This window comes from Pleurodeles waltl, chromosome 2_1 (genome assembly GCF_031143425.1).
Source record: "Pleurodeles waltl isolate 20211129_DDA chromosome 2_1, aPleWal1.hap1.20221129, whole genome shotgun sequence".
NCBI lineage: Eukaryota > Metazoa > Chordata > Amphibia > Caudata > Salamandridae > Pleurodeles > Pleurodeles waltl.
Window position 1 is genome coordinate 248011467 of NC_090438.1, and position 144179 is coordinate 248155645.

Genomic DNA, 144179 nt, shown 5'->3' on the forward strand with positions numbered 1-144179 from the left:
TGGATTCCCTTTTTCAGATCTGTGTACCCCATTCTGACTCCTGCTATGTGTACTGCTGCCCACCAACAGTCATACATTGGTATAATTCAATGAACATAGGTGTTGCAATGCTTTGAGAATGTTGTAAGAATACATCTTCCCAATCATTACACTGACTCCAGTATGGTTCATATTTCAATAGTGTTTAAAGAGTATGGGGGTATGGGCAAAGGGCTGGGGTGATGGTGGAGGAAGGTCCAGGGTAGAGTCCAGTCTCTTGGTGTCACAGGTGCATTGTCCATTGGGGCATAGGAAGGGGCGTAATGACAGTTCAAGGTGGACAGGGTGACATAGTGGGACAGAAAGAGAGTCTTATTTCCTGGCGGGGGTCTTGGCAATGTTCTCTGTCTTCTGCCTGGATCACAGGGACTGTTTGTGGGGTGGTTCTCCTTCTGCAGGGGGTGGGGTGCTGGTGGCCTGTTGGTCCTGTGGCAGTGCGTCCTGTCCACTAGCGCCGGTGGAGGTGGAAGGCTGTTCCTCGGTTTGGCTAGTGCCAGGGGCCCTTTGTTGTGCCACTGCCTCCCTCATGGCCTTGCCCATGTCAGCCAGCACCCCTGCTATGGTGACCATGATGGTGTAGATTTTTGTTAGGTCCTCCCTGATCCCCAGGTATTGTCCCGCCTGCAGCTGCTGGGTCTCCTATATCTTGGCCAGTACCATGCCCATGGTCTCTAGGGAATGGTGGTATGCTCCCATGATGTTGGAGAGTGTCTCATGGAGGACCGGTTCCCTGGGCCTGTCCTCCCCCTGTCGCACAGCAGTCCTCCAGCTTCCCTGTTGTCCTGTGCCTCTGTCCCCCGAACCGTGTGCCCACTGCCACTGACCCCAGGTTCCTGATCGTCCTGGGTTTGTGGGGTTGCCTGGGGTCCCTGTAGTGGTGAACACACTGCTGATTGACGTATCCTGGGGACAGTTGCATGGGCCCGCTGGGTGGGTGCTGTGCTGGTGTTTCTTGAGGGGGGAGGCTCTGTGGTGGTTGGGACTGTGGCAGGGGAACTGACTGTCCAGATTGGTCATCGTTATCCAGGCGTGCAGAGCTGCTGTCATCACTGTGGGCCTTTTCTGGGGGAAACTGGATGTGGCTGGCACCTCCTCTCCAAGGACGTTAGGTAGGGGTCCGGTTGGGATGCAAATGCATTGCTATTGTATTTGTGTGTGCCATCTTATGCAATGGGTGTGTTTCCCTGTATAATTGTGCTTTCCCTGTTGCCTTGGCCTTTTGTGAGTTGTGATTTAGTGGGCTGGGTGAGTATCTCTACTGGGCATGCTGTGGTGATGAGTGTCCATGCAGGTCTGTGATGGGTGTCCATGCATTGGTGTTGCATGCAGGGCTTGGTATTGGGATGGGTGAGTTGAGATTGTGGGATATATGTGAGTTGGTGGAGTGATGGAAGTGAGGGAAAGGGTGGAGGTATGGCATGCAGGTAGGGTGGGGGATATAATAGTAAAGCTTTGACTTACCAGAGTCTAGTACTCCTGCTACTCCTGCGAGGCCCTCAGGATGCATTATTTCCAAGACTTGCTCCTCCCATGTTGTTAGTTGTGGGGGAGGAGGGGGTCCACCGCCAGTCCTCTGTACAGCAATCTGGTGCTTTGAAACCACGGAACGCACCTTCCCCCGTATGTCGTTCCACCTTTTCCTGATGTCATCCCTGGTTCTTGGATGCTGTCCCACGGTGTTGACCCTGTCCACGATTCTACACCATAGATCCATCTTCCTTGCAATGGATGTCTGCTGCATCTGTGATCCGAATAGCTGTGGCTCTACCCGGATGATTTCCTCCACCATGACCCATAACTCCTCTTCAGAAAACCTGGGGTGTCTTTGGGGTGCCGTTGATGTGGTGTGAGTGATATCTGTGAGGTGATGTGTGGGGTGATGTGTTGTGGTGTATACTGTGATGTGCGTGGATTGTGTATGTGCAATGGTGTTCTGTGCCTCTGATTGAGTGTGTGCTGTTTGCTTGTCTCTCTGTGTTGGGTCTCTTTTTTGTTGTTGTAAAGGGTTGTGGGTAATGTGGGTGGGTGTTTTATAGTGGTGTGGGTGTGAGGGTGTGGTGTGTGTCTGAGTGTCAAGTGTGTGTATTTTGAATAGTCCAATGTGGTATAGTTTTGTAAGTGTGTGTATATTTTGAGCGCACCGGTGTGTACCGCCAATGGTTTACCATGGTTGAAAGACCGCCGTGTAGATTTGTGGGTCGTGATACTGTGGGCGTATTCCTGTTGGTATGACAGTGTGGGTTTTGCTATCGCTAGTTTATCACTGACCTTTGGGCTGGCGGACTTGTGTGGGTGTCTTCATTGTGGCGGTATTATCTGTATGGGTCATAATACCCATGTGGATTACCGCCGCGGTCACGGTATGTTGGCGGCCGTCGGCACAGCGGTAAGCGCCATTTGCCGCCAGGGTTGTAATGAGGGCCATAGTGTCTACAGAGAAATTTCAGGGAGAGGACGACAAATCAGGCAAGGAATCCTGAAGCGAGAAAATATAAGAGAAGGCACCAAATAGTGCTGCCAGGATTTAGGGAATGTATATAGAGAAAAGAGTAGACACTTACCTGGGTTTTCTTCTTTTGAAGGGGTTCAACGCCACACCTATAAAAGGGTAAGAAGACAGAAAGATTATCAATAAGAACTATTCTTCTATGCCAGGATGGTTACCCATAAAACCTAGGAAAAATTATCTTAGAAAGATTAATGCTGAAAGAATATATTGCCATCCAATAAAATATTGGAATTCAGAATATATCAAATCTGTATAGTGATATTCAAAGTTGTTGGGTATCCTTATTAATCTTGCTTCAATTAACAAGTTATCATCTTACTTGAGCAGGGTGACAGTGTCACTCAGGGTTATTCTGTCATGCAGAATTGGGTGGAAGTCACAAGTTCAGGATGACTGCAATAGAGAGGGGGCTTCATACATTGAACAGGTCAGCCCTACTGCAGAGGTACCTTCAAAAGTCCAGCATAAAGAGTTCTGTTCACAGTGGAGAGGACTGTGCAACGTATAGAGAGCATTGCAGATGGTTCTTGCTGTATCACAAACAGCAGGTTGGACGTTCAAGATGGTTATTACTGTAGCATGAAGATCTTGTTGGGCATAACAGAACACATTGGTGGTCAACATGGGTTGTTGATCTTGTAGCACGAAGTGCGCAATTTTCATCGCCGGTCATCACTAGCAGTCACTGTGAAACAAAGAGTCAAGTTCACCAGAGCTTTGGATTTGTGGGTGGCGCAGGTGACAAGATCTTAGTGTGAGCAGGCTTGTTTGTGGTGTCAAACAGCCTACAACCTCAGGATTTCTTCTTCTCTTGAGGGGAAGAGAGTTCAATGGATATCTCACCAAGGGTGCAAGACCTCAAGGGCACTTCTTGGGGATCAGGAACTCAGTCCACAGATGCCAGCAGGGCTCAGGCAGTTCCAGTTGCAGGTCCAAGTGTCAGGCCTCTGGAGCTTGTTATGTCCCTGTAACTCAGAACAAGAGGTCAGTCAGTTGACACTTGCAGTTACTACAGCCAGAGATGAAGGGTGCAGGGCCAGAATTACTTCTCAGCATGCAGGACTTCACACCTTCTAGCAACAGAGCAGCACAGGAGTCCTTCTTCTGTAGTATTCACAGGTCCAGAGGTGTACTAAAAGGTTGGATCCGAGGTCCAATATTTCCAAATGGTAAACACTTTGAAGTAGGAGAAGATTTGAGAGGCGTCCCCCTACAGTGGTGCTTAGAATTTCCTACCTCCCTGACCTGGCCCCAACTTGTCTGAAGTCATCAACGACTAGTGTCAAATCCCTTGTAGATGGCTCAGGGAGAGAGTCCTTGTGATATGCAAGTGAGGGAGGTGACAGCTCCTCCTCATCTGAAAACAGATGGCCCATCCTGCTAATACCTAGTTTGCCTTTGTCTCACTGACTGGGAGCAATACATAAATACTAACTGCCAGTGTTATGTAGTCATGTGACCCAGGAGGCAGGCTGCAGGCATCAACTGGATAGGACAAGAAAATGCCAAATTTCTAAAAGGGGCATTTTTATAATTATGAATTAAAATCTGGCCATACAATTAAAGACGGTTTTTAATTCTGATTCTTTAGACCCAAACTTGACAGTCCTACTTGCTCCCATTTGAAAGTTTAGTAAGGTAACCTCATGTTGTCCTATGTGAGAGGTAGGATTTAAAAAAGTGAAAAACAAATTTAAGAGTTTTGTACTACTAGGCCATCTAATAGTTAAAAGTACATGTCCAACTCTGTAAGTACACTTCATCCTGCCCTATAGCCTGTTTGGGGCCTACCGTAGGGGTGACTTACTTATCTGACATAAACAGGAAGTTTTAGAACTAGCAAAGGTTTTATTTTGCCAGGTTGAAATGGCAGTTTAAAACTGCACACACATGCTGCAATGGCAGTTCAGAGTCATGTTTAAAAAGACTACTTAAGTCAGTGGCACAATCAGTGCGTGCATTTAATTTATAGGCCATGCATACATATAGTACTTCTTCATTAGGGTCTTAGGTGTAAATAAAATGTGCTGACTGTGTGCAAGCCAATTTTATCATGTTTAAAGGGGACAACACAAACACTTTAGCACTGGTTAGCAGTGGTAACATGCACAGAGCCCTATGGACAACAAAAATGAGATCAGCAAAAATGAAGGAGTAAGGCAAAACGTTTGGTGAAAGACCACCCTAAGGTTGACAGGACTAATTTGTGTCCACCTCAAGATGAAAGTGGGGAGAATTACCCACCATCCTGGGAGTTCTCATCACTAAGAAGCAATAACCTGGAAAGACCATCAACACTGATATGGTCTGACCTAGGAAGGGTTCCGACCATGAACTCCATTCTCTGTAGGGAGATAGAACAGCTTGGGTTTCTCACCCTTCATTTGCATGAGCCATCTGAGGGGCCTGCTTTCTATCTGAATATGAAGGTGAGTCCAAAACAGGTATTCTCTCAGCATCTTCAGTGCCCAGACCACAGCCAATCCCTCCCTCTCAATACCATTCCACCACTGTTTACGGGTAAATAATTTCCTGCTAAGAATGGCAACAGTTTGGTCTAGGCCCTCCTCATTTAATTCTGCTAAGTACATCCCTACAATATGCTCGGAAGCATCCATCCAACAATGAACTCCTTGGAGACATGGGGAACCTTGAGTACAGATGCTCTACATGTGGCTTATTTGAGGCAATCAAAGACACTCTGTCAGGCCTATGTCCAGAAATCATTCCGGGCTTCTTCTTTGAAGTCAACTCATTTAAGGTGGCAACAGAGGTGCCATAGCAAGGCCTTTACCTCGGTGTAGGAAAGCCCCCCTTTTTGTCCTGGTCACCCCCTGATTGTTTTGGACAGATACTGGTGGTTTCTGACTCTTGGTAGTGCCCTGGGTACTGCTAACAAGTCCCAGGGCCAGTGGTCTGTGTAAAATTAGGCTAATTACAATTGGCTATATCAACCTTAACCTGAGTCCTTAATATATGGTAAGGCATGTAGGTTTAGGAATCCCAGCATAGGTAGTGCACCCATAGGTACAAGCTGTGGTGCTCAATTTCATTTTAAAGGCAAACCTGCCTTTTTGGCTGTTTTTAAGTCAAAATGAACCCCAAATTCATCTGCATTGATGTGGTGTGAAGTGGCCTGGGCTGACACAAAGGAAGCATCTGGTAGGAGGAGATCTGCCTCAGCAGAGGGTGAACCAGGATAGGGAGAGCAGCCAAACTGGTCTTTAAAAGAGCAAAGGACATTTGGGACATCAACTGTACCTCCCCCATTTCCAGCAAACCCAGACAGCCAGGTGCCTCCTGATTAGACTAATAGAGGGCTGGGAAGGCGCGGGCTCAGGCAGACCTAACACCACACCAGTGGTTAGCTGGACCTAACCTGTGAGGTTTAATTTTTGCCATCTTGGATTTTTAGAGAATATTGCTCCCTGGAAGTGGTCAATCAAGAGGGTGGTGTCCTGCACTTGATTAAGCAGAGGCTCCACCTGCTTGCCACCCCAGGAACAAGAATAAAACTGGCAGAGCTGCATCCCACCTCAGATCCCTACAGGAACAAGAGAAGAAGAAGAAAGACTGCTCTGCTGAAACCCTGACCTGCCTGTGGATACTGCTCTCTGATTGACTTAACCAGCTGCAAACTTGCACTTCACCACTAATAGGACTTTGCCTGGCTTCTACTGCTTCAAGAAGAAATTCCCTGTTTGCTGTTTGATACAGGTAGGAAATAGCTGTCCAGAGTCACCTGCATCAAGCCCTGAGGAGACTGACCAGTGACCAGTGTTTATTTTTGGATTTGAGCCTGGTACATTCTGGGAGTTGGAGTCCTAACCCTCAAGGAGCAGCTCACAGCTTCAAGAACCTTGGGATGAGTTGTGGACTCCTAAAGGACCTTCAAAGACCTTCGGGAAGAAGATCCAGAAGTTTGTAGAAGTTTGGAGCAACTTTGGAAAAAAGCTCCATAATAGACCAACCAGATGTTGTGAGTCAAGCCGGCGTACGTCGACTGCGACCCGGCCTGACTTTGCAAGTTTGTCCCGCTGAAAAGCTCCAGAGGACCAGACTTCCAGGATTTCACCGAGGGCTCGTGGAAAGGCAATCTGATGACATCGACGCGAAATTGACTTGCTGTGTAGGGTCGTCCGACATCAGAGAGAAAAATCTCCAAAAACTTTTGCACGTCCGAATTTCAAAAGTTGACTGAGGCTTCCCGCACAATGCATCCGAGGAGGTCACCAGGGGGTTCGCTTTCAATTTCAAGCTGGTCCTGGAATAAGATTTCCATCACAAGAAATTTTCTAAGTCCGAACATAGAATCCCTGACCGAGGTCTCCTGCGACACATATCTGAAGAGGGCTCAAGGGAGGTCCAATTCTACTTCTGACTTCATCCAGGTGAAGAAAATCTTCAAGAAAAATATTTAATTTGAAGATAAAACTTTGACCAAGTCCTCCTGCTCGCTATAGCCGAGCAGGGCTCTATTGCGGTCGGCCTCCAACTTTTACATTGCCCCAGTCGAGTACGACAAGATGTCGAGACTGGCGCCTTTAGTTTGTATGCACTAAAAACCATTTAATCTTTAAAAATTCATATCTCCGGTTCCCTATGTTGGCTTTGCTTGTTTTAGTGTCATTTTAAAAATAAAAATATAATCTATTTTTATAAATTGGAGTTGGACTTTTATTGTGTTTTTTGTTTTGCTTAGTTACTTTTTTGTGATTTTCAAATGCTTTACTCACCTGTCTCCTAAGTTAAGCCTACCTGCTTGTTGTCAAGCTACCAAGGGTTGAGATGGGATTAATTTATTGAGACCTGACTGAACATAGTGGGTGTTTGTGGCCCATTGCTAAATGTAGGTACTTACCTGCCATTTCGAATCTTCAACCTTCCAACACTCGGTCTTTGTTTTGGGGGCTTAACAGGGAAGGATTGCCTCAATCTTCGCCTGTAGAGACTGCATCTTGCCCCCTCCCACCACGTGGCCCAGATATATCATGGTACCCTGCCCTACATGGCACTTACTGGCCTTGATAGTCAGACCAACCTGTTGCTGGGCATGAAGCAACTTCTTGAGGTGATTCAGGTGTCCTTCACTGGAGCTGCAGACAGCTATGTCCTCTAGGTAGGTTGCACAGAATGAATCCTTCATATCCAGGACCATATTCACCATCCTTTGAAAGGTGGCAGGGAGATTCTTAAAGCTAAAGGGAATGAACAAGAACTGGAAGTGGCCCTTTGAGTTTGAGAATGCATACTTCTCTTTTAACCCCTCGGTCAGAGCAATCTGCTAATACGCTGATGTGAGATCAAAGATAGTGAGGAATTTGTCAGCTCCCAGCCTGTCTGTGAGCTCATCAGTTCCAGGGATGGAGTTGGTGCCACTCTTAGCAATGGATCCGGGTCTTCGGCAGTCCACACAGAACCTAAGTTCTTCGGTTGCTCTTAGTGGAGTAGCATGGGCACAAGCAATGCTGGGCTGGACCCTGCAGGAGACTGTTGGAGGGCTCAATCACTTCTATCGCCAGCATCTTGGAGACCCTCTACTTAATACTGGCCCTCATCTTATCTGACAGCCTCTAAATTTTGCCCAAGTGAGAAAGAGAACAGGAAATAAAACTCTTGCAGTAACTGGCTACAGTCACTTTGCTGTTCTTGGGCTAGAGTAAGAGAGATGTTAAAACCCTCTAATGACCCATCAAACTCCTGGATAGACAGGAGAACAGGGAGAGGTTAACTCTCCTCTTCCACTCCGTCCAGAGACCTCTCAAAGTGCAGGTTGAGGCAGTTTATGTAGAGCACTCATAGAGGGCACCCTCCTTCTACTCTTTCACCTTATATGGGCCTGCCCAATAGTCTTGGAGACCTCTAGGCTCGACAGGCTTCTTGGCCCATACATCTGGGTAGGCTCAGACTCTACCAGAGTGGCCTGCTGGTCATACTAAATCAATTAAATCAGTTTCACCACTTATTGACTGGCCTTAAGATTGTCTTTATCCTTTTTCCAGAAGTTCTTCATCTGTTTACAGAGAGTAAGGATATAGCTGACTACATCCTGAGGGGATTTCTTGAGAGATTGCTCCCACTCCTCTCTCACAATGCTGTCAATAGAGGATTTCAAATGGGCTAAAACCAACCCTTTTCTGTGGGAGCTCCCAGTAGGCATGGTAAGAGTATGTCCCACTTTGGCCTCATGGATTCAGCTAGGCCCAGAATCATGCCCTTGAGGGTCTTGTTGAATCTCCCAACAAGCCCATTGGTAAGGGGATGACCGGGTGTGGAAAACTTGTAGTTTTCCCAACACTCATACTACATGGATTTCATGCATGTGCACATACAACTGATGCCACTGTCAAACACCATTTTCTTTGAAAACCTACATAAGTAAAAATCCCCATCTGGGCCTTGACCACTACAGGTGCAGCCACCAACCTCAGAGGAATGGCCTCTTGGCACCATGTGGTGTGGTCCACCAAGATGAACCTGTTGCCTAAGTCTGTTTTAGAGTCCAAGGGACCAACAATATTGATGCCAACACTCTCAAAGAGAGTGGCAATAACAGACAAAGGAACCAGGAGATCATTCAGCATTTTCTTTGCTTTCCTGCTGTCCTGGCAGCTGAAACAAGTTCTACAGAATGTATTTGTGGCTGCCTTCATCAAAGGTCAATTGACGTGGGGGGGCATGCCTGGCAAAGGTCTTGTCTTGCCCAATGGGCCATTAGCACACTGGTTGCTCCAGGTCATTCTCCCAACAAAAGAGCCAATCAAATAGATCTAGTACAAAATCATTGTATGACACTACACACTGCTGAACACCAATGTTGGATATTGGGTACCTGGCTGAGGGGGATCAAACCTTACTTAAGCAACAACCATAATCTCTATCAGGGTGAGACACGAGTAAGACCCAAATTAACCTGTACTCAACTTTCTAGTAGCTTGGCACAAAGGAACCAGGCATAACTTAGAGGCAATGTGTAAACTATTTATGCAGCACTTCAAAAGGTAGTACAGTAAATAATCAACAGAAGAAAAAACACACACCAATTTTAAAAAATGATAATATTTAACAAATTCTTGAGACCAAAATGACAAAAAGCCAATCAGTAGAACCAGAGATATGCAATTTATAGTTCTAAGTAAAAGGAGTGCCTAGCAGTACAAACGTCAACTGTTGTTATCTGGTTGCGCCAGACTGAGACAAATACACAAAGCCAGGACAGATGCAGGGACAATATTAGGGCCTTAAATGGAGTGTTGTGAGATCCAGCATCAAGGATGCATTAAACAGCAGCAGTTCCAAGAAGCTTCAAGGCTACAATTGCTTGCAAAGCAAAGTCCTGAGTCAAGAATACTGCACTACCAGTGATTCTGAAGACACTGTGGAGCTGCGATGAGGAGTCCTACATCATTGTTGAGGAAACTGTTGATGAAGGGCTTGCAACGCAAAGGCTTGTATTGACGATACATTGTGCAGTGACAGCTCTGAGGGGAGGGCAGGCTGCTACACAAGGTCCAGCATGAGGGATGTGGAGCACTGTGGCAGTTCTGAAGTGGAGCCATGAGGACATGTGTTGCTCTGCATTGGTTCGGACCAGTGAACCACATCTGTGCTGGCAGAGCACTTTCAGGCCCACTTCCGGAGGTCCAGGACCGGGGTGGTACCACTTGGGAAGCAAGACTCACAACAGATTGAATCCAAGTGCTGCGTTTGAGGTGGTTGGAGCCTTTAATGTCCCTATGGCTCTGATAAGGAGGTCAACCAACTAGCCATTAGAGTCCCCCTGGTGGTCCTGGAACCAAGATGGAGGTCCAGTCCTTTCACTTAGGCAGCAGGACAACAGAGTAATGGTCCTTCTTGCAGAGTAGCAGAGCAGTTCTTATGAGTCTTCCATAGGTCCAGAGGTATATTGAAGAGTTGGGTCAGAGGCACATTATTTATACTTGGTGCATGGTTTTGGGTAGGAGAAGGTGCTTGGTGTTTTCTGCCTTCCTGTCTTGACCCAAGTTTGTCTGGGGTCAAAAACCTAGTGTCAAAACCTTTATGAGGGTGCTCAGGTAGAGGCTTGTGGTGTGCAAATGTGTAGGTGACAACTCATCCCACTCATCAAATCAGAGATGGGCAATTCTGCTGACACCTATTCTCTGTTATCTCACTGTCTAAAAACAATACACAAAGACTAACTAGTCATGTGACTCAAAGTACAGGCTTCTGGCACCAAAGGGTTACTACAAGAAAATGTCAACTTTCTAAATGTGCCATTTTAAGAATTGTGACTTAAAATCCACCAATAACTCTTAAAGAGAGTTTTAAGTCACAATTGTTTGGACACCAAATTCAACATTCCTATTTGATCCCAATTGAAAGTTATCACTTACTAAATGTAAGGAGGTAAGGCAATGTTATCATGTGGGAGAGGTAGGCCTTGCAGTAGTGAGAAACACATTTAAGAGATTTGCACAACCAGGACATGTAAAACTAGACGTACATGTCCACCTTTTTAAATACACTACACCCTGACCTATGAGCTGTTTAGGACCTACCCTGGGGTTTACTTATATATATTAAAAAAGATACTTTAGGCCTGGCAAAAGTGTGTTTTGCCAGTGCAAAATGGGAGTTTAGATCTGCACATAGAAGCTGCACTGTCAGGCCTGAGACGTGGTTCAAGGGTTACTTGAGTAAATGGCAGAACCAGTGCTGCAGGTCTGTTCGTAGCATTTAATGTACTGGCCCAGTGTACATGTAGTAACACTTTACTATGGACCTATAGGTAAGTTAAATGTGCCAGTTGAGTGTAATCTACTTGCACCATGTTTAAAGGAGAAAACATATATACTTTAGAACTGGTAAGCAGTGGTAAAGTTCAAAGAGTCCTTTGGCCAAGAAAAACGAGATCGGCAAAAATTGAGGAGTAAAGCAAAAGGTTTGGGGGAAGACAACTCTAATGCTGTCAGGTCTAACAATAGCTTTTAGAGTCATTTAAATGTAAAGATATGTTTAACATTAAACCTTTACATGTCCTACGTTTAAATACCATGTACACTGCCTTCTGGGTGGTAGGACCTATTTAGGGGTGACATAAATATTTAAAAGGAAAGTTTGAAGGGGTTATTTTGACAGGTTGAATTTGCATTTAAAAAACTGGACAGCCGGGCTACAGAGGTAGGTTTTTGGTCATGTTTACACTGTCACTGTAGTGTATGGCGCAATGGATGCTGCAATCAGCTTGTGACATTTAGCTTACAGGTCCTGGGTACACATTTGAGCCATGTACTAGGGTTTTGTTGGTAAGTTAAATATGTCAATCAGGGGTATACCAATTTGATCATGTTGAAAGAGAAAGCACATGCACTTTTCAACTGGTCAGCAGGAATAAAGTGCACAGATTTGTACAGGTATCAAAAACAGTCAAGGCAAGGATCAATGCTAATTTCCAAGGATTACGATTCCTTCAATTCACATTTCAAAAGGACGCTTACTTCAAGGGACAGTTAATGATTTTAGCAAACCTCATTGCACTGTTTGGAACACCCTGTTTAATCAAACATCAATCAGACCTACAAAACCAAAGGTAAGTTTTGAACTCTGTGACTTGGGGTAGTGCTATGTTACGATTTCGGCTCAGCCACGATCGTATCTAATGAACAAACACGAAGCGAAGGGTTTAGAATGTGCCTATTTAACGATCTTGTTCTTGTGTTAGTCTCCTTCACTTTTGCATATTAATACACGTCATTGTGCTAAATGTTAAGGCTCACGCCAAAACATTTGCAGATATTTACACGTTGCAGTAGTGATAGGAAACTAAGTAATCCGTTTTCAGGATCAACGCCTCTGCGCTCTCTTGACCAACCCGCCTCCACCTGTGAATGGAGCATTTTTACTGGCTCCGCAGGAAAATGCAAACCAATGTAGGATCGGTGTTGTTCACAAAATCGGTGTTCTCAGCCAGTGGCTATCATTTTTGTACCCTGCGTTGCGGCTTTCTTGGGGAGCACGTTCCTTTTTAAGGACATCTTACGGTCCTCAATAAAAACAACTTTTCTTTCAGCTGCTAAAGATCGAATATCCACTAACAGCTGGTTGAACTGAAATTCATAAATTTATTTAACTTTTAATCACTGTTTCTTTTAGACTAGGTTCCTTTGTCAGAGCCAAATAATGCGCTATAAAACTAATACTGATTATAACATTGACTTTATTATACCCTACAAGGAACGAACAATATTTACTGGAAAAATGAATAATCTGCCTTCTGGTCTTCATAATTCACATTACTCACTTGTTTTCCAGTGGTTTATGCAAACTGAAACGTGTATACTCGAACTGATTATGGATTTCCTCCAGATATATTCATTTTGCCCAGAAGCATTCCAGAAACATAATTAAGCTGGCAGCTTTGTTGGCTAGCTTGAATATTCAACAGTATTTCTCAAGATTAAGAAAAAAAATGTTTACATTTCATTGCATCAAATCTGTTTTTTTAAGAGTAAAATGTGCATTCAAATAATAAAACTGTTTTCTTTATTATGATATACAGGAATAATGTCTTATTACTTGTGTTTGCTAACAGCACTCAATCCGTTTTAGTGTTGTCATCTCAATGATCAAAAATTCAAACTGGTCCCTATTTTCATCCACTTTGTTTTTTTTCTCATACCTTTTATCCAAAATGCATTTCTTTGACATGCTCAATATATGATTTGAGTTTCGTATTTTGAATGAAGAAATATGGATTCTGGTTCTTAAGCTACATTCTTCAAAGTATGAAGTTAAAGGGTCCCAGTGCACTTTCTAAAATATGAATTTTGAGGGTCGTTGGTAGCCAGTGTTCAAGTATACAAAGTCAGCACCAGAAGATGGTCATTACCTGAACCTCTGGATCAAAGAGCTGCAAACGCCTAACTCAATTAGATGTGCTGGCAGTCAATCTATGTAATGTGTGCAATTAGAATAATTAAATCATCAATGTCAATCCAAGGAAATTAGTCAACAGTTTCTTAATTAGAAATAACATTTTTAACACATTTGTAGCATAAGCAGTAATTAATTTTACACTAGAAAGCACAGCAAGTAAATTTCCGAAAAATAATCCTACGGGGGTGAAACAAAAGAAAATACATGTATAAAGGCTATTCAATTAGGCACTTCTTCAAGAAAATGACATGATGTATACGGGCAAATGCACGAACACATGGCCACCCACATTAAAATGACTTGTACAGAACTTTTTTCAGCACTGTTTAATTAAGACAATATGGAATCTTATTCTATTAAAGGACACATCCCTGCTTATTACTCCTCCCGAATTGAAAGTTTGAAAAATGATGTACAGTATGTCTCAAAACCCAAACAGATATCGCCAAAATGCCTATTGCGATGATTGTGATGATTGTTAAAAATACAGAACTGGGCAAAAATAAATATCTTTGTTTATCTTTACACCAGGTGGCACATTTAACTGACACTTCTGTATTATTATACAATAATATTATTGCTTTAATAAGTTATGGTGGGAAGTTTAGAACCTTTATCTTAGTCCACAGCAGTTTCCAGTCATTGTTTCAAATGAGGACTGGAAGTTGACACATGTACATTCCAAGGTAGGGATTGGCTAGAGCCTACATGACCAAGTAATCTAAAATAGGTCATTCCGAACTGTGGGGCAATCTTCAACAAAACCAGCCTGTTCCGAAAACGCCGCCACTGAATATCAGGAACACAGGACATTTCAGGAGATTTAATGAAAGAAGACACTAGGTTAGCCTAGCATTGAAGCATTTTTCATTATTACATGTCATCAAGAAATCTATCACCTGCTGGGTTCTACTAACAAAAGTCACCATAATTTTTAATAAATTTTGATCTTCAGCTCTTTATATTTAAGAGAAGAATATGTTTTTAAAGAATGGGGAGATTTGACCAAAATCGCATGATGTTGACCTGACACAGGACACAAACCAAAGCTGACAGTTCTGCCTTCCAGGTCACGGCTAATTGCATCGCACTGTTTATGGAACATAAAGTAATGGAGGAATGCAAAAAGCAAATAATGATATAAATCAATGTACGTACGTGCTACAAAGATTAGGTTTAACCTGAAAACATGGGATTTTCTGGCGACCCTAAGTCACAGGAATTACAATACATTTTAAGAAAACAAGAATCGAGGGTGCCGATGGACAAACAAACATTCAAAGCAGCAATTAAATGTTTTCCAAAAATATTTTTTGGGAGCATCTCAGTATCGAATAGATCAACTCGAGGTGTGCTACTAAAGGATACCACTTTTAAGAGACTTGGTAAGAGCCATAGGGGCATATTTATGATGCACCTAGCGCCACCTTGCGCCATATTTGTGTATTTTTTATGCTAATGCAAGGTTGAGGTGGAATTTCCACCAACTATATTTACAAAGTGGTGCAAAGCAAGCACTGCACCACTTTGTAAACCCTTGTGCTACATTATGACTACGCAAGGCTTAATATATGCAGAGAGGTCGCTCCAACATAGGGCGGTCCAGAAAAATGACACAGTGAAATTTACTGCGCTATTTTAGCATCCTTATTAACACCTGCCTAAGACAGACATTAAGTTAACGCTCCCAATGAAAACAATGGCCTTTCTGTGCTTTGCTGCTTTAGCGCATAATTTATGGTGCTCATCCAGCAAAGTACCACTTTAGTTCCATAAACCATGACACTAATGAGGACACGACTGCCATGGCGCACCATATTGGAAATACAGCGCACACATGGTGTTGTTAGGGGGAAGCAATGGGACGCTAGAGAAATGGCTCATCATGAATGATGCACCTCTTTTCCATAAATATGCCCCACAGTTTGTCCCAAACATAATTCTCAAGTCCCCCTTTTCTGCACAACTAAGCAAGGTGTGAAGGGTCAGTGAAATTGTGATTTACATTTGGTGCAGGAATGAGAGCACCTTGATAGTTTACTTGCTGTATTGCTGTGTGAATAAAGACAGGATGGGTTTCCTGAGCCAAAAGCAAATCAAAATTGAAAGGGTAAGTGGATATTTTAAGTATAATATGGATGATAACAATACTAAGTGGTAAGATATGTATATATACACAAATATTATCAGAATAGATTAGGTACGTATTTTGACTATATGATTCTGACAGTATTCTATAGCGTTTCTTACTGAGTAGAAATACAACAACCCAATAGGCGTTTGGACTCTTGTCTGCTTATCTGTGAGCACTCAAAAGATGCAAAAGAAACTGTGTATTTAAGAAGTGAAAACTTTCAATGGATGTCATTTTTTTGGCTTATGTTCAACAAAAGGATGAGTGCAGTGGGGTTTGGTCCCTTGCAGGGTTGGATGATGTAACCACGAATGCCATTACCAAGCATGCCTTTAAAAAACATCCTTTACCATGCATATGCCTTTACCAAAATACCTCTACAATGAAAATATAAGTATATGACAGGTAAGAGAAAACTCACACACACATTTATATATACATTAACTTCACAATCCCAAATCCTAAACTCAACCACCCCTAAACCCTACAACCACTTATACCACCTAAATACCCTTGTGTATTCTTAACCCTAAAAGTACCCCTACCACCCAAGTACCCTTACCCACCCTAAACCCTAAAAATACCCTTGCCACCAAAATACCCTCAAACACCCTAAATCCTAGAAATACCCTTGCCACCCAAAGACCCTCACCCACCCTAAATCCTAAAATGCCCTTGCCACCCAAAAACCCATCCTCACGCTAAACCCTAAAAATGCCCTTGCCACCCATAAACCCATACTAAAAATACTCTTGCCACCCAAAGCCCATACCCACCCCAAACCCTAAAAATACCCTTGACACCCAAAAACTGATACCCAGCCTAAACCCTAAAAATACTTAAGAATAAGGAAAATCCATCTGGCAGACCAATTATTTCAGCAAACGGTAGTCTGCTAGAGAATACTTCTATATATCTTAATTTTTTTCTTGTTACCCTATGTTCTTGGTTTGCCTTCTTATTGTAGGGACAGCACTGATTTTATATTAAAAGTTGGCAATATTCCATGGAAATATGAGTATTCCATGGTAATTATAGATGTGGTGTCTTTGTATGCATGCATAGGACATGCCCTTGGTATTCGTGCATGTCGGTATCTTTTCAGGGTCAAGCCTTTGTTCCTATATGATCATTGCATGATGTTGCTTCACATGTTCCGTTTCTGTTTGAAGAAAAATTACTTTCTATTCAGAGACTAATGTTATAGGCAACTTACAGGGACTGCCAAGGGAAGTTGCTTCCCACTGAGCTATGCTGGTATTTTTCTGGCATGGTGGGAAGTGGAGTATATTTGGAATTACAGTAATAAGAAATGAAAAAAACATCTTGGCCCCTGAACAAGACATATAGATGATTTGTTCACAATCTGGATAGATCAACAATGGATTTACAGGATTTTTTAGAATGGATCTTGGAAAATAACTTGAATCCAAGATTAACACATAAAATCCACAAATCAGAAATGGAATGATTGGATGTATTTGTCCAAATAGAAGGGGACAAAATGAATACTTGTCTTTTCAGGAAATAAACTGCAGGTAAAAGCATTCTGTAGGCACATAGCCATCACCTCAATAATTTAAAATGAAGTATCCCCTTTGGAGAAATAATAAGGGCAAAGTGAAATTGCAGTAGCGCACATTTGTGTGAGATAGAACAGAGGAGAATCATGGTAGACTTGCAGCAAGAGGTTATCCCAGGTGATTCTTAAGAGCAGCCTGTGAGAAGGCTGAAGGAAGAACTAGCAAGAGCTTATCACAGAAAAATTCTAAAACACAAACACACACAATACAGTAAGATTCATTACAACTTTTAGCTGTGAATCCATGCAGGTCAAGCTCATGTTGGACAGACCTTGGCACTTAATAAAATCTGATCCTGTAATAGATCATTTGGTGAGTCCTCACCTCATGGTCAAATATAGGAGGAATAGATTATGACACTCCAATGAAAAGGACAGGTTCCTGGTTATGTGTAAAGTGTAAAGCAAGCCAACCTAGTTTTCTGATGTTGGTAGCACCATTTTCCTGGTAAAAAGAGAATTCTTGAACATCTTTGAGCAATCAAAAACAGATATCCAAACTACCCTGTTGCAGGACATTGGTATCAGGAGCATGCAGGAAACAATGACGAGTTGCTATTTTTTGGTATTGATAGGGTGCCAGTGAAGCTGAGAGGTAGAGGCAGTGAAAGAACTAGGAGGAGAAAGGAATTTGAGTTGATTACGTTACTTAATAGCAAGTTCCCTGGTGCCCCAAACTCTGATGAGGATCTACATGTTCATATTGGGCAGTGCCCCCCTTTTTTTAAATAGCTATCTTTGAGCAATTGGGACACCCAATGTATCATTTGTAACTGTTGCTGTCTCTAGGAATGAATTGTTTTCTATTTTCTTTTTTTCTTTCTGTCTTTTATTCTAAATCCCATGTTATGTATTTGGAATGTATGTTTCTGCAAATCAGAAAATCAATATCAAAGAATACAGACTGGATTAGGTTGCCACATTCCCTTGTATTGATTTGTATGTTTTCATCTTGATAATGGAGAACCAGGAGCCGAACCCTGGGTGTTGATGTACATTCTGAAATTGTTTCTTGATCATTTGGTAGTTATACTTATATGCTTAAGATGGGCCATTAGGCCACAATATAAAGGAATAAATGGGATTCGAGCAACTATGCAGTCTTCAAAACGATTGTCTTCACTTCACAAGAGATAAGGTCAACTACATCTTTACGTAGGCAACATCGTATATTTAGTCACTAGGGCTAGGATATGAAATATATTAATATTTATTGTATGTGATTGTTGCTTGAGATTTATTTTTGTCAAAAATTAATTCCATATTTATGAGGGCTAGTTTTTATTAACTTTATTTTACTTTGTGTTATTGCATCATGATAGCAAATTTTATAAACTGAGCATGGTGTGAAAAAGAAAACAAAATACCTTTTGGAAAAGTATCAGTGAGTATTTCCTACCATGTTTATTGTTTGTACAATGTTTTTAATGTTGGTTGAGCACTGGGTTGTTTTACTATGGCTGTGAGTTGAAACACGTTGCTCAATAAAGCTTTCTCAGTAAGATGCATCTGGGAGTGTAAGGTCTCTTTTTGGTAACTAGGATTGGTTTCACTATATCTTTATACATAGATACACTCACCTTAACCCTAGAAAAACCTTTGCCACCCAAACACCCTCACCCACCCTAAATCTTCAAATGCCCTTGCCACCCAAAAACAATACCCTCCCTAAACCCTAAAAGTACCCTTGCCACCCAAATGTCCATACCCATCCCAAGCCCTAGAAAATGCTGTTGCCACCAAAAAACAATACCCTCCCTAAACCCTAAAAGTACCCTTGCCACCCAAATGTCCATACCCATCCCAAGCCCTAGAAAATGCTGTTGCCACCAAAAAACAATACCCACCCTAAACCCTAAAAATATCATTGCCACCACAAACATTTAACCACCCTAAACCCTAAAAATACCCTTACCACCCAAAAGCTCATAACGACTCTAAACCCTAAAAATTCCCTTGCCACAAAAAACCTTTAACCACCCTAAACCCTAAAAACACCCTTGCCACAGAGAAACCTATACCGATCCTAAACCCTAAAAATTCTCTTCTAAACCCTAAAAATGCTCCTTTTACCCAGAAACCCATAGCTGCCCTAAACCCTAAGAATACCCTTGCCAACCAAAAACCTATACCCACCTTAAACACTCAAAATATACTTGCCCTAAACCTTAAAACTGCCATTGAGACCCAAAAATGCAAACCCACTTTAAACCCTAAAAGTGCCCTTGTCATCCAGAAATCCATACCCACCATAAATTCTAAAATACTCTTGCTACCTGAAAAACAATACCCATCCTAAACCCTAAAAAGGCCCTTGCTACTCAAAAACCCATACCCACCTTAAATCCTACAAATGTCCTTGCAACACAAAAAACCATACCCACCCTAAATCCTAAAAATTCCCTCGCCACCTGAACTGTATGTCTTCCCTAAACCCTAAAAATATCATTGCCACCCCAAAACATTTAGCCACCCTAAAAACTAAAAATAAAATTGATACCAAAAACGTATACCTGCCCTGAACCCTAAAATACGTTTGCCACCTGCAACCCACCCAAAACCTTAAAATTACCCTTGCAACCCAAATACCTACCCCAAACCTAGACTTGAAAAATACCCTTACCACCCACAAACCTATATCCACCCTAAAAAAAACCTTTCCACCCTTAAAATTGTTCCCACCCTAATTTCTAAAAACTCTTTGCCACACTAAAGCCATACTCAGCCTAAACCCTAAAAATTCATTCCTTACCACCCAATAACTGATGCTCACCCTAAACCTTAAAAAATGTGATTCTTCCACAAAACTGTACCCACCCTAAATGCCCTAACATATATATAGAGTCATTCTAACTCCTGAAAGTGCAGCAGTATTTTGTGCTTCTGTTTCATATGTTGTGGTTTGTGGTCAATCTCACAGCACGCACCAGCAGTCAGAGCTTGCTGCTTAATGACCGATTTTATTTGTGGATTCAGTTATGAAGGATTTGGTGATTCATAGGCATAGGCTGAGTTCACATAGTCATGCTACGAGGAGCTCCACAACGTTGCTAAAATACTCTGTCACACTACTTGGAGTTCCTATAGCAGGTGCAGTTTCTTGCCACGTCCGTTCGCATGACGTCTAACATCACTGGCAATGCAAAATATGTCTTTGCATTGGTATTCTTGCGTGATCAGCACCACGCAGTTCACATGGCCACAGCCATTTTGTGTTTTGCTTTGTTGTGGTGCTGGGCCTAGTTTTTATCCCTCTTATATCTGTCCCACCCCACACTTTTAATACATATTTTCCCCTAGTTTTTGTTTATTACATTACCCATTCTCTTTGTGTTTTTTGTAGTTTAACTTTTTTCCTAATTTTTTTGTGTTTTTTTGTGACTTTGTGACTTTTTAATTTTTATGCTTTACTTTCTTTATTTTTCCTTCCTTCTTTCTTATCTCTCGCCCCCTAATTTCCCAGCGCCATGTCAAAACAGGTGAACAACAGTGCCATGCCTTCAACCACTGCCAGCAGCCATGAAGGGGTACATCCTGCACCATTTTTTCTGAGGTGGAGGTGGCTGCATTGGTGTTTTATGTTCAGCTCCATCTCCCCTCCACCTTGTTAGTAAGCCCAGGTGTGGGTACGGCCTCCGGAAGTGCCAGCAACACTGGTAGAGGGTGATCCGGGCTGTGCACCACAGCTCTGGGATCCGACGTACCCAGCAACAGCTAACAAACCAGTGGGCTAATACCCAGGACTGTGAAATGGACCTGCTAGGCTAGGTGTAAAAGTTGCAGTGCTCAGTGAGTAATAATTAATTTTCAGTTGTCTTCTATGCTAATAGTTTCTTCCCAAATAGCAAGCACGCTGCTCACACGCAAGTAAGTTAACTTTATGTTACAAATATAATATCATGTGATCATTATCAAGACAGGTGCTCAACGCTACCTAATTGTATGTGATTTTAGAGCATGCTTGGGCTGATTAGGAAGTACTTCAGAGACTCCTCCTATGCTCCTGTTCTGTCTAAGATAGTCATTGTTAATATTGGTATTAGTGAGTTAGCATGTTCTCTCATTTCCCTGTGCCTTTATTTTTTGTATCTCAGACAGTGCCAACTGCCAAGCACTTTCCCAGAGATGTGTAGTAGTTTTGCATGCATGCATCCAATCTATGCATTGAGAGCTTGTGAATGATATGAGAACTGTAGAAATCATTCATTGCAATTTATGGTAATTCCAAAATGTAGTTTAGGAAACTAGGAATAAGGTTAGGAAATTTGGAATAGGATGGTCCATGATACTAGAATTTTTATACAGGCGTTCTGAACCTCTGATGTAGAAGCGTTACTGTGTTTGCCTTTTCCTTTAAAAAAAAAACATATTCTTGGAGAGATTATTTATTAACAATACCACTAATCTTTTCTAATTTTTCTTCTTACATCTTCCAGCATCCGGAGGCAGGAGGAGGGCTGATGAGGCGAGTGAGAGTGGTGTAGGTGCCCTCTCCACAAGTACCAGGGTAGATGGCTCTGCTGGCCCCAGTAAGCCCCCCTGTTAATATTAATATTTATTTCCTTAACTTTTACTGCTTCACATGTAGAAATATTTCTAACTTTTTTACTGCACCTGTCCCCTAATTTTTTTCCAACTCCACTTTGATTTATCTGTTTAGTAAATTATTCTTATCCCTACATTATGCTATCTACTCATTTTCTATATTTCAAGTTTCTTTACTTCAAACTGGCTGTAGTAGACTGTCTGTAGCTTTGTTTTTTCTGCTTTGTCAATGAGCTTTCCCTCTCCCCTTATATACCTTGTTGAGTGGTACTAAGGCTTAGAGAACCCATGTAAGGTATTCTACGCATGTTTCAGGAGAAGGCTTTTGTTTTCGTGCTCCAGCTCAATCACAAAAAAAGGAAAAAAGGTGTTTTTGAACATGGTCAAGTAATTTCTTGTACCCCCCCCCCCCCCCAACATTGTGTATGTGTTATTTGCTTACTAGCATATGATGACTATGCAACATGGTTGGAAGTTTGAGGAGGATGGCCCACTTGCATTACCCAACCACTTGCACCCTTTTATTTCTATTGAAAAACTCAGATTCATCAATAGCTATTTCTGCCCCTCCATTACCAAATGTTTTTTTTTTGCCTGACTATCTGGCTATCAAAAAGATGCCAACTAACAAAATGCCCACCTGATATTTCGATAGAAGAAAAATCTGTAACCAAAATATAGTGGTGTATTGCAGTTGTAACAAGGAAAAGAGAAAAGAGTCCAGCCAAATGACTTCCTGAAAATGCCAAATTTGTGAAGAGGTTGTAGGAACTACAAACCGGAAGGCCTGGGCCCTTAGCCTCCCAAAAAATTACAGTGCTAAATTTAGTGGAGGTGAGTTCCTACTTAATTTTTTTTTTAATTAATAAGAAGCCTTATAAACACTGTACATAGTATTGGTGAATATTCAGCAGTCATTTATTAGACTGGAAAAAAGGATCGTTAGTAGCTGCAAGGCAAAATGTCTCTCAAAGTCCTCAGTTGCCGAGATTCCACTGATTTAGAGCCCAGTTGGCTCTTGACAACCTTGAAGGAGATGTTGAGTTCCAAGGGTCGGCAAGATAATAGTCCAATTGAGTAATACCCAGGTTGGGGAGAGGTCAGGTTGCAGAATTCAGAAGAGTAACAGCCAACACGTGTTTCGCCCCTTTAGCGAGTGAGCAAGGGCTTTCTCAAGCCTGTGGGAAATATATATGAACAGTATGAATCACATACTGGACAAGGTGCTACCAAAGTGGTGAAAACCTTGGGTGCATGCCATGCAAACCTAGTGTGCTCCCGTAGGGTGAGAAATATAGAGATGAAGCCTTATGTGAAATTAAGGAAAGTAAGCATGCTGCTTATTAATATGAAGGAAAATGGGAAATAAGTACGGTAGAGCAAAAAGGAATTATTACTGTCCAGTCGGAATAGTGAACAATGTGAACAAAGTAAAAGAATGACAAGAGTGAAAACAGTGAAGAAAGTGAAAAAATGAAAAGAGTGACAAAGGTGAAAAAAAAGGAAAATAAAAAAGTGAAAAAAGTGAAGAGGTGCATGCTGGCACTCACTATGGGGGTCATTCTGATTCTGGCGGGCGGCGGAGGCCGCCCGCCAGAATTCCGCCCCCATTATACCGCTCCGCGGTCAGAAGACCGCGGAGGGTATTATGAGTTTTTCCCTGGGCTGGCGGGCGGTCTCCAAAAGACCGCCCGCCTGCCCAGGGAAAAACTCCCTTCCCACGAGGATGCCGGCTCGTAATCGAGCCGGCGGAGTGGGAAGGTGCGACAGGTGCAGTGGCACCCGTCGCGTATTTCAGTGTCTGCAAGGCAGACACTGAAATACTTTGCGGGGCCCTCTTACGGGGGCCCCTGCCATGCCCATGCCATTGGCATGGGCACGGCAGGGGCCCCCAGGGGCCCCGCGGCACCCCCTACTGCCTTCCTGTTCCTGGATGGCGGTAGGGGGTGTCAGAATCCCCCATGGCGGCGCAGCAAGCTGGCAGCGGTTTACCCTTTCTGACCGCGGCCAAAGCGCCGGGGTTAGAATCAGGGCCTATATGTTAAGGCATACATGGTCAACAAGGTACAAGAGAATAAGTATTATTTAAGACAAACTATGATATATGCAGGTGAGAGGGAACTAAGAAATAAGAGAAAAGAAGATAACATACCTAATTCAGCACATATTGAAAAACTTCCGACATCAAATGTCACATTTATGAGTATAGATCTAGACATGAAATTGTATATGATGTATTTAGAAAAAACACTGACATGGACATTTTAAAACAGATTAGAACTCATAAGGTCGCCCAAAGATTAAATAGTGGCCCCTACTATCATGTCACATTTTATATTTTGAGAGACAAACATCCTGAAAGGACTACATAACTTGAAACACAGATAACAAACTTAAGCGTTATAAAGAATAAATAATGACAACAGGCTCGCTATATATTGTGTGTAAAATATCCTCCTAGTTTTTGAACTAGTGCGCCCCATTTGTTGACTTATATAGGCCCTAACGTTAAAGTTGCGTGGCAAATAGATAAACTCCAACAAACAATAAAAGGAAGGGATGAAACCGCTTTCCTTGACATAACGGGAACAATTACGTGAAGCCGGGAAATCCCGGCACGTCCTGCGGTGAATCGCTAAGACGCGCCGAAGAGCAACGTGGAATTAATAGCAGACGTCCCTTCTCTGTTTCGAGGGAAGCGAAACAGAGGAAGGACACCCGAATCCAGGCAGCATTCTGAAGACTATCGGCGCCATTTTGGAAAGTGAGCGAAAACAAAAGCTAATTAAAGATCCGAAATATTTATAAAGTCGAAACCAGGAAATATTAGAACCCTGTTCAAAGGGGGATATAACAGGCAAGGCAATAATAGCCCAGAGAGTTGCCAACGGAAAATAATTAAGCCCAAAAGAGAGAAAGAGTAATGATAAACGAGAGATAAGCAAAGAAGAACGAAATAAAAAGTCAAGAAAGGACAACCCGATGGGTAATAAGGAAAATCATAAAGAAATGTACATAATGTATAGACACGATTCGTAAGGAGGTAATAGAGACTGGAAAGAAAGAAAAAAGAGTAAAAGAGGGTAAAGAAAAAGAGGGTATAAAAAAATTACCAGATAATGAACAGAGTTAAAAATACGAACGTTGACTTCGTTCCATCAAAACAAAAAGAACATTACAAAAAGTTTTTTTCAAAGTTTACAGTAGCCAATAGTGCCATTCGTGGTCCTTGTTCAAGCCATTGTTCACAGTATCATACTGGATGATCATCCGGCTCTCTTCATTGCGTAATCGTAGATGTAAATTACCACCCCTTGGAGACGGAGTGATACGGTATATTCCACTGAATGTGAAGGAACGTTCGTTAGAGTGAAACGCTTTGTAATGTTCCACAAGGAGCGCCTTGGCCTCCAGTTTGAGGATGTTCCGATATTGTTCCTGAATTCAGAGTTTTAAGGGGCGGATCGTACTTCCAATGTATACTTTTTGACATGGGCAATATATGAGATATACCACTTTTCTGCTTTCACAATTTATGAAGTCCTTAATCATCAGTGCCTTGTCATTGATGTGCAATGTAGTCGATCTATTAAGACCTAATTTACATATTGAACACTTAGTACATGTGAAAAACCCTTTTGGTTTGGGAAAGTAAGGTTCCGGAGCTTTTAGTTGAAAGAAGGACGGACAAAGTTTGTCTCGGAGATTGGGGGCCCGACGAAACCCGATTTGTGGGTATTGAGTGATAAAGTGTTGGATAGAAGAATTACTTTTGAGAAGGTACCAATATTTTTGAAGATGTTTCCGTATTGAGTGATGACCATTATGAAACTGAGTGATAAAACGGACAGTTGTAACCTCTTTGCGTCGTTGTGATGTATTGATCATCTTGTTACGGTCCATTTTGCCCAATTTAATATTGGAGGTCTTTAGTAACATTCGATTGTACCCCCTGGTCAAAAGTCTCTCTGTTATTTGTGAAGAGAAAAAATCATAATCACCGAGATTGGTGCAGTTTAATCTAGCTCGTCTATACTCAGCTTGTGGAATATTTTGAATTATACTTGGAGGATGACAGCTGGTAGCATGCAAGATCGAATTCGCCGCAGTTGACTTTCTGAAAAATCTGGTCTGCAATTTCTCATTCTCCACATAAATCAAAAGATCCAAGTACTCAACCTGCGAGTCCGAAATGTTGTATGTAATGTCTATGCCCCACTTGTTGGGTACTAGGGACTGAAGAAATTGAGTTAAAAGGGTTTTATGCCCTTGCCAAATCAACAAAATATCGTCAATATAGCGTCCCCAAAAAATGATGTTATGGGAAAAACGTTCATTCTGATCACTCCACAGCCATTCCCGTTCTACTGCTCCCATGAGGATGCAGGCATAAGGCGGCGCAAATTTGGCCCCCATAGCGGTGCCCTGTAATTGTAAGTAGAAATGGCCATCAAATAGAAAATAGTTGTTCTCCAAACAAAATTGTAGCATATTCAAAACCATGTGGTTGTGAATGGTGAATGTCACAGGCTTGGTCGAGAGTGCTTGTCTAACAGCTTCTAAACCATCATGGTGTTTGATAGAAGTGTAAAGACTAACTATGTCTATGGTGGCGAGGAGATAATCAGGTTGCCAGTCGATATCTTGAAGTTTTTGAATGATATCCTTCGTATCTCTCACAAAGGATGGTAAGTTAGTCATAAAAGGCTGGAGTACATGATCGATTAGAGTCCCTAGTTTCGAGCAGATGGAGTTAACGCCTGAGATAATGGGCCTACCTTTTGGAGGAAATTCTTTCTTGTGAATTTTTGTTAAGAGGTACAAAGTGGGGACAGTTGGATGAGACAGAAATAGGGCAGTTTTTTCTTGATGTGAGATGACTTGACGGGAGAACCAATGATCAAGCAGTGCTGATAGTTTTTTCTGTATATGTGCTGTTGGATTGGAGTCCAGGCGTTTATAGCACTTGGAATTGTGTAGTTGGCGATAGGCCTCATGGAGATAGTCTGAAGTGTTGAGAATAACAATGTTCCCTCCCTTGTCTGCTTCCTTTATGATGATATTGGGGATGGTTCTTAGATTGGCTAAAGCTAATGTTTGTTGACAAGTGAAATTTGAAGGGAACAATTTACGCTTATTACAATAGCGTTGGTACTCTTTGTCTAAATCTTTCAGAACTGCTTGTGCAAAGAGATCAATGGAATTCCCTGCTGGAAGGATGGGAGTAAAGGTGGATTTTGGTCTCAAACCCGAGGGGTGATATTGATTGGTATTTAATTCAAGTTCTTCTGCTAGTAGGGGGAGAGGAAGGTCTGGTTCAATGGTATTATCTAAATTACACAGAAGCCCAATATCTTCAAGGTCCTGGACAGTAATGTCACTGGAATGTGATAGAGATGTGAAGAGGGTTGGTACTCTTTGTCTAAATCTTTCAGAACTGCTTGTGCAAAGAGATCAATGGAATTCCCTGCTGGAAGGATGGGAGTAAAGGTGGATTTTGGTCTCAAACCCGAGGAGTGATTTTGATTGGTATTTAATTCAAGTTCTTCTGCTAGTAGGGGGAGAGGAAGGTCTGGTTCAATGGTATTAGCTAAATTACACAGAAGCCCAATATCTTCAAGGTCCTGGACAGTAATGACACTGGAATGTGATAGAGATGGTGGTGGGGGAAGGGGAAGTGAATGTGGAGAAAAAGGACTTCAGTTTAAGTTGACGTATAAATTTGAAAAAATCAATTTTAGTTTGTGTAATGTTCCAAAAATGTGTGGGACAATAAGACAAACCCTTGTTGAGAATGTGTAGTTCAATTGGGGAAAGGGAAAAATCTGAAAGATTGACTACTAGTTGGTCATCATGTCTTAGGACCGGAGACTCTTGCTGCGGGCCCGTGTTTGTATACCGGACGTGCCCGGTGTAGCTGTTGAAGTATCTGGTAGTTTTGCTCGAGTATCTTGTAGAGACCCAAGGCAAAATCGCCTTGCTTCCTCTAAAAAATGAACTTGCGGTCTAGTTGATGAGTCCCTATCTGAGTCATCAGATGTTTCAATTTCAGAGGAAGGAATGGTATCTGGGCAGCTTAGTGTATCTGACGAAGGATTAGGTTCTTGAACATGATCATATTTCTTACTAAAAGTATATACTCTCCCCTGTTGGTAATCCCGGAGGTCTCTTCTAAATTTTCGATTTTTTCGCTGGATAATGTCTGCCTCATAATTATCAATAATGTTATTAAGAATGGCATAGTTCTTGGTTGTAATATCACCCCAATTGGCCTCATCAATACGTTGGGTAAGTTGATCAACTTCTTGTTTATGGCGCTCATACTGTTCCTGGGAAATTTCGATAAGTTGTTGGATCATATTAACCGAGGCCATTTTAAGGTTAGCTTCCCATTTCTGAAGGCTCTCTTGGGAGGTGGTGTCAGTAGGTGGAAAAATCAATATGCGTAGCCCCCGGGGGATACAATAGTTTTCCAGATATTTTTTGAGGGAAGCCACCTCCCACCATTTAGCTGTTTCCTTTTTGAGTGACTTTTCCAAGGCCAGAAAGGTGCTTTTTGCAGATGCGAAGTTGGTGTTTCCCGAGTTGGAAGTGCCAGCATCCGATGTATTAAAGACATGATCCAATTTGGAATTACGTTGTTCTCTTCTATTAAGGGTGAAAGACATCGTAAAGCAAAGGCTTAGGCAGGAAGTCTGTACGTGTGCAACAAGTTGCTACAAGGAAAAGAGAAAAGAGTCCAGCCAAATGACTTCCTGAAAATGCCAAATTTGTGAAGAGGTTGTAGGAACTACAAACCGGAAGGCCTGGGCCCTTAGCCTCCCAAAAAATTACAGTGCTGAATTTAGTGGAGGTGAGTTCCTACTTACATTTTTTTTTCATTAATAAGAAGCCTTATAAACACTGTACATAGTATTGGTGAATATTCAGCAGTCATTTATTAGATTGGAAAAAAGGATTGTGAGTAGCTGCAAGGCAAAATGTCTCTCAAAGTCCTCAGTTGCCGAGATTCCACTGATTTAGAGCCCAGTTGGCTCTTGACAATCTTGAAGGAGATGTTGAGTTCCAAGGGTCGGCAAGATAATAGTCCAATTGAGTAATACCCAGGTTGGGGAGAGATCAGGTTGCAGAATTCAGAAGAGTAACAGCCAACACGTGTTTCGCCCCTTTATCGAGTGAGCAAGGGCTTTCTCAAGGCTGTGGGAAATATATATAAACAGTATGAATCACATACTGGACAAGGTGCTACCAAAGTGGTGAAAACCTTGGGTGCATGCCATGCAAACGTAGTGTGCTCCCGTAGGGTGAGAAATATAGAGATGAAGCCTTATGTGAAATTAAAGAAAGTAAGCATGCTGCTTATTAATATGAAGGAAAATGGGAAATAAGTGCGGTAGAGCAAAAAGGAATTATTACTGTCCAGTCGGAATAGTGAACAATGTGAACAAAGTAAAAGAATGACAAGAGTGAAAACAGTGAAGAAAGTGAAAAAATGAAAAGAGTGACAAAGGTGAAAAAAAAGGAAAAGAAAAAAGTTAAAAAAGTGAAGAGGTGCATGCTGGCACTCACTTAGGGGGTGATTCTGATTCTGGCGGGCGGCGGAGGCCGCCCGCCAGAATTCCGCCCCATTATACCGCTGTATTATGAGTTTTTCCCTGGGCTGGCGGGCGGTCTCCAAAAGACCGCCCGCCAGCCCAGGGAAAAACTCCCTTCCCACGAGGATGCCGGCTCGTAATCGAGCCGGCGGAGTGGGAAGGTGCGACGGGTGCAGTGGCACCCGTCGCGTATTTCAGTGTCTGCAAGGCAGACACTGAAATACTTTGCGGGGCCCTCTTACGGGGGCCCCTGCCGTGCCCATGCCATTGGCATGGGCACGGCAGGGGCCCCCAGGGGCCCCGCGACCCCCCCTACCGCCATCCTGTTCATGGCGGCTTTCCCGCCATGAACAGGATGGCGGTAGGGGGGGTCAGAATCCTCATGGCTGCGGAGCGCGCTCCGCAGCCATGGAGGATTCAAACGAGCAGCGGAAAGTCAGCGGGAGACCGCTGACTTTCCGCTTCTGACCGCGGCTGAACCGCCGCGGTCAGAATGCTCGTTGGAGCACCGCCAGCCTGTTGGCGGTGCTCCCGTGGTCGGTGGCAATGACCCCCTTAATGTTAAGGCATACATGGTCAACAAGGTACAAGAGAATAAGTACTATTTAAGACAAACTATGATATATGCAGGTGAGAGGGAACTAAGAAATAATAGAAAAGAAGATAACATACCTAATTCAGCACATATTGAAAAACTTCCGCCATCAAATGTCACATTTATGAGTATAGATCTAGACATGAAATTGTATATGATGTATTTAGAAAAAACACTGATATGGACATTTTAAAACAGATTAGAACTCATAAGATCGCCCAAAGATTAAATAGTGGCCCCTACTATCATGTCACATTTTATATTTTGAGAGACAAACATCCTGAAAGGACTAGATAACTTGAAACACAGATAACGAACTTAAGCGTTATAAAGAATAAATAATGACAACAGGCTCGCTATATATTGTGTGTAAAATATCCTCCTAGTTTTTGAACTAGTGCGCCCCATTTGTTGTCTTATATAGGCCCTAACGTTAAAGTTGCGTGGCAAACAGATAAACTCCAACAAACAATAAAAGGAAGGGATGAAACCGCTTTACCTGACATAACGGGAACAATTACGTGAAGCCGGGAAATCCCGGCACGTCCTGCGGTGAATCGCTAAGACGCGCCGAAGAGCAACGTGGAATTAATAGCAGACGTCCCTTCTCTGTTTCGAGGGAAGCGAAACAGAGGAAGGACACCCGAATCCAGGCAGCATTCAGAAGACTATCGGCGCCATTTTGGAAAGTGAGCGAAAACAAAAGCTAATTAAAGATCCGAAATATTTATAAAGTCGAAACCAGGAAATATTAGAACCCTGTTCAAAGGGGGAAATAACAGGCAAGGCAATAATAGCCCAGAGAGTTGACAACGGAAAATAATTAAGCCCAAAAGAGAGAAAGAGTAATGATAAACGAGAGATAAGCAAAGAAGAACGAAATAAAAAGTCAAGAAAGGACAACCCGATGGGTAATAAGGAAAATCATAAAGAAATGTACATAATGTATTAACACAATTCGTAAGGAGGTAATAGAGACTGGAAAGAAAGAAAAAAGAGTAAAAGAGGGTAAAGAAAAAGAGGGTATAGAAAAATTACCGGATAAAGAACAGAGTTAAAAATATGAACGTTGACTTTGTTCCATCAAAACAAAAAGAACATTACAAAAAGTTTTTTTCAAAGTTTACAGTAGCCAATAGTGCCATTCGTGGTCCTTGTTCAAGCCATTGTTCACAGTATCATACTGGATGATCATCCGGCTCTCTTCTTGGCGTAATCGTAGATGTAAATTACCACCCCTTGGAGACGGAGTGATACGGTATATTCCACTGAATGTGAAGTAACGTTCGTTAGAGTGAAACGCTTTGTAATGTTCCACAAGGGGCGCCTTGGCCTCCAGTTTGAGGATGTTCCGATAGTGTTCCTGAATTTGGAGATCTAATGGGCGGATCGTACTTCCAATGTATACTTTTTGACATGGGCAATATATGAGATATATCACATTTCTGCTTTCACAATTTATGAAGTCCTTAATCATCAGTGCCTTGTCATTGATGTGCAATGTAGTCTATCTATTAAGACCTAATTTACATATTGAACACTTAGTACACATGAAAAACCCTTTTGGTTTGGGAAAGTAAGGTTCTGGAGCTTTTAGTTGAAAGAAGGACGGACAAAGTTTGTCTCGGAGATTGGGGGCCCGACGAAACCCGATTTGTGGGTATTGAGTGATAAAGTGTTGGATAGAAGAATTACTTTTGAGAAGGTACCAATATTTTTGAAGATGTTTCTGTATTGAGTGATGACCATTATGAAACTGAGTGATAAAACGGACAGTTGTAACCTCTTTGCGTCGTTGTGATGTATTGATCATCTTGTTACGGTCCATTTTGCCCAATTTAATATTGGAGGTCTATAGTAACATTCGATTGTACCCCCTGGTCAGAAGTCTCTCTGTTATTTGTGAAGAGTAAAAATCATAATCACTGAGATTGGTGCAGTTTAATCTAGCTCGTCTATACTCACCTTGTGGAATATTTTGAATTATACTTGGAGGATGACAGCTGGTAGCATGCATGATCGAATTCGCCGCAGTTGACTTTCTGAAAAATCTGGTCTGCAATTTCTCATTCTCCACATAAATCAAAAGATCCAAGTACTCGACCTGCGAGTCCGAAATGTTGTTTGTAATGTCTATGCCCCACTTGTTGGGTACTAGGGACTGAAGAAATTGAGTTAAAAGGGTTTCATGCCCTTGCCAAATCAACAAAATATTGTCAATATAGCGTCCCCAAAAATGATGTTATGGGAAAAACGTTCATTCTGATCACTCCACAGTCATTCCCGTTCTACTGCTCCCATGAGGATGCATGCATAAGGCGGTGCAAATTTGGCCCCCATAGCCGTGCCCTGTAATTGTAAGTAGAAATGGCCATCAAATAGAAAATAGTTGTTCTCCAAACAAAATTGTAGCATATTCAAAACCATGTGGTTGTGAATGGTGAATGTCACAGGCTTGGTCGAGAGTGCTTGTCTAACAGCTTCTAAACCATCATGGTGTTTGATAGAAGTGTAAAGACTAACTATGTCTATGGTGGCGAGGAGATAATCAGGTTGCCAGTCGATATCTTGAAGTTTTTGAATGATATCCTTCGTATCTCTCACAAAGGATGGTAAGTTAGTCATAAAAGTCTGGAGTACATGATCGATTAGAGTCCCTTGTTTCGAGCAGATGGAGTTAACGCCTGAGATAATGGGCCTACCTTTTGGAGGAAATTCTTTCTTGTGAATTTTTGGTAAGAGGTACAAAGTGGGGACAGTTGGATGAGACAGAAATAGGGCAGTTTTTTCTTGATGTGAGATGACTTGACGGGAGAACCAATGATCAAGCAGTGCTGATAGTTTTTTCTGTATATGTGCTGTTGGATTGGAGTCCAGGCGTTTATAGCACTTGGAATTGTGTAGTTGGCGATAGGCCTCATGGAGATAGTCTGAAGTGTTGAGAATAACAATGTTCCCTCCCTTGTCTGTTTCCTTTATGATGATATTGGGGTTAGTTCTTAGCTTGGCTAAAGCTAATGTTTGTTGACGAGTGAAATTTGAAGGGAGAAATTTACGCTTATTACAATAGCGTTGGTACTCTTTGTCTAAATCTTTCAGAACTGCTTGTGCAAAGAGATCAATGGAATTCCCTGCTGGAAGGATGGGAGTAAAGGTGGATTTTGGTCTCAAACCCGAGGGGTGATATTGATTGGTATTTAATTCAAGTTCTTCTGCTAGTAGGGGGAGAGGAAGGTCTGGTTCAATGGTATTAGCTAAATTACACAGAAGCCCAATATCTTCAAGGTCCTGGACAGTAATGTCACTGGAATGTGATAGAGATGGTGGTGGGGGGAAGGGGAAGTGAATGTGGAGAAAAAGGACTTCAGTTTTAGTTGACGTATAAATTTGAAAAAATCAATTTTAGTTTGTGTAATGTTCCCAAAATTTGTGGGACAATAAGACAAACCCTTGTTGAGAATGTGTAGTTCAATTGGGGAAAGGGAATAATCTGAAAGATTGACTACTAGTTGGTCATCATGTCTTGCTGCGGGCCCGTGTTTGTATACCGGACGTGCCCGGTGTAGCTGTTGAAGTATCTGGTAGTTTTGCTCGAGTATCTTGTAGAGATCCAATGGCTTGAACAAGGACCACGAATGGCACTATTGGCTACTGTAAACTTTTTGTAATGTTCTTTTTGTTTTGATGGAACGAAGTCAACGTTCGTATTTTTAACTCTGTTCTTTATCCGGTAATCTTTCTTTACCCTCTTTTTCTTTACCCTCTTTTACTCTTTTTTCTTTCTTTCCAGTCTCTATTACCTCCTTACGAATTGTGTTAATACATTATGTACATTTCTTTATGATTTTCCTTATTACCCATCGGGTTGTCCTTTCTTGACTTTTTATTTCGTTCTTCTTTGCTTATCTCTTGTTTATCATTACTCTTTCTCTCTTTTGGGCTTAATTATTTTCCGTTGGCAACTCTCTGGGCTATTATTGCCTTGCCTGTTATTTCCCCCTTTGAACAGGGTTCTAATATTTCCTGGTTTCGACTTTATAAATATTTTGGATCTTTAATTAGCTTTTGTTTTCGCTCACTTTCCAAAATGGCGCCGATAGTCTTCTGAATGCTGCCTGGATTCGGGTGTCCTTCCTCTGTTTCGCTTCCCTCGAAACAGAGAAGGGACGTCTGCTATTAATTCCACGTTGCTCTTCGGCGCGTCTTAGCGATTCACCGCAGGACGTGCCGGGATATCCCGGCTTCACGTAATTGTTCCTGTTATGTCAGGTAAAGCGGTTTCATCCCTTCCTTTTATTGTTTGTTGGAGTTTATCTGTTTGCCACGCAACTTTAACGTTAGGGCCTATATAAGTCAACAAATGGGGAGCACTAGTTCAAAAACTAGGAGGATATTTTACACACAATATATAGCGAGCCTGTTGTCATTATTTATTCTTTATAACGCTTAAGTTCGTTATCTGTGTTTCAAGTTATGTAGTCCTTTCAGGATGTTTGTCTCTCAAAATATAAAATGTGACATGATAGTAGGGGCCACTATTTAATCTTTGGGCGATCTTATGAGTTCTAATCTGTTTTAAAATGTCCATATTAGTGTTTTTTCTAAACACATCATATACAATTTCATGTCTAGATCTATACTCATAAATGTGACATTTGATGTCGGACGTTTTTCAATATGTGCTGAATTAGGTATGTTATCTTCTTTTCTCTTATTTCTTAGTTCCCTCTCACATGCATATATCATAGTTCGTCTTAAATAGTACTTATTCTCTTGTACCTTGTTGACCATGCATGCCTTAACATATAGTGAGTGCCAGCATGCACCTCTTCACTTTTTTCACTTTTTTATTTTCCTTTTTTTACACCTTTGTCACTCTTTTCATTTTTTCACTTTCTTCACTGTTTTCACTCTTGTCATTCTTTTACTATGTTCACATTGTTCACTATTCCGACTGGACAGTAATAATTCCTTTTTGCCCTACCGTACTTATTTCCCATTTTCCTTCATATTAATAAGCAGCATGCTTACTTTCCTTAATTTCCCATGAGGCTTCATCTCTATATTTCTCACCCTACAGGAGCACACTAGGTTTGCATGGCATGCACCCAAGGTTTTCACCACTTTGGTAGCAACTTGTCCAGTATGTGATTCATACTGTTCATATATATTTCCCACAGCCTTGAGAAAGCCCTTGCTCACTCGCTAAAGGGGCGAAACACGTGTTGGCTGTTACTCTTCTGAATTCTGCAACCTGATCTCTCCCCAACCTGGGTATTACTCAATTGGACTATTATCTTGCCGACCCTTGGAACTCAACATCTCCTTCAAGGTTGTCAAGAGCCAACTGGGCTCTAAATCAGTGTATTGCAGTTGTATTTTGCTATTAAAAAACTATATTGTATAATGTTTTTTTTTAAGCCACACCGACCACCAGCGTCAGGGCCCCAGCGACAGCGCTAGTGCAAATGCAGCTGCAGGAGTGGATGAAGGGGGAGTGGCAGGCAGTGGTAAATCCTATTGCTTGCTTATTGACAATTAGTAATATAGTTACTACAAGGGTATACTAGTGTTTTTGACTCACTCGTCAACACCCTGCTTTATCAGATACAGTGGAAGTTAAGTATTAATGGCCTTTTCTACCTGCAACTCAGCGGACTAAGGCTCATAAAATGAAATTGAACCATGATTTGTTTTGAAAAATTGAAATAAGAATGGAAGATAAAAAGGATGGGTGAAATATAATGTGAGTGAGAGGATGTGTGGACGATAGGTTGAATAGTATTCATATATATGGGTGATGAGGATGGTAGGATGCATGGGTTGGTGAAAGATGGATGAAAGTGTATACAGGTTTAAGGATGCCTGCCCAGGTGGGTGAAAGGTTATAGATAAAAGGATTTCATACCTAGAGTGTGAACGGACTCCTTGGGTGGGTTGGATCTCTTGGATGGGTGAATCAGTGAAAGGATGCCTGGGTGGGTATTGGGTAAATGGATGTTGGTGAAAGGTTAGTTGAGAGCCATGTTTGGAATTTAGATGGTTTTAAATGCTGAAGGACTGGATGAGATTATGTAACGATTAAATAGTGTGTATCAAAGCCAAGAGTGAAGAATAAGAGTACTAAAAGGGTAAATGTGCTACGATGAATAGATAAAAGCTTGGTCTAAAGAAACAAGGGAGGACTTCTGAATAGAGGTATTCTTCTCAACTACTTTACTTGCTTGGAATGTTTTCAATCAAATGTTTGATTCAAAGTGTTGAATGGTATTTCTTGACTCACAGTATTTTTCAAGCGCGACTGGTAATATATATCCCAGCATCCATTAACCATCACCTCCCTCCCTCGCTATGGCCTTTCACCAGTGCCACCCATGATGACTTAACACCAGCATGGTTCAATTCAGCAGAATCAGCACTGCAATGTTAGTTATGCAATGTGTGTCTATCTGCTTAAGTTAAGTTAATGTGTCAAACACTCAATTCATTGCAATGCATAAACAAGGCATGTTCCCCTTCCCTCCCAGTGCCCACTGGTTCAGTCACTTCCTAGTACTTCCCTCCTTTCATCTTTCTTCATTTATGTCCCAGCCTTCTGAATCATTTAAAAAATCTATTCTTTGCTTGAGCCACATTTTTCTAGCCAAGTGATACATATAGTTTATTATGGCTTCCATTTTGGATTTACTTCCGTTCAAATTTTCCCCTTTCAACATCTGACAACCACAGTGAGTCCCACTACTAACTAAACCTTAGGCACATGATGATGATGAAGAATTGATCAGTAAAGTGTGTACTCTACCTTTCCAGGCTAATCCCCTCTACCTTACCCTGCAGTTGAGTAAGTTATGAATATTCCTTTCCTTATTGCAAAACAAATGTATTTTTTGGGAAAAAAGTAATTATTAAAAAGTGCGGAGGAGGAGGGTGATGAGGACAGTGAGTAAAGTGGTACTAAGTGCCTTGATTTTCCTGAATGGGATAGTCTGTGACAAATGCACCAAATAAAATCCATATATATATCCTATTCGTTAATTCTTTCACTGTACCGCAGTACATCACTTTGCCCACCATCTACTTATGTCAGACAGCATGTCCGTATGATTGATTTTATTATACTACGTGACGTTTTTCATTCTTAGTATTCATTTGCCTTGTAGTCTCAGTGCAATTGAAAGGCATTTATTCAGGCGAAGAACAGGGCCATTGGAATAAGATAATTTCCAAGTACAGCTGCCCCAGCTGCAGATAGTAGCAACTAGGGTGCCAGCTGAGCTAGCAATGCCACCATTAATTTAGCACTTAAGGAGAGAGAAGAATACTTGTGCTCCACAGTGCATAATGGCTGTGACTCTAATCACCTATAAATTGAATGGCCTGAGGTGACAAGCAAATGTACTGCAACTTTGCCACTACACTATATGATTTTTTTTAACACGTTTTTTACTCAGGGCACTATTTACAATTTCTCTTTTTTCTTTCTTGACATAATTATTCCTGCTGGTCCACCATCATGGCAGGAAATAGCAGCCCGGCTGTGGAAGTAGATGCTGGGGGCCATCAGGGCCAAGTATCAGCGGCTGGTGGTCCTCAAGGAGGAGGAGGTGACAGCAGCAGTTGCTGCCAATACTCAGGGCCCCAGCCTACCCCCAGCACCTCCAGCCCAGGCCCTACAACACCAGCACCACAGTTCCAGGCCGCTGTCTGCTGCCAAACGATCACTGCTACCCCCCCACGACACTGCTTTCCAAAGTTACGTCATTCAAAGGCTGGCCATAACACAGGCTAGGCAGGCATGTATGGGAGGGCTCCTCAAATTAATCCTGGCCTGCCTTTAATGCCCTCTTCTGCCCCTTTTTAAACCTTTTTTTTGGCGGGTAGTATTTCTGGGTAGAGAGGGTGGAATGGGTTTTTGGGCTGTGGACTTTTCCACTTTGTTTTCTTTTATAATGGACAATTGGACAGTTTTGGTTGGGGAAAGGGAGATCTCTTTTGGGTTAATAGGTGGGCCAGTTGTGGGTGGAAGGGGTTGGATGTCTATTTTTTTTTTAGGGGCAAGGAAAATAAAAAAAAAATTTATAGTTGTTTATACCTAAAATCTTTTTTGGGGTGTTTTAATTCACACTGCTGCCTTTACTCAGTGTGTTTTTTCAAATCTGCTGATAGTGTATTCCTTTTACCGCAGCATGTTTCAAAATCTGCTGATAGTGTATAACAATTAATTATGTGATTAGGTACCCTTATTCTAATACTCTCCTAGTCTCTGCAGTGCATTCTGCAAAATTTGACCCATAAAGAGTGGGACAGAGAGATTTGCCATTGCCAATTATATTGTCTAAACTAAAAGTACAGCAGTGCTCCATAGTTCTCTTACCTGATTGGATGAAGCAATGGCTGCATGGTTTCTCATGGTACCATGGTGGAGTAGTAGTAGCATGCTAGACCACTAACAGTTAAGGCATTGGAAGCGAGATCCCACACCATGTAGGTGAACTCAAATGAAGATCCTGAACACTGAGTTGGCATTGCTTCCACCACATCCACCCTACCAAGTGGGTGATTAATCAGTGGTGTAAATCATTATGTAATACCTCAATAAATCACACAGCCCGGGGGAAGAGGGTTAGGGATTTGATGAATGGATGGGAAAGGGATTTAGGGAAAGGTGTAACAAAAAAGACAAACACCACACAAACACAATATTCATCTAGGAAATGATCAACAGTAGGTTGGGGGAGGGATAGAAAAAATAAGTATGTATGACACCGATAACTATACATTCCATTAGCACCAGTGAGACTCAAGTTGTTATATATCTAAGAATGTTCGTTCACCTATGTTTGCAAAATAGTAAATATAATAAATGTTGGCCTGAAGCTACCACACATAGGCCCTCATTCTGACCTTGGCGGTCGGCGGAGAGGCGGCGGTCGGACCGCGAACAGACCGGCGGTATTAAAAATGGCATTATGACCGCGGCGGTCACCGCCGCGACCGACCGCCACTTCCCCACTCCGACAGCCACGGCGGTCATGACCGACGGGCTGGAGTCTGCGCACTCCGGTCCGGCGGTCGACCCAAGACCGCCAACGGTATCATGACCCTGCTTACCGCCGCGGTTTCTGGCGTTCGGGAACCGCCATGCGAACCATGGCGGTAGGCACTATCGGGGCCAGGGAATTCCTTCCCTGGCACTGATAGGGGTCTCCCCCACCCCCCACTGCCCCCCCCGAGTCCTCCCCCCACACCCTCCACCCCCCTACCACCCCCCAGAGGTGGTACGAACCCCCTCCCCACCCCCACCCCGACATGCACACACCCCCAACATGCACATATACACACCCCCTACACACACACATACACAACGGGGACACATACCCGCACACATACATGCCGACATGCGCACCCGCCGAACTACACACATCGCCCATAGGCACAGCAGCACTCCCCGCCCGCATGCACGCACTCACACACCCCCTCTACACACTCACACGCACACCCCCATGCACGCACACATCACACAACACCCCCCCACCCCCTCCCCTCACGGACGATCAACTTACCTTGTGCGTTGGTCCTCCGGGAGGCGACGGGAGCCATAGGGACGTGACCGCCAACAGAAGACCGCCAACAGAAGACCGCCACACAGAAATGTGGGTCGTAATTCTGGGGGCGGTGTTCTGCTGGCGTGGCGGTGGAGGTTGACCAGTCTCCACTTTCCCGCCGACCGCCAGTGTGGCTGCTGGCGGTATTCCGGCGGAACGCTCCCAGCGGTTGGGAATACGCGCAGCGGCATACCGCCGCGGTCGGCGGTCTTTACCGCGGCGGTAACTCGGCGGTCTTGCGAAAAGACCGCCAAGGTCAGAATGAGGGCCATAGTTCTAAAAAAGTTCTAAAAAAATATATTGAAAGAAAAATTATACTAACTTACATTCCCAAATTGGGTAGTTCATCTGCATTCTTCTTGGATTTTCCCATCTATCTTATTGGGTGCCTGCCTAAAGTGGTCTGATAAGGTTAGCATGAGTGTTATGGTGCAAGAGAAGAGATTCCCTTCGGATTGGAGAACAGAAATGATTATCATGATATTGTAGAATCAAGAAAGGTTGAATAGAAGGTAAGCTTCATGAGGAGTAGTGTACCAAGAAGACTCAGAGGTGGCAGAGCAAGAGAAAAGTCCTTTGCAATCATTCATGACTGATGTGCATCAATTAAGTGAGAGCAATTACAACAACCAACAATCAAAGACAAGTGGCTGCATGTATCGGGATGATCAAACACGCACCTGTCATGATCATCATAACATTTAGCCTAGAGCACGTGAATAATGTGACATCATCCATCACGTCTGTCTCCTCCACTTACCTACAACAACAGGTCCCCCACCCAACCACATAGTTTTAAGTTTGAGCAGGCCATTACACACAAACGCAACAACAATGCATTTCTCAAGTAACCGATGCACCTCTCACCACCAGTCCACAGACTGAAGTAGGCCTTTTAGACTCATTATCATCTGTGTTGATTTCCATGAAGTTAATAACTTTCTTCTTCTGACAGCTATTTAAGTTGTCAATTCACTCTCTGAATCCTTCCATCATCCTCCAGAATCTGATTAAAGATTACGCCCAACTCCATACCAACTGCTCCCGAGAGTCAGAGTATCCCGACCCAACTGAGATAGAGAGACCTGTAGCACATAGGTGTGTTGAACATCAAGAGAAACATTAAACAGTTTTTTTTTTTTTCTAGACTAGATTTTTATTTGTTAGCTAAATGGACCTGGTGGGTATTCTTTGACAAATATGAACCCGAAAACACAGCACTAGAAAACAAAGCAATATAAAAATGCTGGCAGACAAATCTCGCCAAGTGTCAAAGGGGAAGGAAAAGAAATCACCTTTGGGAAAAAAATGATCACCCATTATTAGGCCACTAACATTGTAAATCAATCACAACACAAACACAAGCACGTGTAATAATGTAGTTAAACAATACACACCCACTCTTACCATCTGCCACCAATAGACACGAGTCAAATGAGTCATCTCAACATTGAAACAAGAATCCCTCATATCACTTGTTGGGGCATATAGGCCATCATTATGACATTGGCGGCAAATCCCACTTACCGCCATGCTGACTGCCGCCAACATACCGCCCTTGCAGTGGATTACCGCCACCCATATTATGACCCACACATAGCAATCCATCACTATGCAGCCACACACACAAGTCCTCCAGACCAAAGGCCAGTGATAAACTGGTGGTAACAAAACCCACACCATTACGCCAACAGAACTACGCCCATAACATTATGACCCACAAATCACCGCGGCGGACATTCCATGGTGCTAAACCATTGGTGGCACATACCGCCACGCTCAAAATACACACGCACTAACAAAACAACACCACATTGGACAATTTGAATAACACACACCTGACACACATACACACACCACACCCACACACCCCTATAAAACATACACACACACAGTACCCACAACCCTTCACCATTACAAACAAGTGAGACAAGAGAGATAGCAAAACCACAGACAAGACCACAGACACAAACCACCATCACCTATACATCATCCACGTACTTTGCATCACAAACCCCAACACAGCACACCACACACCCTCACCCATACCATCCACAATACACCCATGGCACCGCAAAGACACCCCAGGTTCTCTGAGGAGGAGCTAAGGGTCATGGTAGAGGAAATCATCTGGGTAGAGACACAGCTATAGGGATCACAGGTGCAGCAGACATCCATTTGAAGGAAGATGGAGCTATGGGGAGGATCTTGGACAGGGTCACCGCCATGGGACAGCACCCCAGAACAAGGGATGACATCAGGAAGAGGTGGAACGACATACGGGGAAGGTATGTTGAACAGCAGCAAGACACCAAATAGCTGTACAGAGGACTGGCGGTGTACCCCCATTTCCTCCCCCACAACTAACAACATGGGAGGAGCAAGTCTTGGCAATCATGCATCCTGAGGGCCTGGCAGGAGTAAGAGGAGGACTGGACTCTGGTAAGTCAAATCTCTATTACTATCACCCACCCTACCTGCATGCCATCACATACCCCTACCCTTACCCTCACTCCACCACCTCCCACACACCCCACAATGACAACCCACCCCTCCCAATACCAAGCCCTGCATGTAACACCAATGCACGGACCTCCATCACTAAACCATGCACATTAGAGAGAATCACCTAGCCCACAAAATCACTACTCACACAAAGCAAAGCTGACAGGGCAATCACAACAATACAGGGCAACACACCCATGCACTATATGACACACACAGAAACAATAACACTGCATTTACATCCCCACAGGTCCCCCACCCAACGTCACTGAAGAGGAGGTGCCAGCAACATCCCATCCACCCCTAGAAGAGGCCCACATTGATGAGAGCAGCTCTGGATTCCTGGATCTGGATGACCAACCTGGCCTATCAGGGATCTCTGGACAGTCAGTTACACAGGCACATGCCCCTTACCACCAAAGAGCCTCCCCCTTCAGGAAACACCACCACAGTACCCACCCAGTGGGCCCATACCTCTGTCCCCAGGACATGTCAATCAGCAGTGTTTCCACCACTACCGGGACCCCAGGCCACCACACAAACACAGGATGATCAGGGACCTGGTGTCAGTAGCGGTGGGCACACGGTTCAGGGGACAGATGCACAGGACAACAGGGAGGCTGGGAGGGCTACTGTGCGACAGGGGGAGGACAGTCCCAGGGATCAGACTCTCCAGGAGACACTCATCAACATCCTGGTAGCATACCACCATTCCCAGGAGACGATGGGCCAAATACTGGACAAGTTGCAGGAGACCCACAGGCTGCAGTAGGGACAGTACCTGGGGATCAGGGAGGACTTGAAGGACATCCACACCACCCTGGTCACCATTGCAGGGGTGCTGGCAGACATGGCCAACACCATGAAGGAGGCAATGGCACATCACCGGGCCCCTGACGCTAGCCAAAACGATGAACAGCCTTCCACATCCGTTGCTGCTAGTGGACAAGAGGCCCTGCCACAAGAACAACAGGGCACCCGCACCCCACCCCCTGTAGAAGGAGAACTACCCTGCAAACGTTCCCTGCGATCCAGGGAGAAGCCAGGTAACATTGCCAAGACCCCCACAATGAACTAAGACTCTCCTGAATGTCACCCTTGTATCCACTCTGTCACCCGGTCCAACTTGAACTGCCATTGCTCCACTTCCTATGCCCCCTTAGACAATGCACCTGTGATACAAATAGACTGGACTCTATCCTGGACTTTCCTCCATCATCACCCCAGCCCATTGCACATAGCCCTCTAATCAATAGCACTTAAATAAACACCATTTGAAAAATACAAGTATGGAGTCTGTAAAATCATTTACTCGTGTATTTGTTTAACAAGCCTTAAACACTGCAGTATAACTGTACAGCATTTTATACATAGGAATGACCTGTAGTTGGCTGCAATCAACACACCAGGAGTGATAGTGGGACACAAATATCTGAAAATAGAGTTGCCAAAGGGTACAGTAAGTGGCCATTGAAGTTGGAAAACCAGCCTGCCAGTGACAATGTCAAATACAAAACTGTCAATGTAAAGTGTAATTACAGTGTCTTACCTGTGTGTCATTGTACTGTCTTATAATAGCACATCTGTTGTCCTCATCTTTATCCTATGCCTCCTCATCTTCACTGTCCACAGGGTCCACTGCTGCCTCAAGCCCATCTCCAGCCTCATCCTCCTGCAGAAAAGGCACCTGGCGACGTAAGGCAAGATATAGCATGCCACGATGATCTGGCACACCTTCTTGGGTGAGTAGTACAGGGATCCACCTGTTAGATGGAGGTATCGAAACATGGCCTTCAGGAGGCCGAATGTCCTTTCTATTATTCTTCGTGTTCGCCTATGTGCCTCATTGTAACATTCCTCTGCCCTTGTCCTGGGATTCCTCACAGGGGTCAGTAGCCATGAGAGGTTGGAGTAACCAGAGTCACCTGCAAATATTAGGGCCCACACCATACCCATACACTAACAATACTGTGTGGGAACCAGGGCTCACCTATTAGCCACACCCGGTGCCTCTGGAGTTGAGCCATCACATATGGGATGCTGCTATTCCTCAGGATAAAGGCATCATGCACAGACCCAGGATACTTTGCATTGACATGGGAGATGTACTGGTCTGCCAGGCACACTATTTGCACACTCATAGAGTGAAAGCTCTTTCGATTTCTGAACACCTTTTTTATTTCCTCGGGGGGGACAAATGCTATATGTGTACTATCAATAGCCCCAATAATGTTGGGGATATGTCCCATTGCATAGAAATAAGCTTTCACTGTGGCGAAATCCTCCACCTGGGGGAAAACGATGTAGCTGTGCATGTATTTAATCAGGGCAGACAACACTCTGGTCAGCACTATTGAGAACATTGGCTGAGACATTCCTGCTGTCAAGCCCACTGTCAGGAAATGGAGCGCAGATACGACTTGCAGAAGAGCGGCGATCCCGGTGGGCTGACAGATAGCAGATATTAGGTCAGGCTCCAATTGGGCACACAGCTCAGTGATTGTGGCCCTGTCCAGTCTGTAGGTGAGGATAATGTGCCTGTCCTCCATTGTTGCCAAGTCCACCAGGGGCCTGCACACAGGGGATGTCTCCATCTCCTATTCATCTGCAGCGGTTGCAATCTAGGGGGCAAACAGTGATTAGCTGGTCAGTGTTCCATATTCCCAAACACTACACTGGATTGCATTTTGTGACTGTAACACAATATTGTTGTATAGGCCGAAATGGTGCCTATGTGTACTGTGACGCAGTTAGGTGCCATGGCCTACCCCTGTGAAGGGACAGGTGGAAATTAGGTAATTCTGCTGACGTTGTGCGCCGTTGTGGAGGCGGTCGAAAACCACTGTGCAACTCCTTATTGGATCCCATTGGGCCCTATGGGTTACTGAGGCCAATGCTGATGTATGCCGGTGGGTACAGTACGTACCACCGCGGACATGACTGCCATTATTTATCTCTTCACCCACTTGCTACCTGACCTTCAACAGAGAGGACCTACACTGCAAGTGCTGCTGTGACCTGTGTCTGGAACTGACCATGGCTTGTGTCACTGGGGAAAGGGCCCCTGCCTTCACCGCTGCAGAGTTGGAGAGACTGGTGGATGGGGTCCTACCCCAGTACTGAATGCTGTATGGGCCTCCTGACCAACAGGTGAGTACACTGTGAGCACGATGCATGGGGCATGAATGCATGGAGTGCTGTGTGTGAGGTCCTCATGTGGGGGGAGTTGGTGGAAGGGCCCTGGGCTGCGTGCTGCATGTATGGTGGGCAATGTCTGTGTGTAAGGGGCTATGGTGAGACATGAGTGTAACAGGCCAGACGGTCTGACTGATACCTTTTGCCATTTGTATATTTCTGCAGGTCAGCGGCCATCAGAAAAAGGGTATATGGCGTGCCATTGCCAAGGACGTGCAGACCCAGGTGGAGCACCCACTGTCGCAAACAATGGGAAGACCTGAGACGCTGGGCAAAGAAGATGGCGTAGGTGCAGCTGGGGATGGCCTCCCAACGAGGAAGGGGTGCCCGTCGAAACCTGACCCCCCCCATTGGCCTGCATACTGGCGGCGGCCTAGCCGGAGCTGGATGGGTGCTTGAGGGCATCACAGCAGCCACAAGGGGGTGAGTACAGTTTCCCAATATACAACTTGCGAGTGGTAGGGTGGTCTCTGGGTGGGGGATGTAGGCCTGTGGTTGCCCCTAGACCAGGCCGAATATTGCAGGGTAGGTCCATTGTTGGGCAGGGAATGATGTGAACCACCTCCAACCAAGGTAGTAGGCATCCAGTACTGGACAGGGGTCTCTGGGTCCCAGGTATGCTGTTATTGGCGTTAAGTATTACTGTCCATGGGCTGGTGACTAGCATTGTGACTGGTAGGGCATTGGCTAATGTGTAGGGCTGTTCCCTGTGTGTGTGTATTGTGTACGCCAACGGTGGTGTTGTTGCAGCCACTGACAAAGTGTATCCTTTGTCTCTTCCCCCCCATTTTGTTTTGTCACCCTGTCCTTCTGTGCATTAGCATCATCTGGCGGAGGAGCAGAGGTACTGGCGACGGAGGGAGCTGCATCCCACATGGCTCTGAATCCACGGAGGGCACCAGTGGGATGGAGGGTGAGGGGAGCACCACAGCGGGGACTGGAGGGGACAGTTCTGACAGCGATACCTCCTCCGATGGAAGCTCCCTGGTGGTGGCGGACACCTCTGTGGCCACCCCAACTAGAGGTACAGCCGCCACCCCCTGTACCATAACTACCCTCCCAGCAGCCCCTGAGCGTGTTTCCCATGCCTGCTCACCCAGGAGGGTGGGCATCTCCTTCGCCCCAGGCACCTCAGGCCCTGCCCCAGTTAGCCCTGCTGCCCTGAGTGAGGAGGCTATTGACCTCATGCGTCCATCTCTATTGGGCAGTCAACCATCGTGAATGCCATCCAGGGGCTGGCAGGCTATTTGCTGTTCCGGGAGGGAATTCACTCTGGCCTGGTGGCCCAACAGAGATCAATCCAGGCTCTGGCCTCCTCCCTGATGGCAGCCATTGTCCCTATTTCTAGCCTCCCCCCTCCAACTTCCTCTACACAATCCCATTTCCCTCAACCCCAACCTATCCAACGTACACAGGCAGACCTGCATGCACACAGGACAACACACAGGAGTGGTTCAGGCAAACACAAGCACCACACATCATCCCACAGGCACTCACATAAACACCATCCAGATGCAGACATAACAACATCCACTGTCTCCACTGTGTCCCCCTCCTCCACATCTTCCACCTCCCTCCCAGTAGCGTCTCCACTCACACCTGCATACACTACATCCTCATCCACTACCTCCATCATCAGCATGTCTATCACTACACACCACTCACTGGCGTTCACCACCCCCACATCCATCCACACGTCTCTTGTGTCCTCTCCCACTATGTCTGTGCCCCCTCCTCCCAAAGTACATAAACACAAGCACTCAGACACCCAACAGTCATCCACCTCACAACAGCACCCAGCCCATGCACCTGCACCCAACCACAGCAGACAGACACCTCCTACAACCACTTCCTCTTCCTCCACTCCCAAACCTTCACCCTCTTCCCGCCCCAATGTCCTTAAGAAGCTTTTCCTCTCCACGGTTGACCTCTTCCCTATCCCACCCTACCCATCCTTCACGTCGGGCCAGGGTGGTCAGAACCCAGGCTAGCACCTCTGCCACCCAGTCCACGGCCACAGTAGTGTTGACAACTACTGTAGGTGAGAGAGGATCTGGGGAACCAGCCAGCAGCACTGAAAGTGTGCCTGCACCAGCTGCTAAAGTGTAGGGCAAGGAGGCACCAGCAGCTGCGAAACGCAGGCAGGAAGGACAGGAGGCCTGGTGCTGGGACTCATTCAGAGCCCCCACCACCAACCATAGGGGTTCAGCTGTCCGAGGCTGCAGGGGAAGGGCTGGAGCCTACCCCCACCACTGCCAGCACTGCCACCAGCACCGCCACCAGTACCGCCACCAGCACCACTGCCATCAGCCCCAGTGGAAAGCCATCCAAGCTTGCAGGGGAAGGACTGGAGCCTACCCCCACCACTGCCAGTACCGCCACAAGCACTGCCACCAGCACTGCCACCAGTACCGCCACAAGCACCAATGCCAGCAGCAGCAGCCCCCTGGGCTGCCATCCGAGGCTGCAGGGGAAGGGCTGGAGCCTACCCCCACCACTTACAGCACAACCACCAGCACCACTGCCAGCAGCAGCAGCCCCAGTGGGCAGCCATTCGAGGCTGCAGGGGAAGGGCTGGAGCCTACCCCTACCACTGCCAGCCCCAACACGAGCCCCGCCACTGCCAACACTGAGCAGCCGTCACCGCCAGAGGGTAGTGTGTAGTCCTGCCTCCATGGGCTGTAGTGCGTCCTGGACCCTGCAAATCTTGTAGATGTGGCACCCAGGCGAGAGACTGTGACCTTGCACTCCCCAAAATCTACATCACAGGGCACAATGCCCCCTCCAGAACAAGTGGAAGAAGCCATCCACTCACCGCATCCTTCCCAGGATGAAGCACACTGGGCACAAGGCCCCCGCCAGAACCAGTGGAAGAATCTATCCACTAGAGAGACTGTGCCCTTGCCCTCCCCAGGACAAAGCAGGGGGCAAACCACCCACTTGAGAGACTGTGGCTTTGCACTCAGCAGGAACAAGCAGTGGGAATGTTGCCCCCTCCAGAGCATGTGGGAAAACCACCCACTTGAGAGACTGTAGCCTTGCACTCCCCAGGAGCAAGCAGTGGGCAAACCACCCACTTGAGAGACTGTGGCCTTGCACTCACCAGGACATCGCACAGGGCATGTAGCCCACTCCAGGACCAGTGGCATTGTACCATCTTCCGGCTGAGGTGCCCTCCCATTCCCTGTCCCCCTGAGGTGCCTGTGTATTTTCAACCTGATGCCCCTGCAGTATTCTCTCCGTGTTGTTGCAGGAGTGAGGTGGGGCCTTGGCCTATGTGATGTGGCACTGTAGCCCAAGGACTGGGCAGTGTCCCTACATTTGTAAATATGTATATATGTTTGTATTTTGATGCACTTATTCATGTTATTTTATCGTATTCCACTCACTTTTTTCCAATCATTTTGTCCTTGCATTATTCCTGAGGGTTACGGGGTGGATATGTAATGTTTGTGCTTCTGTTTGTGTGTATGGTGTTGGGGGTGGGGGTGTTGCGTGTTGTGCATGTGTGTCACTCTTTATTTCCTCCCCCCTCCCTTGTGTACTAGGTGGCAGTACTCACCGTGGTCGTCTTCGCTGAGGTTGCTGCTCATAATGTAGAACAAGGTAGACGAGCATCGGGAAAATGCGCAACACTGGCTCCATGGAGTCGTGGTTGTTTCCTGAGTCTCCAGAGGTGAGTCCTTTGACTTCTGTGTTCTGTTTCCACCGTGGTTTTGATGTCGTTGGTACCACCCCAGAAAAAGTGGTGTCTAGGCCTGTCATAATACAGTAGGTGGTACATTGTCTTCCGCCTGGCTGTTAGCGGTTACCGCCGTGGTGCTTGTTGCTACCGCCGTGGCGGTCGGTGTGTTAAAGTGGGTGTCTATCTGAGGGGTTTCCACCGTGGTCATAATTTATTTTTTTTATCGCTGGCCTGTTGGCGGTATTACCGCCGCTCTTATCACTGACCCCCAGGGTTGTAATGAGAGCCAGAGTATTACTTGTTCCATTCAAGCATAGTGACAGATTGCTGATCCTCTTTGATTCACAAAACAAAACACACATTGGCCAGTAAGCTGTAAATCATATATCTGGGGAAGTCCTGCTAGGGGCCAAAAAGGAAGGATAGCCAAAGAACGGAGGCAGGCATTCGCTCTCAAATCTCTTTGAAGTGATTTTAGGGGTGGGGGACTTCTTCAATGCACACTAGTCCAACTCAAATCCAGTCATAAATGTGCTTAAAACTGTTGTGGTTCATTAGTCATTTAGACAGAAACAAACAATGTAAAATAATATTGTTCCCTCAGCTAGCTATATTCTTTTTTTTCAAAGCAGTTCATCAATAGAAGAAAGTAGAAAGTTATATGGTGCCCCAGGTCTAGTCAGGGAATTAGAGTTCATCCACAAACTCCGGTGGTTCACCTAGAAGTTGGTCATCTAACATTCTACCATGCCCTGAGTCTGACCAATCACCCTCATTCCCCTCCTGTTGTACTTCAGGTATGCTGTAATTCGGGGTATAAAGTTCTGATTCATTATGATCATGGTCAATCACTCGATGTTTATGGGTGAAAGACTGGTCCTTCTCACTGTGACAACTGTACCAGCTGCACCGAACACATGCTCAGCAGAAACCCTGGCTGCATGGCAAGGAAGATACTTTATTGCCAGCCTGCTAAGCACTGGCCACTGATGCCTCTTCACATTCAATATACACCAATGGACTTTGATCGAGATAGACCTCTGATGGGTCACCAAGGTAGGCCGGGACCATCGTCTCAATAGTAATTGGTGCTTCACCTTGCTCATCCTCTTTTGCCTTTACCTCTGCAGGGGACTTAAGCCCTGCCTTTAGAAACCAATCAAATGTAGATTTTGGGGCTGTTCTTCGTTTTGTTGATGCTGTTGTTGATTTTGACTGCTGTGAGCCAACAACACTGTCCACAAGCTCTATGGAATTTGCAGTCGGCACCCCAGAATGTCTGTCTGTGAGTGGGCCTCTATTTTCCAGCAGTACTTTTTCTATCTCACTGGCTTGCTCAGCAATCCATGTCTTGTAGGTTGAAACATCCCAGTCTGAAAAAGGAATGAAAGTGGCCAGTAATTGTTTGTACCGTGGGTCAGGAATTGTGGCACAGATGTAATACTTGGATGGCACAATGTCTCTTTGCAACCTTGTATTAACAGATAAGCAAAGGATTAAGCTCTCCGCCAAATCCTGTGCATCTATTTTTTCATCCACACCCACATACATTTCAGACACCTCGTTTAGCTGTTTCTGCAGCTTATGCACCAATAGGATAGGATGTAAATGTCACCCTCTTCTTCATTTTTACCTTCACCATGATCAGATTCCCTGCTTTCAACACCTTCATCAACACAACATGGAGGCTTTTTTGCCAGTAGAGTGCACCTCCCAGGGGTTTGCGGGGTGTTATTTCAAATTAGTGTTTAGCTTCCAGTTCCATAGTTTGTAACGAGCTTACACCTACTAACACTGCTCAGCAACTGGAGCATATGGCAATGTTTACCTCCTTTTCACTAACAGTATAGAAAACTGGGGAGGTCAACTTTCTAACACGGGGGCCACTGCCAATGACTGAAGAAGAGGCAGTAGGTGGATGTTGTATTGATGACCTTTGCCTCTCTGTAGTGCCTAATTCTACTGAGGTGGCTGTGGATGTAGGTAACAGCTGGGGCCTTGTAAATATGGAACCTGGTGGAGGTTGATATGGTGGCATCTGTACCACATCCCTCAGAGCAGGTTGAGAAAATGGGTAATATTGGACTCCACTGGGGGTGGCCTAACATCCATGATGACTGGTCCATCATCTGACTTGTCTTCCTTCTCTTCATCCATAACTCTAAGGCTTTCAGGAATGTTCTTTTTCACTCCTTTTCTCTCCTGGCATGTCTCAGACTGAGGTGGAATCCATGTGGAGTCTTGATCATCAGAAGGGTGGCTTTAAGAAGAAGATGGCCAAGATCTGGAAGACAATGTCTCTTTTGAAAGAGGGGCTTCTTCGACTTCCTCAGCATGAAGTTCAACATTCTGATGTGCTCCTACTTCATGAGGCGCTGCTATTGCTGGCTGCGGCTATTGTTGTCCACTGGCCTGAGTGTCTAGCAGTGATTGGGTACTATCTTGAGAAAGAGATAAGTCCAATTTAACATCACTGCTCATCGGCCTTCATGTGATTAGAGAGATTGCCTCTGTGCAAGATATGGGCTTGGGCCCAGTTGGAATGGGGTCGCTAATGCAGGAATGCTCTTCCCAGCTTGCTCCCCTGAGGCTGGTGCTGCAGGCACTCATTTTTGCCCAAAAAAGGTATGAGGCGACATACCAGTGGTGGAAAGCTTCTTCTTATCACCAGTCGCTTTCTTGGTAGAAATTTTTTATGGGGCCATCTTCAAGCTGTCAGTTGGCAGTAAAACGTAGCTTCACAAGCTGAAGAGATGTCTCTGAGGTAGATAGTGTGGTCAAGCATTGTGTAATGCACAGGCCTTCTGTCTGGCAGTACGATGGATGATGTCTCTTTTTCTTCATGCATCTAAAATCAAACATGCAAGAAGGATATCAGTGAAATGTGGCATTGTTGCAGTTGCATTATTAGTACAAACAGTATCATTTAGTGGTTACTTAACTTACACCAACATTAACTGTTATTATCATGTTCACTCATGAAGGATAAGAAAGAGCAACAACTACAACATACAGAATATAACTGTTAGCTTTAAGTGCATCAATTTGGCATATCACACTCAGGGAGGTGCAGTGACAAATGGACTAATCCTTGAATATAATGTAGTGCATACCATGGCAGACATGGGGCTAATGGAGAAAATGGAAATAAAAATTAAAAAAAAAAAAAAAAAAAAAAAAAAAAGGTTTAATTTATCTAAACAAAACCTTTTACAAAGTATTATTATTATTATTAGATTAAATAAAGTAATGTTTGTGAAACAAATTATTTAAAAAAGAATAATATTTAAAAGAATATAATTCAATTGCTGATGTACTAGGGGAACGGAACTACCATGAAAAACCACAGGGATTTGGGAGGCAAGGAATGGTGCAGGTGAAAAATGCCAAAAAAGTATATAATAAAATATAGAACACTGCTATTAGGCCTCAAGCATAACACACAAAATGGCCACCAGCCACATGGTCCAACAACAACCATCCAGGAGGCATGACCACCACAACAAAGAAGAACACACTCAGGCCAAAAAGTACACTTGCTGCCTGCACAAAATGTCCACCAGCCACATGGTTAAAAAAACAACCAGCAAGGAGGCATGACCACCACAACAAAGAAGAACACACACAGACCAAAAGCACACTGGCTGCCTACACTAAATGGCCGTCAGCCACATAGTAAAAAAATAACCATCAAGGAGGCATGGTCACCACAACAAATAAGAACACATGCAGGCATAAAAGCACAGTGGCTGCCTACACAAAATGGCCGCCAGCCACCTGGTCAAACAACAACAACCAACAAGGAGGCATGGCCAGTGGCCACAACAAAGAACGCATACAAGGCCTAAAAAAAAGCATACTGGCTGCCTACAGACAAATAGCCACCAGCCATGTGGTCAAACAGCAACAACCAGCAAGGATGCATGCCCACAACAAAGAACACATGCAGGCCTAAAAGCACACTGGCTGTGTACACAAAATGGCTGCCAGCCACATGGTCAAACAGCAACAACCAGCAAAGAGGCATGGCCACCGTAAGAAAGAAGAACACATGCAGGCCTACTGGCTGCGTACACAAAATGACCACCAGCCGCATGGTAAAACAACAAGCAGGATCAATAGAAAACAAAAACACATGTAGGCATAGGACTATAATTGACTTTAGAAAATGGGCCCCTGGCCACATAGCATGGGGAACAAAGACAAATGGTGGCCTGTGACAAACACTCTCATGTACTGGCCAGACAAAGAAGGCAGGTTGCAGGAGTAGCTATCTCACTCACCCCCGCTCGCCTACGTCATAAAACACTCGTCGGAAGTCTCTGGTGCAGAGCTAAATCTCACGGGAGGATAAAAAAATCTTGTTTGTACTCGCAAGTGACAGCAAGTCTCTCGCCTCCCTTCACTCTCACGCAAAATGACATCAAGTGCGCACCAACGGGGGAAAAACTGTGCTTCATTGCAGAGCGCAGACTCTATTGGTAACTGCATTTTCTGTGGAATGCGGAGTTGCAGAATTCACCCAGGCCTATCAACAGTGGGTAGTTGAGGCTGGTGGTGCTGGTACAAGGAGTGATTAGAAATACAAGCATGACTCAAAGGGAGGAAGAAAAATAATACAAGTTTGAAGTGACACGGATTAATGTGAACTGTTCAGAATACTAGCACTGAGCTATTTTAAAGGTTAAGAATGATGTGAATATTGCACCTCTGACGTGAAAGTCATCATGATTGTACTGAACTGGTTGTGTTATGCCCAGCAATTTACATCAGGTGGAAGACATAGTATCCCAACTCCCATAATGCCCTTCAAATGGTCATAAATACTAAAGAGAAACAAAAGGACTGATCCATTTTTAAATAACCAACTTAGAGAAAGATGGATTGTCAAAATGTTTCAGTGGAGATAGATGCAATGCAGATGGTTATTAATGGCAATGAATAGAGGAATTCTAACTACTGAGAGTACAGCAGTATTTTGTGCTTCTATTATATATGCATAAGACAATCATTTTGCTTCAGGGAGGTAGTGGTCCCCGGGGCTGTGGTAGTGCCAGGAGAACACCCCCCATTAAAAAAGAATCAATGCCCCTGGCACCTAGCCCACCAGTGTTTTTTTAAAAACCAAGTTATTTTATTGTAGAAATTTAAAAAAATATTTTTTCCCCTCAAGGGGGTGGAGGGTCCTTCTGGGGCTTCAGTACCAGAGCTAAGGGGTAATGGTGACTCTACCCTGGTACCTTTTCGTTTCTGTGCACTTTTTTGTGGGACTTAGCTCAAGCTGAGTCCCAAAAAGGCTGCCAACAGTTCCTGGTTTGAAGTGTTGACAGCCAATCACAGATGTGCATTTCCCTGCACGACCTCAGCTTTGTTCGCAGAGTCTTAGCGATCACAGACATTTCAATTTGGATCCTCTTCAATTTCTCAAAAACTACTAACCGGATTTACAACGAATAAGTGAAAGGGTAATCTGCGAACTGAAAGCTAGCTTTCTGCCAAATCTGGTGTAATTCCATCCAGCGGTTCATTCTGTAGTCGTGTCTAAATGTTCCATGGGAATCAACATAGGAAACACACTTTTTTGACCCCCCTTTTTCTCAGCCCCTGCTTGACGGATCACCCCAAAACTTTCGGTGTGGAACAAGAGTCACCTGTGCACTTCTTTTGGAAAACTTTGTGAAGATTCGTCAAACGGTGCCAAAGACATAGACAAGTCAAAAGACACTTTTTCTGGGATTCTGGGATATAAAGTTCCAATTATAAAGAAATTAAAAAACATGTACAACATATCAGTGGACGAACCAACATTAAAGAAATCAAATGCATGTTAGCTAGTCTTACATTCCATTTACCCAAGAACTTTGATAGTCTACCACACTGCTGCATAAAGGCATAGTACAGGAGACTATGGCCCTCATTACAACCCTAGCGGTCGGTGATAAATTGGCGGTAATACCGCCAACAGGCTGGCAGTAAAAAAATGGAATTATGACCACAGCGGAAACCGCCCACACAGACAGCTACTTTAACACTCTGACCACCACGGCGGTAGCAACAAGCACCGTGGCGGTAACCGCCAACAGCCAGGCAGAAGACAAAGTTTCGCCCACAGTATTACAACAGGCCTATCTGACACCTTTTTCTAGGGGCGGTATCAATGACATCAAAATCACGATGGAAACAATACACAGAAGGCAAAGGACTCACCTCTGGAGACTCTAGAAAGAACCACAACACCATGGAGCCCGAGTTGCACATCTTCCCCATGCTTGTATACCTCCTCATGCACTACGAACAGCAATGCCGGTGAAGACGACCACGGTGAGTACTGCCACCTAGCACACAAGGGAGGGGGGGAAGAGAGTGACACACACACACGCAACACTGCCACCCCCATCTCCACCCCAACACCATTAAATACAAACAGATGCAGTAACATTACATATTCACCCCGTATCCCTCAGGAATAATGCAAGGACAAAAGGAATTGATTAAAGTGAGTGTAATAAGATAAAATACTAGAAAAAATTGTGCTTCAAAATCAAAGCAGTATATACATATATACAAATGGAGGGACACTGCCCAGTCCTCAATGTCTGTTGGCTACAGGGCCACATCACATAGGCCAAGGCCCCACTTGACTCTTGCAACAACACGGAGAGAACACTGCAGGGGCATCAGGTCGAAAATACACAGGCACTTCAGAGGAACGGGGGACGGGGGGCACCTCAGACGGAAGATTGTACAACACCATTGGTCCCGGAGGGGGCTACATGCCCTGTCCGATGTCCTGGGGAGTGCAAAGCCACAGTCTCTCTAGTGGGTGGTTTGCCCACTGCTTGGTCCTGGGGAGTGCAAAGCCACAGTCTCTCTAATGAGTGGTTTGCTCACTGCTTGGTCCTAGGGGGTGCAAATCCACAGTCTCTCTAGTAGGTGGTTTGCCCACTGCTTGGTCCTGGGGAGTGCAAAGACACAGTCTCTCTAGTGGATGGCTTCTCCACTGGTTTTGGAGGGGGCCTTGTGCCAAGTGTGCTTCATCCTGGCAAGGATGCGGTGAGTGGATGGCTTTACCACTGGTTCTGGAGGGAGCCTTTTGCCCTGTGGTGCAGCACTTGGGAAGGGCAAGGTCACAGTCTCTCACCTGGGTATCACACCTACAGGATTTGCAGGGTCCATGATGCACTACAGCCCATGGAGGCAGGACTACACACTGCCCGCCGGTGGTGATGGCTGCTCAGTAGTGGCAGTGGCGGTACAGGTGTTGGGGATACCAGTGGTGGGGGAGGCTCCAGCCCTTCCCCTGCAGCCTTGGACAGCTGCCCACTGGGGATGCTGCTGCTGGCAGTGGTGCTGGTGGTGGTGCAGGCAGTGGTGGGGGAGGCTCCAGCCCTTCCCCTGCAGCCTCGGATGTCTGCCCACTGGTGCTGCTGCTACTGCCAGTGGTGCTGGTGGCGGTACAGGCAGTGGTGGTGGGAGGCTCCAGCCCTTTCCGTGCAGCCTCGGATGGCTGGGGGCAGTGGTGCTGGTGGCAGTGCTGGTGTCGGGGATGCCAATGGTGGGGGAGGCCCCAGCCCTTCCCCTGCAGCCTTGGACGGCTGAATTGCTATGGTTGGTAGTGGTGGCTCAGAATCAGTCCCATCACAAGGCCTTTGGTCCTTCCTGCCTGCAGGTAAAGGCCCCTTGCCCTTCTCCTTGGCAGCTGGTGGTGCCTCCTTGCCCTTCTCCTTGGCTGGTGGTGGTGCCTCCTTGCCCTTCCCCTTGGCAGCTGGTGCAGACACACTGTCAGTATTGATGGCTGGTTCCAGGGATCCTCTCCCACCTACAGTAGCTGCCAACGCTACTGTGGCCGTGGACTGGGTGGCTGAGGTTTTCTCCTGGGTTCTGACCACCCAGGCCCGATGTGAAGGATGGGGGGAGGGGTAGGGAAAAGGTAAAGGGCGGAGAGGAAAAGCTTCTTAGGGACACTAGGGTGGGAAGAGGGTGAAGGTTTGGGAGTGGAGGAAGAGGGAGTGGTTGTTGGAGGTGTCTATCTGCTGTGTTTGGGTGCAGGTGCATGGGCTGGATGCTGTTGTGAGGTGGATGGCTGTTGGGTGTCTGGGTGCTTGCATTTGTGTACTTTGGGAGGAGGGGGCACAGACACAGTGGGAGAGCACACAGGGGAGGTGTGCATGGATGTGTGGGTGGTGGCTGCCAGTGAGGGGTGTGTAGTGATAGGCGTGATGGTGATGGGGTAGTGGATGAGGATGTAGTGCATGCAGATGTGAGTAGAGACGTTACTGGGAGGGTGGTGGACAACGACGTAGAGGGGAACACAGTGGAGGCAGTGGATGTTGTTATGTCTGCATCTGGATGGTGTTTGTGTGGGTGCCTGTGGGATGATGTGTGGTGCTTGTGTTTGCCTGAGCCACTCCTTTGTGTTGTCTTGGGTGCATGCTGGTCTGCCTGTGTGCTTGGGATAGGTTGGGGTTGAGGGGAATGAGACTGGGTAGAGGAATTTGGAGGGGGGATGCTAGAGACATGGACAATGGCTGCCATCGGGGAGGAGGCCAGAGCCTGGATTGATCTCTGTTGAGCTGACATGCCAGAGTGAATGCCCTCCGGGAATGCATTAGTTTGTTGCAAATGAGCTGCCAGCCCCTGGATGGCATTCACTATGGTTGACTGCCCAACAGAAATGGATCGCAGATGGTCAGTAGCCTCCTCACTCAGGGCAGCAGGGCTAACTGGGGTAGGGCCTGAGGTGCCTGAGGCAAAGGAGATGCCCACCCTCCTAGGTGAGTGGGCACGGGAAACTAGGTAAGGGGCTGCTGGGAGGGCAGTGCAGGTACGGGGTGGCAGCTGTACCTGAAGTTGGGGTGGGCACAGAGGTGTCCACCACCAGCAGGGAGCTTTCATCGTAGGAGGTATCACTGTCCGAACTGTCCCCTCCTGTCTCTGTCGTGGTGCTCTCCTCACCCTCCATCCCACTGGTGCCCTCACCGTCAGTGAATTCGGCCTCCTGGGCCCTGTGAGATGCAGCTGCCTCCATCCCTGGTGCCTCTGCTCCTATGCCAGATGATGCTAATGCACATCAGGACAGGGTGACAAAACAAAAAGGGGGGAAATAGACAAAGGATACACTTGGTAAATGGCAGCAACAACACTACTGTTGGCGTACACGACACACACACAGAGAACAGCCCTATGCACTAGGCAAAGCACTACCAGTCACAATGATAGTCATCAGCCCATGGACAGGAATACCTAATGCCAATAGCAGCATACCTGACACTCACAGACCCCTCCCCAGTAGTGGATGCCTACTAGCTTGGTAGGAAGTGGTGTTCATCAGCCCCTGCCTAATGTGGGACTTACCCTGCAATGTCTGACCTAGCCTAGAGGCACCCACAGGCCCACACCCCCCACCCAGAGACTACCCCCCCACGCGCAAGTAGTATATTGGGAAACTGTACTCACCCCCTTGTGGCTTCTGTGATGCCCTCAAGTGCCTATCTAGCTCAAGATAGGCCACCGCCACCATGCGGGCCAGCAGGGGGGGTCAGGGTTCGACGGGCACCCCTTCCTCATTGGGAGGCCATCTCCAGCTGGGCCTCCGCCATCTTCCTTGCCCAGCTTCTCAGGTCCTCCCACCATTTCTGACAGTGGGTGCTCCTCCTGCCGTAGACCCCCAGGGCCCGCACGTCCTTGGCGATGGCACGCCATATACCCTTTCTCTGATGGGCGCTGACCTGCAGAAAAGAAACATAGAAAAAGGTATCAGTCATACCGTCCGGCCTGTTACACTCATGGCCCACCATAGCCCTCACATGCCCTTACACACATACATTGCCCAGCATACATGCAGCGTGCGGGCCAGAACCCTTCCACCAACCCATCCCCCTACACGAGGCCCTCACACACAGCACTTCATGCATCCATGCCCCTTGTATCGTGCTCACAGTGTACTCACCTGTTGGTCTGGAGGCCCATACAGCATTCGGTACTGGGGTAGGACCTCATCCACCAGTCTCTCCAACTCTGCAGCGGTGAAGGCAGGGGCCCTTTCCCCAGTGACACGAACCATGGTAGGTTCCAGACACAGGTCACAGCAGCACTTGCAGTGCAGTTCCTCTCCTGTTGAAGGTCAGGTAGCAAGTGAGTAAACAGATAGAAAATGGCAGTCACGTCTGCGGTGGTGAGTACCGTCACTGCTGGCATACTTCACCATTGGTCACTGTAACCCATAGGGCACAATGACAACCAATGAGGAGTTTCACGGTGGTACTCGACCGCCTCCTGCAATGGCGCACAACATCAGCGGCATTACATCATTTTCACATGTCCATCCACACAGGACAGGCGGATGCTATTTCGGGGGGGTGGGAGGCAGGCCATGGCACCTAACTCAGTCACAGTGCATATAGGCACCATTTGGGCCCATCCAACAACATACTGTTACAGTCACAACATGCAATGCAGTGTAGTGTTTGGAAATGTGGTATACTGACCAGCTCCTCCCCGTTTTGCCACCTAGATTACAACTGCTGCAGATGAATAGGAGATGGAGACATCCCCCTGTGTACAGACCCCTGGTGGACTTGGCAACAATGGAGGACAGGCACATCATCCTCACCGATAGACTGGACAGGGCCACAATCATAGAGCTGTGTGCCCAATTGGAGCCTGACCTGATATCTTCTATCCGTCAGCCCACTGGAATCCCCCCTCTTGTGCAAGTCCTACCTGTGCTCCATTTTTTGGCAACTGGCTCCTTCTAAGTGACAGTGGGCTTGGCAGCAGGAATGTCTTAGCCAATGTTCTCAATAGTGCTGGCCAGAGTGCTGTCTGCCCTGATTAAACACATGCACAGCTACATTTGTTTCCCCCAGGTGGTGGACTTGGCCATAGTGAAAGCTGACTTCTATGCAATGGGACATATCCCCAACATTATTGGGGCTATTGATGGTACACATATTGCATTTGTCCCCCTCTGGAGAACTTTCACTCAATGAATGTGCAGATAGTGTGCCTGGCGGACCATTTCATCTCCCATGTCAATGCAAAGTATCCTGGCTTTGTGCATGATGCCTATATCCTGAGGAACAGCAGCATCCCATATGTGATGGCTCAACTCCAGATGCACCGGGTGTGGCTATTAGGTGAGCCCTGGTTCCCACCCAGTGGAGGTGGTGTATGGGTATGATGTGGGCCCTAAGGGTTAGTGTGTGGGTGGCTAACAGTTCTCCCTCGATATTTGCAGGTGACTCTGGGTAAACCAACCTCTCATGGCTACTGACCCCTGTGAGGAAAATCAGGACAAGGGCAAAGGAACGTTACATTGAGGCACATGGGTGAACAAGGTGAATAATAGAGAGGACATTCGGGGGCATATTTATACTCTGTTTGCGCTGATTTGCGTCATTTTTTTTTACGCAAATCTGACGCAAAGCTAACTCCATATTTATACTTTGCCGTTAGACCCGTCTAGCGCCAAAGATCTTGGAGTTTGCGTCATTTTTTTGCGTGGACACCTTCCTTGCATTAATGATATGCAAGGTAGGCGTTCCCTTCTAAAAAATTACTCTAAGGCATGTGCGCCTTATTTAAACTCCCGTGCAAAAATGACGCACGGGAGTGGGCGGGCCATAAAAAATTATGTCCAGCCGCTTTTGTGTCATTTTTTAACGCCTGGTCAGGGCAGGTGTTAAGGGACCTGTGGGCTCGGAAGGAGCCCAGAGGTGACCTCTCATGCCCCCAGGGACACCCCCTGCCACCCTTGCCCACCCCAGGAGGACGCCCAAGGATGGAGGGACCCATCCCAGGGAAGTTAAGGTAAGTTCAGTTAAGTTTTTTTTTTTTTTTTTTTTTTGTGGCATAGGGGGGCCTGATTTGTGCCCCCCTACATGCCACTATGCCCAATGACCATGCCCAGGGCATAGTGGCATAGTGGCATAAGTCCCCTGGGCATGGCCATTGGGCAAGGGGGCATGACTCCTGTCTGTGCTAAGACAGGAGTCATTTCAATGGGGGTTGGGCGTCTAAAAAAATGGCGCAAATCGGGTTGAGGCGAAAATTTTGCCTCACACCTGACTTGCCCCATTTCTTTACGCCCAAGCTCCATTTTCCCCTACGCCGGCGCTGCCTGTTGTGAGTCATTTTTTTTTATGCACACCAGTCAGCTCCTCCGGCTAACGTCATTCAATAAATAAGGCGCCCGCATGGCGCTTTGGAATGGCGTTAGCCGGCGTTAAAATTTTTTACACACAACTGCGTTGGCGTAGTTGTGGTCAAAAAGTATAAATATGGCCCTCGGTCTCCTAAAGGCCAGGTTTTGTTGCCTCCATCTTACTGGTGGATCCCTGTACTACTCACCGAAGAAGGTGTGCCACATAATCGTGGCATGCTGCATGTTGCATAACCATGCCTTGAGACGCCAGGTGCCTTTTCTGCAGGAGTATGAGGCTGGAGATGGGCATGTGGCAGTAGTGGACCCTGTGGACAGTGAAAATGAGGAGGCAGAGGATGAGGATGAGGACAACAGAACAGCTATTATACAACAGACCTTCCAGTGACACACAGATAAGACACTGTAACTTCACTTTGCATTGGCAGTTTTGTATTTGACATTGTACATGACAGGCAGATTCTCCCAATTATATGACCGCTTACTGTACCCTTTGGCATCTCTATTTTCAGATATCTGTGCCCCACTCTGGCACCTAGTTTGCTGTCTGCAGCCAACTACAGGTCATTCCTATGTATACATTACTGTACAGTTGTATTGCAGTGTACAACTCTTGTTAAACGAATACATAGTTAAATCATTTGAGATCATCCATACTTGTAGTTTTTTTAAAGAGTGTTTATTTAAGTGCTAGTAAGTAGACGGGAATGTGCAATGGACTGGGGTGATGGTGGAGCAAAGTCCAGGATAGAGTCCAGTCTATTTGTATCACAGATGCATTGTCCAAGGGGGGCCTAGGAAGGGGAGCAATGGCAGTTCAAGGTGGACAGGGTCTTATTTCCTGGCGGGGTCTTGGCAATGTTCTCTGGCTTCTGCCTGGATCGCAGGGACCATTTGTGGGGTGGTTCTTCTTCTGCAGGGGGAGGGGTTCTGGTGGCCTGTTGTTCCTGTGGCGGCACCTTCTGTCCACTAGCGGCAGCGGAGATGGAGGGCTGTTCATCGGTGTGGCTAAAGTCAGGGGCCCGGTTGTTGTAGTTTAGCAGCGATTAGATTAAGCATTATCAGAAGACATCTTGTATTTAGTAACTATTGTGAACATTTCGCGGAATCCATTTTGTATTCATGGCAGCCATTTTCTCTGCCACATGCTACCATGTGCTCACCATGTGCTCTGTCCTACCTTTCTGTTAACTACTCTTGAAAATCTGCATAGTGACAAGTTATATTTAGCATCTCCCACTTCGCACATGCTCAGTAAGGTCTGCAGCTGTTAGTCCTTGAAAACTGTCAGCTCCTCCTACCTGTCGACTGTGCATTTCCACATGACCTTACATGTATGCAAGTCTTGCTTCTATAATTGTACCACCTCCTTTTAGCCCCTGCGTGGGTATAAAAGGACCATGCTCTCTCAGTTCAGTGTGCTACTTCAAACATTACCGAAGGGTGCTGTTTGAACTGTAGTACCACCTCATGAGGTTAATAAACTTTGTCTTTTATTTCAGTTTCTGTGCTAACTTCTTCCTACATGGTCTGAGGACTTTGTGCAGAGAAAGGTGAACCCCTTGCATTAGTAGGCCTTGCTAAGGCTTACTTCAACAAATTGGCGCCCGAATAGGGACTCATCAGTGACTCGGACGCCCAACGGATTGGTCGCGACGAAGGATTGGGATCTCGCTGCGGATGATCAAAGCCTGAGGAGACCCAAGTCTTGGCAACCACGGCGTTCTTCACTTCCTTCTGATTTGACCATCCAGGTGGCGCCAGTCCTCGACTGAGATCCTTTTTGTTCATTCGTCATGCAGTGACCATTTGGTCGATTTTAGAACTTGGCAGTTGGAACCTGGACACCCTGTGATTGGTAAGAGCCGTTTTACGGCACTTGCTGTAGGTTTTGATGCCTTTGTTTGGTAATGTAGATTAGCACTACTTACTGTGGCTCTCGTGTTTTGGGTGACTAGTCAATTTGTGTCCTTTGAATTGATATATAAATTGCAATTTATATAGGCAGGTAATGAGGAGAATTTTCTCCAATTTAATTTTGATTTGAACGGCACCTTAAGTGCTACTTTGATTATAATATTGCATATTCTGCACTATTTTTGGCATGCCTGTTTTTAGCGCACTTCGTAGGATGTGTTGCTTTTGTAATGGTACCAATTTGAGACTGGAAGAATCGCAACCGGCACCCCCAGAGGGGACGCCAAATAGCGATATGTATGTTAAACATGGTCTTTCTTCTATAATGTACAGCTCATTATGGAATAAATACACTTGTGCGGTTACGTTGGCCTATTCATGGGTCATTTGATTTGCGAAAAACTGAGTATGTGGAACAATGTATGTGTAAACGAAAGTCTAGGCAACATATATTTGACTGTGTACGAATGTGGGAGAAAGAAGTGCGTGGACGAGTGAAGCGTGAGCAAGCCTTGCTTGACAAAGAGCAGCGAAAGAATGTATATGTGAAAGCATTGGAAATGAGAAATAAATAAATAAATGACTTAAAGGAGCTAGAAGAGAAAGAACGTAAATTACAGGTAACTGGCCTATACACCGTTAGGCAACCTCTCTATCCTATCCTTAATAAACCACATGATGAGTTTTTGTTACTAGATCGCCCTCCACCTCCGTATGTCGTTCCTTCTGCCCCTCATGAGTTAGCTAAGGTCTCCGGTTCGGAGCAACAGAAGATGCGAGACAGTCACTCTATGTTGCCTGCTAACCGTGCGTCTGAGATTAGATATATTGCTCGTAAAACAATTTGTAGCGTTGCATCTGCATCTGAACTTTTAGATAACATGAAAGGGTGGACGGAAATGGAGCAGCTATATTTTACTGAGGCATTTGGCACAAAAGTTATTGAACTATTTTGGAAATATTCTGATGAGTTAGAGCCCGATGATGTAGCAGCTGATCATAAGCAAATGCGTGATGGTTTTCTCCCAGGTGGCTGATGCAATCAGGCGTTTGGTGAAATTATGTGTTGCAGCAGACCGTTTGCGAGAGGAGAAAAGGGCTGTGGACATAGTTGCACGGACATCTCAGACCGGCGGGGTGCAAGCTTCCATCTTTGGAACAGATAAGATTATGATAGTTCATGTGAAACCAATGCGGGAGGCTGCGCCTTTGTATGTTCCTCCTAAAGGATCGGGTATAAGTGATGATAAAACTTCTGTTGATGCTAAGGGTTATTTTACTTATAATTGGGTGTATACTCCTTGGAAAAGGGCAGATGTAATGGCACTTAAAACAGCATTACCTGACCCGCGGAAAAATACAGCCGCCTTTTATGAGGAAGTTGAGGGAGCAATTAGTTCTTGTACTATGACTTTGGACAACTTGATTCTTTTGTTTAGCCTGAAGGTGTGGCTCTCATACAATATGTCGATGATATTTTGTTGGCGGCTGATACCCCTGAGCAATATGAATAGTGCACTTTGTCCTTACTTTCTTTTCTTGCTTCACACCATCATAAAGTGTCACGAAAGAAATTGCAATATTGTAGACCAAAGGTAACCTATTTAGGTCACCTTTTGTCTAAGGAGGGCCGTGCACTTACATCAGATCGTATTCAAGCAATTTTAGACACACCAGTACCCTCTACTCAGAAAGATGTTCGTGCATTCCTTGGTCTTACTTCTTTTTGTAGGCAATGGATATTAGGGTTTTCACACATTGTCAAACCTTTGCTAGCACTTTTGACTAAAGATACTCCAATGCCCCTCCCATGGACAGATGAATGTCAGACTTCTTTCCGGCAGCTACAACAAGCCCTTTGTTCAGCACCAGTGTTAGGTACTCCAGATTACATGAAGCCTTTTGCACTTTACATACATGAGAAAGATGGATGTGCATTGTCAGTTTTAGTACAGACACATGGCGATAAGCAGCGTCCCATTGCATATTTTTCAGCAGTACTTGATCCTGTCGCTCGAGCGTTGCCTGGGTGTTTTCGTTCAGTTGCAGCAACAGCTGTGTCAATACGTCAGAGTGAAGGGATATTTTTCTCACATAAGCTGTTGGTGTTAATACCCTACGCGGTTGATGCTCTTTTAAATCAAACAAAGACACAATATTTAACTAGCGCTCGTATAACAGGATATGAGTTGACATTGCTAGCTCCTCACATTACACTGAAGAGATGTGCAACACTAAATCCAGCCACTTTGTTGCCATATCCGGTGACTCAGCCTCAGTCACAAGAAACACATGATTGTATATTCCTTACCGAAGAACAGACAAAGGGTCGTATTGATTTACAAGATATGCCCCTTCCAGATGTAGACGGGGAATTGTGGGTTGATGGGTCTTGTTTGAAGTTGCCAGATGGTACGACCTCAGCTGCATATGCAATCACCACAATACACACGGTAGTGGAGACAGCAGAGAACTCTTCAGCATCGTCAAAGAGTTCACCAACCCCAGCGCCAGCGCCAACGCCGTCACGCCCTCACAGGATTTGTGCGAATCCCTCGCCACTTTCTTCCATCGCAAGATCAGCGACCTCCACGACAGCTTCGGACACCAGACCCAACCATACACCACTGAACCCGCTTCCCCGGACATCACCCTCAACAACTGGACCCACATCAACACGGAAGAAACCAAATCCATCATGAACTCTATCCACTCCGGCGCCCCTTCGGACCCCTGCCCGCACTTCATCTTTAACAAAGCCGACGACATCATCGCCCCGCACCTCCAGACCGTCATCAACTCTTCTTTTTCTTCTGCTACCTTCCCCGAATGCTGGAAGCACGCTGAAGTCAACGCCCTACTAAAGAAACCTACGGCTGACCCAAGCGACCTGAAAAACTTCCGCCCCATCTCTCTTCTACCTTTCCCAGCCAAGGTAATAGAAAAGACCGTCAACAAACAGCTGACCACCTTCCTGGAAGACAACAACCTGCTCGACCCTTCACAAACCGGATTCCGAACCAACCACAGCACGGAAACCGCCCTCATCTCAGTCACAGACGACATCAGAACCCTGATGGACAACGGTGAAACAGTCGCCCTCATTCTCCTCGACCTCTCGGCTGCCTTTGACACCGTCTGTCACCGCACCCTAATCACCCGCCTACGCTCCACCGGGATCCAAGGCCAGGCCCTGGACTGGATCGCCTCCTTCCTCGCTAACCGCTCCCAAAGAGTTTACCTCCCTCCGTTTCGCTCAGAACCCACCAAGATCATCTGCGGCGTACCTCAAGGCTCATCGCTCAGCCCGACACTCTTCAATGTCTACATGAGCCCCCTCGCCGACATCGTACGCAAGCACGACATCATCATCACCTCCTACGCCGACGACACCCAACTTGTACTCTCCCTCACCAAGGACCCCGCCAGCGCCAAGACCAACCTACAAGAGGGTATGAAGGACGTCGCAGATTGGATGAGGCTCAGCCGCCTAAAGCTGAACTCTGAAAAAACGGAAGTCCTCATCCTCGGCAACACCCCGTCCGCCTGGGACGACTCCTGGTGGCCCACGGCCCTCGGCACCGCACCGACCCCCGCAGACCACGCCCGCAACCTCGGCTTCATCTTGGACCCTCTTCTCACCATGACCAAGCAAGTCAACGCCGTGTCCTCCGCCTGCTTCCTCACTCTCCGCATGCTCCGCAAGATCTTCCGCTGGATCCCCGCCGACACCAGAAAAACCGTGACCCACGCCCTTGTCACGAGTCGCCTGGACTACGGCAACACCCTCTACGCCGGGACCACCGCCAAACTCCAAAACCGCCTGCAACGCATCCAAAACGCCTCGGCCCGCCTCATCCTCGACGTACCCCGCAACAGCCACATCTCCGCACACCTGAGACACCTGCATTGGCTCCCAGTCAGCAAAAGGATCACCTTCCGTCTTCTCACCCACGCACACAAAGCCCTCCACAACAAGGGACCGGAATACCTCAACAGACGCCTCAGCTTCTACGTCCCCACCCGCCCCCTCCGCTCCGCTGGCCTCGCACTTGCTGCCGTCCCTCGCACCCGCCGCTCCACGGCGGGTGGGAGATCTTTCTCCTTCCTGGCGGCCAAGACCTGGAACTCCCTCCCCACCAGCCTCAGGACCACCCAGGACCACTCCGCTTTCCGGAGACTCCTAAAGACTTGGCTGTTCGAGCAGCGATAACCCCCCCTTTCCCCCCTAGCGCCTTGAGACCCGCACGGGTGAGTAGCGCGCTTTATAAATGTTAATGATTTGATTTGATTTATACCACAGAAGTCAGCTCAAGCAGCTGAACTAATAGCTTTGACACGAGCATGTGAGCTTAGTACTGACTTTTGTGTGAACATTTATACAGACAGCCGCAATGCTTTTGGAGTGGCTCATGATTTTGGTTTGCTTTGGAAGGAGAGAGGCTTTCTCACATCCCACGGGATGCAGATAATGCACGGAGAATTACTGCACAACCTCTTGACTGCATTGACATATCCAAAGAAACTAGCTATTGTGAAATGTAGTGCACACAAGAAAGTGACTGATAAGATAGGGCAAGGTAATGCTCTTGCGGACCACGTAGCACGTGAGACTGCGATGCAGCGAAGTACTACTTCTATGTATGTAGTGAAGTCACAAGCTGAACGTTGGCATAATGCTATACAAGACGTATTAGATATACAGAAATCTGCTTCTGTGAAAGAACGTGAGCAATGGTCTGAAGAAGGAGAATTGGATGATGAGGGCTGTTGGCGGAATAAGCAGATGGATAAATGGAAATTGCCTATAGCTTCTGTACAACCTATGGTTCAGATGGCACATGGGCTGGCACATGTTGGAGCTTCAACAATAACAAAGTTGCTTACACAAGTTGGGAGCATCCAGAAATTTCCAGTACAGCTAAGAATGTAGTACAGTCTTGTTTGATCTGTTTACAATACAATCCTGGAAAAGGGACACGTACTCCTGCGGGAGGGTTTTCTACACCAACTGCACCTTTTGAAGTTCTACAAATGGATTATATTCAGCTTGAACGCTGCAACAATTTAAAGTATGTCTTGGTGGTGGTATGTGCCTTCAGTAAATGGATAGAGGCGTACCCCACAAAGGATAATACTGCCATTACCACAGCGGAGGTGCTTTTGAAAGAATTTTTCCCTAGGTTTGGTGTTTGCAGACTTTTATGGAATGATAACGGACCTCATTTTGTTGGGGAAGTTATTAAGTATGTCCTGAAAGGCTTAGTGATCAAACAGAAGTTCCATGCGGTTTTCCACCCACAATCAGCAGGGTTGGTGGAAAGGTATAGTGCTACTTTGAAGCTGAAGTTAGCGAAGATACAGGCTTCCACATCCTTAACTTGGCCGGATGCATTACCGTTGGCATTATTGTCTATTAGGTCAGTGCCATACTCTCGACTTGGCCTTAGCCCATACGAAGTGGTTTTCGGGAGGCCAATGAACATTTGGGGAGTTCCTAAGCCAAATTCTGTATATGATGTACCTTGTGTCCTGATGAATGATTATTTGGCACACTTAACTGACAATTTGGTTTCTATTCATCAACAGGTTCGAGAAGCACTTCCTGACAGATCTACAGGTGAAGGCCATGAACTCCGACCTGGTGACCAGGTGATGATTAAGTCCTTTGAAAGATCAAGCAGCTTGGAACCAAGGTGGCGAGGCCCAGAACAGGTGCTCCTTGCGACAAGGACAGCAGTTTGAGTGACGAACCGAAAAAATTGGGTCCATAGTGCTCACTGCAAGAGAGTGCTACCTTCCTTGGTTGAACCTGCTGTGCTGACCGATCATCGAGAGATTTTGACTACGGAGAAAGGCCGTGCTATATCACCTGACGAATCTGCAGAGGTTCTCCCGGACCATACGACTTCTGGAGTGTCGCGATATAATTTAAGACTGAGGAAAGAATCTGAAAATGTTTTTTTTAAAAACTGGTTGAGCTACCGCCCTGGGTTAGTGAAACGGAGAGCCAATGTGGCAAGGGGGGGGAGGGAATCAGCCATGCATTAGAGTAGTGACGCCCGTCTTGGTCCGTGGTGAAGAAATCAGCGGCTGCCCAGGGATAAGAGCTCCAAAAATTGTTTTTAATTAATTTCTGAAAGGGTCAATTATCCCTGTTGCTAAAATGAATAACAAATTGATCATTAGTACTATGGGGTTTGTTGTTGTTTTGGTGGTTATAGCAATAATCACCTGGTTTGTTGAAAAGAAGGCTCCTGCTCATGAGTTTTTTGTTGCCACTACTCCAGTACCAGAGGATCACTATTACTTTACTCTTCCCTATCAGGAGCAGAAGCACCGTCAATCGTACTTCAATAATACTTTCATTCAGATGTTGCATCAAACTCATAATGCTACAAATACTACTAACTGTTGGGTATGTGGAATAATACCTGTGCATCAAAAGAAAGGAGGAACACCTTTCATTCCTCTTCCTTTTTCACACAATGGTTCTTGTCAAGCTTGGTACACGCCTTTGTTTGCATCTGGAAAACGTACAGAGGGCGGACTTCGTTTTCGCCTTAATAAAGTATGGGCCAGGTTGGTCATCCAGATCCAGGGGAACAGAGGTGCTGTCATCTCTGTGGGCCTCTTCTGTGGGGGGACTGGTTGTTGCTGGCACCTCCTCTCCGGTGACGTTGTGTGGGGACCTGTGGGGATGTAAATGCAGTGTTATTGTTTCTGCATGTGACGTTTTGTGCATGGGTGTGTTGCTCTGTATGGTTATGATTGCTCTGTCAGCTTTGCCTTGTGTGAGTAGTGATTTTGTGGGCTAGGTGATTCTCTCTAATGTGCATGCTTTAGTGATGGGTGTCCATCCAGGGCTGTGAGTGATGTCCATGCATTGGTGGTGCATGCAGGGCTTGGTACTGGGAGGGGTGGGTTGTGATGGTGGGGTGTATGTGAGGTGGTGGAGTGATGGGGTGATGGTAGGGGTAGGGGGTATGTATTGGTATGCAGGTAGGGGGATGATAGTAATAGAGACTTGACTTACCAGAGTCCAGTCCTCCTCCTACTCCTGCCAGGCACTCAGGGTGCATGATTGCCAAGACTTGCTCCTCCCATGTTGTTAGTTGTGCGGGAGGAGGTGGGGGTCCACCGTCAGTCCTCTGTTCAGCTATCTGGTGTCTTGCTACCACGGAATGCACCTTCCCCCGTAGGTCATTCCACCTCTTCCTGATGTCATACCTTGTTCTTGGGTACTGTCCCACAGTGTTCACCCTGTCCACGATTCTCCGCCATAGCTCCATCTTCCTAGCAATATATATATATATACACACACACACACACATATATAAATATAATTAGATAGATAGATATATTTATATACATATATTCACTGAAAAAAACAAAGGTTACTAGGATGTTATAGTTAGGTTTTGAATTTACTCGTACAAAACCATAGAAATTTTGAAATTCAGCACTTAGAGTTAGAGTTATTCCAAGTGACTATAACTCACGCCCTAAGGTAACTATAACACTTTAACATATGTCCTCAGCACTAGTTAATATATATATATATATATATATATATATATATGTATGTATGTATATATATATATATATATATATATATATATATATATATAAACTAGTGCTGAGGACATACTTATATATGTTTGTAAAAAAGGTGCCACAGTCGATATATGTAAGCACCAAAAAATCACACTCTTTCACAGGATGTATAGAAATGCTTTATTGGCAATGCATTTCTATCTGCATGAAATTTTTCTAAGCCATATTGACATTCGTGCCCCACTTTCCTTAAAAAACACTTTCTTAACACCAACAAAGGAAAGTAAGGACAGACTAACAAGACCCATGGCAGAAAGCAGACTTTTCTTTCACCATTCTCTACCAATATTCACTTTTCAAATGATCGTACACACACTTTAATTACATTCATCAAGTGGCTAGTTATTTCAATCAATTTACCTACATATTAAATAAAATTGATTATTTTTTCTCTTCTCAAACAGATTTCATTAAAGAAAGAAAACTACATAAATCCCACTTTCAATTAATTTAACATTAAGGCCAAGTGTCACAATAATTGAAATTGGGATTTACGTAGTTTTGTAAATATTTAGACTGGCCCCCAGGGGAAAGGGTCCCAGGGGCCAATATTTGTCTGGGGAGGGGGGCCCTGTGGTGTTGGTTTGGTATAGGGATTTGCCACAGGGACTGGCCACAGGCCAGGCTCTGTAGCCATCCACCCCCGCTCAAGGACAAAGGTCGTGTGTTGTGGTGGCTGGAATAACAGCAAGGCTTGCCCCCAAAGGGGGCACATTACTGATGGCCATTTCTGCCCCCGTCGGGGGCAGATCGACCTATTTTTATTTAGGCCCATCTGCCCCAAGGGGAACAGAGGCCACCAAGACTCAAGGGATTTGTTTCTTTGTTTTTTTGTGTTGAAGCACCCCTTTGGCAAGGGTTCCCCCCCCCATAGGGGGCACATAACTGTTGCCCATTTCTTCCACCCTCGGGCCAGATCAGCCTATTGTTTGTAGGCCCATCTTCCCCCACAGGGGGCAGAATCCACTTAGGCACCAGGGATCTTGTGTTTGCGTGTGCGTGTTTTGTGGTGGGGGGGCGATCCCTTTGGCAAGGGTCACCCCCCAAAAGGGGCACATTACTGATGGCCATACCTGCCCCGCTTGGGGGCAGAAGCCACCAAGACACCAGGGATTTTTTAAAGTTTTGTTTTTCTTTTGTATGGGGGGCTGCCCCTCGGACAAGGGTTGCCACCCAAGGGGTGCATACAACTGTTGGCCATTTCTGCCCCCCTTGGGAGCAGATCAGCCTATTTATTGTAGGCCCATCTGTCCCCAAGTGGGGCAGAATCCACTTAGGCACCAGGGAAAATTTTGAAATGCTTGGTGGCGGGGTGTTTGTGAACTGGCAACGTATTTGCATATGTGATTATAACAGTTTATTTCTCCTTTTTGTTTTAGTTCAAAGCGTTTGCTTCCTTTGCTGTGGCTCCTTGCGGTTTTGACAGTGGTTGACCTGCAGTTTGCATAGTCGCATGTTTTAGGTACGTAAAAACAATTTACTCCAAAAGTGCCATGCATGAATGATATGTTTGTAGGTGGTGTACTGAATGCAGGATTGTGTGTGAAATTGTCCTTAGATTTGTGCAGAATTATATTTGTGTTGTCTTATGTCTAATTTGCTTTTTTTTTTTTAGTGGGAAATCATTGGTGATTGATGTGTCTGTGCAGAGTAGTTGCTGGAGAGTCTAGCTTTTTCGGGCAATTTAGTGGTATAGTTTTTGAGTACATAACTCTTTGTGATAAAGCACACTTTGTTTATCACTTAGTTTAAACAGTGTTGGTTGTTGTTCATGCATTTATCAATGTTACTCCAAACATGGAGCAGCCACAGTTGCCTGCATTTACAGGGCTCCCAGGGTGTAGAGTGAATACCAAAAACTTTCTGCCTGTCAATTTCTTTCAGTTGTTTATGGACGATGTATATTTGGAAGATATTGTTGAACAGACTAATTTGTTTCAGAGCAGTATTTGAGGGACAACGCTGCCAGACTTAGGCCTCAGTTTTGAGCTACCCAGTGGGTTCCCACAAATCTGGAAGAGTTGAAAAAGTTCCTGTGTTTAACTTTTTTGATGGGGTTGATAAGGAAGCCATCACTGGCTTCTTATTGGTCTACCAGTCCCTTGATGGCAACGGATATATTTCCTGCAACCTTGACTCATGATCAGTATTTGCTTCTTCTTCGGATGCTGCATTTTGTTGACAATGCTTTAGCTTTGCCCTGAGTTCACCCTGATTGGGACCGTCTTTTTAAGATTAGGCCTGTCCTTGATCATTTTGTACATCTGTTTTCAGAGGTCTGTGTTCCAGGAAAAGAAATATCTGTAGACCGGTCTTTGGTCCTGTTCAAGGGGCGTTTGGTTTTTAAGTAGTATATTACTAGCAAGAGGGCACGGTATAGAATTAAGATGTATATGCTGTCTGAAAGTAATACAGGATATGTGTATAATTTCCGGGGCTACAATGGGGGAGATTCCCTGTTTGTACATCCAGTTTTGGAGTTAGTGAGAAAATTGTGTAGGAACTTGGTAGACGACTGTTTAACAAAGGTCACCATTTATAAGAAGATAACTTCTAAACTGGAGTACAGTTGTTCAAGGATTTGTTCAGAGTGGACACTATTGCTTGTGGCACAATCTCTTCTAACCAGAAAGGATATCAAGGGAGCTTGTCTGTAAAAAACTTTAGAGGGTACAGTGCAGTGCCTGGCGTAATAATGAGCTGCTAGCTCTGAAATTTGCAGACAGGAGGGATGTGTACATGCTAACTACCATCCATGATGAGCGTACTTCCCTGTGACTGTTTGGGGTCAGGTTATGGAAGTGAGCAAACCTGCGTGCATTTTGGACTACAATAAGCACATGGGTGGTGTTGATAGAGTAGATCAGAGGTTGGAACCTCACACTGCTGTTTGTAAGTCTTCCATGTGGTATAAAAAGTTGACCATCCATTTGTTTAATTTAGCAACTTTTAATGCTTTTATTGTGCTCAATGATTGTTCCCTTAAGTCAAGGATGACATTTGTTAAATTTCAGGAGGCAGTGATAGAGAGCCTTTTTTGTGGTGAAGCAGGCAAGAGTTCCTAGAGAAGAAGTGGTGGAGGATGTGGCTAGATTGAAAGTTCACCACTTTCCTGATGCCATCCCTCCCACTTCCAAAAAAGACTTGCCCACTAAGAAATGTAGAGTCTGTGCCCGAAGAGATATACGGAGGGAGAGCCGGATGTACTGCCCGGATTGTCCTTCAAAGCCTGGGCTGTGGGTGGCTGGCTGTTTCAGAGGTTACCACACCCAGAAGAATTACTGGGAACTACTGTGACCGTAAAGTGCCTTTTTTTCCCCATAGGTTTAGTTTCACGGTTGGCATTACTGTCATGTATTTAGTTAGAGCTTTTGTGTTTGTAGTTTTGTACTTATTTCTTAATTAGTTAGTGGTTTCTTTGTTGTTTAAAAAAAGTGATGGCGGTGTGCATGGAGAGGCACTTGGCTGGCAGTGTGCATGGAGTGGCACTTGGCTGGCGGTGTACGTGGAGTGGTGCTTGGCTGGCAGTGTGCGTGGAGTGGCACGCGGCTGGCAGTGTGTGTGGAGTGGCACTTGGCTGGCGGTGTAAATAGTGACTTGATGTTGGCCGCTGCAACACACTGCTAGCCAAACGCCAGTCCACACACTCTCATCAGCTTGTGTGATTGCTGTATCAAGCATGTGGGCATATGAAAGTGATGGGCTCTTGAATGGCGCTGTCTGTTGATGTGAGTGTTGTAATGTGCTGGGCCCACGGATGGTGGTGTTAATGGTCTTGTGCATGTCATGTATGAAAGATGCGTGAACGGACTGTAAAGCGGTTGTGCCTTCACACAGCTTTACAGCTCGCAAGCTGTGAGTCATTTGTTCAGTTTTTTGCCCTTTCAGTTGTTAACAGTGCATTTCATTTTTATGAAATCTCTTTTTAATATAATTTGATCTACTGAACCATCACTCACCCTCGTGCCAAATCCAACCAGTATGTGTGGTAAAAATGACAAAACCTGCTGCTCTGTAATCAGGCATCGAAGCACACCCGTGACATGCCAGCTGTCTCGGGTGGGACCCCGATGATGAAGCATGCCACCAACTTGGTTGGTGGGTGAGGGGTCTTTTTAACATAACCTAAGCGCATTTCATTTCAGAATTTTAGTGTTTGGGCCATCACAGAAGGATGTGGATACATCAAAATGATCTATTACAAAACGACCTCTTTTTACAAGGGGGGAGCACCTGCATTTTTGGTCCTAGGTGCAGCGGTCATCTAGGGAATCCTACCAAACTCAGACGTTTTTGAAAACTAGACACTCGGTGGAGTCCAGCGAGGTGTGGCTTGTGTGGATCCCCCAACATTTTCTTACCCATACTCCCTGCAAACCTCAAAATGTGCTTAAAAAACATACTCTACTCACTTTTCTTTGTAGGATCACTGTGCCGGCACAAATTTCCTACCACCCAGCATTCCCTTAGTCTCCCAAGTAAAATGATACCTCATTTGTGTGGGTCCCCAAAGCAGAGTCAGCCTAAAAATGTATTAACAAAAAACTTGTGCTTATCAACTTGCTATGCCATACCCTAAATCCCTACATGTTTTTGGCCTTTTCCTGTTGCAGGCACCTGTGCCAGCCACACTAGTTTAGTATAATTCTCATCGGCAGACCATGGGAACATTGGGTGGAAGGAAATTTGTACCGCCACAGTGATCCTACAAGGAAAAGTATGGAAAATTTAATTTTATTAGCTATATTTGAGTTTTGCAGAGGAGTCTGGATAAGAACATGTTGCGGGATCCATGCAAGTCAAACCTACCTGAACTCCACCAGCTGTCTAGTTTAAAAAAATCTCTGGGTTTTTTCAGGTTTCTCTAGATGACTGCCGCACCCGGGACCAAAAACGCAGGTGCCTCCCCTACAAAAAAAGGTTGCTTTATTATAGATCATTTTGATCTGTCCACAGTGTGTTTTGGGGCATTTCCTGTTGCGGGCACTAGGCCTATCCACACAGGTGAGGTACCTTTTGTATCAGGAGACTTGGGGAAATGCTGGGTGAAAGGACATTTGTGGCTCCTCTTATATTCCAGAACTTTTTATCATTGAAATGTGAGGAAAAAGTGTTTTTTTCTAACTTTTGAGGTTTGGAAAGTATTCTGGGTAAGAGAACCTGGTGAGAGCCCCACAAGTCACCCCATTCTGAATTCCCCTAGGTGTCTAGTTTTCAGAAATGTCCAGGTTTGCTAGGTTCTCCTAGGTGCCGGCTTAGCTGCAGGCCAAAATCCACAGCTAGGCACTTTGCAAAAAACTGGTCAGTTTTCTTTGGGAAAATGTGATGTGTCCATGTTGTGTTTTGGGGCATTACCTGTCGCTGGCACTTGGTCTACCCACACAAATGAGGTACCATTTTTATTGGGAGAGTTGGAGGAATGCTGGGTGGAAGGAAGTTTGTGGGTCCTCTGAGATTCCAGAACTTTCAGTCACCGAAATGTGGGGAAAAGGTATTTTTGCCACATATTGAGGTTTGCAAAGGACTCTGGGTAACAGAACCTGCTGAGAGCCCCACAAGTCACCCCATCCTGGATTCCCCTAGGTGGCTGTGTCTAGTGCTGGAAAATGCACAGGTTTAGTAGGTTTCCCTAGGTGCCGGCTGAGCTAGAGGTCAAAATCCACAGCTAGGCACTTTCCAAAAAACAAGTCTGATTTCAATGTAAAAATGTTATGTGTCCATGTTGCATTTCCTGTAATGGGCATTAGGCCTACCCACACAAGTGAGCTACCATTTTTATTGGGCGACCTGGGGGAACACAGACTGGAAGAACAAGTGTTATTGCCCCTTGTCTTTCTCTACATATTCTCCTTCCAAATGTAAGACAGTGTGTAAAAAAGACTGTTTGAGAAATGCCCTTTAATTCACAAGCTAGTTTAGGGACCCCGGACAGAGATGTGCAAATAACCACTGCTTCACATCTTATACTTTTCAGAAATGTTTTGCTGCCCGGGATCCAGCATTGGTTGTACACCCATTTCTGTCACTAACTGGAAAGAGGTTGAAAGAACAAAAAATAGTAAAACAGGGGTATGTCCCAGTAAAATGCCAAAATTGTGTTACAAAGTGTGGTATTCTGATTCAAGTCTGACTGTTCCTGAAAGCTGGGAATATGGTAATTGTAGCACCGTAAACCCTTTGTTAATGCAATTTTCATGGAAAGCCCTTTTTTCTCATTTTGTTTTAAAAAACTAAATTTTAGCTGTATTTTGCCAAATTTTTGGTTCTCCTTCAGGGGACCCCACAAACTCTGGGTAGCTCTAGAATCCCTAGGATGTTGGAGAAAAAGGATGCATATTTGCCGTGGGTAGTTTTTGTGGACAAAAAGTTATGAGGGTCTAAGCTCGAACTGCCCCAAATATCCTAAAATTGGCCTGGCAACAAAGGGGTTAAATATAGTACTAGTGAAAACAAATAAAGTTTACAAACGTAGACAGAAGTAATGAGTACATCTCAGCATGTTATCTCATACAAGTAGGTACATAAAATATTTTTCACGGTTGACCCAATTGTCATTAACAATCAACATAATAGTTGATTTATAAAATATGTGTTGTGTATTATGTAATTGCTCCCTTCACCATAGTTTACAAAATAGATCTGCATTCACAATACTGAATAAAACATATGACATTTGATGGTAACTGGATCTGAATAGTCTAGCTGGTACAAAAATATAATCCACAATTCAGGACCCACACAAACTAAATATGTTAAAGTCCTTAAATGGGAGATATTGCAAATAAGCAAGTGAAACAATGAATAGTCAATGTGAGAAGTGGTACCCGTATTATCTAATGGTATTTTTATCAAAATCAATGTGTCCCATAACACATGCAGGATAATCTACTGGTTCCAGTGTCATACTATATAGTCTGCTCCAGAATATTGTAAATACTGTGAGAAAATTGGGCTGATTGCAGAAGCCCACTAATTTTTGCCCCCATTTTTCACTTTTTCACAATGAGCAGCTCAGAGCTTCTGGAGCCTTGGATCAAGTTGTGGACACTTCAAGGACCCAAAAAGGGCCTCTGGAAGAAGTTCCAGAAGTTTGGAGACATTTGTAGAAACTGTTGTAAACAGCTTGATAGGTTGAAGAGGTTCATTGTGTGAGTTGTAGTCCCAGACCCCAAGAGGCAAACCATAGCCTCTAAACCCATGGCTGGTGCTGTTGACTACATTCCTGTACCAAGAAAAACTTTTGAAATACGTGTAACAGTGTTACATCGTGGTTGGGCTGAACTCTGGGCTTGTTCCCTGTCCAGTGCTAGAATTACTTTTAATCTTTAAAAATTGATAACTCTAGTTCGCTACATTGGATTTTGTCATTTTAGTGTCATTTTAATGATAAAAATATAATATATTCTTATAAATTGGTGTTGGATTTTTATTGTATTTTATTGTTTTACTTATTTACTATTTTGTGATGTTTAAATGCTTTACACAACTGTCTCCTAAGTTAAGCCTTATCGCTCATTGCCAAGCTAACAAGTGGTGAGCAGGGATTCATTTATTGAGACCGGACTTGATCGGGGTTATTGGCCTATTGCTAAGTGTAGGTACTTACCTGCTCTTTTCAATAAGCCACTTTCCAACAAATACAACATACAGCATGAGCACATAATATCACCTTGATGTTAGAAATGGGATTTCTGGTTGGCTAGGGTATGCACCTAAGTCAGGGAGAATCCACCCACTCTAGTCAGGGCAAGGGAGTTACACGTCCAAGAAAACCCCTGCTCACCCCGTTGGTAGCTTGGCACGAGCAGTCAGGCCTAACCCAGAGGCAATGTGTAAAGCGTTTGCACAACACACACAACACAGGTGATGCACTATCCCCACCACAAAGCAAACCCAACACCAAGTTACATGAAAATATACTGTATTGTACACAAGGCAATTATTATACCAAACATCACATATCAGTAATATCCTGCTACCTTAGCAGTTGTCAGAACGTTACACATTAGTTACTCTGCAAACTAGCAGTAGTCACATATAATACACAAGTTACTCAATATTCTGCAACATAAGCAGTAGTCAGGAAACACGTTATTACACTAAAGCCCTTATCATAAGAATATCATAAACGCCCATATTAGGAACATTATAAAACGTATGGCAAGTCAGAAAAACACAATAGCATGTTATACCCATAAAAGGAACATTTGCATACACCTCTCAAAACATCATTAAACAGGTAGGCAACATATAAATCAATAAAAGTCTCTAAAAATAACTTTTGTTGTACATATTGGGGGTCATTACAACCCTGGCGGTCTGTGTTAAAGCGGCGGTAAAACTGCCAACAGGCTGGCGGTAAAAAAAATTGAATCACGACTGTGGCGGAAACCGCCAACATAGACATTCACTTTAACTCTCTTACCGCCAAGGCAGTACAAACAAACACCTTGGTGGCAACCGCCAACAGACAGGTGGGAGACAAGGTTCCGCCTACTGTTTTACAACAGTCCAATCCGCCACCTTTTCCGGGGCGGATTCACTGCGAACAAAAACACGGCGGAAACAGGCCTTGGAAGGGAAAATGCTCACCTCTACACACCCCACGAGGAACCAGGACGCCATGGAACCCGAGCTCCAGATACTGCCAGCCTTTATCTTCCTGCTCCTCTACCAGGAACATCAAAGACAGCGGCGAAGACCACGGTGAGTACTGCACCTACAACACAGGGGAGGGGGGAGGGAAAAAAGAGTGACACTCACATGCAACACGCAACACTCCCACCCCCACCATCACCTACTACAACACACACACAAGTACATGTTGATACATTACATTTACAACCCCCAAACCCCCCCTGTAAGAATGCAAGGACAAAAGGAAATGAGTTGAACGTTTGTAATCTATTAAAATACAGTAATCAAAAATGTATATACACACTATAAACAAATATATACACCAAGAATACAGGTCCAAGGTATTCCACCATTAAAGTTCGTGGACCACTGGGCCCAAAATGCATGGGTGAAGCCCACACAAGACACCTGATCAAAATGGAGAGAACACTGCTGAGGCATCAGATAGAAATACAACAGGCAACTCAGAGGGAAGGGAAGGGAGGGCACCTCAGCTGGATGAGTGCACAACGCCAGATCCACGAGGGGGCTCCATGCAAACTGCTGCATCCTGGGGAGTGCAAAGCCACAGTCTCACAAGTCTTTCCAGTGGGTGGTTTGCCCACTGCTCTATCCTGGGTAGTGCAAAGCTACAGTCTCACAAGTCTTTCCAGTGGGTGGTTTGCCCACTGCTCTATCCTGGGGAGTGCAAAGCCACAGTCTCTCAAGTGGATAACATTCTCCACTGGTTCTGGAGGGAGCTTGGTGCCCAGAGTGCTTCATCCTGCCAAGGACTGAGGTAGTGGATACCTTTCTCCACTGGTTCTGGAGGGGGCTTTGTGCCCAGAGTGCTTCATCCTGCGAAGGACTGAGGTAGTGGATGCCTTTCTCCACTGGTTCTGGAGGGGGCTTGGTGCCCAGAGTGCTTCATCCTGCTCGTGGCGGCCTCAATAGCGTCAGAGCTTTTAGCGCTCATTGGCCTGCGGTGCTGGTGGCGGCGGTGTCCTTGGCAGCGGTGCTTGAGGCGGCGGTGTCCTGTTCAGCGGTGCTGGTGACGGCGGTGTCCTTGGCAGTGGTGCTTGTGGCGGCAGTGTCCTTGGCAGCGGTGCTTGTGGCGGCGGTATCCTGTTCAGTGGTGCTGGTGGCGGTCTTGTCCTTGGCAGTGGTGCTTATGGCGGCGGTGTCCTTGGCAGCGGTGCTTGTGGTGGCGGTGTCCTGTTCAGTGGTGCTGGTGGCGTTCTTGTCCGCCGTGCAGGTTTTCGGTGACTTGCCTGTTTTTCTGTGCCCCTTCCCCACCTTGGATGGTGGCACAGCTGTCTCCACTGTACTCCTGGGAGAGGCTTTGGTGGTAGATGTTTTGCCTCTCTTCCGCCGGGCAGTGGCCAACATTTTGTGCTTTTGAGGTGGGGGACTGTCCGTGGTCTGGCTCCTTGCCACACTGGCTGCCCAGCTGCTTGGCGCACTCCAGAAGCCAGTTACTACTGGCACAACTGTTACTGCAGATGTTGTGGCTGAGGTGCTGGGTTGGGACCTGGAAAGGCGGGCCCTAGGGGACTGAAGGGGTGGGGGAGCTGAGGGGAAGAGGTCAAGGTTGGACATGAAAAGTTTTTGGGACACACTGGGACGGGTAGATGGAGGGGGTTTGTGAGTGGAGGAAGAGGTAGTGGTTGTAGGAGGTGTACGTTTGCTGACTTTGGGTGAAGGTGCATGGGCTGGAGGCTGTCGTGAGGTGGATGGCTGTTGGGTGGGTGTGTGGCTGCATTTGTGTACCTTGGGAGGTGGGCTCACCGACACATTGGGAGAGGACACAGTGGATGTGTGAATGGTAGTGGGGGTGGTGAGTGCAAGTGAGCGGGGTGTGGTGGTGGGTGTGCTAGTGATGGAGGTAGTGGCTGAAGATATAGTGCATGCAGGTGTGAGTGGAGACAAGACTGGGAGGGAGGAGGGAGACGGGGAGGAGGAGGACACAGTGGAGGCAGTGGATGTTGGTATGTCTGCATGGGTATGATACTTGCGTGAGTGCCTGTGGGATGTGTGTCGCTTATGTTTGCCTGAGCTTCCCTTGTGTGTTGAGGTGTGTGCATGCTGGTCTGATGGTGTGCTTTGGATAGGGTGAGGTACAGGTGTTTGGGTCTGGGTGGAGGAAGTTGGAGGGGGGAGGCTGGACACAGGGACAATGGCTGCCATTAGTGCTGAAGCCAGAGTCTGAAAAGCTCGCTGTTGGGCTGCCTGACCAGAATGATAGCCCTCCAGGTATGCATTCGTCTGTTGCAACTGCCTCTCTACACCCTGGATGGCATTCAAAATGGTAGATTGCCCAACAGTGAGGGACCTGAGAAGGTCAATGGCCTTCTCACTGAGGGCAGCAGGGCTGACTGGGGCAGGGGCTGAGGTGCCTGGTGCGAAGGAGATGCCCACCCTCCTGGGTGAGCGGGCACAGGACACATGCTGAGGGGCTGCTGGGAGGGCGGTGCTGGTAGGGGGGGTGGCAGCTGTACCTGTAGATGCGGGGGCACAGAGGGGCCCACCATCGCAAGGGAGCTCCCATCAGGGGAGGAGTCCGTGTCGCAGGTTTCAGCTCCTGTCCCTGCTGTGGTGCTCCCCTCCATCCCATTGGTGGCTTCTGACTCCGTTGTGTCGCCCTCCAGGTCCATGTGGGATGCAGCTCCCTCCTGCTCCGGTACCACTGCTCCTCTGCCTGATGATGCTAATGCACACAAGAACAGGGAGACCACAAAATGGGGGGGGGAGACAGAAGAAAGACATGTTGAGTGCATGCAATACCGCTACAGCTGGTGGACACTACATACACAGAAGCCCCCTGCACTACGCCGTGCACTTAGAGTTCCCAAATTAATCACGGGGACATGGGGTACAAGGCCTATGCCCGATTGCTGCACACATGGAAGTCACAGGAGCCTGACTAGGTGTAGTTGGCTCTGAACACAGGTGGGGTGTGGTGCCACATGGCCTGCCTTAAGAAGGGACCTTGCCTACTAAACTCGCCCTGGCCTAGGGGAACCCACAGCCCACCTCCCCCACCCAGACACCTACAATGCACGCTGAATCAGCAGAATGAGAGTGTACTCACCCCCTTGTGGCTGCTGTGATGCCCTCAAGCGCCCATCCAGCTCCGGATACGCCACCGCCAGGATCCGGAACATCAGGGGGGTCATGGTACAAAGGGCACCCCTCCCACGTTGGGAGGCCATCCCCAGCTGGGCCTCCGCCATCTTCTTGCTCCAGAGGCGAATGTCCTCCCATCTTTTACGGCAGTAGGTGCTCCGTCTGTGGTGGACCCCCAGGGTCCGGACTTCCTTGGCGATGGCACGTCAAATATCCTTCTTCTGTTGGGCGCTGACCTACACGAATAGTACAGTGGAAAAGGAGAAGATATAACCATCCACACCATCACAGTCATTGGCCCGCATCGCTAGCCATGCAATGACGCACATGCACTCACCGTCGTTTCATGCACGCCTCCTTCTCCCCCCCTCTATCTTTCATCCACACCACTCCACACAGGCATTGCCCATTAGGCATGCTCACAGTGTACTTACCTGTTTGTCTGGAGGACCGTAGAGTAGCGTGTACTGGGGAGGACCCCATACACTAGTTTGTACAACTCCTCCGATGTGAAGGCAGGGGCCCTTTCTCCAGACACATGAGCCATTGTCTCTTCCAGACTGAGGTCACAGCAGCACTTGCAGTGTAGGTCCTCTCCTGTCGAAGATCAGGTATCAAGTGAGTGAACAGACATAAAATGACGGTAACGTCCGCGGCGGTGCGTACCGTCACCGCCGGCGTACATCGTCATTGGCTCCTGCGACCCATAGGGTCCAATGTTAACCAATGCAGTATTGCGCCACAGTCTTTGACCGCCTACCGAGACGGTGTACAGCGCCCGCGCAGTTAACTCATATCCCCTTGTCCCACCTTACAGGTCAGGCAGCCGCCATTTCAGGGGGCCACATGGCATTAATTTTAACTGCGTCACACATATCTAGGCCTTGCATAAACAATAACACAGGCATATATCGATTTAAAAAACTTATGGAATTAAGTTGTGTTTACGTACCTCAGAGTTGGTTGACTCTCTGCTCGCTGTTCTCCTCCATAGAGCACGTCTGCTGGGGCAGGTGAGGAGATGGCGGCATCCTCCGGTGTACAGACCGCTGGTGGACCTGTCGACAATGGAGGAGCGACATGTAACTGTCACATACAGACTTGATCGTACCACAATCCTAGAACGGTGTGCCCAGTTGGAGCCAGACCTGATGTCAGCTATCCGCCATCCCACAGGAATCCCCCCACTAGTGCAGGTCCTGTCAGTACTCCATTTCCTGGCAAGTGGGTCTTTTCAAACAACAGTGGCCATTGCATCAGGGATGTCCCAGCCTATGTTCTCCAACGTGTTGTCCAGAGTGTTGTCTGCCTTGCTGAAACACATGCGCAGCTACATCGTGTTCCCTCAGGTGCAGGATTTGCCTACAGTGAAAGGTGACTTCTATGCCCTGGGACATATCCACAACATCATAGGTGCCATTGATGGGACACATGTGGCCTTGGTCCCCCCTGCAGGAGTAAACAGGTGTACAGAAACCGGAAGAGTTACCATTCAATGAATGTGCAGATGGTGTGTTTGGCCCACCAGTACATCTCCCATGTGAATGCCAAGTTCCCTGGCTCAGTGCATGACGCTTACATTTTGAGGAATAGCAGCATCCCTTATGTGATGGGGCAACTTCAGAGGCACTGTGTGTGGCTATTAGGTGAGGACATGGACCCAATACAGTGTGACTAGGTGTCTGGTTCTGGGGATGTCCCTAAGAGTTAGTGTGTGTCTAACAGTTGTCGCTCGACATTTGCAGGTGACTCTGGTTACCCCAACCTGTCATGTCTACGGACCCCAGTGAGGAATTCTAGGACAAGGGCAGAGGAACGCTACAATGAGGCACATGGGCGAACTTGGAGGATTATAGAACGCACCTTCGGCCTCCTGAAGGCCAGGTTCAGGTGCCTCCATATGATAGGTGGTTCCCTATTCTACTCACCAAAGAAGGTGTGCCAGATCATCGTGGCCTGCTGTATGCTTCCCAACTTGGCTTTGCGATGACAGGTGCTTTTTCTGCAGGAGGATGGTCCAGATGGAGGTGTTGTGGCAGCTGTGGAGCCTGTGGGCAGTGAAGACGAGGAAGCAGAAGAAGAGGACATAGACAACAGGAACACTGTGATTACTCAATACTTCCAGTGAGACACAGGTAAGAAGACAACACTGCCTGCTACATCTGATAAAATTCTTCTACCTCTCATCAGTCTGTTACTTTTACCCAGTGTATGGACCCTGATTTGTCACTTTCCCATTCCATTTCACAGATGTGGGTCCCACTGTGTGACATCTGCTTTGTTTCCGCATGGACTAGAGCTGTGTGACATAGGTATGTTGACAATACATTGGATATAGCATTTTTCCACAGTTATCACAAATACACATTTTTGAAAGCACAGACTGACTCCAGATTGTTTTGTGATTTAAGGGTGTTTATTTAAGTGCAAAATAGTGGAGTGTGTTGTAAATTGGTCAGGGGTGATGATGGAGGAATGTCTATGGCATAGTCCAGCATATTAGTCTCACAGGTGCATTGTCCAAAGGGGCATAGGAAGTGGAGCTAGGGCAGTTTAAGGATGGACAGGGTGAGAAAGTGGGACAAACGGATGACAATCAGGGTGGTCTCATTTCTTGCCGGGGGTCTTGGCATTGTTCTCTATCTTTGTCCTGGATCTCAGGGACCGTTTGCAGGGTGGTTCTCCATCTGCAGGGGGTGGGGTGCTGGTGTCGTGGTCCTGTGGCGGTGCCTCCTGTCCACTAGCGCCGGCGGAGGTGGTGGGCAGTTCATTGTCCAGGCTAGTGTCAGGGGCCGCTTGTTGTGCCACAATGCCCCTCCTGGTATTGACGAGTTCCTTCAGCACCCCTACAATGGTGCCCAGGGTGGTATTGATGGATTTGAGTTCCTCCCTGAACCCCAAATACTGTTCCTCCTGCAGCCACTGGGTCTCCTGAAACTTGGCCAGTACCGTTGCCATCGTCTCCTGGGAATGGTGGTAGGCTCCCATGATGTTGGAGAGGGCCTCGTGGAGAGTGGGTTCCCTGGGCCTGTCCTCCCCCAGTCGCACAGCAGTCCTCCCAGTTCCCCTGTGTTCCTGGGCCTCTGTCCCCTGAACCGTGTGCCCACTGCCACTGCCCCCAGGTCCTGCTGTTGTTGGGGTGGTGGCTTAGCCTGGGTTCACTGTAGTGGTGAACACACTGCTGCTTGACGTGTCCTGGGGACAGAGGTATGGGCCTGCTGGGTGGGTGCTGTGCTGGTGTTTCCTGAGGGGGGAAGCTCTGTAGAGGCCTGTGACTGTGTGAAGGGAACCGACTGTCCCGAGGTCCCAGATGGGCCGGGCTGGTCATCTAGATCCAGTTGGACAGAGCTGCTGTCATCACTGTGGGCCTCTTCTGTAGGTGGAGTGAACATGTCTGAACCCTCCTGTACGGTGACGTTGAGTGGGGGTGCTGCAGGGGTGTAAAGGCATGATTATTGCATCTGTATGTGCCATGGTTTGCTATGGGTGGGTGGCCCTGTACCCCAGTGCTTGCATTCCTGTGTGGGACCTTGTGTGATAATGGTTTAGGGGGTTGTGTGGGTATGTGCAGTGGCCATGCATTGGTGGTGAGTGTCCATGCTTTGGTGTTGCATGCAGGGCTTGGGTTTGGGATGTGTGGTTAGTGATAGTGGGACATCTGTGAGGAGTTGGAGTGATGGGGGTGAGGGCGAGGTTGGGGGTATGTGATAGCATGCAGGTAGGGTGGGGGATGAAGTATTTAAGATTTGCCTTACCAGAGTCCATTCCTCCAGCTACTCCTGCGAGGCCTTCAGGATGCAGTATAGCCAAGACCTGCTCCTCCCATGTTGTTAGTTCTGGGGGAGGAGGTGAGGGTCCGCCGCCAGTCCTCTGAACTGCAATCTGGTGTCTGGATACCAAGGAACGTACCTTCCCCCGTAGGTCGTTCCACCTCTTCATGATGTCATCCCGTGTTCTTGGATGCTGTCCCACTGTGTTTATTCGGCGCCATAGCTCCATCTTCCTAGCTATGGTGGTGTTCTGTACCTGTGATCCGAATAGCTGTGGCTCTACCCGGATGATTTCCTCCACCATGAACCTGAGCTCCTCCTCAGAAAACCAGGGGTGTCTTTGCGGTGCCATAGGGTGGTGTGGCTGATTTTTAGGGTGGTGTGTGTTGTGATGTGTGGGGTGATATTTAGGGGTGTCTTGTGTGAGGTGTGTGGATGTTGTGTGAGTGATGGTGTTGAGTGCCTGTGGATGCTAGTGTTGTTTCTGGTGGTGTCTCTCTCTGGCCTTCAGTCGCAATTGTGGTCATAGGGGTCTGTGGGTAATGTAAGTGTGTGTTTTATATTGTATTGAGTGTGTGGGAGTGGTGTGTGTATGTGTATCAGGTGTGTGTATTTCGATTTGTCCAATGTGGATGTGTTTTGTAAATGTTTGTGTATTTTGAGTGCGGCAGTGTGTACCGCCAATGAAATACTGCAGTCGAAAGACTGCCGCATGGATTAGTGGGTAGTGATAGTCTGGGCGTATTCCTGTTGGCGTGACGGTGTCGGTTTTGTTATCACCAGTTTATCACTGACCTTTGGTGTGGCGGACTTGTGTGGGTGTCTACATTTTGGCGGATTCCGAGCTGTGGGTCATAATAGCTGTGGCGGAATTTCGCGGCAGTGTTGGCGGTCTTCTGCCCGGCGGTAAGCAGCATTTACCGCCAATGTTTGAATGACCCCCATTGTCTATTAGTAGTACCTGGTTTGAGATGAAGGCACATCCAGTTGCAAAATAATGAAGAAGGGGCCCCCGGTGCTCCTCTGTGCTAAACGGAGGCCTCCTGAGAGTTCTGGGGTAGAGGGGGGTGTCACACACCCCCTCTGTATTACTGATGGGCCCCTCCTGGGGCCCGCAATCACTGGGGGCCCGCAGGCCTCCACCGGCCCTCATGAGGGGAGCCAAGGTCAGCAATTAATGCCCGAAAGGAGGGGGGCGCCACACATCCCCTCTGCTTGAAGGACGGGCCCCTTCTGGGGTCCATGATCGCTGAGGGGCCCCCTGGGCCTCCACTGTCCCTCAAGAGGGGGGGCCAAGGTCAAGTAGGGATCCCAGAAGGAGTATGCACCACGCACCCCCCTCTGTTTTAATAATGGGCCCCTCCTGGGGCCCCCGATCGGTGGGGCCCCTCTGGGCCTCCACTGGCCCTCACAAGGGGGGGCCAGGGTCAGCAATTAATTGCTGAAAGAAGGGGGTCACCACACACCCCTTCAGCTTTAAGGATGGGCCCCTCTTAGGTCTGTGATCGCTGGAGGGCCCCCCAGGCCTCCACCGGCCTTCACGAGGGAGGGCCAAGGGCAGCAATTAATTCCTAAAGGAGGGGCAGCACACCCCCCCTCTGTATTACTGATGGGCCCCTCCTGGGGCCTGCAAACACTGGGGGCCCGCAGGCCTCCACCGGCCCTCATGAGGGGGGCCAAGGTCAGCAATTAATGCCCGAAAGGAGGGGGGCGCCACACATCCCCTCTGCTTGAAGGACGGGCCCCTTCTGGGGTCCATGATCGCTGAGGGGCCCCCTGGGCCTCCACTGTCCCTCAAGAGGGGGGCCAAGGTCAAGCAGGGATCCCAGAAGGAGTATGCACCATGCACCCCCCTCTGTTTTAATGATGGGCCCCTCCTGGGGCCCCTGATCGGTGGGGCCCCTCCGGGCCTCCACTGGCCCTCACAAGGGGGGGCCAGGGTCAGCAATTAATTGCTGAAAGGAGGGGGTCACCACACACCCCCTCAGCTTTAAGGATGGGCCCCTCTTAGGTCTGTGATCGCTGGAGGGCCCCCCAGGCCTCCACCGGCCTTCACGAGGGAGGGCCAAGGGCAGCAATTAATTCCCGAGTTCTGGGGCAGAGGGGGGTGGCACACACCCCCTCTGTATTACTGATGGGCCCCTCCTGGGGCCCGCAATCTCTGGGGGCCCTGCAGGCCTCCGTGGGCCCTCATGAGGGGGGCCAATGTCAGCAATTAATTCCCGAAAGGAGGGGGGCATCACTCACCCCCTCTGCTTTAAGGATAGGCCCCTCGTGGGGCCCGTGATCACTGGGGGGCCCCCGGGCCTCCACCGGCCCTCACGAGGGGGGGCCAAGGTCTGGCAGGGATCCAAGAAGGAGGGGGTGCCACCCTCCCCCTCTGTTTTAATGACGGGCCACTCCTGGGGCCTGCGATCACTGAGGGCCCCCGGGCCTTCACTGGCCCTCCAACAAGGGAGGGGCGACAGACAGGCACCTGCCCACAAGGGGCCAAACAAATGGGACCGGTGGTGTGGGGGGCCTCTGACGAAGCTTCTGCCCCACCGGCGGTCCTGCAACAAAACAGGCTCAGGATCCAGTGGGGCAGGGAAAGACTTCCTTCTCCCCTGCCCTTCCTGGAACCAAGAACAGGGGCCCAGTGGGGCGGGGGAGTCTCCGATGTGGCCTGCGTCCCAGCCCAACATCAGCAGAAACATTCAGCGGCCCGCCTGGCTGTCCGCAAGGGCAGGCACCAAAGTAGGTGTCTGCCTGTGCCCCGGGGGCACTCCACGGAGCACGCTTCATCCCCGGGGCACGAGAGGATTGCGCTCACTCTAATCTTCTGTTTTGCAGTTTTCCTCGTGCCCGGGGGCACAGAAAGCAGGGCGACTCCGGCACGGCACCAATTCCAGCCCGGATCACGGTCATGACTCCTAAAAAGGCAGCAGCACTTCATGCAGCGCTTTTACTTTTGTCATGAGCCCGGGCTTCAGCGGTGTTCTTGGGTGATTAAGGAGTAGTCTCAAAGCACTTTAGGGAAAAGATGCAGCACTTTCCAAAGCGCTAATTTTGTGAAGATGTGAAGCAATCCTTACACTTCACAAATTTGCAGGGGTCAGGGGCCACGGCACCCTGCCCCTGGGGATTAGAGTTCAGGGAGAAAGGCCCACAGGTGGAGGGTCCCACCAACAGGCCAGCACAACAAGGATGCACGCAAGTGGCAAGTACTTACAGTGACCAAGCAGGTCACAGGTCAGCACAGCAGCAGCAGTCCATGGCGGTCCCTGGTGAGTCCTTCCAGTATATCTCTGTCCAGTTCCAAGATGTCTCAAAGAGTCTCCAAATTGTGGGGGAAACTCCCCTGTACTTATAGTCAGTCCTTACAGTGATTTACAATGGTGGGGGAGAGGAGGTTCCAACCAGTTACAACTGGTTCTGGAAGTGCCCCCTCTCTCCTCCAGCACAGGCTCCAAACATCAGTTGGGGGTAAACAACCCTATTGTGTGAGGCCAGGGCACAGCCTTTACAAATGTAGGTGTGTCCCGCCTATCCCTTCTCTCAGCCCAGGAAGACTAATCAGTATGAATATGCACCTCTGTGACACCTCCACCCTCCCTGTGTACAGGCTGTCTGAAAAGTATGAATAAAGCCCCAACTGCCACTTTGCCCAGATGTGGATTGGAGACAAGCTGCAAAACACCAGAGTCATAAGCACAGAGGAATGCACACTTTCTAGAAGTGGCATTTCTATAATAGTAATACAAATACACCTACACCAGTACGCAGCATTTATTATCACCATTACAACCATTCCAAACATGCCTACGCTACCCCTCATAACTCAGTCAATACCCCTTACACATAAGGCAGGGCATTTCTAATGCAATCCTATGAGATGGCAGCACTCACAGCAGACTGTTTGTCACTACCAGGACAGGCCACGCAACCTGGCACATGTCCTACCTTCTAGATACATAGCACCACACCCATAGGGCTAGCTACGGGCCTACCTTAGGGGTGACTTACATGTAGCAAAAGGGGAGTTCTGGGCCTGGCAAGTAAATTTAGATGCCAGGTCCCTGTGGCAGAAAACTGTTCAGCAGTGATAAAGTGGAACTGTAAAACAGCAAAACGCAGCAGCAGGCTTGTAGGACGCACACCAGTCCCTATAGGTTCTCAACTATGCAAACAATGGGACATTGAAATGTCCTTAGTGTGCAACTCCACCAGAGCACCTGCTGCGAAGGTGCTAACCTTTTTGTGAGAAAAAAAGGTTAGAAAAAAACAGTAATGAAAACCATAGTGGTGGTGCACCACTTATTAGAATTATCAATTCATATGTAAAAAAAAAAGTCCAGTTCTCTTATAGTATAGATACAATCAATCTTCTCTTTATTTTCTTCCACTTAGTTATTTTCCTCCATGTTGTTCTTGGCGATACATAATGTACATAGTAGCAACAGCCAACACGTTTCGGCCTTTAACATAGGACTTCTTCAGGGCTGTAACAAAACATATAATAAACATGAAGGAACAAACAACACTTAGACATATAATCAAAGCGAAACATTGTTTTGGGATAAAACATAGGGGTAAATATAAATACAAGTATAAATAGAATTAGGAATAGGCATATAAGTATCTACATATATACAATAGTTACTTGGAATTGAGTGGACAGCAGTGAATCCACAGCATTGTGACATAGGAAACTGCAAGGGAATGTGAAAATGAATCAAGAAGTGAAGAAAGTGTTAATGTGCTCAGAGTCCTAGAGCCAACAGAGAGAGGTCAGAAAAAAATAGGAGGAATAAGGCAAAAAGTCAGGGGGTGAACCTGCTAGAAGGGCCAGGTCCAACATTCGTATATTCAGAAAAACAGAATAGTCCCACATAATAGATGCGTAGTCCTCTAATTGTGCCCCAGTGCGCAGTTTTATCTGACAGTACTGATTTATTCACTAGAGTTAAGCCCTATGGGGCTAGTGTCTCAAAATCCACAATGTACCTGAACACTACAATCCTTAGTTTGCACTCTCCATCACCCTTACATGTGTCAGGTTCCACATTGTTAATCACAACTGTTAACAATTTTTAGTTGGCAAAATGTAAATCATGAAAATGTCTAGCAACAAGATTTTGGGGCTTATCATGGTGGATCCCCCTTCTGTGCTCTAACACTCTTTTCCTTGCTTGATTGCTTGTACTCCCTGTATAGAGCTTCTCGCAGGAACATATCAGGCAATAGGTACAAAACTCAGTGTCACAGTTATAATTACCTTTTATCAAATATTCTCTCTTTCCCTTAATTACTTTTGCAATTCTCACTATTCTTGCAGGCTTTACATCACTTGCAGCAATAAAAGGCATAAGGCCCCTTAGTCTGTTTCATCACCTTTGGCTGCTGCATAACCATGTTAATGACTTAAATTGTCCCTAAGTGATTTACTTTTTCCTAAAGTGATTTGTGGTCTACCATGAACAAATCTAGTCAAAGGCGGCTCTGTCTTCAGAATGTGTCAACTTCTATTTAGAATTCTCCTCACATTGTATGCCGGATTGGAATAAGTTGTAACAAATCTAAGAGTCCTCCTTGTCCACACCACAATTGTTAATGAGATACAAAAAACAATCCCTGTAAACACTGCCCACTTTTTTACATGTCTCAGTTATTATTTTAGTTCTATAGCCTCTCTCTGAAAACCTCTCACACATAGTCACTCTCTCACGTTCAAAGTCCTCTATTGTACTGCAGATCCATCTGGCCCGTAACAGTTCTCCATATGGGATACTATAAATAAGACTTGACGGATGTGCACTAAGGGCATTCTATAGGTTATTCCCTGCTGTGTGTGTTTGAAAAAGTCAAGTAGGCAATTGTTCATTCCTGACCACAAGTTCTAAATCTAGAAACTTAATTCATGTCCTGATGGATGTTGGAAAGTAGATTATTGTTAAGGGCAGGTAAGTACCTACACCTAGCAATAGGCCACTAACCCCCACTTAGGTCCAGTTAGGTCTCAATAAATTGAACCCCTCTCAACCCTTGGTAGCTTGGCAACAAGCGACAAGGCTTAACTCAGAAGACAAGTGTGTAAATCATTTAAAAATTGCAAAACAGTAAAAAAGTAAGACACAAAACACAATAAAATTCCAACACCAATTTATAAAACTAGATTGCATTTGTATGTTTAAAATGACACCACAATGATTAAAATTGGATAAGGGTAACTGGAGACAATGAATTTCTAGCGCATAGAAGCAACTATTGCTCAAAGGGTTAAAAAAGGTGACAGTGGAAAGCGACAACGTCCAGAGCTCAGGTCATCCACAAGGTAACACTGCCATACTTACTTTCAGAAGTGTTTCTTGATTCAGGAAAGTGGTCCACAGCACCAGCCAAGGGTTCAGAGGCTCTGGTTTGCCTCTTGGGGGCTGGGACTACGACTTCCACAATTCAACTTATGGAGTTGCTACAAACATCTCCAAACTTCTAGATCTTCTTCCAGAGGTCATTTTTGGGTCTTTGAAGTGTTCACAACTCGAGCCAAGGTTCCAGAAGCTCTGATTTGCTCTTTGAAAGTTGGGACTATAATTCCCAGAATGCACATGGGCAGAATCCTCAAATGGCCACTGGAGGCTGGTCAGCTGGGCTCTGCTGGCAGAACTTGATGCACGGGACTCTGGGTATCTCCTTTGTACCTGTAGCAAACAGGGAGTCCCTTCTTGAAGCAATAGAAGACAGGCAAAGCCCTTTTAGAGGTGAAACCCAAGTGTGCAGCTGGTGCAGTTCTTCAGAGTGCAGTGTCCAGGTGCAGGTAGGGGGTCCGGCCAAGCAGTCCTTCTTCTTCTTTGTCTTGTTCCTTGTGGTGATCTGAGGTGTGGGTGCACCTCTGCCATATTTATCGTTGCTCCTGTGTGGGAAGCAGGAGGGTCCTGGTTGTTCAATCACAGGCAGGTTCCTTCACCCTTTGATGACCACTTCTTGGGAAGTGTGGCAAAAACCAATCCCATAGAGCAACATTCTTCAAAACTCAAGCATGGCTGAAAGTGATTTTTGGAGGCTAGATCTGGCTGAGCCCACCCACTAGTGTGGCTAAAAATCCTAAACACACACCTCTGCTGCCTTCTCCTATTATAATCAAGAGGGCACCTAATTTTCTGGGATTGCGGGAAGTGAGGGAGGTCTTGAGCTGCTCCAAATGCCCTTCCCTGCCTTTGAAGACCAGTTTGGCTGCTCTTCCCCCCATTCATGTTTTACCAACTGCTGAGGCAGATCTCCTCCCCAGGCACATCCTTTGTGTTCAGCCCAGTCCACTTCAACCTCATCAAGGCAGCCTGGCCGATCAGAGAAGGGCACTACAGAACTGAAACCGGTAACTTTCGATAGAGTTTTTAAACTATTAACCTGAACGGGTTATATTAAATCCAACAATTGCAATTTGTTGCATTTATTATAGCAATTAATTTGATACCAAACTCAAGGTATCTGGCACTTAAGGGGACTTTGTTAATTGAAATATAGTCTCCCCATTTTAGCCTATAGAGGCCATTCACTACAGTGACGAAAAAACAAATTTTGCTATTTTACCTCACCAGGACTTGTAACAATTTTTTTATAAGGTACCTGCTTATAGTTACATGGCACCCAACCCTAGGGGTACATATGGCACTGCTTAGGGCTGACTGATATGTACAAATAAGGTAGTTTAAGACTTTGAAAGTACTTTTAATTCCAAATTGAATGTGCATATAACTTTAGTTTAAAAGCAGCCAGCAAGCCATGCCTTCCTTTCAAATGTCACTGGGCACCTCAGCAGTGAGCACTATCTCTGCTGGGGTCCCTAACCCTACATGACCTACCACATACTAGGGACTTATAGGTAGGTTGGCATAGCCAATTTTAATTAGCCTCATTTGCATACCCAAGAGCACAGTTCCTGGGACTAGTTAGCAGTACCCAGCCCACCTTCAGAGTCAGGAAAACATCATCAAAAAGTGAACAATGGGGGCGAAAAGTTAGGTGGCCTCTGCAATCAGGCCTGTTTTCTCACACATACACAATAGAAAGAGAAACAGATAGTCAAAACACACAAAGTGCACCAAACCAACAATTCCTGTACAGTTGCGATGGGAGCATCAGGAGCATACATGGAAGAAGGCTGCAGTGGGACATATGTCAGTTTGAACAGGCCCCTCAAACAACATGCACACAGGAAATTACCCCACATAGATCTCAGGTACAAACAATACCAAAAACAATTGTCATGCACAGCTACTTAATGGGGAAGGGCAAGTCAACAAAGCACACATTCAACTAACAGCATGGGACATACCTCTACACAAACTAGCTGCAAAGGACACACACATAAATGGAGACATGCACACACAAATGCTAAGCATCCTAGCACAACTTGAAACACTCCATGTCTGCAATAACAAAACTCAAGAATACACATATCATATGTATACAATAGTCATATCAGGGGAGCAAGTCCTAACCATGCCTGCCCACTTTGGGCAGAACAGGACAGAAATACTAACCATACCAAACAGTGCACAATGCCATGAAAACAACATTGCATATACATACACAGACCTAACACACATCATATGCCCTTCCCTTGAGGGTCAATAGCACTGCACACAAACTCACACACTGCAGACAACAGCACATGCAGCAGCAAGCAGGCACACACACAACTGGAGGCACAACCAAAGTCACTCAGGAACAACATCCCCCTAGGAAAGGAATTGCAGGACAAATGTATGCTCTAGAATCAACTCTTTGGCTTTTATTGCAAACAAAAATGATGGTTAAAAATAAAAAAAAGATGTCCAAAGGCCATTGGCCAGTCCAATCAAAGTCTATGTCATGACACAGTGTTGCGCCCCTACTTGATTCTTGACTGCCATGTAACCTCAACAGTAGGGGGCATCAAGGGGGCAGGCAGGCACCTCGGGATTATCTGAGGTGGGGAGCGGATTTGTGAGGGGGGGCTTCTTTTTGGGGAGAGGTCTGAGTCTTTGCTGAGAGGCAGGGGATGCCTTGGAGGTAGAAGGGATTGCCTTAGGGATTGATGCAGACCTTTTGAGTGTGGTATGGGGGGAGGATAGGGGTAAGGCCATGGTCACAAAGGAAACATTTTTTTTTTTTTATACACAGGGATGGTCATCAGAAGGGGCCATGTATTGGAGGATGAGGGAGTGGTTGTCTGACGTGTATTTGTTGATGTCTTGGGTGCATGCTTATGGGAAATATGCTTGTGTATAGTGGGTGTCTGATGTGTGAGTGAGTGAGTGGGTATATGTGTCTTGAGCTTAGGGGGGTGAAAGTGCTGGAGAATGCTGTGCATGGCTGTCTGTTGGGGTGGTGACTGCAGGTATGGTGGATGGGCTGGATGTTGGTGTGTCAGTAGCTGCAGTTTCTGTGGATGTGGTGTCTGGGGTGGATGTCTGCAGGCCTGCTGGGATGCTGTCTGTGGGTAGGTTGGGTGTGCTGGCTATGTCTGTGGCTGTTGTGTTAGTGTCTGTAGTTGATGTTGTGTGTGTGATGCTGGAGGTGGTGGGGGTGGGGGTTGGGGGGGTTGTCAGGGAAACTAGTGACTCTTGCTGTGTCTGCAGGCAGATGTTGTTTCTATGTGTGCCAGTGGTGTGTCTTGTAGAGCTTGTGTTTGTGTGCACTACCTTTGGCTGTTGAGGTGGATGCATGTGGATTGGTTAATGTGCTTTGGGTAGGTAGGGGTAGGGTGGATTTGGACTGGGAAGAGGGAGGTGGAGGGTGACTGGCTGCCGTGAGTGTAGAGACCACAGATTGAAAAGATCTCTGTAGCGGAGCCATTGCATCATGAATGCCTTCCAGGAATGCCTTGGTCTGTTGAAGTTGACCTGCCAATCTCTAGATATCATTTACAACAGTGGACTGACCCACAGAGCTACTTCTCAGGAGGTCAATAGCCTCCTCATTGAGGGCAGCAGGGCTAACAGGGGCTTGGGCCGAGCTGCTTGCTGCAAAGGAGATGGCCACCGTCTTGGGTGAGTGAGCATGGCCAATTGGGTGGGGAGCAACAGTTAGGGTAGTGATATATTGGGGGTGGCAAAGACGGATGGCACTGGAGGCTCCCCAATGGGTCACCCACAAATAGGGATTGGCACTGGAGGAGGAATTCAATGATGATGAAGAATGTTTGGAGAACCCCCTGGCACTCACATTTCCCTCCAGGTCACTGGGTTAGTCTGAGTCAGTGGTTTGTTGACCCTAAGTCCAGTGGGCAGATGCTTCCCTATTTGACTCTGCACCATCTCCTTTGCTTGGCTGTGCTGATGCTGCAAAAGAAAGATAAATAGGGTCACAGCCATTATTAACACATGTCTGTGCACACTTCCAATTTTCACTTTCATGATGTACCAACCATTTGGGATGAAGCCAATGACACACAGCTGACTCTGATACAAAAAGGTCTATATCCTAGAGTATATTAAATTAAAATACCCATGTCCTAATGGAGACATGTCAACAATGTAAAGATCTACAAGTGACACCTGCCACAACAGAGTCAAGTAGGTACTACCAGTGTCAAACAGAGAGGTATAACATATGTCAATAAAAGGAACACTGTTATACCTGACAGCCTTAGGGTGGTCACCCCTAACTTTTTGCCTGCCTCCCTCCACTTTTTGACACTGTTTTTGCTGGTTTTAGTACTCTGCACATTTTACCATTGCTAACCAGTGCTAAAGTGCATATGCTCTCTCCCTTAAAACATGGTAATATTGGCTCATACTCTATTGGCCCATTCAGTTTACTTATAAGTCTCTGGTAAAGTGCACTACATGTGCCCAGGGCCTATAGATTAAATGCTACTAGTGGGCCTTCAGCACTGATTGTGCCACCCACATAAGTAGCCCCCTAATCATGTCTCAGGCCTGCCATTCCAAGGCCTGTGCATGCAGTTTCACTACCAATTCGACTTGGCATTTAAAGGTACTTGCCAAGCCTTAAACTCCCCCTTTTCTACAAATAAGTCACCCCTAAGGGAAGGCCTTAGTATCACATGGGGCAGGGTGCTATGTAGGTAAAAGGCAGGACATGGACATGTGTGTTCTATATGTCCTGGTAGTGTAAAACCCCTAAATTTGTTTTACGCTGCAGTGAGGCCTACTCCTTTCATAGGCTAACACTAAGGCTGCCCTCATAAACTGTTTGAGTGGTAGATTCTGATTAGAAAGGGGTAAAGAGGTCATATTTAGAATGGCCAAAATGGTAATAAAAAGTCCTGCTGACTGGTGACATTGGATTATATATTACTATTTTAGAAATGCCACTTTTAGAAAGTGAGCATTTCTCTGCACTTAAAATCCTTCTGTGCCTTACAATCCACGTCTGGGCTGGGCTGGTTTACAGCTCCCTTGTGCATTTCACCCAGACAACCACAAACATAGGATGCTCAGTCACACCTGCACAAATCTGCATACTGAATAGGTCTTCCTGGGCTGGAAGGGTAAGGGCCTGACACTTACATTTCAAAGGACAGTGGCCTGCCCTCACACAATGGACTGCCAAACCCCCTATTGGGACCCTGGCAGACAGGATTGTACTGAAAGGGGACCTTGTGTACTTCTAAGCCACTCTTTGAAGTCTCCCCCACTTCACATGTACATTTGGGTATATAAACTGGGAACCTGACCCTACCAACTCAGACACTTCTTGACAAGATACCTCCTGGGAAAGAAACTCTAAACCTGCAAGAGAAGCTGCTTGGTTGCCCAAAGGACTCACCTGACTGCTCTGCTGTAAAAGACTGCTGCCTTGCTGTTGCCCTGCTGCCTTGCTGCCCTCTGGCTCTGCTGAAAAGTGCTTTCCAAGGCCTTGGATTGAGCTTGCCTCCTGTTTCCTGAAGCCTCAGGGCCAAAAAGACTTTGGGGGTCATTCTGACCCTGGCGGTCATGGACCGCCAGGGCCAACGACCGCGGAAGCACCGCCAACAGGCTGGCGGTGCTTCCAGGGGCATTCTGACCGCAGAGGTAAAGCCGCGGTCAGAAAAGGGAAGCCGGCGGTTTCCATGGGGCAGCGCCGCCATGGGGATTCCGACCCCCTTCCCGCCAGCCTGGTTCTGGCGGTTTTCACCGCCAGAACCTGGCTGGCGGGAACGGGTGTCGTGGGGCCCCTGGGGGCCCCTGCAGTGCCCATGCCACTGGCATGGGCAGTGCAGGGGCCCCCTAACAGGGCCCCACATAGATTTTCAGTGTCTGCGTGGCAGACACTGAAAATCGCGACGGGTGCAACTGCACCCGTCGCACCCCTTCCACTCCGCCGGCTCCATTCGGAGCCAGCATCCTCGTGGAAGGGGGTTTCCCGCTGGGCGGGCGGGCGGCCTTCTGGCGGTCGCCCGCCAGCCCAGCGGGAAACTCAGAATGACCGCCGCGGTCTTTTGACCGCGGTACTGTCTTCTGGCGGTTCCCGCCAGGCCGGCGGCATCCGCCGCCGGCGGGGGTCAGAATGACCCCCTTTGTCTCTGCAAAGAACTCCTTGTACGGTAAAAATCGACGCACAGCCTGCCGGAATCAACGCACAGCCTGCCCAGCGGTGAGAAAATCACTGCATCACTGAACCGGAACCGATGCAGCCTGGCTCCCCGAGTGGAGAACAGCGCAGCTCCAGCATTGCAAACGGAACATCAACGCACGGCCCACTGGATGGATGCACCACTGAGCCAGGAACGACGCAGACCATCTTCCTGCAAGTGTAATCGACGCAGTGCCTGCTGTGCAACAGAAATTTCCTCACATAGCTCACCGGATTGACGCATCTCCTGTGACTCTGTCCTGTGACTTCGTCCTGCACACCCAGGATTTCTCTGCATCATCCCCGGGGCATCCAAATACCCCGCAACCCGAAAAGGATCCAAGCCTGTGCACCCAAAATTGACGCAAAGCCCTTGCTGCATGGAAAAGCATTGACGCATCATTTGTGTGCACCTGGAGAAACCAGCGCACACTTCCCTGTTTTCCACGCATCTCCTCTTTTGCGGTCCTGTGCAGATAATTGAGACGCAAACCAGGTACATTGCGCTCGCAAGAGACCATTGTTGTTCTTAAGAACAAAACACTCTAATTATTATTACAAAACTGATATTTCAACTTCTATTTATCAAATCTTGATTGTTTTGACCTTAATCTACTCAGATGAATATTCCATATTTATTTAACATGTGTGGTGTGTGTTTGCACTGTTATTGCATGATTTATTGCACACATACTTTACACATTGCCTTCTAACTTAAGCCTGACTGCTCAGTGCCAAGCTACCAGAGGGTGGGCATGGGATCATTTGGATTGTGTGTGACTTACCCTGACTAGAGTGAGGGTCTTTCATTGGACAGGGGGTAGCCTGACTGCCAACCAAAGACCCCAGATCTAACAAACACTATTGGTGTCAGATTCAATATGACAGGGAGTAAGGTCTTAAGAACACACACAACAAAGATTCAGTAAGCCCCAGTATAGTCACCACTAATGTCTGACACCCATGACAATGACAACATCTGAGTGTGTCAGTAGTACACATCTGTCCCTTGAATGTTGTAGAGACACAGAACTCACAGTCAGAAATAGAAGGACTCCAACCTGTTGTCCAACGAAAAGCAACATCATTACCCACATCTTGGGCATGCCAAATCTGGTAGTTATCTGTAGATGAATCCATGAACCCAAACATGTGATGTCAACATCAATGCAAGACACCCCGTGGCGCTTTACTATAGTCAGGGAGCAATCCTCACTCAATTCACATGATGACACATCAAGTGCATAGATAAACATTGATGGGTCCCACAATCTTGGGCCACATGTCATATTCCTCATTGCCACAGCAGTTGTTCATGACAAATGACATACCATGACACATAAAGGTACCTATCAGTACAATGCCAATACATGCCTGTCTGTGGCACAACATGGAATGTACCACCATAATAATGGTACCATTCCACAAACTCTTTTCCTAGCACATGTTTCTGAGAGGATACAGACATCATACCATCAACATGGCTAGGACCTGCCTGAAATTTCAAATAATGAACGTTTCATAAAGGGAAAAGGACACATGCTGACATGTAGGCACATTGAATGTTGGCCACACTCATGGGACATGATTCATGTCAATAGCCATTCCCCACTTACAAAGGGAAAGTGGTTTGCTACATCTGCAAACAATTATCCAGGTAAGCAGTTCCTTGGGAGTCAGATGTCTACATACACATATTCCCAGACACATGGCAGAAGATAGTGATCCATAATGCAACTATATTTTGTCTGTGACATTCAGAGGAAGTGATTATAGGCTCACAAGTAACACCCATAACAACAAATAGTATATGAATGAGGAGTAAGTGGTTTGTGAATTCCCCCAAGGTTTGTACTAGGCCCAGACTCAGAGTGCAAGGGACACCAGTTAGATACAAATGACATGTTAATACAAACAAGCTCCCAAATACTGTGTGACACAAGGCTCATCTCTAATTGTCATTGGGAGCGGTCAGTACCTCACACAATTCCCTGGCAATGGGACAAGCAGGACTTCTCTGTGTATTCACCCCCTTGTGGCTGCTGTGCTGCCCTCAGATGTCTATTCAGCTCTGGATAGGCCATGCCAGAATGCTGACCATTAGTTGGGGTCATTGTCTGACGGGCAATCCGCCTCGTTTGGAGGACATCCCCAGCTTGGCCTCCGCAATCTTCCCTGCCCAGCGTCTCAGGTCCTCCCACATCTTTCTACAGTGGACGTTCCGCCAGCTATGGACCCTCAGGGTCCACACCTTCTTGGCAATGGCTCTCCAAATCCCTTTCTTTTGATGGGCGTTTACCTACATGAATGCACAAACACACGACAGGAAATAATGTCACAATATCACATACTTAATGGCAGAGTAAGTACACATTACAATGAACAAACAGTTTAGCCCACAATGACCCAGTGAGGCACATACCAATCACTAACTACATGGACAAAACTCTAAACATTTTGAAATTTGCAGACCTAACCACCTCGCTGCTCAGGTCCTCAACTAACTAGGTTGGTCAACTGTCATTTTGTGGGATATGCTCTTGCATTCTGACAGAGATTTCAAAAGATTATGGGACACAACACAACTCTGTGGCTTCCTAAGCCACATCGACAGCAGCTCCATGAACTTTACTAAAAATGTAGGCACAAATGGGCACAATCTTGTTAATGCAGAGGGAATATATGGTAAATTACAGGGAAAAAGAGTGGACATGAGGCACCTACCTGCTCCTACGGTGCACCATAAAGCTGTTCATACAGGGGTAGGGCCTTCTCCACCAGCTTCTCCAGCTCCTCTGGGGAGAAGGCAGGGGCCTTATCACCTGTTGAATGTGGCTCCCAGAGTCGGTACCCAGCAGCTAAGGTTGTGGAGGTCTTGCTGGCAGCAGTGTCAGGAGTCAAGTGAGGGATAATTCAGACCATGCATGTTACTTATGCCACGTATACAGCTGTCACAGCCAGCAGACACATCTATTGGCCAAAGTTCGCCACTGGCAACAACTTAAGCCTAGTGGTTGTGTCCGCCACAGTTGCTACCGCCTACCACCATGACCACTTCTGCGCATGGACGTAGGCGATTTCTAGTGTCCAGTGGAGTAAGTCAGGCACACGCCATTTTAAAAGCATTTTATATGGTATTTGGCTAATAATAAATGTGTTACAAATCCAAATAATGGTCTAAACAACTGATAAGTAATGGCTTTGTCCTGTCACGTATGTCCTTTTACTTTGACAGCATTTGTATACGTTACCAGGCACATACTGTAGGAAAGTACCATCTTGCCTGGCATGTTACCCCCATTTTTTACTTGTGTGTCAGTTTTTTTTTGCCTGTCTCACTGGGATCCTACTAGCCAGGGCCCCAGTGCCCATAATTGTGGCCTGAATGTGTTCCGTGTGTGGTGCCTAACTGTGTCACTGAGGCTCTGCTAATCAGAACCTCAGTGCTTATGCTCTCTCTTCCTTTAAAATTGTCACTGCAGGCTAGTGACCATTTTTACCAATTCTAATTGGCACACTGGAACATCCTTATAATTCCCTAGTATATGGTACCTAGGCACCCAGGGTATTGGGTTTCCAGGAGATCCCTATGGGCTGCAGCATTTCTTTTGCCACCCGTAGGGAGTTCAGACAATTTTTACACAGGACTGCCACTGCAGCCTGAGTGAAATAACGTCCACGTTATTTCACAGCCATTTTGCACTGCACTTAAGTAACTTATAAGTCTCCTATATGTCTAACCCTCACATGGTGAAGGTTAGGTGCAAGGTTACTAAGTGTGAGGGCACCCTGGCACTAGCCAAGGTGTCCCACATAGTTCAGGGCAATTTCCCCAGACTTTGTGAGTGCGGGGACACCATTACACGTGTACACTACATATAGGTCAATATCTATATGTAGCTTCACAATGGTAACTCTGAATATGGCCATGCAACATGTCTAAGATCGTGGAATTGTCCCCCCATGACAAATCTGGTATTGGGGTGCCAATCCCATGCATCCCGGGGCTCCAGCATGGACCCCAGGTACTGCCAAACCAGCTCTCTGGGATTTTCACTGCAGCTACCGCTGCTACCAACCCACAGACAGGCTTCTGCCCTCCTGGGGTCTGGGCAGCCCAGGCCCAGGAACGCAGAACAAAGGATTTCCTCTGAGAGAGGGTGTTACACCCTCTCCCTTTGGAAATAGGTGTTAAGGGGTGCGTAGGAGTAGCTTCCCCCAGCCTCTGGAAATGTTTTGGAAGGCACAGATGGTGCCCTCCATGCATAAGCCAGTCTACATCGGTTCAGGGATGTCCCAGCCCCTGCTCTGGCATGAAACTGGACAAAGGAAAGGGGAGTGACCACTCCCCTGTCCATCACCACCACAGGGGTGGTGTCCAGAGCTCCTCCAGTGTGTTCCAGACCTCTGCCATCTTGAATGCAGAGGTGTGAGGGCACAATGGAGGCCTCTGAGTGGCCAGTGCCAGCAGGTGACGTCAGAGACCTCTCCTGATAGGTGCTTACCTGACTAGGTGGCCAATCCTCCTCTGAGGGCTATTTAGGGTCTCTCCTGTGGGCTTCTCTTCAGATAACGAATGCAAGAGCTCACCAGAGTTCCTCTGCATCTCCCTCTTTGACTTCTGCCAAGGGTCGACCGCTGACTGCTCCAGGACGCCTGCAAAATTGCAACAAAGTAACAAGAAGACTACCAGAGACATTGTAGTGCCTAATCCTGCTGGCTTTCTCAACTGTTTCCTGGTGGTGCATGCTCTGGGTACTGTCTGCCTTCACCCTGCACTGGAAGCCAAGAAGAAATCTCCTGTGGGTCGACGGAATCTTCCCCCTGCAAATGCAGGCACCAAACTTCTGCTTCAACGGCCCTCTGGGTCCCCTCTCATCATGACAAGCATGGTCCCTGGAACACAGGAGCTGGATCCAAGTGACCCCGACAGTCCAGTGGTCCATCTGTCCAAATTTGGCGGAGGTAAGTCCTTGCCTCCCCATGCCAGATAGTAATCCTGTGTGAACTGCAGCTGCTAGGGCTTCTGTGCACTTTTGCAAGGAATCCTTCATGCACAGTACAGCCCAGGTCCCCAGCACTCTGTCCTGCATTGCTCAACTCGCTGAGTTGAACACCGGCTTCGTGGGACCCTCTTTTGCAGTGTTGAGACGACTGCCGTGCTCAGTTTTCTTGAACCCATGTTCAAGTACTTCTGCGGGTGCTGCCTACTTCTGCATGGGCTCTCTGTTTTGCTGAGTGCCCGTCTGTCTCCTCCAAGTGGCGACCTCCTGGTCCTACCTGGGCCCGGGCAGCACTCATTTTCTTCAACCACAACTTTTGCAGCTGTCAAGGTTTTTTGCGGTCTTTCTGTGTGGAAACAACTCTGCATCCTCCAGCACGCCATGCAACATCTCCTGTGCAAAGGAGAAGTTCCTGGAATTTCCCGTTGTTGCTGAATCTTCAGCTTCTTCCACCCGGAGGCAGTCATTTTGCATCTTCATCCGGGGTTTAGTGGGCTCCTGCCCCCCTGGACATTTTTGTGACTCTTGGACTTGGCCTCCTTCCTTTGCAGGTCCTCAGGTCCAGGAATCAGTCTTCAGTGCTTTGCAGTCAGTTGTGGTCCTTGCAGAATCTCCTATCACAACTTTAGTGTGTTTCTTGGGAAGTAGGGTCACTTTGCTCCTAACTTTCAGGGTCTTGGGGTGGGGTATCTTGGACACCATTTATGTTTTCTTACACTCCCAGCGACCCTTTACACACTACACTAGGCCTGGGGTCCATAAGTGGTTCGCATTCCACTTTCTTAGTATATGGTTTTTGTTGCCCCTAGGCCTATTGCATCCTATTGTATTCTACAGTGTTTGCACTACTTTTCTAACTGTTTACCTGATTTTGGTTTGTGTGTATATTTTGTGTATTTTACTTAACTCCTAAGGGAGTATATCCTCTGAGATATTTTTGACATATTGTCACTAAAATAAAGTACCTTTATTTTTAGTAACTCTGAGTATTGTGATTCTTAAGATATAGTGCTATATAATATACGTGGTATAGTAGGAGCTTTGCATGTCTCCTAGTTCAGCCTAAGCCGCTCTTCTATAGCTACCTCTATCAGCCGAAGCTGCTAGAACACTACTAATCTACTAATAAGGGATAACTGGACCTGGCACAAGGTGTAAGTACCATCAGGTACCCACTATAAGCCAGGCCAGCCTCGTAAACATACGGCAAGAGAAATCTGGCCACAGACACCCCCCCATGGTTATTTCAAAATCAGAACGTATGTCATAGCATATTTCATTTCATGGAAAAATGTGTTGCTGTCCAGATAGGTGATGTATAGACATTTGTATTAAAGCATTGGAGAAACATGTTACCTCTGTGGAATTGGCATTTGTAACATGTACTGAGCATCATCACCTTTAAATCATGGCGTGCCTTGTCACAGTATGCCTATAACATGCATTATGTATGTTGCCAGAAAGAATTTGGAAGATGGCTATACTCATTTCTTGTCCCACATAGGTACCCAGGGAGGGGAAGGATCAGACATCCTCCTGTCTACCGTCCACTGTCAGAACTTCAGGACATGGAAGACAGACACATCATACAGATTTACCATCTGTATAGGCAAACAATTGTGGATCTCTGTCATCTGTTAGAGCCAGACCTACTGCCTGCCATTTCTCATCCAAATAGCATACCACCCATTGTACAATGTTAGGAATGGGGTCTCATGTTGGTAGTCAGTTTGCACCCTTTCCAGGCAGGGACCCTCACTCTAGTCAGGGTAGGGGAGTTACACTCCTAAGGCAACCTTTGCTCACACCTTTGGTAGCTTGGCAAAAGCAGTCAAGCTTATCTCAAAGGCAATGTGTAAAATTTGTATACCAACACACACAGTAAGACAGTAAAGGCACTACAAAATGGACACCACACCAATTTAGAAAAATAGCCAATATTTATCTAAATCAAACAAGACCAAAACAACAAAAATCCAGCATACAAAAGTGAAGTTATGAATTTTCAAAATAATAGATTCTCACTCCATAGAAAACACTTGAAACATTGTTGTTACACAAAGGACCTGGTTTGCATCAAAAATAAAGCCACACATGCGAGCGTTCATTGGAAAAGTCAGCGATGTGTTGTTTCCTTACTCGCGAGTGAGGTAGTGTGGTGTTTCTTCTCAGGGCAGGCAGGCGATGCATCATTTTTCTCTCCTGAAAGAGAGCGATGAGTCGATTTCTGGATGAGGCACCTCGGATCAACGCAGGTTCACGTTAATTTTGACACACAGCAGCAATGTGTGAGAAATCTGGCCTCATGGTGATGGAAAACCACGCTGCATGGGGTTTGTGTCGATTTCAGTCCTTATTCTACCAGCTTCACCTTTAAAGGGCCCAGGGACTGGGTAGGGCACCACTTGGCATGGCAGATTCTCAGCAGAGCATCCAGATGCTGGCAGAGGAAGTCTTCAAAACAGGAAGCAAGCTCAATCCAAGCCCTTGGAGACACTTCACAAGCAGGAATATACCACAAGGTCCAATCTCTGTCCTCTTTCAGGCAGAAGCAGCAACTTCAGGCCAGCCCAGCAAAGCACAGTCATAGGCAAAGGGGCAGTACTCCTCCTCCTCCTCCAGCTCGCCAGCTCTTCTCCTTGGCAGAGAATCCTCTTGGTTCCAGAAGTAATCTGAAATCTGGGGTTTTGGGTCCACTACTTGTACTCCTTTCTGCCTTTAAAATAAGCAAAATTCAAAGAAAAGTCTCTGTTGTTCACAAGATCCTGCCTTGTCCAGGCCTGTCTCCAGGCTCACACCATTGGGTTGGAGAATACATTGTATGAATAAAGGCTCAGACCATTCAGGTGTAAGTGACCATTCTGCCCATCACTCTAGCCCAGATGCCCATCAGGATATACACCCCAGCTCCCTTAGTGTCACTGTCTAGTGGAGATTAACAAACAGCCCAACTGTCAGTCTGACCCAGACAGGGAATACACAAGCAGGCAGAGTCACAGAATGGTTTAAGCAAGAAAATGTTCACTTTCTAAAAGTAGCATTTTCAAGCTGACAATTTAAAAAACAACTTTATCAAATGATGGATTTTTATATTGTGAGTTCTCCAAAGAGGAGCTGCACTTTATATTTAAGATATTTATAGATAACCCCCATGTTAACCTGTGCGAGAGATTGGCCTTGCAAAAGGGAAAACTGAACTTGGCAGTATTTCACTGTCAGGACATGTGAAACACATCAGTACATGTCCTTCATTTCACGTACACTACACCCTGCTTACGGGTCTACCTAGGTCCTCCCTTAGGGGTGCCTTATATGTACAAAAAGGTAAGGGTTGGGCCTGGGAAGTGGGTACACTTGTCAGGTCGAATTGGCAGTGCAAGATTGCACACACAGACACTGCAGGGCTACTCATGTGGGTGGCACAACCAGTGCTGCAGGTCCACTAGTAGCGTTTGATTTACAGGCCCTGGACAACTCTAGTGCATTTTACTAGGGACTACTAGTAAATCAAATATGCCAATCAAGGAAAAGCCAGTTACACATACAAATTACACAGGGATCACTTGCACTTTAGCATTGGTCAGCGGTGCTTATGCGCCTATCCCCCAAGAAATGGCAGAATTTGAGATTTCTTTTTGCAGGTTTATAGAGAGTGTATTTAGCTCAAGCTCAATGGAGCAATTTGCATTAGCACCACTTATGCGTTAGGGTCAAAGAGACAACAACAAATCTTGTATGGTATTTAACTGTTTCATACACAGCTCAAATAGAATGAAACCTGGTTCTGCAGATCTTCTTGGGGAGCGAGCGAGAGACTGAGAGAGTTTGAACTATTTTTGTCTAAGATCAAAATGCATGTTTGAGGAGAGCTGAGATTTCTTGGTTCTATTAAACTAGCCCCGCACACACAGTACCCTGGGGTTATATCACTATTGTCATTGAGGGAGCCTACCCTCTCTATACATAATGTTCTGCTCTTGCACCGACCTCCTGAGCACATGTACTGATGTCAAAGCAGCTGATCAGCAGCCCTGACTCCGAGCTCTGTAAACTCTCCAACCTTTCAGTGGTGGTGGTAATACTGCTGAGATACCCAGACATCATCATGGATTGTATGCAACTAAGAAAACATATGCACACCAAGAACCAGCACAAGTCAGTCAAGGTCACATGGAGACATGCAGTGGCTGGGGTGGTGCTCATTGTAAAAGAAGGATACATACCTTTGTTTTTTCGCACAAGCTTGTTAAGCCCTGTGCTTTCTGTATCCCCAGCACCTGAAAAGTAAGATGTTGCAAATGAAAACACTGTCCTAGAAGAAGCAGAAAGATTATGAGCTCAATTAACTGAAGCAAGAAAACTAGACAGCACAGCTGAAACTAGATTCCTGCAAACTGGGCAGTGAAGTCATATTCAGTGACCACAGGGGTGGACTGCATTGTGTCTATAAGCACTGGCCCTTATCCCTGAGCAGGTCGCACTGACAGCCCATTCAAAGCTGGTAAACTCTTTGACCTGGAGTGATGTGACGTCTCTCTGCTGCTGCCTATGCAATGCCAGTCTACGTGGGTTGCAATGTTATCAGCCTCCGTCAGCGGGAGTTGCGCGTCGTTTCCCCAGCCGTGTGCGTCGATCTTCCAACCGCAATGCAGGTGGAGTGTAAATTTCAGCTGCGAAGCCAGCGGATCGTCGTTTCTCAGCCGTGTCTCGGAAGGTGCATTGAAATTTTCCCCTCACGGCTGTCTGTGCGTGGATTTTCAATCCTGGTCTGCCAGCTTCACCTGTCAAGGCCCCAGGAACTGGATAGGACACCACTTGGCAGGGCAGGAGTCTCAGCAGAAAGTTCAGGTGCTGGCAGGGGAAGTCTTTGATGGCCCTGAGACTTCAACAACAGGAGGCAAGCTCAGGACAAGCCCTTGGATATTTCTTCACAAGCAGGAATGCACAACAAAGTCCAGTCTTTGTCCTCTTTCACCAAGCAGAAGCCGCAAATGCAGGATAGCTCCACAAAGTACAGTCACAGGCAGGGGAGCACTTCTCCTCAGCTCTTCTCCAGGCAGAGGTTCCTCTTGATGTCCAGAGGTGATCTAATTTTCCAGAGCTTTGGGTGCTCTTATTATACCCAGTTTGGCCTTTGAAGTAGGCCTACTTCAAAGGAAAGTTTCTCTTGTTTGTGAAATCCTACCTTGCCCAGGCCAGGCCCCAAACACACACCAGGGGGTTGGAGACTGCATTGTGTGAGGGCAGGCACAACCCTTTCAGGTGTAAGTGAGCATTCCTGGCCTCCCTCCTAGCACAGATGGCTCATCAGGATATGCAGGCATTACCCCAGGTCCCTTTGTGACACTGTCTAGAGAGAGGTGCAAACAGCCCAACTGTCAAACTAACCCAGACAGGGAATCCACAAACAGGTAGAGTCACAGAATGGGTTAAGCAAGAAAATGCCTACTTTCTAAAAGTGACATTTTCAAACACACAATCTCAAAACCAACTTTACTAAAATATGTATTTTTGAATTGTGAGTTAAGAAGAGACCTAAAACTCCACATGCCTATCCGCTCCCAAAAGGAATCTACACTTTAATCATGTTTAAAGGCAGCCCCCATGTTAACTTATGAGAGGGATGGGCCTTGCAACAGTGAAAACGGAATTTGGCAGTATTTCATTGTCAGAACATATAAAACACATTAGTATATGTCCTACCTTAAACATGCACTGAATCCTGCCCATGGGGCTACCTAGGGCCTACCTTAGGGGTGTATTACATGTATGAAAATGGAAGGTTTAGGCTTGGCAAATGTGGGTACACTTGCCAAGTCGAATTGGCAGTTTAAAACTGCACACACAGACCCTACAGTGGCAGGTCTGAGCCATGTTTACTGGGCTACTAATGTGGGTGGCACAACCAGTGTTGCAGGCCCACTAGTAGCATTTGATTTACATGCCCTGGACACCTCTGGTGCACTGTACTAGGGATTTACCAGTAAATCAAATATGCCAATCATGGAAATCCACATACACATACATTTTACATAGGAACACTTGAACTTTAGCACTGGATAGCAGTGGTAAAGTGCCCAGAGTAATAAAAAGAGCACAAAAAGAGTCCAGCACACATCAACCAGCTGGGAAACAGAGGCAAAAAGTTAGGGGAGACCATGCCAAGAATGGCAAGTCTAACAGGAAGGTAATAGGGTTGCGGCCTGTGTGCGATGCATATAGTTGTAGCACAACAAATAAGCAAATGCCTTGGATGCTGCATAACAAAAACTGGTTAGAAATAATGTTAAGAAAGCAATCTTCATTTTCTCAATATTCAGTAAAGCATCTAAAAGTATAAAAAGAAATAACAGATAAAACCACACAAAATGCTTTACATAGTTGGTGAAAATCTTCATTGTTCAGTGTAAGTGGCTGCGGTTACCCCCTCAGTGACACTGCATTAAGCTTCCTTTGGCAATGTAGCCTATAGCGGAAGGAGCTTGGCTATAGGAAGAGAGAGGCAATCTGCTCCAACAACACACTTCTCCTGGTTCTTCAAGAACAAGAAAGCTGGTGAGATTTGACTGCCATTCAAAGTCAGATATACACCACCTGGCTAAGTATTTCTGCTTCTTGACTCTTTGGCTGATGCTGTCTATGGTAAAAGGAATGCAACTTGTTGGTATGCCTCTGTATGTTTGACATCATAAAAAAATAAATTAGTAGATTCATTCAATTAAGATTCCTCTTTTGATCCTGGAGTTCTTTACAAAAGAAATCAGTACATACTAAACATTTTTGCAAATGTGTCAGGGTGTCCCTACTTTGCCCTCTTTTCTTTTTTTTTTGTTGCTTTTTTCCGGGACCTGGCTGAAGTCACAAGATGACTGCCAACACTTCCTGGGTGAAGTGCTGGCATTCATTCAGATTTCAGCAGAACATCAGGAGTATTTGTGAAGCCTTCGTGCCTCCAGATGTACATATTTGGTTTTCTATAAATATCTCAATAACTACTGATAGGATTTACACCAAATAAGAAAAAGGCTTCTTTCTGGACCAAAACTTACTTTTCTGCCAAGTTTGGTGTAATTGCTTCAAGCAGTTCAGACTGTAGTCGTGTCCAAAATCCCTATGGGAATTATAATGGGAAACTCACTTTTTTTACTCTTCCTTTTTCTCGGCATCTGCTTCACAGTTCACTCCGAAACTTCCCTTGTTCAACAAGAATCTTGGGAACACTTTTTTTACATTTCGGAAAGATTCGTCAAACAGTGCTAAAGATATAGGGTTTTATTACGGCTTTGGTAGTTTGACGGCCAGACCGCCATAGTGGTGGCTGCTAAAAGACCACCATTTCAGTGGTCATACAGACATCCATATCACAAGTTACACAGGCATGATTGCCAAAACCCAACCACCAAAAACAACACTGCCAGTAAGCTGGAGGGCAGGAAAGAGGCCGTTTAACCACCAGCACCTACAGCCTATAAACTAGCCATTGAACTTAAAAATTGCAGTGGCGGTCATGATGGTCCTTCAATGGCGATCCGAACCACAGTAGTACACGGCAACCACAGTAATACACAACACCACATTGGATGGGTTTGTAAACAACACAGCTGACACACATTCACAACCCCGACAAAAATACAAAACCACACTATAAAACACACCCCTTCACATACCACCATCCTTTCCAGCTATCCCACAAAATACCCTATCCAGAGCACCCAGTAAAGGGAACAATTTGAATAAATTGGCCTCCTCCCATCTCTCAAGGAGCAAATATCCCACACCCTCAACACACCCACATCACACCCATTTGCACTCCTCCATTCCATTTACTACCCATCACCTTCTAAATTCCAAGCACCTATCTTTATTATTTATTAATGCATTTCATCACCATGTGACCCCTGAAAAATCCCAGTTTCACTGAAGATGATTTAAGAGTCATGGTGGATGAATCATTAGATTAGAGCCACATCTATTTGGAGCCCAAGTCCAGCACATTATCGCTAGGAAAATGGAAATGTGGCAAAGGATAGTCGACAGGGTGAATTCTGTAGGCCCACCCCCTGCACAAGGAGCGGCACTAGAAAGAGGTGGAACGGCCTAATGGGGAAGCTCTGTTCCATGGCACCCAGGCACCAGCTTCAGAAGACTAGCCTCCCACACCTCCTCTCTTACAATTCACATCACTCACTCCAACATGTGAACTAGACTCACCTGGGGGAACTACTCCTCTGTATAGGGGGTGTACCACAGGTATTGACAGCACTACAAATCCCAGCAGGCACTGTTCCAACATCATTAACACCAGAACAGTGCAGTCTACTCAAATGTCACATTTAGTACAATCGCTACATTGGAGTGTACTCACCTGAGAGGATGGCATCTGTATGGCCTGTGTGTAGGACAGGCACTGACAGCAATGCTAAGGCTAGGAGGCACTTCTATTCTCACTCTACTCAGCCACAACACTGTCCTCTGCCACTATGACCCTTCTCATTCTACTCACCCATTAAACTGTACTCACCTGAGAGGATAGCATCTATATAGTCTATGTGCACGACAGGCCCTGACAACAATGCTAATGCCAGGAGGCACTGGGTACGGAATGCCAAACATCAGCCCACTGTCCATCTGTTCCAGTATCACTGTATGTGAATTTGCTATGGAACTGTACTCATCAGAGGAGAGGATGAACCATGTATATTGTGTGTATACTTTGAAGTAACATGACTGTATATCCAAGGAGGACCTGTCCCTGTAACTCCAACAACCAGGCCAGTGTCCATATGACAATGTGCATCTGTCTGTGAACTCACAGATGATGTTTACCTACCTGAGAGGGACCAAGATACAGAAATGATACACTCTGTGATGTGGCTAACCACCTAGATCCATCTGGGCAGCTGTGCCAAGATGTCTAAAATGTGGAAAGGAAGGACAGCACTAACTGTGTGCCAAACACATTAAATATAGATCAAAGGCACCAAAATGAATAATATGATTGTTACTGGCAGTACACATGGCACCAAAACACTGAACACATGATGACAACCATCACATATACAACAAGGTTCTGTATCTGCCTGCATGACAGTCAACTAGGTCTTAAGCTGACCTAATTTACATCCTGCAAAGCCACTGTTTTCACTGCACTGCTGGAAAGATATGTCTATGACCATCCCACCAAGTGTGAATAAACTCAGACATCCTGAAGCTAGCTGACTGTACTGTAATTGGTATATTCCCCAAGTGCCAGGTCGACACAGTTGGTAGCATGGGTGTCTGTCACATAAAGCAATTCAGCAAATCCATTGTGTATGTGGCCTTAGTCAAATGTCACTGTTAACTGTTGGAGGTAGATGTCGGAATACAACTAGTAACATTCTCTTTCCCACATCAACAGGTCTAACAGCCACTTGGAACACAGAGACCACTCAAGGGACTGCCACTACCCCCATGGATAATTCCCTCAGAGAGGACAACACTCCTGGACTTGTGAACGATGAGGATGGTTCTGGCCCATCCAGGCTACATAGTCAGACCTCACCTGTTAGCCTCACTGTGATTCCTCCCAGCCCGGTTGCAACAACACCTCTGGCAACTAGTCGCCCGAAATCTGTGTCCCAAGGACACTGACAACAATCTTATGCCCCCATTCTAGGATCCTGAGTCAAAGCTACACTCTTCAAAAAATGTTGGTCCTGGAACCAGTAGAAGGGGGCCAAGGGCACAGTGAGAGGCTCACAACGCCAACAAGGGTACAGGCACGTGGGGTAGGGTGCATGGGAGGGATGGTGTGGGCCAGAAGCATGTGGCTGCTGGGGATGGTTCTGGCCAGAACACAATCGCCCAAGTCTTGAGAGCATACCAACAATCCCAAGGCGTAATGGGCCAAGTACTTGCAGAACTCAGGGAGATCAAGGAGCTACAGAGGGATTTCCATCAGGAAATTTGTGAACAGTGAGATACTCACAATACCAACATGGCCTCCCTAACAGGGGTGCTGAGAGACAAACACATCACCCTAAGCAGAGATTGTCAACAACACCAGACCCCTTCCATAGGCCAATCTGTGCCAGTCCCTTCTACATCTGTGGCAGCCACTGGAAGGGAGACCCTGCCAGCGGAAGCACCTGCTTCAGACACCCCTGCGTCTGTAGCTGAAGACCTGCAAGGGGGGATGTCTACCCAAGTGACCGGGAGGTACAGATGGCAAGACACAAACCACTGCCAGAAAGTGAGCTCTTCTTGATGATACTCCTTTGTGTGACACTGATTCACTCTGTTGACTGTTCTACAACCACCATCCATTTTCCATGCTAGTAGGACACTGGGCAGTAGACTTCACATCTTGTGGCATCTACCATAATGATTACATCCCCCATGAATGATTCCTACACTGTTATTTTCTAGTTTTTTGGTTTTACGTTTCTTTCATGTTCATGTGTAAATAAACACACCTAGCACCAATACAATGCTTACAAGTGACTAGTCATACCACACATTGTATTGCACTGTCCAGCACATAGGCTCCCAAAATTATTGGACTGTCATTGCCAAGAATGGCAGAACTCTGTTGAGTCAGACTAGATATCTCAAGGTACCGTCCCCCAGAACACAGAAGAAGGGGCTGTGCCAGACCTGGTCCCTTAGAATAGATTAACAGATTAGTAGATTTTGTCACCAGCTTGAGCCTTATCACATACCATAACCAGGTCTACTATTGTGATATACGCAATGACACAGTCAGAGGGCAGTACAACAGTCCCTAATCATAAGTCCATCCTATTACAATGAACACATATCTGGTGGAATGATACAAACCTAGGTCAGTGTTGTGGCACAGGCATTGGTGCCTGCAATGAGGAAACAATTCAACAGCTACACACAGGTTACTTAGGATCACCTTCAACATATTGTGAAGGGAGAATGCATGAACTGCACTGGATGAAAGGCCATATGATCACACACATGAGACAATTGGATCAACACACCACATCAAACAAGTTTATTGTGCACTTCAGATTTCCACCCACTCATTGTCCTAGCTGCTGTTAGCAAATTACTTCTACACACCAAATCTGTGCCCAATATTACCTAGATCTATCCTAATGTTAGGATATGTAAGGACAGAAATATCTACATGCCGATGTCACAACTCCAAAATGCCCACATGAGGGTGGCATGGTGAAAAGAATAAAACACAATGAAAGGAGGTTAGGCAGGATAAATACACACATCTGACCATAACCTCATATTAAACTTCAGTAGATCCATTCACATTTCTATGAGACTGACACAAACAAAGAAGATAATGATGGTCTTAGCTTACTTTCAGTCTGAATTTGTAATCACACCTTGGCTGTACACTGCATGTCATGAGATCCCCTGTCCTTTGAGAAAAACATGCCATAGTTATCACATCTTGTCAACTAGAGTTTGCCATAAAATTTCTGGAATCACATATTACCACACACTTACACTCAAGTAAAGTATTGATTGATGAGATCTTTCTGCGTGTCTTCACCTTCCTCCTCATCACTGTTATCCTCACTTGGCATTTCAGGATTCTCATCTGGTGGCACTGCTAGTTCCCCCTTATCTAGCATATATGAGATGTTCCTCCTAAGGGCAAAGTTGTGGAGCATGCAGCAGGCCACTAAGATCATATATACTTTTTTGGGTGAGTGGAGGAGGGTTCCAGTAGTCATGTCTATAATACTAAATTTGGCTTTCAAGAGCCTAAAAGCCTGATCCATGACATGCTGTGTTCTTCCATGGGCATCAGTGAAGCTGACTTCCCCTGGCATACTTGGGTTCCTCAAGGGTGTTGTTGGACTTTTGCTTATGCAGGGTCATCCCCAGTCTTTTTGCCTCCTGCCTCCTATTTTTTTTCTGACCTGTTGCTGTTGGCTTTTCAACTCTGAGCACTTTACCACTGCTAACCAGTGCTAAAGTGCATATGCTCTCCGTGTAAATTGTATGTAATTGGTTTATCCATGATTGGCATATTTGATTTACTAGTAAGTCCCTAGTAAGGTGCACTAGAGGTGCCAGGGCCTGTAAATCAAATGCTACTAGTGGGCCTGCAGCACTGGTTGTGCCACCCACATAAGTAGCTCTGTAATCATGTCTCAGACCTGCCACTGCAGTGTCTGTGTGTGTATTTTTACACTGTAAATTCGACTTGGCAAGTGTACCCACTTGCCAAGCCTAAACCTTCCCTTTTCTTACATGTAAGGCACCCCTAAGGAAGGCCCTAGGTAGCCCCAAGGGCAGGGTGCAGTGTATGGATAAGGTAGGACATATAGTAATGTGGTTTATATGTCCTGACAGTGAAATACTGCCAATTTCGTTTTTCACTGTTGCAAAGCCTGTCTCTCTCATAGGATAATATGGGGGCTACCTTTAAATATGATTAAAGTGTAGATTCCCCTAGAGAGTAGATGGACATGTGGAGTTTGGGGTCCCTGAACTCACAATTTAAAAATACATCTTTTAGTAAAGTTGATTTTAAGATTGTGTGTTTGAAAATGGCACTTTTAGAAAGTGAGCATTTTCTTGCCTAAACCATTCTGTGACTCTGCCTTGTTTGTGGATTCCCTGTCTGGGTCAGTTTGACAGTTGGTTGTTTTTCACCTCATACCAGACAGTGACACAAAGGGAGCTGGGGTGTAATCTGCATTTCCTGATTAGCCATCTCTGCTAGGAGGGAGGGGTGGAGTTGTCACTCTCATCTGAAAGGACTGTGCCTGCCTCTAACAATGCCGGCTCCAACCCCCTGGTGTGTGTCTGAGGCCTTGCCTGGGCAAGGCAGGATTGCACAAGTAGGTGTGAGTCCCCTTTGAAGAAAGGTGACTTCAAAGACTAAAATGGGTATAAGAAGGGCACCCAAATCTACAGACTGGAGAAACACTTCTGGAACCAAGAGGAACCTCTGCCTGGAGAAGAGCTGATAGCTGAGGAAGAAGTGCTGCCCTGCCTGTGACTGTGCTTTGTGGAGCTTTCCTGCAGTGCTGCTTCTGCCATAGTAAGAGGGCAAAGACTGGACTTTGTGTGCCTTCCATCTTGTGAAGAAATCTCCAAGGGCTTGATCTAGAGCTTGCCTCCTGTTGTTTGAAGTCTCAGGGACAGCAAAGACTTCTCTCTGCCAGCACCTGGAGTCTCTGGAGAGATTCCTACTCTGCCCTGTGGTGCCCATCCAGTTCCTGGGACCCTGAATGGAGAAGCTGGCAGCCTAAAGACAAGAAAATCCACGCACAGAGCGCGTGCGGGGAAAAGATTGACGCAAATCCGATCTGCGGCTGAAAAAACGACACGCTGCCGGCTCTACAGCTGAGAAACGACGCTCGCAGGAAACGCGACCAAAAAATCGACGCACGGAGCAGGAGAAACGACGCGCAGCATCGCTGACGGAGGCTGGGAGATCGCAACCTGCGCTGCGGGATTTTCAAATCATCGTGCGGCTGGATTTTTGACTCAAGTACCGCCGTGCGGAGTTATTTTTGACGCACACCCGCCCGTGCGGGTTTATTTTTGACGCACACCAGGTACATTTTCACTCTAGCAGCGCTAGTGTGTTTTTAAAACTACTCAAAGACTCTTTTTGATTTTTTATTAATAACTTGACTTGTGTATGGTGGATTTTTGTTGTTTTGGTCTTGTTTTGTTTAGATAAATATTTCCTATTTTTCTAAACTGGTGTTGTGTCATTTTGTAGTGTTTTCATTAAGTTACTGTGTGTTTTGGTACAAATACTTTACACCTAGCACACTGAGGTTAAGCCTACTGCTCTGCCAAGCTATCAAGGGGCTAAGCAGGGGTTAGCTGAGGGTGATTCTCTTTTACCCTGACTAGAGTGAGGGTCTTTGCTTGAACAGGAGGTAACCTGACTGTCAACCAAAGACCCCATTTCTAACATTGGTGATCAGCGGTTGGGATTTGGACTTGTATTTGTACTTGACATACAGTAATTAAGTGTACACTACTGTTTGAGTTCAGACCACTACGTGACCACATACTACTTGTTTGGTGATCTTTTGCTTTTTCTCTTAAGGACTCCTTTTTGTTTTACTTCCATGATTTTGCTGTTCCATTGACTGATTCTTTTTACTTCATTGGGAAGTTATTTTCTGCCTTTGGAACTTTGCACTTGTGACCATCATGTCTCAATCTGGAGATGCAACAGCTGGAGCTGTGTTTGAAATAGAGAAACTGAAGGAGTACTCAGTTGCTCAATTGAAACAGTTCCTTAAAGATCTTGACTGTCCCACTGAGAGCTCCACCAGGGAGGGGGAGCTGCAAAAGGCACAGAGGGCCTGGGTGACAATCAAGAAGGCTGGAGGGCACACAGAGGAGGAGAATGTGGGTGGGGAAGTGCAGAGGATACACAGTGGTGTAGTGGAGGTACCTGTTACGCCTGGGGGGAGGGTCCCCAGGAGGGGTAGCAGGGTGTCATCCAAGGGTCTGACTCCTGAAGAGTTACAGGACAGACAGGCAGAGAGGGCTCGCCGGTTCAAGGAGTTGAGGATGCAAAGGGAGAAGGAGTTGGAAAAAAGGAGGAGGGACTTAGAGATCAAAAAGAGGATTTGGGCTTATGAGCTCAAAATGAAGGAGCTGGAAGTCATGAGGGCTGAATCCAGCTGGAATGGTGGCAGCAACAATTTTATATCTAGTGCTGCTGAAGAAGTGCACATGCCCAGAGATGTGGTGCCCTACTTGAAGGAGGGAGTTAACACACACCAGGAGGTTCAGGGGTATGAGGTAGCTCCAGTGATGCACAGGGTCCCTGAGGTGGATTGGGGAACTGGCATGGGGAGTCATATTCCCACTGGTGGGAGGGACACTCTACTGGCTCTAGGTGAGAGTGACAGGGAGAGGGGTTCCCCCCAGGTAGAAGTCCTGGTTATGGAGTGTGAAGACATCCCAGAAGAGTGTGGGTTGAGTGTCAGGGACAGTCAGGTACTGTCTCACCAGTCTCAGAAGGGTGATGTGGGGTGCTTTTCCAAAGCAGAGTCACTGGATGGTTGGGTGAAGGGTACTTTGGTTAATTCATGTAAGGGGCTGAGTGATGTAATTGCTGGAGAGCATATGTCTAGTCCTTATTTTCCAGAGCTACGCCAACACCAGGTGGAGTGTGAGTTCTCTGACCCCAGGGAGCTTACAATAGAGGCAGACCTCTTGCTGAGTACCAGAGAGTCTGAAGAGGCATTTGGGGGGGCTCCTGAGAGGAGTGGTCTAGGTATTTCCCAACCAGGTGAGGTAGGGAAGGATTGTAGTGTCCCAGGTAGGTCCAAGTGTAGTGGGATGGGTGAGGGACCCCATGTCCAGTCTCTGAGGAGAGGGAATGGGGATGGGCTGAGGTCCAAGGTGCCCGAGATCGGTCCCAGGTCCTGGAGGGTTCCATGAGGGAACACCAGGAGGGGAGCCTAGCCTGTACCATAGGGCCATCTGTTGAGGGAGATCCCACAGTGTCAGGAGAACTTGGGGGGGCGGCTGTAGCCAGCGTCCCACCAGTTCTGGTGTCTGGCAGTACCACTCCTAGTCAGGGGGTGCAGAAGTCCAGACAGAGGGTTGAGAGGGGGTTGCGGACCCCAGTGGAGAACCTGGAGGGTCAGGGGTCAGCTCTGAGAGCAGAGCCCCCCAGGAATGACCTTGGTGAGACCATTTCTCGGTTGGGGGGAATCCAGACTCTGTCAGATGGGCAGAGGTCAGGAGACCTGCGCCAGCCAGACTCTTGTGTGGCTCTTCGGGACAGTGTGTCCCTTGAGGGGGATAAGTGTGCCCCCCTGGAAGTCCTGGTGTGCCAGGCAATGGTTCAACCGCAGGGTGGTGACTCTGGGTTGAATGATCAGGTTCAGGGGGTAAACTCTGACCTGATGGGGGGTAAGTGTGCTCCCAAGGAAGTCCTGGTGCGCCAGGCAGTAGTTCAACCGCAGGGTGGTGACCCTGGGTTGGATGACCAGGTTCAGAGGGTAAACTCTGACCTGGTGGGGGGTAGGTATGCCCCCCAGGAAGTCCTGGGTTGCCAGGCAGTGGTCCAGTCTGTGGGTACAGACCCTGGACTGGAGGATCAGGTGCAGGGGGTAAACCCTGACCTGAAGGGGTGGGCGGTTTGCCCAATCACCCCCCCTGGTGTGATTTCAAGGGGTATTCTCCCTGAGGGGGGGATGCAGAACCCTAAGAGTAGGGACAGGGGAGAAAGAGCCTCACCCCTGGCCCCAGTGCAATCTAAGGGTACAGACCCTGGATTGGAAGGCCAGGTTCAGGGTGTCCCCCCTGACCTGGAGGAAGGGGCTACTGCTAACAGTGTCCATCCCATGTTGTCTTCTGAGGGGGCCACTCCTAGTTGGGGGGTGCAGGACCCCAGAAGGGAGGGCAGGGGGAAGGAAGCCTCACCCCTGGCCCTGGTCCAACCTGAAGGTACAGACCCCAGGTTGGCGGACCAGTTGCAGGTTAACAGCCTTGCACTGGTGGAAGAATTGTGCAGGACTGCTTCTACAAGCACCCTGACAGTTTTTGACTCTTGGGGTGCCGCTTCTGCAGGGTGGGTACAGAGCCCCAGAGGGGAGGACCAGGGTCAGGTTGTCAGGGTAGAGTGGTCAAAGGGTGTCAGGCACCTGGGGCTACCGCCCCCCACTCTCCACAGTCACAGTGGTTGGAGAGGCCTGAGGTCAGGCTCTCATCCCTGACAGTTGTCAGGGGTCACTGTGGCTTGCTGTCCTGGTGGACAGAGTTGCCCCTGGGGGGAGAACGAGAGTCACACCCCAGGGGTGGAGTGGGCAACACCACTGTGTTGGCCCTGGTGGTACTATCTGCCCATTGCAATACATCTGTGAGCAAAGTAAAGTTAGATGCTGCACAGATGGTGTCTGTAGATGTGGAGAAGGGTTCCCCATGGGTTAGCTTAGTGGGACCTGAGAGTATGGACAGAGGGATCCAACTGGAGTCAGGAAGGCGTAGAACTGGAACATGCCCCTGCTGTTGTGGGCCTGGGTCCTTGTTCTATTGCCCCAATCAGGGAAGTACATCAAGGTATTGATTGTTCTCCCCTGGCTTTAGGCTGGTAGGGGGTCGTGTTGGACTTTTGCTTATGCAGGGTCATCCCCAGTCTTTTTGCCTCCTGCCTCCTATTTTTTTTCTGACCTGTTGCTGTTGGCTTTTCAACTCTGAGCACTTTACCACTGCTAACCAGTGCTAAAGTGCATATGCTCTCCGTGTAAATTGTATGTAATTGGTTTATCCATGATTGGCATATTTGATTTACTTTTAAGTCCCTAGTAAGGTGCACTAGAGGTGCCAGGGCCTGTAAATCAAATGCTACTAGTGTGCCTGCAGCACTGGTTGTGCCACCCACATAAGTAGCTCTGTAATCATGTCTCAGACCTGCCACTGCAGTGTCTGTGTGTGTATTTTTACACTGTAAATTCGATTTGGCAAGTGTACCCACTTGCCAAGCCTAAACCTTCCCTTTTCTTACATGTAAGGCACCCCTAAGGAAGGCCCTAGGTAGCCCCAAGGGCAGGGTGCAGTGTATGGATAAGGTAGGACATATAGTAATGTGGTTTATATGTCCTGACAGTGAAATACTGCCAATTTTGTTTTTCACTATTGCAAAGCCTGTCTCTCTCATAGGATAATATGGGGGCTACCTTTAAATATGATTAACGTGTAGATTCCCCTAGAGAGTAGATGGACATGTGGAGTTTGGGGTCCCTGAACTCACAATTTAAAAATACATCTTTTAGTAAAGTTGATTTTAAGATTGTGTGTTTGAAAATGCCACTTTTAGAAAGTAAGCATTTTCTTGCTTAAACCATTCTGTGACTCTGCCTTGTTTGTGGATTCCCTGTCTGGGTCAGTTTGACAGTTGGTTGTTTTTCACCTCACACCAGACAGTGACACAAAGGGAGCTGGGGTGTAACCTGCATTTCCTGATTAGCCATCTCTGCTAGGAGGGAGGGGTGGAGTGGTCACTCTCATCTGAAAGGACTGTGCCTGCCTCTAACAATGCCGGCGCCAACCCCCTGGTGTGTGTCTGAGGCCTTACCTGGGCAAGGAAGGATTTCACATGTAGGTGTGAGTCCCCTTTGAAGAAAGGTGACTTCAAAGACTAAAATGGGTATAAGAAGGGCACCCAAATCTACAGACTGGAGAAACACTTCTGGAACCAAGAGGAACCTCTGCCTGGAGAAGAGCTGATAGCTGAGGAAGAAGTGCTGCCCTGCCTGTGACTGTGCTTTGTGGAGCTTTCCTGCAGTGCTGCTTCTGCCATAGTAAGAGGGCAAAGACTGGACTTTGTGTGCCTTCCATCTTGTGAAGAAATCTCCAAGGGCTTGATCTAGAGCTTGCCTCCTGTTGTTTGAAGTCTCAGGGACAGCAAAGACTTCTCTCTGCCAGCACCTGGAGTCTCTGGAGAGACTCCTACTCTGCCCTGTGGTGCCCATCCAGTTCCTGGGACCCTGAAAGGAGAAGCTGGCAGCCTAAAGACAAGAAAATCCACGCACAGAGCGCCGTGCGGGGAAAAGATTGACGCAAATCCGATCTGCGGCTGAAAAAACGACGCGCCGCCGGCTCCGCAGCTGAGAAACGCCGCTCGCAGGAAACGCGACCGAAAAATCGACGCACGGAGCAGGAGAAACGACGCGCAGCATCGCTGACGGAGGCTGGGAGATCGCAACCTGCGCTGCGGGATTTTCAAATCATCGTGCGGCTGGATTTTTGACTCAAGTACCGCCGTGCGGAGTTATTTTTGACGCACACCCGCCCGTGCGGGGTTATTTTTGACGCACACCAGGTACATTTTCACCCTAGCAGCGCTAGTGTGTTTTTAAAACTACTCAAAGACTCTTTTTGATTTTTAATTAATAACTTGACTTGTGTATGGTGGATTTTTGTCGTTTTGGTCTTGTTTTGTTTAGATAAATATTTCCTATTTTTCTAAACTGGTGTTGTGTCATTTTGTAGTGTTTTCATTAAGTTACTGTGTGTGTTGGTACAAATACTTTACACCTAGCACTCTGAGGTTAAGCCTACTGCTCTGCCAAGCTACCAAGGGGGTAAGCAGGGGTTAGCTGAGGGTGATTCTCTTTTACCCTGACTAGAGTGAGAGTCTTTGCTTGAACAGGGGGTAACCTGACTGTCAACCAAAGACCCCATTTCTAACAGGTGTCAACAACCATGGACGGTTTGGTCCCCTTTAATGGAATGTGATATATATGCAACAATTAGTCCCTCACATTGTTTCTTCAGCAGCACATATATGATACAAAGACACATTAAACATGTGACTTACCAACCAGCAAGGCACTCTCTGAGTACAGTTGTGATATCAGCTGTAGACTTGTGCTGCTCTGAATGATGAAGGCATCATTGACTGAACCCGGATAACCAGCACAGACCTCTGAAATGTAGAGGTCCATCAAACAAACAACTTGGACATTGATGAATGGAAGTTTTTCTGTTCCGATAGACTTGTTCATTGGAATGCAGTGGAACCAAGGCAACATGTGTACCATCAGTGGCTCCCACTACATGTGGAATGTATAGCAGACCATACAAGTCAGCCTTCACATGGGTGAAATCCTCATGTTGAGGAAACCAAAAATAGCTGTCCAGGTGTTTCGACATTGCTGAGACAGTGCATCTATCATTGTTGTATTAAAGGAAGGGATGTGTGAGTATGTACAGTGCAGGCCTGGTGATTGAGTTCCAGGGATGCTGTACGTAGGACTTAGTGCATGCAGTTACTGCCATTTCACGGCATCCATGTTTCTTAAGTGGGGCCTGAGTGATAAATATTATGTGCACAAGTAATTTTAGTGTGTGTCTTAATGTGTTCTATTGTAGTGCAAGTTCATTTCTTTCTTCAGCTTTGAGAGCTAAGTGAATAGTGAACCGTTCTTTGGCGCACTGGATGAACGCTGCCACCTTCATCACATAATATTTAGAAATTAATGGCTTCTTCAACTGGCATCACTTATGCTTGCCCTTCAGGTTCACTGGGTCAGGCCACAGAACTTAGTCAGGAAGCCCTTCCTTCCCGCCACCATTTAGCTTCCAGATGCTGAGGATAAATCAGCAAAATGTTATTTACCACCAATAAAATCAGAGCAAACACAGTCAACAAATCTGTGGCATAATAACATGAGTGTAAATTTAGGCACTAATAATTAGCTGATGACACGGTCGTAAGAAAGGCAGCCACTGCTCTTACATGTGAAGCTGGTGGATTTTGTGTTCCTCCCTGTCACCTTGAGTGCCAGACTTGTGAAATGTACGTTACTGGTGCTCATGTAAAGTGCTCCATGTCCTCGGGCCAACGTGCTATATAACATTTCAAAAAAATAATGTCAAAGTCTGCTGTCCTCTTGAACACCTTTTGACTTCAGCCATGTAATATGTTAGATACTCAACCAGTCCGGAAGAGAATGGGGAATTGGCGCCACTTTCTACCTTATTTTACAATGGCCCATCCTCACGTAATTGCATTACGTATTGATTCCTCATGGGTCTACTTTATTCCTCTAGTCCCTTTAAAAATGAAATCCAGACACAAAAACATCACATTGCACAGTACACTGGCTTTTTCTTATTATCTACAATCCTTTACTTGTTGCTCTGTACAATTTGCACACTCTAGTAAGTGTTCAATATATTTAATTCAGCCAAGCAGCAATGGTAGAATGACAGTTCTGGTATTGTGAATACCAAGGATTGGAACTGGTGCTCTGTAAGATGGACCCAACTACTTTTTCACAGCAATCATTTCTCAAACTAGATCCCCAACTTTAGGAATCCACCCTGATGATGTTGTCGGCAAATCCCTCATTCTCAAGGTGGCAGCATTGTAGGAAAGTAGCCTCATTCTAGCTTGGTTACCTCCACTTTTGGCCTGTTTGTCATTTTGCTTGACTGTGTCTACTGGGAATATCAATATAAGTGCACTGTTCCACAATGTGGAACAGTGCACTTATATTGATATTATAGGTCAATTTAGGGAGACTGTGCACTGGACCAGAAAATCTCCCAGTCCCTACATTTGTTTATTGTGTCTACTGGGATCCTGCTAACCGGGACCCCAGTAGTTATGCTCGCTCCCTTAAATTTAGTTGTTGGTTAATATTAACTCTGTGTTTCACCCATAATTGGCACACTGGTACCCCCTTATAAGTTCATAGTATGTGGTACCTAGGTGAAAAGCTTGAACCCAGGAAGACAGAACAAAGGATCTCCTTTGGGAGAAGGGTGTAACCCTTTCCCTTTGGAAATAGGTGTGACATGGTTGGGAGGGGTAACCTCCTCAAGCCACTGTAAATGCTTTGAAGGGCACATTTGGTGCCCTCCTTGCATAAACCAGTCTAATCCGGTTCAGGAACCCCCAGTCCCTGCTCTGGCGCGGAACTGGACAAAGGAAAGGGGAGTGACCACTCCCCTGTCCATCACCACCCCAGGGGTGGTGCTCAGAGTTCCTCCAGAAGGTCCCTGGGCTTTGCCATCTTTGATTCAAGGTTGGCAGGGAACTCTGGGAGCATCTGAGTGGCCAGTACAAGCAGGTGATGTCAGAGCCCTCCCCTGATAGGTGCTTACCTGATTAAGTGACCAATCCCCCTTTCAGGGCTGTTTAGGGTCTCTCCTTTGGGTGGGTCCTCAAATTTGGATTGCAAGACTCCAGCAGGAATCCTCTGCATCTTCCACTTCAACTTCTGACCAAAGAAACTGCATCTGGACTCTACAGGAACCTACAAGCTGCAACAAAGAAGCAAGACACCTCCTACAACATTGTATCTCTGGCTCTCCATCTACAACCTGCATCAGAAAGAAGAAGGAATCTCACCTGGGGTAAAGGAGTCACTCCCCTGCTTCTGTAGGCACCAACTGGAATGGCAACTAGTTGAGTGGATCCCCTCTCCTGCTGTGCTGCATGGATCCTGCAACACGGGTGGTAGACTGCAGTGGTCCTGACGGTCCTCTCTTCCAGGTGTCCGACTTTGGTGGAGTTAAGACCTTCCCTCCTCATGCAAGACAGTTCCCACATGCACCACATCTTTTGCAGCTGTCAAGGCTTGTTGGCATTCTTGCTCCAAGATCTTTGTGCATCTTGAAGCTCTGGCCCCCAGCACTCCATTCTGTGATGCACAGCTTCCTGAGTTGTTCTCCGGAGGCGTGGGAGTCTTTGTCACAGTGTTGCATAGGCCTCTTCTGCAACCTTCTTGTCCCCATCCTGTGGGACTCCTGTGTGCGCTGTCTGGTGTTCTGTGGGCTCTCTGTGTTTCTGTGTCGCTGGGACACACAAAAGGGACCTTACAAAGTTCTTCCGGGCAGATTATTTAGTGATCTTGGACCCAGTACAGGTGATAAAGCCAGCTACACCCTGAACCTAATACTCTCACTGTTAAGGATTGCTTTAAGTCTTGCTTCCTCCACTCCACATTGCTATTACCCATGGAATGAATGGGAAAGTAATAATGGAGCTGAGTACTCATCATCCCTATGGTGTACCTGAATGTGCTAGAGGAAAAAGCAGGGCCCCTGGTCCAAGTGGAATGCGTCAATCAAATATGTACTGATAAAGGCTTGAAAATCTTTACTAACAGTCCGAGCATCAGCCGACCATTGTGGCCATGCCCCCAGAAATCTAGACCATGAGTCAACCGCAGCTAAGATATATTTGTTTGCACCATCACGTTGTAAAGGACAACAATCAACTGTGTACATACATTGTCATGGTCTGTTTGAAATCAAGAGAGATGTCTGTGGTTGGCATTTGACGGTGGGTCTTTTTATTTGCTGGCATATTTCACAACAAATTACATACTGCTTGGTCTTTTAATATAATATAGACCAGGCCAACAAAAGTGTTTTTGCAATAGTGAAATTGTGGCTGCCACATCAGCATGGGCTAATCTAATCTCTGGACTCCATTAGGGATCACGCGATCTCGTACCCTTGGAATGAGTGCAAGTGCAATATTTTGGGCACTAAGATGGTAGGAATATTTTGCAGCGTATGCTTTTGGTAAAGGGTTGCCATCAGCTGGGGCTTTTACAGCAATCAATGTCTCATTATCCAATCTTGAATGAGAACGAGTAATTACAACAACAGAAGGCGTAGCTACTGCAGATTTGGCAGCTTCATCCGCCAAAGTTTTTCCTGCAATGTGTACTCCAACACATTGATGGCCTAATGTATGTACTACATGAGCTTTTGGCAGTCTGTCCTTATGATCAGCTACCTTTCCCCACAAATGTTTATGCTTGATGGTGTTCCATTTGGAATCTCTAAACCCATTGAGCCACGTGTGGTATAGGTAATCATTATAGGACTGGACACAGTAGTACGAATCACACACTATCAGTGTTGGATGTTCACGATCTCTATGTTCCAGTGCAAAAACTAGAGCTTTAAGCTCTGACAACTGTGCAGTACCATCCCCTAAGGTCTGGATATAGATATTCTGAGGGTGGAAAATACCATCCATCATTACCCCACTTACAACTACACAAGCATCTGAGTACCTATAACTGGCTGTGCTGAACCATTAGTATAAACAATAGTTTGAAATTGGTCAAGCTGTAGTATGTTAGTAGGTGTGGGTATTCCTGTTCATATTGAGGAATTCTTGGGTCTGAAGATTTGAGTCAAAGATGTAACAAATATCAGTGGCAGTCAGAAAGGTTTTCCATTGTGGATGTACTGCTTTAGCATTTGGAGCACTGGCTTTGATGACCCTCAAGGGTTCGCACCGGTGGAACGGCAACAATGTGTTTCCCTCTGGCAAGTGGCCTCTCCTTGATGACAGCCATCTGTACAGCAGCTAGATGTTCTCTTTGGTACAAAACACTGTTCTGTATTAAAATTACAAATTTGATTTTTATGTTATGGGTACTGTGTCACCCTCATTAAATGTGACATAGGTAAACCCAATGGCACCAGCAATTATTCTGATGACCAAGTTTGTTTTGTTGTTTGTGTGTGTGAATGTTTTGCTTCTAACATGTCCTGTTGTAATTCTCTAAGAATGCATGTGTGTTCTACTGTCCAGCGCTTGCTTGAAAAGTCTGGATGAATTAAATCATAAAGAGGTTTTATGCGCTGTACATAATCAGGTATATATTTTTTGCCAAAGTTAAATAAACCAGCAATGACTGTAGTGACTTAATGATATTTGGATTTTGCAATTGAGCGCATCTCTCTAGAAAGTGAGGGACTGGCTCTTGCCTTCAGCTGATAACTTGTATCCAGAAAATAGGACACTGAGAAAGCCAATGTGTGTTTTCTTACTATTGAATTTACAGCCCTTGGTGCAAATCCGAACAAGGCCTTATCCATCTTGGCTAAATGTATTTTGAGCTCGTCACCTGTGAGATAGATGCCATTAACATAGGACAATGCCTCGGGTCAATATCATGTAGGATTGATGCTACTCTGGCTGAAAACACCCCTAGGCTGTTTCTGTAGCTGTGAGGCAAACAGCAAAAACACAGCTGTGATCCAGGTGCACTAAAAGTGCTTAGAACCCTACTTTCAGGAGATATATTTTGGCAGAAAAACACTGTGTGCACTATGTATTGCATATGTGTATGTGTGACTGATCAAATGTCTGTATTCTATGATTAATATGTATGAATGGTTTGGTTTAGCAATGGGGAATAATGGGTTATTTATTGTAGAAACACAGGGCTCCATTAACCCTGATACTCAAGTTGTGTGAGAATTTCTCTGACTGGGACTTTTGCTTCATGTTTAATGGGATATTGAGGTTGAGACTGTGGTGTGGAAATTATGGGTTTTACATGGTAAGGGGAATTTTTATACCATCCTAGGTGGTTACAGTGCAGCACGGGAGCGTGCACCAAAGCCTAATCAGCAGCATAGGCTTCCATTACAACGTCTGAAAGTAGGCCTGAGAAAGAAGACAAAATTACATCTTCCCCTTGTGGAAGCTTGCGGACACATTCAGCTGGCCAATTCTTTTTAACCAGTACTATATCATAATTTAGTATCAGTTTTCTCCAAAAAATAACTTTATTGGTGCATTCTTTGCCTCAATCTGAATATTTTGTTTGTAAACCCATTTCGGTCAGGAGACTGTTTCGACTTCAAGAAATTCATTAGTTGTTGTCACATCCAGATGATCTATAAGATTCTGATGACATATTGTGACCTCTGCCACGCTGTCTAGCAGAGTCACTGCCCACATCCTGTTCTTCATCAAGGTTTTCAATATGAGTGGCATCTTTGACTGAAATTGCAGCCACCAATTTCTTTTTAAATTGGGGATTTTGTTGAGGAGCCTTGTCCTCCTTTTTAAAGTAAGTTTTAGAAGAACATTGAGCGTCCTTTTTCGTCTTCACGTAGTCACTTCGGTGCTATGACCATCCCACTCTGTCACCCCGTTGATATGGTGTATCCCAGAAGGAACGAGATGGATGCACATCAGTATACTGGTATGTGTCAGGAGTTTTTATAGTTTCCCTATTTCTTAAATTATATCTTCTTTCTGAGGTCTCCGGTTGCGGACATTTTCCTCTTTGACTTCTGTCTTTATTCTGTTTTTGTTTATTTCAGCATTTTTTTAAAACCCTCTTCTGCTTGTTTAGTACCTTCCTTGGCAGAGGTACTTTAAATTTGTGGTTCTGTTGGTCTGGCCCCCAAACTATCCTGACCTATACTCATATAGCCCTTGGACATAATATTTGGCAGCACACACTCTTGGTCCTTTTGAGGAATCTGAAGGAGCCATTGGTGAATCGTCAAGGCTTCTGCTTCCCCTTTGATGTTATAGTTGAGGCCACTGTGTTAAGGTTGCACATCAGTCTCACTCCCAATTCCAGGACCAGGGCTATCCCATTTTCTTTTTGAATTTGTGTTAACACTTCAGGTAAATTTGCAAGTGTTGGGGTACCATGTATAGTGGTATAGATTTCAGCGAAGCCTGAGCCCCAAGTGGCACAATCCCCTATTGAGGAAACCATTCCAAATGGCAAGCACATCGTGATAATTCTATGTTTATCTTTGGGTCCTGTATGGGGAAACATTGCTTTCATCTGGTTTGCTTTTTTTGCGCTACCCAGAACAGAATCTTCCCCCGCTCAGTGGATGCTATACCCACAATGGACAGGACTGATTGCGGATTTATTCCTGTAACTGCCAATAGGTGAATAGCTAAAGCAAACCTCCCTGAAACAATGTTTAAGGTCTGCATCACAAACTGTATCAATCATCTATATATTGCTACTAGCTCATTATATAATGTGCATTCGTCAGCTGTTTGCATAGCCTGCACATTGGTATGCCACGTGTATGTGTCAAATGTTGCCCACGTTGGTCCATCATTACTTAAGGGGCCTAATATAACTGGTTGTACTACATGTAGGAGGGCACCATTAGACCAATTATGGTGTTCCTGAGAAGTTAGAGGAATTTCTAAATATTGATATCCTCTTGACAGAAATGGGGGTCTCTGGTTGGCAGCCAGTCTTCACTCTGTCTAAGCAGTGACCCTCAGTCTAGTCTGGGTAAAGGAGATACACACCCAGGATAACACCTGCTCACCCGCTTGGCAGCTTGGCACAAGCAGTCAAGCTTATCTCAGAGGCAATGTATAAACTGTTTGTACCAACACACACAGTAATACAGTGAAAACATCACAAACGCACTCATCACCAGGTTAGAAAAATAGCCAATATTTATCTGATAAAAACAAGACAAAAATGACAAAAATGTAAACATACACAAGCAAAGTTATTAATTTTTAGAGGTTAAACTTCAATATAGCGCTTAAAAACACAGATGCTTCGAATTGGTGATATCACAGCATCGTGACAGATTTGTTCCGAACAATCCGATAATAAAGGTGCCAGTCACTGAGTCACACGGACCCCTAGGTACAGCACCATGTGAAAATGATGAAACAAGCCAGTGCACGAAGTCAGGGATCGAGGCATCGCTGGATCCGTTGCAGCATCAGTTCCGGTGCTGCAGGGCGAAGGAACGGAGGCATCGGAGCAAGGTCTTGGGTCCTTGTTGCGGAAATGTGGAGGTGAGGCAACGTTGGTGCGAAGCATTCGATCTGTGCACTTCCGTTGGGGTTGATTTCCGGCGGTCACGACGTGGTGCAGCGAACTCGGGTGTCACGGACGTCAGTGACATAGCACTTCGGGACTCATGGAGTCATGGACTTCAGTGAGGCTGCAGCGGTGTCAGGCCTGCGGGGGTCATCCCAATCCAGTAAGGACTATGGCTTCAGTTGCAGGGGGCGTCACCGGACCCAGCAGGGACATCAGTCTGGAGTCATCCAAAGTTGGTGCACTTGGTACTTCTTGGTTTTTCACCAGCTTCTCCTTTCATTGTCCCGGGGATTGGATTTGGCACCACTTGGCAGGGTAGAGTCTCAACAGAGAGTTCAGGGTTTGGTAGAGGAAGTCTTTGATGGCACTGAGACTTCAGAATAGGGGCATGCTCAGTCCACGCCCTTGGAGAAACTTTCCAATAAGGATACACAGCAAAGTCCAGTCTTTGTCATCCCTAAGGCTGAAGCAGCAACTGCAGGCCATCCCAGCAAAGCACACACAGAAAAGGGGCAGTACTCCTCCTTCAGCTCTTCAGAAATTCCTCTTGGTTCCAGAAGTATTCTGAAAGTCTGGAGTTGTGGGTCCACTACTTATAGCCCTTTCTCCCTTTGAAGTTTGCAAAATTTAAAGGAAATTCTCCGTTGTTGACAAGATCCTGCCTTGCCCAGGCCTGGCTCAATACTCACAAGAGGGGGTTGGAAACTGCATTGTGTGAGGGCAGGCGCAGCCATTTCAGGTGTAAGTGACTACTCCTCCCACCACTCTAGCCCAGATGGCCATCAGGATATGCACGGTACACCCCAGCTCCTTTGTTTCACTGTCTAGTTTAGATTCACAAACACCCCAACTGTAAGTCTGTTCCAGATAGGAATACACACAAGCAGTAACAGAATGGTTTACGTAATAAAATGCCCTCTTTCTAAAAGTGGCATTTTCAAACAGACAATCTAAAAACCAAAGTTACTAAAATATATATTTTTAAATAGTTCAGAGATCCCAAACTCCAACTCTCTATCTGCTCCCAAAGGGAAACTGACTTAAAAGTTATTTAAGGGCAACCACTATTGATGAGAGAGATAGGTCTTGTACCAGCGAAAACCAAAATTGGCAGTATTTCACTGTTAGGACATCAATACATGTCCCATCTTTGACATACACTGCTCCCTGCCCATGGGGCTACCTAGGGCCTACCTTAGGGATGCCTTACATGTACAAAAAGAGAAGGTTCGGGCCTGGAAAGTGGGTACACTTGCCAGGTCGATTTGGCAGTTTAAAACTGCACACACAGACACAGCAGTGGCACGTCTGAGCCATGTTTACAGGGCTACTCATGTGTGTGGCACAACCAGTGCTGCGGGCCCACTAGTAACATTTGATTTATAGGCTCGGCGCACCTCTAGTGCACTTTACTAAGTCTTACTAGTAAATCAAATATGTCAATCATGGAAAAGCCAATTACACACACAATTTAGACAGGGAACACTTGCACTTTAGCACTGATCAGCAGTGGTGAAGTGTCCAAAGTACCAAAAACAGCAAAAACAAAGTCCAGCACACAGACAAAACTTAGGAAGCAGAGGCAAAAAAGACTGGCAAGGCCACACCAAGGATGACAGATCTAACACCTCTGCACCTTTGTGGTATGTTTGCAAATCTCTATGGGTGAAATGTATTTGAGTCTGCATTTTATTCAGGAAATGAAACCCAAAAATAAACTTTTTTTATTCTGTATGCGTCGTGAGCTCCTACAAAGAATGTAACTTCCTTGCCTTCATTTGTTAAGCCATTAGCTAAAAGAAACTGTTGCCTGGTTCTGTACAGTTCTCTTAATTGTTTACTGACTTTACCGTTGTCAAACAGTAGATATAAGAGACAGGAGCAACAGCGAGGGAAATCCTTTTGAGGTTCAAGCTTGAACAGCTTACAGTCTAGGGAGAAAGCTTTTTCAGGCTTGGGTGAATGATATACTTAGAATGAGATATTTTGGGACAAATTGAAAAATGAAATATATTGGACAAGTAAGTTGATTGATATCACCTTTTGGTATGTGCTTTAAATGTTTGATAGTAGAAGAAACTGTCAAATGGAAATGACAATAGTCAAAGTTGGACTTGAATCACCAACCTTCAGTGTGACAGTCTGACACCTTAACCACTTTGGCACAAGCAACTTAGTCAGTAAGGAAACATACCAAGACTTGAGCCTTCAACCTACTGGGTGACCGTCTAATAGCTGTCCCAGTAAGCCATGTTTTTTTTATAACTCTAGAGGACGTCTGTGGAAGCTGGCATTGCTCCAGCAATCACAGAGCTCCTCTAAATAGCAGCTCCTTGCTCATGGAGCAATGTTTTCATCTATTTCCTGCATGCAGGGAAACATATGAAAACTCTGCTTTCTGCCAATGGGAGCTGTTTGACTGTTTGACAGATCCCCCTGGCAGAAAGTGGTCTTTGTTTGCTTTTGCTCAGTGGGAGCTGTCAGCTCTTCAGCTTCCACCAAGCAAAACCAAACAGCTATGTCCCGGGGGGGGGGAACAGCCTGAGACATAGCAGGAGCTGTCCTCCGGGCTCCAGCGCTTGTTTTTAATGAAGCCACTGGGTGGGCAAGGTCCCTGGGGCATGTTAGAATTGAGGAGGAAGGCGCGCAGGCCCCCCTCCTGCGGCTTATTGAGGCTCTGAAGAGTGCCTACTCCTCAGGGCTTAATATTACATTGAATTTGAAGGGCCGAGTTGCACCCGCGTGCCACAGGGATAACTACCTCCCTGGGGCAAAATGCTTTAATTGAAATATGAGGGTTCCTGCAGATGCCCCCAAAGCCCCAGGGACCCCCACTGCTCGAGGGCAAAAGAAACTGAATTATATGGGGGGCTGTGAAGCACCCTGCAGCCCCCGGGACTGCCACCTTTCCGGGCAAACATCTATGGGCAGATTTCAAAACCCCTAGCGCCTCCATAGCATAATTTTATTGATGCTGAAGTGGCACTGAAGTTGCATTTTCCCTGTGCTATATTTACAAAGGGGGGCTGAAAAAATGGCAAAAGGAAATCTAAGAGATTTCCTTGCACCATTTTTTTGGCAAATTTAATCCCTGCTCAGAGCAGGACTTAAAAGGGGGCTACACTTTTTTATGATGGGCCCCTATGTACTCTGCAGGAGTAGTGCCAACATTTTGGCACTACTCCTGCAGAGTACATCAATGGCGTAAAAAAACTGATGCTACTGCCCCCTACACTGTGCCATGGTGTTCTGTATTTTAAATACAGCACACACATTGTGGTGGTTGGGGGGGCACTAAGGTGAGCAAGGTAAGTGGTGCTGCACTAGGTGCAGAAACACTTTTATTAAATCTCCCCCTTAATTTCATGTGGTGGGGCCACATGGCCCCCCTCAGCCCTGGGGACTGCCACCACCCCAGGGCCAATTTTCAATAATATGTGAGGAGGCTGCATGGACCCCTGCAGCTCCAGGGGTTGCCACCTCCCTTGGGCTATTAATGGAAATTAAGTGAGTTCTGCGCAGCCACTGCCACAGTCCCGTGGACCACCACCTCCCCAGGGCTGAATTTAAAGAAGATAGAGGGGCTGTTGTGGACCCCCAGATGCAGAGACCAACACCTTCCATGCAGCCCCAGATGAGCCAATAAGGGCCCTGCGGACTGCCACGCCCCAGGATGGCTTCTCCTATGTCCCTGGGTGCCCATCCAGGACATGGCTTCTTGCTCTGACTTGGCTGGATCTTTGACAGCTCCTGCCAAGTCAGAGCAAACAGTCCGCTCACAGCAAGTCAGAGCTGTCAAACAGCTCTGACTTGCTGCTAGCGGAGGTTTCCTCCATTTCCCTGCCTGCAGAGATGCAGTCAGGGAAAAGGAAGAAACAATTGCTTTCACTGAGACAGAGCTGCAGCTTTAGCAGTTCTCTCTCTGTGACAGCAATGCCGAATCTGGCAGTAGGCAGAAAGCAAGGTGGGACCATGGGGGACTTCAGGCTCTCCTGCGGTCCTATTGCACTCTGGGTGCCCTGTTGGGCACCCATGACAGATGGCTAGGCCCTGAGGAATTAGGTCATGGGGGCCAAAATTGGCCCAGGGAATGGAGGCCACATGGCCTTCATCTCCCACCCCCCAAAAAAGTCAGGGTCGGGCCCTGGTGGATCAGATCCCTTGGACCAACATGGGCCCCCATGCCCAAATACATTTTTTATAATGGCTGGTGTTGGGGTCCCCAGGACCAAAACTGGCTGGGGGAGGGGGACAATTTAGTGAAGGCCAGGCCCTGGAAAATGGGGTCTCAACGGCTGAGATCGGCTCAGGGAGGGTGGCTCGCAGGCCCACCTACCCCACACTGGCCATTCATCAAATAAGGTAGCACTTACTAACTACCCATTAGAAAGTGCTCCCTCTTACACCCAGTCTGACATCTACATAGACCCTCTCACACCCATTTCACACTCAGACAGATACTCTTACAGCCATTGCCATTCCCAGAGACACCCTCTGACACCTATTCTTAAACCAAGAAAGACAGGCCATGCAGCCAACCCCGCAGCACACGGCCGAATGCCCTACATGGCGCAGGGTTGGCCATAGGGTCTGGCTGCAAGCCAGACCTTAAGGCCAACCCATGCCACGCACAGCTGAAGGTGGTGGTTGAATTAACGTATAGAAATGAAAAATACTTTGTGGTAAAACACCCATGGAAATTCACTGAAATAGCCAAAGGTTACAGGGATGTTATAGTTAGGGAATAGAATTAAAAAATAAAAATGAAAACTGGTGTATCTTCCACTCAATTATAGTGAAACAAGAAAAACACACAATTTTCCAATTCTAATATTCAATCCAATGGAAGTGCAGAAAGGAGATGTTTCATGCTGACATGCTACAAAAGATATATCCAAATAAAACAAAACATAACCTTTACATGTAATAAGAACAGTAATAAGAATAATGATAATGAGAAACAGCAGTCCAGAAATATATATATATATATATATATATATATATAACACAGATCAATCCTTTGGCAATATAGCACCAAAAGGGAAAACCGCACTTAGCGTGTCAACATCATTTCAAATGTTTTTATTCGGCTACGCGTTTCAACTTGCTGAATGATTGATCTGTCAATTATCAATGGGATCCACACCCATTTGCCAGCTTTAGCCCTGATTGGTGGACGAGGTGGTAGTACAATAGAACTGTTTGAAGCAAACATATATATGTATAAATATATATATATATATATATATATATATATATATATATATATATATATATATATATATATATATATATATACATATATATATATATATATATATATATATATATATATATACATATTTATATATATATGTGTGTGTGTGTGTATTTGTATATGCATGTATATATCTGATTGAAAAAAACAATTGCTGAAATGGTGTTATGGTTAGGTGTTTGAATGAGACATCAGCTATCGTAAAAAAAAAATACCACTGAAATAAGCCAGTTATAACTATCACTTACTCCCTCATCATGTATTGCTTATGACCTCCCATGTTCCATCCCTTATGACATGTAAAATTGTATAATTAAAGGTATCAATTAAGACATCTCAGTCATACCTTCTGGATGTACACTGCATCCAATCTGCATCAGGACGTTGACTCAGTACCCAGGCACTGGTAAGGACCAGCACACAACCATGTACAAGCACCAAACCTCCTGATCCGTTTTCAGGATAATTCTTCCTGATAACAGCTCAGGAATAGGCTTTCTAGATCCCATAGCACTAAGGAGGTTGTCAATGTGTCCAGCAGAGACAGAGGGTCAGTTGGACTGCAACTTCTGCACAATCTGCTGAGCACCATACAACTGGGATGTGTTTCAGGTAACAAGCAATCCTAAGAGATGCTTCCAATAGTTTCTCATTAGTCAACACACTCAGTTATCGAGTTTTCTGCGAAGCCGGGGAGAGGCATTGATGGGCTGCGCCATACCCTTGATGAATGTGTGACTATGGGGTGGTGCTCCCATCCCGCCCTGATTAAAGCGAGTAATAATGAAAACTCGATAACTGAGTGTGTTGACTAATGAGAAACTATCTCAGAAGCACAAATAATTGAGTCTCCTGACCAAATGACAGGTAGGGGCACATTTAAATAACGGGACAAGGCGAAGGTTCTGAAGAAGGCCGTATGACCTTAGGTGGCAACCCTAAATGGCCGAAACATGTTGACCCTCCCCAGATATTGGGGTGTACAGGTAATTAATTCCTGAACACACCACCAATGAGAAATTGTAATCCTGTCCAGGCTACACTGGAAATAAATAGGAGGAGTGATTAGCCTGGGACAGTTTTATGTTGTTTCTGTTGTTCGTCTTTGGTCCCTGTGCCATTATTGTTGGACTTGTCTGATGTGCTTTATGTTTCCCCCACCTTTACTGCTCCACTCCGAAGGGGATACATTTCTCAGAGTGTGTTAGCAGGGCCCTATGACGAAGCATGCCATAAATTGTGTGTGAGGGCCGTTTTTCCACACATAGGTGTTGAACCGTCCTGGTTTCCACACCAGGTATTTTTCTGTCCTCTTTTGTGATAATGTCATCATGGCCACACCTGGGGCATAGCAGACACGTTCCCGGAAATATTCCATGAAGATGATGGGGCATCAAATAAGTTTGGGACATAGCAGAGAAGTTCCCGGATATATTCCATGAAGGCAATGGGGCATCAAATAAGTTTGATGACCATAATTAAAGTGCGTATATTTCAGTCTGGCATTACAGGAAATATACCTTACACGTTCAAGCGTCATTCTCCATTGTTGTTCAGTTAAGTCAATTCTCAAACAATTGTCCCGCCGGGCTTTGTAACGGGGATGTGGCATGTCCTGAGTCCCCCTCAATAGTGTGTATAGATTAGAAACTGCCCTTCTCTCCCTTCCTCATGTTAACAAATAGTGGAGTCTGTGGTGTGTTACGGGTTACAGAGAGCTCACCCCCCAAACTCTCCCTATAACTGCTTGTAGAGCTGGTGTGTGAGAAACTGCCCCAAATCCAAATTAAATGTTTTGCTTAAGTCAGTAAATGAACGCAGTCGCCTCTCCTTATAGAGGTCACCATGTACAGTAACCCAGCCTCCTTCCATGCATGAAAATCATACATCTGAGCAAGGCCTCGCAACAAAGGTATGTCCCATACTGGGAGTTTAGGGGAGTAGGGGAGTGGCAGTCATCTGGGATGAATATATCAAATCCAGGCTGTCTTTGCTGTACGCAGTAGCAGCCCTAAACCTGCATTGCCCCTATCCTGCGCAAGAAGCCATCTGAGCGCCCCTCCTTCCCCTACAGTATACCGTACCATATTTCCCTCTATTGTCTGATCTCCAGTCAACAAGGACATCATCCATTGTAGTTGTGCTGCTGCATAATACCGTTCTATGTCCAGGACCGCCATGACACCCTCAGGCAAAGGGCACTGGAGTACATCCAGGGACACCCTCTTGCTTCCAGAGTCCCATTTAAGTGCTATCAGTAGACTACGCACCGCTTTAAAGAAGGCTCTTCTGGGCCGGACCGGGAACGCCACGAACAAATAAAGCAACCTGGGGAGCATCAACATTTTGGCGATTGCCACTCTACCCATAGGGGAGAGGGGCAGTCGCAACCCGAAGGGTAAAGACCGCCGAATGGAACTCAATGCCCTGCTATAATTGCCTTCCACTAGGTCGATCTCTGAGTGATACACATTGATCCCTAGATAGTGAAAGGTCCCTGTGGCCCATACAGGTCGCCCACATCCTGCCGGCTTGCTCGGTATGTCACTTGACCCACGCAGGGGGAACACACATGATTTGCCCCAGTTCGCCTTAAGGCCTGTTACCTCACTGAATTGGTCCAACAGAGCAAAGAACTCGAAGAGGGCACCATCGGTCTCCCGTAAATAAACTAAGACGTCATCTGCATAGAGAGACGCAATATGCCATCGTCCATCTACCCAGAGTCCCAAGTCAAGGTCTTTAATCCGGAAGCGCACCACCAATGGCTCCATGGCTGCAGCAAAGAGCACCGGGGAAAGCGAACAGCCCTTCCGTGCCCCCCTCTGAATGGGAAAGGAACAAGACACCTGGTGGCCAGTGCAGACTCTCGCCCGAGGGGCAGTATAGAGTAGCTGTATCCACCACAGAAATCGGGGACCTAGCCCAAAGTGTTCTAGCGACCACAGTAAATAGGCCCATCCTATTGTATCAAATGCTTTTTCGAAATCCAGGGACACAGGCACCGGGTGCAGTCGCTCCTGGAAGCTGCATCATTGATGTGGCATAGACGTCGGGTATTATAGTAAGTGGCTCTGCATGGTATAAATCCATTCTGGTCAGGGTGTATCAAGATGTAAAGCAATGGGAGCAATCTGTTTGCCATAGTTTTACTCAGGATCTTATAGTCAAGGTTAAGCATGGATAGGGGTCGATATGAGCTCACAACTAGTGGGTCTCTACTGGGTTTGGGAAGTACCACAACAAGTGCCTCACACAGTGATAGTGGGAGTTCCCTTGTTGATATGATGCCCTGTACATGTCGAGTAACCGAGGGGCGAAAGTGGCCCCATAAGTAGCATAAAATTCAACTGAGAACCCATCTAGACCGGGGGTCTTCCCTCTGGCCATTTGTTGAATCGCCAGTTGCACTTCGTCCAGTTGTAGCAGTAGCGCTAAGTACTGCCTTTGTTGCTGCGTCAGGGTGGGTAAGGGAAGGCCTTGCAGTATTGAGTAACTGTGCAAAGCAACTGGGGCCGGTGGTGCCACTTACAGGGTTTTGTAGTACTGTATGAAGGTTTAATTAATTGCTTTTTGCGTATGGACCACCTCCCCCCTATCATTCCAAATCACTCCCACTACTGTCCGGGGCACCTCTGAACGCAGCAACCAGGACAATGTGCATCCCGGCTTGTCCCCATCTCTATGTTGCTGAGTCAAATACGTATTATAATCTACCTTTCTAAGTCTACACAACTCTTCTCGGTATTCAATCAATCAATCAATCAATCAATCAAAAAATGTATTAAGCGCACTACTCAGCTGTTAGGGTCTCAAGGCGCTGGGGGGGAGGGTTGCCATTTAAAGCTCAAAAAGCCATGTCTTGAGGTGTTTTCTGAAAGTTAGGAGGTCCTGGGTCTTGCGTAGGTTGGTGGGGAGGGAGTTCCAGCTCTTGGTGGAGAGGTGGGAGAAGAATCTGCCACCGGAGGTGGTGCGTTGGATGCGGGGGACTGTGGCGAGGGCAAGGTCAGTGGAGCGGAGAAGTCGAGTAGATGTGTTGAAGTTTACTCATTCGTTAAGGTAGGCTGGTCCAGTGTCGTGGAGGGATTTGTGAGCGTGGATAAGCACTTTGAAGATGATCCTTTTCCTGATGGGCAGCCAGTGTAGGGATCTGAGGTGAGCAGAGATGTGTTCATGGCGGGGGAGGTTGAGGATGAGACGTGCGGCTGCGTTCTGGATTCGCTGGAGTTCTTTCTGAAGCTTGGCTGTAATACCAGCATAGAGGGCGTTGCCATAGTCCAGTCTGCTGCTGATGAGGGCATGGCTGACCGTTTTTCTTGTTTCCAAGGGAATCCATTTGAAAGTCTTCAATAGCATGCGAAGGGTGTTGAAGCAGGAGGACGATATGGTGTTGATCTGCTGGGCCATGGAGAGAGATGAGTCTAAGATGATGCTGAGGTTGCGTGCGTGGGTCGTGGGTGTTGGGGGTGGTCTGAGGGAGGTGGGCCACCAGGAATCGTCCCATGCTGTCTTGTTGGGGCTGAAAATGATGATTTCTGTTTTGTTGGAGTTAAGTTTGAGGTTGCTTGCTGTCCTCCAATCGGCAATGTCGAGCGTTGGGCCGTCAACAACGGGCGTGCTAAGGGGTCAGATATAGCCTCCTTTTCCAGGCTAAGTATTTCCTGTTCAAGATTCAATATACTATGTGTGAGGGTAGATTTCACTCCACAAGAGTTGGCCATACAGTGGCCCCGTACAACCACCTTCATCGCATCCCACTCTACTCTGGGGTCACCAACCAATTCCGAATTTTGTTGAAAGTACTCTGTGATAGTAATGCCTATCTTAGCTCTGTATGCCACATCCTGCAGGACCTCCACCCACAGCCTCCACAATAGAGTTGTCGGTCTGGGTTTACCCCACTCAAAAGTAACCCTAAGGGGGTTATGATCAGATAAAGTCCTGCCCAAGTATTCAGAACTGCGGATAGAGGGCCGCAGGAGTGAGTCACAGAAGATGTAATCCAATCTCGTATGTATTTGGTCGCCTGGTGCATAATAAGAATATTCCCTGTCCTCTGGATGGTGTAACTGCCAGATATCATGTAAACGCATTGAATGGGACCACTGCTGGAAATGTTTAGGAGCCTATAGGCCAGGAGTGTTTGGTAAAGGAGGGGTTGAACAATCTAGAGTGGTGTTTTGTATACAGTTAAAGACTAGGAGCACTTGGATCATGTAACAAAGTCGGGGACAACTCATTCAGAAAGGACCCTTGTGTGGTGTTGGGACCATAGATCGATGCCAGCATGATAGGGCAACCATTTAAGTGGCCCTCCAATAGAAGGTACCTCCCTTTGCGATCTATATGTGCCCTGGCTTTCACAAAGGGTACCTCCTGTGCTCTCCAAATTATTGTACCCCTGGCATATGCTGAGTATCCCGTACCATAAATTTGGCCCCTCCAGCGACGGCTAAGCTTAAGTAATTCCCCCTGTGTTAAGTGTGTTTCCTGTAGACAGGCGAAATATGTCCGACGCCACCTAAGGTATGAATACACCCTATATATTTTGATGGGATTGCCCATGTCCTGGATGATGCAGGTTAACATAGCATATTCTAGAGCCATTAAGTCAAAAAGTAGTTTTCCACACCCCCCCAAGCCCCTTCTAACCCCCCTCGAGTCTGCATCCCTCCTGACCACCAAACACTTAGAAACAATAAGAACAAGAGAAACAACTCCCCAAGCCCAGGCTTGATCCACCACACGTATTATGCCAGAATACCCTAAACATTCAAACAGTGCATAAAAAGCTGAAATATACATGCATCCCTTCGGTCAAGGCACTTGGCCTACCGCTCCTTGTTCTCGGGGGTGGGGGCGATGCAAACTGTGAGTTAAGCAGATGCCCGCGTTGTAGGCCCCGGGGAAACATAACATGGCCAAACCCAGGACCCGATGAGGCCGTGCAACCTAGACGATGTAAGACCCAATTCCGCAGGTATCTTCAACCTGCATCAACTTCATTAGTTCACAGGATGTCAGTTTTATCAAAGGTCGTCTGCCATGCACGGAGTCAATGTCAGGCCCTCTTCTTCAAGCAATCCCCGGAAGGGTGGCGGGGTTTCTGTATCCGTATCAGAAGAAACTGCAACGCCTCTTTTATTGCCTTCTCTTGCTACTTAGCTGCCTGGGCTCAAGATGGCCTCGTTTTGCTGGACTTTCATTTGCGTCTTGTACCACGCGGAGTCAGCCATGTGGCCTCCTCTCAGGATGCCTGAGATGGGTGCATTAGTCCCTTGGCGTGTAACCAGGTCCACACGTCTTCCGGAAAGTTAAAGATTTATGTCGCCGCTCCGTCAATCACCCGGAGGATTGCAGGGAATAACAATGCGTATTTATAATTCAGTTCTCGTAAACGCTGTTTCACTTTAACAAAGGAATTACTTTGTTTCTGCACTTCAGCGGCGAAGTCCGGGTAGGCTGAGGTCTCTGCATTGTCGTGACGCCATGGGCCATGAGAGCGGGAGAGTTGCAGAATTGAATCCCAGTTGCTAAAATTAAGGAGACAGGTGATTATAAGTCGTGGAGGTGCACCCGGGCATGGGGCCTGCCGGGCAGTCTGTGGGCCCTTTCAACAGAAAAGAACTTTGAGGGGTTGCCGCTCAAAACAGTATTGATCTCAGCTCGCAGCTGCCTGTCTCTGCTCCGATCCCGCTGGCCCTGCCAGCGTCACCAAGCTCCAGGTGAATGCCCACCTCACCACTGCAGGCCCGGCTGCAATCCGTCACTCAGTGCCAGAAGCGTTTGCTCCCAAACGGCCACTCTCCTCGGCGATCCGGAGTGTCACGGAAAGGGCCTAGCCCTCAAGGCTCTCCAGGCCACAACAGCCGCTTTGTCTCCGTGGCATCGGGCGCAGCCGTCGGTCCCTGAGGTACCCAGATCTCCATTGGGACTGCGCTCGACGCACCGCGTGTTTTGTTCTTCATCCGGTGCCGCAGCAGGATATAAACCCCGGGGCCTCTGTGGTGCTCCGATTCACACATCCGCAGTGGCCGCCATCTTGACTCCACCCCTCAATTGAATCCATTAATGATACAGATATGCTCCTGCACATCATGGAACTAAAGAAAAGTTGTTGCATTTCTTTATTAGCTTACAGACTCCCTTGTAATATGAGTAACATTTCCAAGAAAATCTACAAGATCTTAAGAACTCCACTGATTAGTTAGTCAAAATTAATGATTGCAGGTGATTTTGATTAGTGGCCCAATAAGCATCAGGCCAGCCCAAAAGATAACAAATGTATTAATGTAATTTATTTATTAAAATGCTGCGAAATATTGACAAACCTACTAACTTCAAAAGTCAGGCCTGCGATCTGATGTGGGCACTAGATTGTTAAATTTTTAAAACTACTGTCACACCATGTACTTTGTCTGATCATTATATAATTAAATTGAACTTGATCTTGACAGACTTAGGCCCATTTTTCTACTTCGATGCAAATTTAACGACATATCTAGCGCCAAAATATTGGAGTTAACAACATTTTTTGCCTGCGGAAAACTACCTTGCGTCAGTGAGATGCTAGGATGGTGTTCCCAGGCAAAAAAAGCCTCAAAGACCCTAGCGCATTATTTATACTCCCATGCAAAAATCACGCACGGGAGGAGGAGGGCCTTTAATAATGGCGCTAAGTCTGCTTTGCGCCAGTATTTAACGCCTGGGTATGGGCAGGCATAAGGGGACCTGGAGGAGGATTTCCATGGTCAGAGACCATGGAAATTGCCCACAGGTGCTCTTCTCTGTCCCCAGGGACACCCCCACCCATCCCTTCCCACACCAGGAGGTCACCCACGGATGGACTCATACGAAGGTAAATCCGGGTAGGTATTTTTTTTTCTATCCAATGCCGCTCGGGGGCCCTGACTTGAGGCCCCCCTGCACTGTGCTGGCCCCAATGGCCCCATTTGTCCCCTGGGCATGGCCATTGGGGTGGTGGGCATGGCTCCTGTCTTTACTAAGACAGGAACCATGTCCATGGGGCTTGTGCACCAGAAAATGGCACTACACTGCTTAGGGGCAATTTTGTTGCCTCTAAACAGTGTAGTGCCATAATTTGGAGCACAGTCCCTGGTTCCCCCTATGCCTCCCAGGCCCTGTTTGCGTCCTTTCAAAGGACGCTAACACAGCCTTAGCGTCAGCTAGCGT